At 45.5% G+C, this 101,469-nt stretch overlaps 1 protein-coding gene across 3 annotated transcripts; it reads left to right on the forward strand.

Annotated features, from left to right (window-relative positions):
* The first annotated feature begins 35,823 nt into the window (after window positions 1–35,823).
* KLF7 (Kruppel like factor 7) lies at window positions 35,824–97,911 on the forward strand. Of its 3 annotated transcripts, XR_004358118.1 has the most exons (6): window positions 35,824–35,857; window positions 36,128–36,382; window positions 66,560–67,172; window positions 88,313–88,436; window positions 95,273–96,199; window positions 96,312–97,911. XR_004358118.1 is itself a non-coding variant. In XM_032693767.1 (5 exons), the coding sequence occupies exons 2-5, from the start codon at window positions 36,203–36,205 to the stop codon at window positions 95,322–95,324; spliced, it is 969 nt and encodes a 322-aa protein (XP_032549658.1). In that variant the 5' UTR covers window positions 35,824–35,857; window positions 36,128–36,202; the 3' UTR covers window positions 95,325–97,911. The 3 variants fall into 3 exon arrangements, 2 of the variants coding, with proteins under 2 accessions (XP_032549658.1, XP_032549660.1); XM_032693767.1 differs by having other exon boundaries at window positions 95,273–97,911; XM_032693769.1 differs by lacking the exons at window positions 88,313–88,436; window positions 96,312–97,911 and having other exon boundaries at window positions 95,273–95,331.
* Window positions 97,912–101,469: the final 3,558 nt, after the last annotated feature.

Below are 101,469 nucleotides of genomic sequence, written 5' to 3' on the forward strand. Positions count from 1 at the left end.
TCAATCAATAATTAAAACATGGGATAATTAAAATCTCATAAAACCTCTCTCTGAGTCCTCAAAGTGAAATATATCAGCCTCTCCATTAGCTACACTGCTTGTCCTGATTTTGCAATGCCCCCCAAACACGGTGATCTGACCACGGTGTTTTGTCGCTGTAGAGAGCAGGAGATGACAGTCTCCGGAAGCACCAGTCGCCAGCAGCTCCCTCCGGGGCCCTGATGCATTTCCAGCACTGGTTGCGTCATTTGCAGCGTGGCTGTATGTGGGGATGTGCTCATATGCATGCACAATGGCTTTTGTTTGGAAGTAGTTTCAGCTACTTACATCCACCAGAAACTGGAAGCCCTGGGTCCCCTTGCAGCTGAGCAAAGCACCCGCCAGACCTGAGCTGAGTGGGAGTGCAAAGTCCAGTGAAATCCCACCATGACAGAGGAAGACTTAAGGCATTTTACCTGTTTACTGCCAGGTAAAAGGAGACTGTTCTAAAAGCTTAACTTGTAAACTGGGCCCTTTTTTATGTGTTCATAAATTGAGTGACGACAATAAAATGGCAGTTACAGAAAACATAGACTTTTTCCAGGCATCTAAAAGTTAAAATACATCAAGCAGACTTTGAACCCAGAGACGGACAACCTCTGCTCAGGGATGATTTCCTGGGTGCATTCAGGCCTCTGACATGCCCTAGCTAAATGGCATTCATTAGTTCAGAGGAATTTCTTTAGAGGAAAAAACCCTGTACTGGAGCCAGGCGCCACCAACGTGTGATTAATATCAAGTGGTAGGGTCTGCACTCATCAGTGGGGGGGGGTTAGAAATGCTCTTTCCCTTCCAAATGTCTTTGACACAAGCCTTGGCAGCTCTTTCTAAGCTTTTCCTGAAATCCAGCTCTCTTGTGGGATTAAAAAATGCTGCTGCATCAACAGCTGTTCTTACGGGAGCAGGTGAGATGCAGCCCTGACATTTCCAGGCTATCCAAGCAAGACAGTTCCTGACTATATCTTTGCCCGGATGCTGATGTTGGCTGCCAGGCCAAATCCCCTGAATCCCTCAGGCATGCAGGGGAGCAAGCTGCAGTGAGGGGGCCTTTAGTCCTCCTCCAGCCGCTGGGCCACAGGGCCACCCCTGTGGGTCCCCCCTTGGGAGTCCAGGTCCCCGGGGGCAAGTCTGTGTGCCCTGAAGCCTCCGCATCCCTGCGGGCCACAAGCATGCGAAGAAATGGCTGTCATTGCCAAGGCTGCTGGTGCTCAGAGCTGGCACCAAGGCTGCTGCCGCGTCCAAGTCCTCCCACGCCCCCGGCGAGGCTCCGAGGCTGGCAGCGGTACCCGCCGGCTGCGTGGTGCGGTGGCGTTCACGGGGAGGGGGGGACGTGGTGGCTCACGGGCCTGAATTTTCTCACTTTTGTCTGGTGGGCTAATTATTATTGATTGACATTTTTGGAGTTTTCGGGGCACTTTAGGGAAGTGTAGAGTGTGGGAAGAGGAATATGTTGACAACTTTTTCACATAATCCTTTCCAGCCCCCTCATTTTTCAGTCAGCCATGGAACGTGTCCAAATATCTGGGATTTTAATGAAATTAAAAGCAAGCGGACTTGAATTCCCTTGAAAAATACAACAAATCCTCCACAAATTGCTGTTTCCTTCCTCTCCAGCCCCCGTGCCACATGTTTAGGTTGGATGTCCAAGGGGGTTTGGTGGTGATGTGGGGAGGCTGACCTGGCCCTTGCTCCTAGCCCCACACCAGGGCAGCTGTCCCAGACCCATGGCACCATATGGCCACTGTTCTTGGGGGATTTTGTGTGAGCATCTTCCCCTCCCTCCATGGTCTGCCACCAGGTCCCATGATAAGGACTATTTGCATGACCATCCTCTGCCTACACCAAGAGCTGCATGACATCCTCAGTTCTGTTCCAAGGGATGGTCCAGCACCCCTGCACGCTGAGCTGGTTTAAGCAACATCTCCGGAGCTATAGCTGGCAGTGTGTATTTATCCTAAGCCCTGAGTGAATCCCCACTGGGAGCTGCACCTCAGCACATGCTGTTCAGGATCCCCAAAGGGCTTCAAGCAGGTTTGTTGCGGGGAAAAAAAAGCTCTTTGTATTAATAAGTAACAGTCTAGTCTAGCTTAACTGAACTGAAGCAAGCAATTTGTGTGGCACAAGCTGTAACAAAGCAGTTAAAGGTGGTTACAAGGGACAAACAATTGCATACTGCACACAGTAGCATCTGCATGTGTAATATCAGCTGCTGTAAATGCATTTGCACAAGTTTAACCACCACTGCTGGAGGTAACTCTCATATTGTATTATGAACAGTGAAAACTGTTGTACAGTAAATACCTAACTAGCAAGCTGGATTTTAAACAAATTTTCTTTGGAAATGGCAACTGCCTGCGTGGCTGGGAGGCATCACTGCTTCCTCACAGCCATGGCTGCTGGCGCTGGGCAGAGCCGGCATGGCGACGTCTCCAAAAGATGCTCCCGTTGCGTGCTAGTACTGCAAAGGTACAATCCAGACACAGCTGGAGCTCTGGCTCCTACAAGATATTCAACCCTCAGCCTGCAAACACATCCTCTTTGTATTTTCCCCGGGCAGCTTGCTTAGCCCTTAGGCTTCCTGGGTTTTGAATTGACTCTGCCTTTTGAGTGGGAGTTTTAAGAAAAAAAACCCAGCAGGTCGAAAGCAAAGGAGCCGGCTGTGCTGACTAACCATTTTGATTTAAGGCAAATGTGGAAAATACTGAGGGGAGAAGCAAAGCCTCCGCTTTGTGAGCAGTGCAAGAGCAGTCAGCGGCAGCACGTGCTTAAAATGGATCCTGATACCTGCCGTCCTCATCTTAACATTATTAATGTTACTTAAACTAAACAGGACTGGACAGGAGGATTTTCCCCCAGCATGGATTAGTGAGTCAGGAGAAAAATGAAATTCAGCAGAAATCCTCTTAGTCATTTTTATCGGGGGTAGATTTTCACATCTGAATCTCAGCTGCCAATTTGCATGGATAATCTCAGATTAGCTTTAGTCCGTGGTTCATTTTTTTTGTTTCCCCCCTAAATAAGCCCACTTTTGCAGTGAAAAAGCAGAGGAACAATTCTTTAGGAGAATGGCTGTGACATCTAAATAACAATGATAAAAAAGTCCATCTAAAAACAAGCAGCTTGGCACTTTCGGCTCCCTCCTCCTCACTATGCATTATTCATGGTAGACAACAGGACCAAATGTGTATGCTCCCTGTGCAATTACCAGGAGAACATATTCAAAGACATATGCTAGTGCCTCTTAGTGAAAGGAGATGTGCAAGTACCCATTATTTACTAGGCACTGTTATAAAATCTGCAAGTTTGACTCCAAGGTTGCAGCTTAATTGACTCCCCCTGGTAGCTCTTGTCATCCATCTAATTCAAGCCATGCAAAAGCCTGGTTGTTGTTTTGTGTGTGTACAATACACTGGCTGCTTTGGCACATGCTGGTGGAAAAAATGTGGTTTGCATCAATTAACCTTTTTTATAGCAAGGAGACTGGCTGAATGACAGGGCTTCTGAGAAGCATGTAAAACTTCAACACGTCACTCAATGCAAATCACCACTGAGGTCATCTGTGTTATCATCATGGCTGCCTTTGGCCCTGCTCCCCCTGAGCACAGAAGCCTCGATAAGGATCATCTGCTTGGTTTATTGCCTTCTTGATCCAATAAATATATTTCCTGTGAGAAAACCCTTCTGTGGGATTTATTTAAATCAGCCTCCCCAAATTCATCTATGCAAACTTCCTTCCTCTTCCTCCCACACTGTTTTTCTCTATGTGCCGTAAGCTTTAAGGATCTCTGCACTGTTTCCTTTCTGATCCCCTTCCCAGGCAGGCAGTAACCTCTACACACATGGAAATAATTTTCCTCCAGTCACCCAGACCAGTCCAGCTCTTTTTCACCCCAGAGCACATCCCCCAGAGATGCAAACGGTGCACTGAGGGGTAGTGGCAGAGAAGCACCACCAAAAGCACCAGAGGAGGGTACTTTCCTCCATCGCTTTTCACAGTCAAGATGAAGAAATTTCCATAGAGGCATTCAACATGGTGGTACAACCACTACCACAGTAAAGAGCCATGAGAGGGACATGGAAGCTGGTGAATAGCTAGCAGGGGTAAAAACCATCTCCCCTGGTGCCAAAAAGCTTCAACATGCAGGTTCTGAATGCCCTCAGGAAGATGCCCCATGCCCCGGGACTGCTGTGGGTGGGGGGTGAGGACTGCACCCCACAGGGCACCAAAACCCTCCCAGCCAGGCTGGCCATAGGGACCATCAATCAGTGGTCCCCCAGCACAGGCAGGAGCCTGCCCTGGAGAGCACTGCTCTGACACTGATCAACTGGGTGGGCAGGAGGCAGATCTGTCCCAACATGGAGCTGGGGGGAGGTTGGCTGGAGTTAATAAACAGGTATGACAAAACTTCCCTTGGTAGGGAATTGATGCTGACAGACACCACTGAAATGAAAGACAACAGCAAAGTCCTTGCTGTGCTGCCTGCACCAGGCTCTGGCCGTCAAAGGGCTCTGCAACCACCAGGATCAGACCTGACCGGGAGGAGCTTCCCCATGTACCACTGAGGCATGTGCCCAGGTGGCCTCGAGTCTGGGAGCCACAGCAGAACCAGCAGTGATGCACATCCCATGTCATTGCTGCACCTTGTTGTCATTTATCCACGGCTCCTCTCCCCTTTGCCCTCCTGTTCAGTCCTGCGCCAAACGGTGTTTCCCCCGGGGCTGCCGTCTGTCGGAGAGCTATCCTCTGGTGATGCCAGCATAGCAAAGGCTGGGGAATCCACACCACCTGGCTCTCTCCAGGCAGGACCCTGCAATAAAGGAGCAGCAGATGACGTGCTGAGGATGCGCAGGCATGGAAATGCAGCACCTCTTTCCTTTTAAAGTGGGAATGCCCTGAAAAATGAAGGACAACAGTTAAATGAAGTTTTGGGAGGACAGTACCATACTGTTCCTCAACCAATCACATGAATATAAGAATCTATATGGAAGCCCTCATCCCAATTTTGGATAGAAGAAAACTCAATTGAATAGGTATATTTTGGAGAATCTGAAATATGCACACTTTTTTCTAAGCAGCCCTGCTCTCTGCAGTGCTTTGGGAGGTAAAGCATCACTTCCAGCCTGCTGAAGCTGGGGGGAGTGACAGAAGCGGTGATCTGGTGTGCTTTCCACACGAACTCTTAATGTAGACATGCTGCAGCACCACAAAAGGGAATTGACTTCACTGCAAATGAAGCAAAGCCTTAAGTGCTTTGTTGAACAGCAGCCGAGCTCTTTGGTAATGAACAACAGTGACAAAAGAAATAAAGAAGCAAGCCGTGATAGCCCGATGTGGTTGCAGTGCAGTAGCTGTTCTGATGGCTGCTGGCGTGAGATGACATGTGAATACAATCTATCTCCACACGTTGCTGCAGCCTTTCATGAGAGGCTAGTTTAAAAACCTTGAAGACTTGGCAATTAAGAGGACGTCTAATTGTAACAGAACAATGTCATGCAACTCCCCTTCAGAGCATCGTGGTCTAGCAGAGATTCAAGGTTTCTACAAGCAGGTTTAAAAATGTATTTTTAAAATCATACAGAAACCATGTCATGTGTGTTTTGCCTCAAGAGCCATTTAGCATCCTTGGGAAAGGGATTAATTACTCCACAACACCAGGGCCACACACTTGGGTAGAAAGAGATGCTGCTTCAGTGGGTGACATATGCCCTGGAAACCTTTGTTCTGCAGGGCAGGGACAGCAGCCGCAAACATCGCGCAACTTAAAATGCATTAAAACACACTCTGGAGCCCAGATTTGAGCCTCCTTAAAACAAACCACTGGCTGATAATGATTATCAGCTGGACAGTGAAAGGGAAAACCCATCCGTGTGGGTGTCATGAAAACTGGAATGGTGTTGTTCTGATGTGCCCTATGGAGGTGATACAGAAGTTCAAGTCACATCAAACTAAAAAGAGAACGAGAAGTTGGGGTATTCCTTCCCATTGCATAGGTTATTTTTTTGTTTGGTGGCATTGACACTGGGTTCTTTAAGGAAGGGATGTTCATTTTTTCTATAGAGAGAAACACTCCAGGTAGCACTCAGTGTGGTAATAAATGGTATTGCAGCAGCAATCTCACCCCAGCACAGTGTGGACATGGACCCTTTAGGAGAGGAGGGAGATGCTGGAGGTGCTGCAAGTACTGTGGCGGGTGCCAGGGCTCGTGCTGGGCAGGAGCCTCTGGCAAATATATGTTGTAATACATTAATACACTTTTATAATTCCTTTCATTTCCAAGAGCCCCAAGACATGCCGCAGCAGATAATCCTGCTGATTAGCCAAATCAAAGCTTTGTGACCAAACCCCGCACTCTCTTTAGGGAGCTGCGCAACACGAAATCAATGTATTGAAAGAGCACTCTCCACAGCAAGTGCTGCTGATTCAGAGCCCTCGTCTGCTTCCCATTTCAGGGTAAGTGACATCCAAAGAATGGTCACGGTGTTGTTTTCCACTACTAATTATCTGCTGGTCCTGGTCTGGATAGCACTGGGAATGTAAAAGACACCATGCCTTCCCCAGGGAGATGAGGACCAAAGCACGGAGGGAAGACTAAGGCCAGGAGAGGAGGTTTCTGCTGTGCAATCTGTGCGAGACACCCAAGGTAGGCTGAAGTGGTGAATGCAAAAAATGTCTGCAAAAAATGGTGAGTAGGTGTTTGGCACAAGGGGGAGAGGAAACACAGAACGATGGATGAAGAATAAAGGTCTTTTCCTCTAACCAAAAGCTATATGAGGAATCTTAATCTAAAACCAGCCAAAGCCAAATCCCTTGCTGAGACCTGGGCATTCGCCACTTGTTTTTCAGAAAACCCAGTGTCAGGTGCTCCCGTCTGCATCTGGTTCCCAATGAACATTTCAAAACTAGGTCCTGGTCATCCTTGAGGGGAATCAGGCAGTTCTGGGGGGAGCAGCACTGTGCAGGACCCCTGACACAGCCCCTACTTTGCATCACACACGGGGGGACACTACCAGAATCCTTGTTTTCATCCCTCCTGGCCCTGGCAGCACCGAGGCAGCCTGACACTCCGCCGCGGGAAGGACCTATTAGATAATTGACTGCATCCCCTGCCAAGGCAGCAGGTAGTCTCCTGACAGAGGCTGTAACAGATATTAAACATACTGCTCTTGATCTCAGCAAAAAAAGGCCACTGGAGTAATTTTTTTTTTAACCCACTAAGTAAAAGCTTTCTAGCTCATATTAATAGGTTTTATCTGATGAAAATGGTACATTCATCAGGGAAAAGCTTTTCTTTTTTTTCTCCCCCATTGAACTTTTGAAGAAATGTTTTAATTTTTTTAAGCTGTCATTGATTTTTTTGTAAGCAAAAATGGACATGTTCAAGCAAAAAAAAAATCCATTCCATTGTAAGCCAATTTTCATTTAGCAAACATTTTGACATACCATTTCCAATTTGGTCTTGTCACATCCTCCTTGTCCCACTGTTACACAGGTCAAAATGTTACAGGAGATTGATAAAAGTGCAAAAATGTGAGCTTGTTTAAGTAATTGGTACTTTTATATTTGTTTCTGGATGGTTTTGTCTAGCTGCTTTCCTCTTTTTCTATCAGCCCAAGAGACTAACATGCCCAGGTAGCCACATCTTGATGCCAGACCCATAATGGAGAGATTTGTCCCTCTCCTCTTCCCATTTCTAAACGAATTCCTTGAGCAGACATGGTGTATGACCCATATTCAGGTGAGCAGGAACCAGCACCAGCAGCATCACATGTGATGACTAGAAAGTACTTAATTTCTCGGTTAAAATCAATCCCCTTGTTGAAATGCTGCCTGTCCCACACTCCCAAAAGCCTTGGTGCCCTTGGAAGCCTTGCCCTGCTCTCAGTTCCCAGCTGGGGGTGTGGGAGATGAAGAGTGGGGCTGGGGGTGTTGGGGGATGCAGACCCCCAGCAGGGTCCTGCTCTTGCCTTCTCAGAAACACAGGGTCACCAGCATGGTGAGCCCCTCTGTGCACCTGGATAATGTCTTCTGCTGGGCTTTGGAATATTGCAACAGCCCCTTGGTGCTGGCAAATACCAGCGGTGGTGCCAGCGCCGCACCTTTGAGCCCCGTGCATCTCGTGGCCTCATTAGCCCCAAACAATGTCCAGCCAGGGCCATGTACGAGCCAGGTTCCGGCAGCCAGGGCTTCCTGTTCCCAGCTCAGCACCTCAGCCTGAGATGTATTTTGCAGTTGTGTCCGTTTGGTACCAATTGAAGGAAAAGAGGGAAAAGGTGAAAAGCAAGGAAACGGACTCCTGCATTGTTCATCTCCAAAGGAGGGAGGGAAGCTGCTGCTACAGCCCGCAGGGGCACCATCTGCCGTGAGTCAGCAACCAGCCAGATTTACTGCCGATTGATTAAATTAACATTTGTTATAAGCCAGGGAAGGGAGGAAGGGGGGGAGAAATCCTCTTTGCTGCTTTTGAATTATTTATGCCCTGGAAGCCTCCACGCCATGCTCAGGGCAGGCAGCAGCGATGTGAGCTGCAAGTCCCCCTGCACAGGGACAGGCGGGGCTACTGCAGGTCCTCCTGACCCCTGACAAATTATAGTGACACAGGGTGGTACGAGGTGTGCAGGATGTGCTGCTCCAGAGGGCATTTTGCTCCCATTGTTTTGGCCACGAGCTCTTTTTTCCCAAAAATGGTGTGACGGGTGGTAGTAAGTGCCACTGTACTTCTGGTGCCCTCCGCTAAGTCTTTGTGGACTGGTGCAAGAGCGAGGGCAGGTTTGTGAGGGCAGGTTTGTGAGGGCTGGCTTTGCTCTGCTCCCCTGGGAGGGACCCAGGAGCAGGAGAAAAAACAAGCTGAATTCCCACCAATTTGATGTGGTATTTTTTTCCTAGGTGCTGATAATGAATCTGGACGGAGTCCGATGGATGCTCTTAGATCTCATCGAAACCTGCATCCATGTGCAACACGTGTGACGTGAGGCGCTGGATTTGAGACTGGGTTCGTGTTGCTCTGCAGGGGATGTCTAGGCTCAGCATGTGCCTGCTAGTGAGGGGAAGAAAACGTGGTGGCACTGCTGAGAGACATGTTACCCAGGCCACGCCTGAGTGGGCTGGACCTTCCGGGAGAAAACATTCATGCAAAGCAGGGCCCAGAAGTTGCCAAGCCAGCGAGGAACAGGGACCGTGGGTCTTTTTTTTTTGTGGCTCACAGTGGGTTTCAGAGCCAGCCAGCCCCAATGCAAGGCCAAAGCCCTGTCCATCTATCTGCAGAGCTGGCAGCAAGCCCGAGTGAGAAATAAGGCAGCTCTTCCTTTTCTCCCACAGACTAATATCCTCTGTGCAGACACAGTGAGGATGTGTTTTCTTTCTATCAGCTGACCTGTGATACAGGGCTGAAGCCCCTTGTCACTCCTCAGGGTGATAGGGAAGAAGTGTTATCCCTGCAGGCATTGGGACACACAGTGAAAACAGGGGAGCTGAGGAAGGAAAGGAAGAGTCACCAAGGAGTGAGGGCAGCAGCAGAGGTGACTGAGGGAGTAGTGCCACCTCCTGTCATTACCAAGCCTTCCTAAAGCCCAGTGATTGACTCTGCCTTTGCAAGGTCTCACCCCACAGCCCATGTTGGCATGTGAGGTCTCCCTGGCCCCCCATAACCCTGCACAGCCCCTCCAGCCCTCCCGAGATCCCTGGCAACAGCAGAGCAGCCAGTGCACCTGTACCTGGGAATGAATTTTGGTATTTAAACTTCTCGTTACAGTCAGCCATCAAATATTCACAGTAACAAATGAACGAGCAGAGGACGGGAGAGCCTATTGCACAAGGGCTGAAAAAAGAAATAATTTTTTACAACCAGACAATTAAGTTACAAATCTGGATACGTCCAGGATTTATTTACCATGCTCTCTGGATGTAAGCACACTGAAGCTGCAGCTGCAAGTGAGGGGCATGTGGTTTGTCCAGCTCTAGGATGACAGTCAAAGAGGGTAGTAAGAGGAGAGGAGGTCAAGCAGAAGAGGAGACTAGTCTTGGGTGTACAGGTAGTGAGGAAACCAAGGAAAGGCTCCCTTGCACAGTCTGCAACGGGACATAGGGGTGCATGGTGTGTGGGGGTGACAGTGAGTTGGGACACCAGGCAGGTCTCCCCACTCTTATTTCTCAGCTTCCTCCAACTTCAGGGTGCTATAGTCCTACATGCTGGGATTTAAGCTGAGGGCTCTGGTTGCTATTGCAGCAGAGATGAAGAAAACAGCAAAAGCTGAGAGGAGGGCTTGGGCCGCCAAGGCCCTTCCCACAGGTGCCTGAAGGGCCATTGCCCATGGACAGTTTTCCACCATTGTTAGCTGGGAGAGAAAAGACCTCTCTCTTCAGCTCCTGCTGCAGGAAACAGCCCCTCCATCCTGGTGTGCAATGGTGTGGCTTGAAATTTTGTAGGGAAAAAGCCATGTCCTTGACATGAAAGGAGAAGACATGGCACTAGGAAGGGACCACATCTGCTGGCACCAGCCAGAAGATAACCAGGTAGCCCTTTCAGCCCCAGGAGGGTGGTTTGAGTTTCCCTTTCTCTCCAAGCAGCTGCTCAGTCTGAGCTCACCCTTCAGTGCCTGAAGAGACACCATCATGGACTGTTTCAGCAGATTTTCAGTTATCAGAGAGAGGGCAGCACATGGAGGGACCTGCCTGATCCCAGCTCTCCTCTGAACTGCTGGCAGGCACAGGCACCCAACAGGTACACAACAGCCCTAGAGGTCACCAGCAGACCTTACCTCATCCCTGACAGTAAAAAGGGTAAGTGGAGTCGAAAGGCTGCTCTCTTGCCACACACCCCTTCCCCAGAACCCTCTCCCTATCCTTGCTGTCCCCCGATGACTGTATCCACCATGGGAGCACTGGCCGGTGCAGGAGCCCTTCAGTGAGGGGGGTGCTTTGCAAAGCTTGTTTCTGCACAAGGATTTTCCCTCAGCCAAGACAGGATTTCCTAACCCTCAAAGGCCCATCACTGTAAAGGTCAGGGCATATCTCCGCAGTGCAGCACATCCGGCAGGGTGAGCGGATGCCTGGACCCCTCTCCCAGCAGCCAGTGCAGATTCCTGGGCAATATCACACTGTGAATCTCCAGGTTTTCTGTGTCCCAGGGAGCAGAGCCGGCAGGGAGGGTGGGAGGCATGCCAAGGGGAGTTCAGTCCCTGATGAAGTTTCCAGTCATATTCTATTTTATTGTTGAGATCCTCCATTTGTTCAATTCTTAAAGGTGACCCACAAAGGAAAGTACAATTTGGGCCCATGCCCAGTGTTTGCTTCCCTATGCTGAATAAAAAGACCTGGAAGTAGCTGCTTTTTGGCATTAGACATGTGGATCCTTGCTTTACCTCAGGACCCTGGGGAGGCAAAAGGACTCGCATATGGTGTGGTTACAGAAATGATAAAGACGTGAGCTGACCTGCTGTGAGGTGACTGGAGCAGGCTGTTTGCTGTCCAGTGTTTCTGTTTGTTTTGTTTATTAACATCACTTCATTTCAATGACCAGCTGACATTTTGGATAAAAAGCCTTTGTTGAAGCCTCAGCATCCTTCCCCCTTCTATGGTACCTTTTCCATGGGTTCATCCTCTGTTTCAGCAAAACGTATTGACTATCACTTCCATCAGCTAAAACAGCAAACAGGAAAAATCTTTAATAGTTTTTCCCCTGCAGGACTTTCGTCATGCAGCGAAGATACCTACAAGACAGTAACCCCAATAAGAAAAACTCAGTTGCAGGCCCCAGGGGTTCCCAGGGCTGCCCTGGCTGTGTGGGGTTCTTTGCTCTTCCATGAGCTGCAGGAGAAGGAGAGTGCTGTCCTCCCATGAGCACAGCACAGCCACCCCCTGCACCCCATTTTGGGGCAGGATTTGTGGCTGTCTTCCTATCGGAGACCACTGGTATGAAGCCTGTACAACTTCAGGCAGGATTTTGTCTCAATCTGTGTGTGTCCTTGGGAGCTGTATTCCTGTCACTCCTGCATGGACACCCCTACTCCTCTCCTCCCACTTTTCTCTTATATCCAGAGCCACTGTTAAGAGTCAGGGAATTTAATCCCTCACAGAAATCCAGTTCCCACGGGGCTGACACCACTCAGATGCTTTGAGGTCTTCCTTATGGTGTCCCCAACTTTTCCAGACCTTGCTGCTGGGTCAAGTCTGTTGCCAGCCCCTGAGTGCTTGCCCGTGAGTGGAGCATGCCAGGTGCACTGGCAGGCAGGATGAGGGCAGTGGTGCAGGGCTGGGGACGCTGCTGGGGACGCTGCTGCAGCTCTGCCTGTGCTGAGTCACACCCACCAGACGCTCCTGCATATCCCCACTGGAAAGATACCAAGAGTATTAGCATTGCAAGCCCAATCTCTGCGAAATAAGACAGCCTGATCCTTGCAGTAGCTCCTATTACAGCCCATGGCTCCCTTCCCTGTGTCCTCCAGTCATCCGTCCCGCCTGGGTCAGGCAGCCTCCCTCTGGTGTGTGCTGTGTGCCTGATGTTCAAAGCAACATGCTTGGGCCTTCTCCAAAAAAAGCCTACAGACTTGGTCAGCTGCTGCCATAGCTTATTCACAAACTGCTATTCCCCCTTCCATGCTCCTGTCCTCCAGCACAGTGATTGCTCCCACCTCTTTGGTCCATCCCATGGTACTGCTTAGCCGTGGGCAATCACTGTGTCCGTGAAAGGACAGACAGACGCCAAAGAGGCCTTCAGCAACATGGGTGATTTGGATGATGGCCTTTTGTCCACACTTGTAGGCACAGGGGAGGCAAAGGCTGTGAGGGACTGACCTGCCCTGCGCCCCAGAAGGCTCACAGCCCATGAGCTCTCCTCTCCTTCAGCCGCAGGCAAGTGATTTATGGCTCTGTGCCTCCATTTCCCTGCCTGGGACCCAGACAAGCATCCTTCCCTCTCTAGGCTGCTGTGACAGCGGCTGTGTTTAAAGCTCAAGGTTCCCGGACACTATAGCAACGTGGCCATACAAACACTTAGGGATGAGCCACTCTTTGTTTGGTGTTTCTGGAGCTCTGGTGTGACTGATGAGCTCTCATCAGACCAAAACCATCTCGAACAGGCTCTGCCAGGGCCAGGCTCCTCTTGACGTCAGTAGGTTTTGGACTGGGGCCCATCTTCCAGAGGAGGTAAGGCCAAAGCTGCTTTTAAATTGTGCTGCTTCTGCTGGCAGCAGAGAGGACAGAGCAGGGCACAGGCCCACAGCAGCCATGGCAGGGTCCTCCAGGAGTGGAGCTTGACCAAATCCATTCACTTTAGCTGGCTGGTCCTGCCCAACACCTTGCCCCCAAGACCCCAGGGCTTTTGATGTGGGCAGCAGACCTGACACACTCCCTGCCTGGAGAGTCCCAGCTGTTTCTTAGGAAGATGGGGCTTCCTCTGCCCAGTTCCTCAAGCATCGCCCGTCATCCCTCCATGTTTCCTGAGGGGACAAGGTTACTGCCATCAGGCTCTTCTGACAGCTGAGGACTGAAGGGGACTGAGAAGCTACAGGACCAGCTCTGCTTGGCATTCAATCTGTGGGAGACACCGGAGAGACAAATTGCAAGACCCCATGATCCCAAAGATGTTTCTAAGGCAATTCTGCAAATGCCAAATAACCAGCAGTTCAGGCTGTTCCAGGTGGTCTCCCCTTCCTGTTGGATATCTAAATGTCTCCTTCCCACTCTGGGTCCTTACTACAGTGTCAAAGACAAGGTGAAGGTCTGTGGACAGAAAGCAATCCGTTGCTCATGGTGTCTCCTCCCCAGCTTGCCCTTCTCATGCCCCAGGGCTCCTGCTCTGGCACTTGCTCTCCTGTTTTCAGTTTATACTATGCCTCTCTGGGCTCTCCCACACTCTGAGGCTCCTGGGGCTGCCAAGCCACCAGCCCATTTCCCAAGCTGTCAGAGGGACAGTGGGTGTCCAGGAAGGGCCCTGACCTGCAAGGCCTAAAGGAAGAGGAAAGCACGAGCTCCCTGGAACACCTGTCCAGAGTCAGGATTCATCCAGGACAGATGTGTAGAGCCTGTCCCCATGCCCTGGACAGGCAGAGCCTTTGCTGATGCTCCGATCTTGCTGCTCTAGGCACTCATATGAACTGGTGTTTGCCAATGGTGGTGCTCCTCTGGGCACAGCTCCCCAGCACCTGCTGCCCAGGCTGCTGGCTTTGGCTCTGGGCCTGCCATGTGCCCAGAGTGCTCCAGGCTGGAGGCTGCCGGGCAGAATGGCAGCGTAATTAACCGCTAATCTTCCTCCTCCCTGAATTTGTTCAGCTAGGTCTCCCTGCTGCTGCTTCTGGGCACTTCGTTGTCTCCTGGCTCCTTCTCGCTCACCTTCTTCCATCCCGGGGCTGCTCTCTGAATCCACCAAAGCTGCTACTTTGGTCTTACACTAATTTTAACAAAGGCTCTTCCTTACCCCGGGGACTTTGTTAGTGTCTCTGTCAAAGCCGCCTTTGAAAGCTTTGCTACTCATGTTCACTAATAATTTAGTGTTTGGCTTCTGCATGGCTTCCTACTGTTCTCCTGGCTCCACCAGTCTCCCTCCTGCTTCACTCGTCTTCTCCCTCATGCAGGTTGGGAGCAGGAACCAGTTAATATTTGATTTTCCCTCTTGACTGCTGTGTCTGGGAGGCATCAGGGGATCAGCCACAGCCGCTCAAGGAGGGAGCAGCAGCCCCCCTAGAGCTATTCACAGGCCTCCCAGATGTCTTACTTCACCGCCTTTGTGCCTCATGATGCTTCATCGCCCCCTTGTCCCTCCCCACACCCACCCTCCCAAGGTCTGTTCTCCCTGTTGATAATCCATTATCTACATTTAATGCCTCACTAAAGTCCTTCCCTTTGTCTGACAGTGAAACCTCGACCAGATGTGAAGCTTCTTCTGTTACTAATGGCAAATCCTTTCACAATAGCTGGTTGGAAAATGGGGAAACCTTCCTAATGAAATAAAAATGGAAACACTGGACTAATTTTCATTCCGTGGGCCTTATTAAGGAGCAGGTTTTGTTTGGCATTATTTCTATCTTTTTATAGAAAATCATTCTTTAGAACTCTGGCTCTGAAGACATACTCACACTGCTAAATGTTTCCTTTGCTGGTGTAGTTACTATTGCTCTCATGGTTCCCTTGCCTCTGAAAAAAACAACCAAAAGGGAACACGAGATGGAAGAAAAAAATGTAAATGTTCTGCTGTGTGTTCAGACTTCAGAAAACAGAGGCCACCAGTACCATTTCGAGAAACAAGACTGCCCTCTGTGCATGCCGAGCACACCTGGATGAATGCATAGATAGGCCTCAGGAAGGGGGTGAAGTGTGGCTTAAAGGAAGGTCTTCAGTTAACCCTCAGACTGTGTTTTTATCATTTGGCACAATTTCCAGAGTCCTTCTGCAAACTTCCTGGCTGCTATAAGGTGTTAGATTGTCTCATAGTGCCACTGCCTCGTAAAGTTGCCCTCGTGGAAACAACCATTAAAACAGAGCAGTGCCAGCTGCTACATGGCAGCAGAGCTTCCCAGCAGCAGTAGCAGAGCTGTGGTACCCAACACAGCCCATGAGAGCCTACAGATGGAGCCCTGCCATAGTGGGCCAGCATCTGAATGGAGACCCCCAAGCTGGAGGGATGCAGATAAGACGTCAGCACATGCCCCTTTCTGGCAAGCCAGCACCAGCACAGCACTTTGGCTGCATGCACTGGGATCTGCATCGTCTTTTTTGCTGAGACAGGTGGTAAGAGGAAATCCTGGACCACAGAAACCACAAGCATTGCCAGCAAGCTGGGAGAGAACTGTCCTCCTGACCAAATGCATATTCCCCTTACTACAGATGTGCCTATCTATCTTTTTTCTTTAAATGCAAGCACTCATTTTTGCAGCTAGTTAGAAATTCACTGACAAATGCCAGCCTGAAATCTTTAATCTCCTGTTCAATGAACTGTCACTGAACCAAAAAACCCACAAAAATTCACAATGACATGCCTGTGCTCCTGGTGGGTCTGCCCAGAGCTAGGATTTGAGAGCTTCCCCAACTCACGACATCCTTCCAGTTTGGGAAAGTCTAGCTAGTCCTTAAGTGTGTGTCTAATTCAGAAAGATTTTTTGCTTTTGATTTCTGTATACAGCAGCACATCCTGTGAATTGGAAAGCCTGTGTACCATGTGTTAGATCCGTGGAGGTTCCTGTGTCCTGTCACTTGGGATGAAGAAGTCGATGAACTCATTTGATAACCCAAAGAGTTGAAACAATAAGTTGAATATGCAAAGCACAGACACATGAGGCAGCATGAACACCTACGCTGCCCGAGAAGTTCAGTGGGAGCTGGTGCAGCAAAGGTGCACCAAGGCTGTCACTAGAAAGATGTCCTGGGGCAAAAGGAGCGGGCAGACAGGAAAGCTGTGAGGAAAGGTTGTGGGTAAGCATGAGAGCAAGCTGGCAAAGGGGGTTGAAGAAGACAGAAGACAGGAAGAAGTGTGGAACCACACACCAGCAAAAACAACCCTGGAGTCATGAACAAAGGCATTTTTCCCCAAGTGATTTTTCCCGGGCACAAGGAAATGTTTCTTTGTGAAGGTAGAGGTTGGCAGCAGAAGTGCTTCCCCTTGCCATCATTTTCTTTTTCCAAGGCCCAGAGCCTGCTGGGCACTGCCTTTTCTGCTTCCCACCACCACCGAGGAGAGGCAGCCATAAACAGAGTGACTGATTTCAGTGAACTATGGCTTCAATGAACCACCCAGCTAAAGACTTTTGACCCAGGAGGAAAAAAACCTGGAAGGAAAAAAAACCCTGGAAATGGTGGCAGCATCTTTGCCTGGCTTTTACTCTGAAGCTGAAGGCAACAGTAATGAATGCAGATAGGAACAACCAGAATAGTCCACCCTGGGCCTGCCATTCTTCAGTCCCCTCACCACGGCCGACAGATAGCTGTGTTTTGGCCGTAACAGCAGAGCCAGTGGGTCTTACAGGGTGAGACAGGCACTGCTGGCTGCAGGGTGTCAGCAGAAGATGCTCTTTGCTCCCCTTGGTTTCCTCCTTCCCATTTGTTTTTCCTGGAAGCTTTTGCTGCTGAGGTGCCCTCCCAGTCAGCAGGAACAGAGCCATCCTGCACGCAGCGGTGCCACCGGCACAAGGCACACACTGGGCATTGCTCCACCACTGCGGAGTGAAAGAAAAGTAGGTCAGGAAAGTAGGTTTGACAGAGCCAAGGACCGGACTTGTCACCTCACTTGCCATTGGCATGGGAATTGAGAACTGCCAGTGAGTGCCAGCCAGTGAGTGGAACAGGCAGCTGCCAGGATACCAGGCAGAGTGGGCAGCCCCTGCCCTCCCAAAGCCATGGCACTGCATGCAGCCCCACTACTGCACCTGCGTCCAGCAAAGGCTGGATCTCTGTGGGAATTATTTAGGTCTCGCAGGTTCCCCAGCCACCAGCTGCACTTGCCTGATTGATAACTGAAGCAAAGTGCCTCCCAAGCCGAGGCCAAAGGCACTAATTGCAAATACGCACTGCCTCCCTCAGATAGGCAGAACCAGCACCTACCAGCCGGTGTGACACTCTTCAAGGGAAGAGTCTGCCACTGGTCACTGATAGGAGAAGAGAAATCACTGCATGGGGCCCTCAATACTCAAATTTGCCCCATTAGTGAGTCAAAGAGTCACCCTTTCTGACTGCTGCCTGCTGCTGCAGAAGGTGGGCTTCCTTTGTTTAACATGCTTTCTAATGGACATGCTGCAGCCAGTACGTGTGTTTCTGTGATGCCCACTCCAGAGTGGGCTTTGGGATGGGACTAGACTGTGTGATTCAGGGCCATGGGGAGAATTTCTAATCACCAAGACAGGCTGGTGTTGACACACAGCAACCTTCTGAGAACAGAAGCTACCTGTGATAAATGCCACATAACAGAGAGAAGCTTCAGGCCTATGATCTCCAAAGCAACTCAACACAGAGACAACGGTCATGTTTTGGCAAGAAGGGCCCTTATGCCTGAGGTGGGAGTGGCAGTGGCTGGGGCAGGCAGTCCAAGAAACATGGATACAGTCAGTGCCTATTGAACCCCCTGTCTCAGGCTGCCCCCCCCACACCTGCAGCTCCCCCGTGCAGCTGCCCGTGCAACTTCTGTGGGTTAAATCAGTGCCGGCCCCTCCTCGCTCCTGGCTAATCGCTTTGATGCTGGCCAAAGCGCCTGCCCTGCCTCCCTCCCATCAGCGGTTCATCATTAATTCACGGGGCTGAAGCCCCCCCAGCAGCACCCTGCTGGCCACCACGCTGCGGGGGGCTGATGTGGGGTGGCTGCCTGGCCACCGAGAAGGATGACATCATTCTTGTGTTAGGAGCCAGGCACGCGGGGTTGGGGGAAAGGCTTAGCCCACTTATCTTCTGATGTACACCTACAATTTTCCCTTTCAATCTCATTCCAATCTGGCTACTCCCACGTGAGTTACTAATATAGGACACGCAACGGGGCTTCTCCCTGCCTGGCCTATCCTCATCTATTTGACTAATTAGCTTGGTTTCGCTGGCAGGGGGGTGGGGGGTGGGGGTAGAGAGAGGGAGAAGTGATGAAAAGGGAGGGGAAGCCTTGTCCAAAATCCACCCATCTGCTCCATCTTCTCTAACTGGTCAAGCTGAGCACAGCTCTACTGATAATGGACATCAGGACCCACTGAGGTGCTTAATGGCTCTAATGCCATATATCCTGTGCCCTGCAAAACTGGAGGGGCATATTGGTCCCTTCCCATCCACCTTGCCAAAATACCTGCCTGCAGCAGCAGCCCTGCAGGCACTGAGGCAGTATTGCCCCTGCTGTGGGGAAATTACAGCCCCTGGCTGGCCATCAAGGCAGGGTGGAAGAGGAGAGGGGCAAAGGACAGAGGTGTATCAATTTGTTTTCCTTCTCTCCCCTCTCACAGCCTGTCCCTGCAGCAGGTCTGGGACAGACAAGGGGTTTTAGGGACATTTCCCCTGAGAGGGTGTCCCTGACCTCCCAGCACTGGGCCCCAGCAGCACCAAAACTACCCACAGCCAGACCTGTGGCATCTGAGAAGCTTTATGAGTCGTTCGGCAGGGAACGAGTGGTTAATTACCATGTGCCACTGCTGTTAACCTCTGCAAATAAGTCTAATTATCACAGATTAATGAACAGAGCGCAGGCACATCCGAGGAGCTGTCACTGAGGGTCCTTCCGGGGCCATATTTCATTATCTTTCCGAACACTGCTGTCCTGTCTCCTGCATTGCCCCCCCAGCCATGCACCCTACTGATGCTCTGGCTGGTCCCTGAGAGATGTGGCCCCACAGCTTCTGCACTGCCATAGAAGTGGAGAAATCCCAAGGGGAGCACTGTGGAGGCAGAAAATCAGGGTCTGTGACAGCTCCCAGGGCTCATCCCATGGACCTCAGCGTGGCCCTACAAGGGTGCTCACACATCAGAGCCATCTCCTTGCACAGTGTTATGAGGAGACCTGTGATGTTTGGGTTGTGTCTATCCCAGAGTCCCTAGCTTTTGCGGGTAAATAATCAGATGAGATCCTCCTGTCTCATCTGGGAAAGAAAAAAGTAAAATAGAAAAACTAATGCATGTCATTAGCTCTTGTGGTTGCACGGAAAAGCTCAAGTGAATCTCACAGGCTGAGAAAGCAGACAAAAGGAAAACAAACCACAGTTATTGATTTTTATTTCTAAAAGCCCACCCTTTCCCCACCACTGCCTTGCAAGAGCCTGTGGCTGGGAAGAGGGGGGTTCTGGCACCTGCTGTGGGATGGGCAGCAGTGTGGGTAGACACCTCGCAGGGCACAGCTGTAGGACCAGGCTGAAGATGCCAGGAATAGCATAAGGTTGGGGATGGTACGGGATGAAGCCTCAAAGCGAGGAGAATTAATAAATGATCAGATTTTACGATCATGTCAGGAAAGCTTACACTTCCAGCACTAAAATAAATAATGAAACATTTTTTTTTTTAGCTATTCTGGCTTATTTTCAGGACTTGCTGAATGGCTGATGTTTTGTTATGTTTGCTTACCCAGCACTCAAGAGCATCCTTTCAGATCTGCACCAATTAGCCCACACTCACCTTGACGAGCATTGCTACAACACACGCAACACCACTGCTCTACTGAGGCTCCTGTGCCAGCAAATCGATGGAGCCTTTTTTTGTTACCCTGAAGAAGTTGCTAGCTCCATCCTCACATGTCTGACACCAGAAGGGGTTTGCCAGCAGAGAAAGGAAATCCGCACCTGGGGACATGCTGCCTTTGCAACCAGCATCTTATTGCCCCCGCAGCAGAGCCTCGCTGGCCTTGGCTGTGTTGGGATCAAACATGTTCCATCACATCCCTCGTGGTGGTTTCGCAGCTGAGCAGCACAAATGTGTCCCTGGCTTCGACATACTGTCATGGGGAGGAAACCAGCAGATGCAAAGGAAGCTGAATGGGCAAATGAATGTTAAAATAATTGGAGCCACCATTTCAGACTTGATGAATATGTTGCTCAAATTACAGCTCTGCCTTGAAAACAAAACAAAACAAAAGCCCTGATGAATGTAACATTAATTTAATAATAGTGAAACTTGTAAATAATGTAACACTCATTTAAATGGTTGCTCATGCAACATCTCTTGAGAGGAGAGTAAGGGACTTTATAATTTTGGGGCTGGGACAACACATGATCTGTAAAATGTGATGTTTTATTCATCAGCTCCCCCAAGAGCTGTTGGGGCAGTGGGGGCAGGGCTGAGGCACTTGAAGGCAGCACCCAGCCCTGCCACTGGCCACATATGTGCTCCCTTCCTCCTTCTCTGTCCCTTGTGTTTCCCCAGCACTGTCCCTTCTTGTGCCTGGGCACTGGCAGTTCCTCTGGGGCTGCCCCCTTGGACCTGTCTCCGCCATCCCGTGGACATTTGTGACACCCGCACATCGCAGACATCTCCCCTCCCTTTGCTGCAGCATTTATTTAAATGTTTCTCTTACCCTTCACCCTCCACTACGAGGCAGAATTAAACTCGCAGAAAAACAAAAAATGCAGTCCAGGGCCATCAAACACAGAGAAAATCAGAGCAGAGATACCAAATTCCAGTCTTTGTCCCTTCCATTTTTTTTCAAGTTGGCCTTTTTATTCCTCTTTTACTGCTGTTAAAGCCTATTACCAGCATCTACAACTTCCTTTCACCAAGGACCTCTGGGTTTTTCCCTGCCCGTTTCCTCTGCTTTATTTATTGACATATTCAATAATTTAGAGAAATCTTATTTTAAATGCACAGGGCAGAACTCACCCCCAGGTTTAAAAAACAAATCCTGTCACGTTTGGCAAACAGCTGCACACAGAAGGCAGACATCAAACATATATATCCAAATATGTATATTCAAAGAACTAACAGATATGGCGTATTCATTATTTTAATTTTTCATCCAGAAATAAGAGCTTGTGCGTAACATTATCATAATATTGCTGTATTGATTTCCTTGCGGTAAGGAGCATCCTATGAGATGTGATAAGCTTTCCTCCCGGAGTGAAGGTCAGCCTGCTGCCATTGGGACTATTCTTACATGACCAAAAATGCTTGATCAAAAGCTGATTTGCAGGGCTGGGCTCCAACCTAGTGTGACCAGTCTTCCTCCTCCTCCTCAACCCAGGAGGCACCTCAGTGCCAGCTAAGGGAAGCCCTTACACACAGGGCTTTCAGTGTGAGTCCCAGGGCGCCAAAGTGCTCCCCCAGCAAAAACCTGCCGTCTGGGCTGGTGACATGCAGGCTGAGCCCACAGATCAGCACTGACCATTCATGTGTCCCCCAGTCTATATTGATCCTGTGTCCCAAGTTTATTTTGCTTCTATATGCTATTTGCAAGGTTATCTCTCCTCTATTATACCCTGTAGTATAGCTCCTTTCAGCTCTCTGGTGCCCATCATGTTATACGACCTCGCCACAGTGGACCAGCAATCCCTAGCCATCACCTGCCATCTGAATGCTCAGATTTGTTTGTACATAGTTGAGAAATAAATGTAAACACATCAGGATGATTAAGATATACCCAGCTGGTGTCACCAGAAACAGGAAAAAAAGAGTGAGCACTCTGCATATGAGAGCAGCCCGTGCTGTTTCATACTGACTCATCCAGGACCGTTAGCATCCACACGATGCCAAAGGTGAAGAGGCTGCATTGCAAAACCGCTGGGCTGTGCCTCTGGGATTTCTTCATGCATTATCATTTTCATCTTGCTGCTGTTGGTTATAAAATAAATGTGTACATCAATACAGTAGTGGAAAGCAAGCGTCTGTTTTGAAGAGATGTTGGCATTGTTTTATAAATGTCAGCAGCTGAAAAGCGGTGGGCTCTGTCACCTGCTACCGCTTCTATCACTTCCTTTTTATTAAAAAAACATATTGACAATAAAAGAGCTGGCTAAAAAAAAAAAAGCCCCTCCCTCCCCAGAAGAAAGACCTTGCTCTGCTCTTCTTGGAAAATCTTTAAACATGTGCACTGTGAAATGACCTTACACATCTTCTTCCCTCCTGCGAATGCCATTGAAGTATGCTTTTAAACCAGGCAGTAAAAAGTGAGGCTCCTGTAAGCAGTTTAATAGCAGTGCTTCTCACTGCTGCTGCAGCAGCAAATGTCTGAGCTTTCTAAAATGCTGCATTTTGCCCAGCCTGCCCCACTCCTGGCCAAGCTGTGCCGTGCCGTGCTGTGCCGTGCATGCATGGTCGGTGCACAAGCTGCACAGCACACGGTTCCTGCCCCACCCTTGCAGGTGCTGCTGTGGCACTGGGCACACACGGGGCTTTTACCATAGGTGGCAGGGATGGATATGGCCTGGCACCAACTCCTGATGCTTCCCCACTGAAATTTTGGGGCACTGAGTGTGGAGGACTTGACTATCCCTGGGAGCTGGGAGCGGGGCTGGAGCTGCTCCTGAGGGCTTTGCTCATCTCAGAGTGTGGGCGGTAAGGGGAGGTCAGGAGCTGGGCAGAGACCTGGAGGAGATTTATCACAGCTGACCAAAGCACTGTGGATAGCACTGTTATCGTTTTACTACGGTATCAGGTTAAATTATTCCTTTTTGGTAGGTGGATTAATTTTTAATTGAAAATGATTTTTAAAAGCAGGAACCTCTTTCCTTTTTAAGTAATACAGGAGAGGAAATTTAGAAAAGCATCCCATGAAAGCAAATGGGCTTTATTTCAACAGTCCCTGCCTAAAACCACACTATTAGAGCTTCTGTCCCTTTTTCCTGCTTTCCTTCACCAGGTGTCCTGAGGAAAGAAGGCCAGTGATGTTTCAGGAGGACAGCTTACTGTACACAGCCCACTGGGCACTCCAGACTGTCACGCACACCTCAGGTTTGCAATGGAGATGCTGTTAAGCAGACAGTGGTCGTACCTGCAGTTTGCATCCCTTTACACCTCTGCATCAGGGAACCGCAAAGCTGCAAGTCTCAACACCTTCACAGAAACCCCAAAGAAAATACGCTGTTCAAGAACACGAGCACATGAACGCTGCCATGTAAATGTCAATCACCATGAATTGTCAACATCGGCCATTTGTAAACTATTTGACTGCAAGTCAAATTGTTTTATGGTTAGAGGAGCATTTAATATACTATGAACAGTTTAAAGTTAGCATTTCGTACTCAGAGTGATTAATGGCACCATATTGTATTTCAATTACTATAAGATACTTCCCTGTAATAAACTATGACAATAATATTCACATTAAGTCAATAAAAAGCATCTTCAAAGTGTGATGTATACGTGCCATTATCACAGCCCAAAGTGAAAGCATCATACAACAAGTTAGCAACACTGATAACAGAAACCTCAGCACCCAAACGCAGATGTCTGTGCAAGACAGAGATACTGCACTCTACGTCAGGGATCCATACCAGCTTCCCTACTGCTTCTGGGTACAACTTCATAAACTCCAGCCCAAGAGCTGATGAGAAGGTGACTGCAAGTATGGACATCCTACGGTAATTTCCTAGGCACTACCACTGCTACACAACAGGTCACACTAGAGCCTTTCATCCTCTCTTTCTTCTTCCACGCAAAACCTCATTAACTGAAAAGGGAAATTATTTTTTCTCATAATGTCTTAACCTGCTTGCTTGCTCTTTTTACTTGCTAGCACTGATTTAACTTGAGTGCCCAAGAGCATACTGACCGGAAACCGGTGATTTCCACTGCCTCACACCTACAATACAGTTGCATTCCCCATCAGGAAGTGGAAAACTAAAAAAAAACCCCAAACCATAAAAGTCAATTCAAGAAAATAAAACTAAGAAAATATTTAATTTCAATTAACATTGAATTGTTTTGCCTTGGCATCTTAATTTCATTTTGTTTCATCTGACTAAAATAAAAAGACACTTGGCTTAGATGTCAAAACACAACAGTACGTATAAAAATTTAGATACAGTATTAAATAGCATCTAGAAAAAGATAATGATAAATTACTAACTGTTATGAACTGTGTATTTATAGCTAGCAGAAAATGTAGTAAAATAAGAAGGTGGAAGTAAAAAATGTTTGCAGCACGGAAATGACAACTCTGTCTCTGTCAAAACAAGACATTTCACCATTATCAAAACAAAACAGAAAAGCCCAAATAATTCACTTTGACTTTCCTGTTGAAAATTATGTCCAGATTGGCACATTCTCACAAAATGCTTCAATTTCAAAAAAAAGCTGCATGTTCTTCAGATGAAAATTTACTTCTGCTGAAGACCTTCACAGTCACTCCTGCTGAAGGGCTTGGGACAGCAAGTACCTCTGATCCCTCCAGTTAAGGATTCAGATCCCCTGCCTGAGACCCACACAGTCCCTCTGCTCAGTGGAGGCTCAACAGTCCCCCTGTTTCTAAGGTAAAATATAAGCAAGTTTGTCCCCTATTTCACAAAAAGCAAGGCTCACCTTTTGGTGCTACCACTAAGAAGCAACGAGCAATGCATCAATAACAGAGGTATTTCACAAAACCCTATGAGGAAATTTAAAAAATAATAAAAACGAAGGAGAGAGCGAGAAAGAGAGAGAGGGAAACATTTTTCTTTGCAGGTCAGCTTTAACGCACCTGGTATGAGGATTGCAGAAGAGTGAGAAAATCTTGGAGGGAGTCATTATCTGTAGATCACTGCCCAGGCAGACCCTAATGGCTTCTCCCAAGCTGTTAGAGGCAATTCTTTCAATAAGCATTTGTCCTGCAGTGAATGGCAAGACACATGGCAATGCCTGTCCAGGCTCCATGCCTGTCTAGCGGGGAGGACATGGCCCTTGGGCGGCAAGTCCCAAGGGGATGGGAGCCCCTGGCCTTGTTAGGATGCTCTGATGGTGAGAGCTGTGCTGGTGCTTGTCACATAGACAAGGTCTCACCTTGCAGAGCTTCCCCATGCAGCTGGACCTGTGGCGGCTGGTGCCCTTCTGAGACTGGGCAGCTGTAGCTGCTGGCCGTGGCCAAGGGTATGCTGCTTCTGTAGTCCTGCACGGAGATGCCTCCACCAACATGCTCTGCAAAGCACCTCTGAGCTACTTCACAGAGCCACAGCCCTGCACCACAGACTGCCTCTGTGCTGTTTTATAAATCCTTGACATTATGGCCAGTGGCTTTTACTAAAGCAAACAGACAACTCAGACCTGGCTAGAGCCCCCTGTGCCACAGCAGACAAGGTCTGCCTTGGTCCTGCACAGGCGCATGGGGTGACCACGTGGGCTAAGTGCAGGATCGTGTTGCATTGAAACCCTCCCATGGTAGCTGTTCATTTGGGGATTTGGGGGATCTTCACCCACTTTCCTGCAACCAGTCAGCGCTGTGCCTGGGGACAAGCAGTGTCAGCCATAAGGATCAATTCCTTGCAGCAATGTCAATGTCATTTTATTAACTGTCTACTTTGCTCTGTACAAGAAAAGACCAGCTGCTTCAACAAGCCTGTATTTAGGGTTTTCTTTCCAAAGACCTCTTTAATTTGTATTCCAAGACTTTTCTACCAGCTTGTCAAAAGAAAGAACAAAACATGCATGACAAATACAGGGGCCATGCACCCTGACACATACTCTGTCCAAGTCCAATTTAAAGTAGAAATTACTGGTACAAAACAAAGAAACCTCCGTAGTTTATCAGTTCTAATCCAATTAATGCTAATAATATAGGTTACTAATAATAGTATGTATTGTACTGCTGAATGTACAGCTGAGAGATGGAGGCAGATGTAGCAGTAAAACACAAGTTAAGTCTCCAGGTCAAACCAGGCTATGTCCTGATCACATCACTCCTTGCTTTTCAAGTTTCATATTATTCGTTTCTTGAAACACATGTTCCTACTTAAGCCAATGGGAAATTTGCCATTGACTTCAAAGGGACCCAGAGCAAGCTCCTGCAGCAGTTGCCCTTCTTAAGGAGAAGGACTCTGCATCCCCAGTTTTGGCAAGGCATGAGCAATCCTGCTGGCTTATAAAGTCACAGTCACACTTAACACCACAAGTGCTGGGTGAAAGTTTTTGCAGGAATATTCTGCTAACTTCCATCATGGGAACTTAATGAAAAACACTCCTCAATTTGTGCAGAATTCAGCATATAGTTTAATAAAAATGATTAAAAAATACACATGACTCTGCATGACTCTGCCCAGAAAGGGATTTGTCGTGGTTTCTCAGGGTGCTCTCTGCAGTAGGACTACACGCCTGAAAAATGCAAGAGGGCAGAGGTTCAGCCCCCAAAGTTGGTCTCCCTGGGTGGCCCCTTGTGAACTGGGGTTTACCCAGGGTGGAGGAGCCAAAGGGTGGGAAGTTTGTAGCCAGTGCTTTTCCTTCTTATCCAAACAGGAGAGGGGTCATTCCCCAGTAGAGCTGTACTGACAGCAAGGGCATGGCAGCATTGTACACCACCCATCCAGGCCATGAAAGCCCTTGGGACTCCCTGTCAAAAATCCAGAGATGTCTTTGTGCGTTACCACAGAAAAAGGTGTTGTCAGAGGCTGAGGCAGCTGCTGAGCCTGCTTGCCTGTTTCCAAGAATCTGTTAAGAGTTTCTAGAGAGACATGTTTCCCTCATCCTTTGCTCCTCCAAGGGTCTGTGTCTCTTTCTCTCAACTCCTGGTTTCAGAAGTCAGCAGGGATCCAACTGGTATGACGGGCACCTGCTTTCTGCTTAGCAAAGTTCTGGCAAGCATGATGAGACCCAGCACCCCTATGCTCGGCCATCCACAAAACAGCTCTCAAGGCAGGGTGTTGCAGAACAAGACTCAGATCTTCTTGGCTACCACTTATCACCCATATGACCTCTTAATTTCTTTCCTCAGAAAGAACAGCTTTCCAGCTCATCTTCTCCAGGCAACCTCCACTTTATAAAATTATTTCCCCCGTTCCTTATAAAATAATCTCATAACATTCCCCATGGCTTTAATAATAATAGTTACTCACTGTTGGCAGGAATTGCTAAGAGTACAAAGGACAGGGGTGCCAAACTGCTGGCTTCCCTGCTGAGCACTGTCCCAGAAGAAAAGAAGGTCACCAGAGCTCGCTCAACCCTCAGATCAAACTAGGCAGCCAGGAGTCTTCTCCAGCCACAGAGAGCTCAGGGGGAGCAGGTACAAGAGCCACAGGCCAGTTCCTGTGCATTAATCTTCAATTTGAGAGGATATGGGTTTTATTCTGGGTTCTGATTTGTTTTGTTACTTTGGGCTAAGCTTTGTCTCTCTCACTTTTAACCCATGAACTCTTGTGCTGTGCAACCAAACACCCCAGGGTTAATTGAGTGCTCTTGAAGCTACTGTCTTTCTTCCAGCAGACAGGTATCTGTTGGACTGAGTGATGCAGTATGCCACATAGGCTGAATGAGTATGAGATGCTCTGCCAAGTGGTGCTCATGCCACAGTCAGAGCCATGTAGATCCTCAAGGGAAACCAAAGCCAAGGAACAAAGATTGTGGTGCAAGAGAGGCCCAAAGATTGACACTTGAGCAACATCCATTTTCCTTTCAGCAGTCCACAGCTGCCCAGCAGACAAGGGCTGAGCCCCTTGGAGAGTTCACTTGTGAGGAATTTTTTTTTTACAGACTACCTGTTGCAAGGTCTTGTTCTAAAGTCCCTCTTCAAGCAGGGTAAGAGTGCAGAGAGGGAGAAGCCCTGGAGCTTCAAGTTGCCATTGGAATGCCATTGGGAAGAGGCTGCTCAAGGGAAAAGACATTTCCATCTTTTTTCATAACAGGAGTCCTCAACAAGATGCTCTTTAGAGGGGGAAAAGCTGCGATACCCAGGTGATGCTCCAATGTCATGCCAGCAGAGCCAGCAAAGCCCAGTTCAGAAGAGGACTCTGGCCTGGGGTTGCATTTGACTGCAGTCTCTTCATATGAAGCCTGGCTACTGCTTTGGGTATGTATGTGTGTGTCTGTGCCAAACAAGGTATTTTACTCTTCATGCACCTCTGTTGGGGAACATGAAAAGCTGGCCAGTAGGTGAGCAGCACAGGCTTGCTTCCCTGCATGCCAGCATTTCCTTATTAATTCACACATCCGCACTTCACTATGAGAGCCATGTCTTCAGCAGCTTCTCATAAGGAACAGGACTAAAGGGAAACCCCAAGAGGATGTGACAACAGAACAGTAAGAATCTTGCCAAAGACAGGCTTTGCTCTCAATGCATTGCATTTCCTTCCTCTGCAAAAAACTCAGGGAGAAAACCCCAGTGATGCTGCTCTAACCCCTGCTTTCCCGAGAGCCCTCTTCTCCCCACAGGCACCACGTGCTGCGGGGTTTGCTGCCGTGCTGCAGAAGAGCTGTACACAGCCCCTCTTGCTGCATGTGCTGCCTGTGCTGTGATGTCAACTCTTCTTAACAGGGCTCTTGATGGCTAAAGCCAAGCCAAACCAACATTTTGTCCAGAGTAATGTGTGTAATAACACAAGCCAGTTCCTGGTTACCATCTGCTGAACCATGCCAATGTTCTCCTATTTTACTGTAAGATTTCCTAAAAATTACCTGAGTGCAATCCAATTCAGTCATTAAAAGGCCACCAACCCAGAGATGCAGCACACAAGTGTGCATTTCTCATGTCTGTTGACAGCTGCACAGCCTCTCCCCAGGCTGCGGGGACCCCCCTTTCCCAGGCCACTCTCCAGCAGCATCGCTGCACTGCTAGCAACAGCAGCACAGAAAGGTCTACAGGGTGGACATCTTGTGTAGAAGCCATAAGAGTCCAATCTGAGCTTGAGACTCAGAGGGCTTCCTTGCAGCTCATTATTATTTATTATTTGTACTGTAGGAGTACCTGAGAGCCTACTAATATGATCAGAGACTGTTTATGTCAGATGCTGAACACCAACAGAATAGCAATGATAACTGCCCTTGCCAAGAGATTCAGAAACATACAGATCACTTTGGGCAGAAGGGAGAACTTCAAAGACAGCAGGGGGAGTGGTTAGATGGGTTCCAAGCTCTTGGTGGGACCCAAAGGAAATTGCATTTCCCCCTGGTACCACAGGGGTTGTATCTCTCTGCCTCTGGAAGCTTTGACGCATCACTGTTCTGCTCTGAGCACAACCGCAGTGCTCTCCTGGGTAGCACAGCTTTGCGTTCTGTCTTTGAGAACTGGGAGACAGAGACCAATTCTAATGTGAACAGCCACAGCCATTCGGCAAAAATTATTACAAGAAATACAAAAACTGTAGAACACATGAACAAACCACAGCAGATGAAGCCTCCCTTCCCACAGTGGAAACTCATGAGCATTACATGCTGAGCATGCTTGCTGCCTTTTCAGGACAGGGGGTCAAAAACCTCCAGGCCAGATCTGGATCAGGCCCATACAGCTATGACTTCTAACCATCCTTTGAAGCATCAGGCTTTGGGTTTTTTGTCTCAGCCCAGAGAACTCAGCTGGGTAATATTTCTGCTTCAGGATGGCATGTCATGCTTTCCCATCAAACATCTTCTGCATCTGGACAGTGATCAACTTGCAAAGTCCACTGAGACTTTTGGATGCCCTAAGCTATGATTATGGGTTAAACCCATTCCATCTCTAATCCTGGAGAGTGCTCGTTAGCTGCCCTGCAATTAAACCAATTGCAATGCCCATGGAGCACTGATTTGAAAGAGAAGGGGAGCCAAATGGGGCCTGTTTTCAGGCTGGAGGCGAGGCACAGGAACCTGCTGTGCCACACTCTGATGTCCCCTTTTGTTGCTGAAGATCTAAGGAACAGCTTGTGACTCCCTGGAAGCCAGGAAGCACCTCCACCCACTCAGGCCCAGCACAGAGATGACACTACCCTGCTTCACAGTGTGTCCCATCCAGACAGAGCCAAGCGCTGTTGAAGGTGATGGCTGCAAGCTATAGCTGTTCTGCTCCCCAGGATGGGGATGGGAAAGGAAACCACCTCCATTCTCTGTGCCCTTGGAATGCTGCTTTTGGGCTGCACACAAGGAAGCACGAAATACTGACCTGCTCTCCAGGTGACTGAAATGCTGCTGTGCAGGCATGGAAAGAAGACATGGGGCCACAGTATAGAATCATAGAATCAGCCGAGTTGGAAGAGACCTCTGAGATCATCAAGTCCAACCCTTGATCCAACACCACTGTGGTTACTAGACCATGGCACTAAGAGCCACATCCAGTCTCATCTTAAAAACCTCCAGGGATGGAGAATCCACCACTTCCCTGGGCAGCCCATTCCAATGCCTGACCTTTCTCCAGGAAAATGAAGTCTGAGGAGGAGACTTGGGAGGTTGGGAAGGTGTGAGGTATCCAGCTGGAGGGGGAACAGGGGATGTCTGGGGCCTACAGAGAAATGCTTCACTCTAGGAAAAGAAGTTGTGTCCCTTTTTGCTACTTGATGTTTGTTAGGATTCTGTTTCTTATCAGATATGGACATGGATATAGAAGCACAGACACATTGAGGTATCAGGAACTGGCAACTCTGAACAGCAGGGTTGCCTTTGAGGTCTTCTGCTGCACCTCTGCAGCCACCTGGCCATAAACCACCACCACAAATCCTCCACTCCCCCAGCAGATGCCTTCTGTATCCACTCCTGGAGAGGCTGCAACTGCAAATCCAAGCATACTCCAGTAGGTTTCTTAGTACTTCTCCCCTCTTTGCAAGGCTTTACAACCAGTGACAGCTTCAACCTTACCAAGCTGCAGGTACAGCCTCTTCCTCCCCAGGAGAAACACGGATTTCTATTTGGTTTCTGTGGCCAGGTTTTCATAGCTGGGGGCTAAAGGGGTGGCTTCTGTGAGTCTCCTTGCACCACTGAGGGAGAGGAGGTAGAACTTGGGAAGGAAGGAGGGGTGGGGGAAGGTATTTTTAAGATTTATTTTATTTCTCATTCTCCTGCTCTGATTCTGTTAGTAATAAATTTAATTAATATCCCCACTTTGAGTCTGTTTTCCCCATGATGGTGATTGGTAAGTGATCTCTTCCAGTCCTTGTCTCAACTCACAAACCCTTTGTTATATTTTCTCTCCTCTGTCCTGTTGCAGAGGGGAGTAAGAGAGAGGCTTTAGTGGGTACCTGGTACCCAGACAGGGTCAGTCCACTACAAGACTGAAAACCCAACATCTGTAAACAACACTGTCACAGGTTCTAAGCACAGAAAAGCTACATTAGCTCTCAATCCGGAGCTGGAGGAGAGGAAGAGATGCAGCTGGCAGCCTAACATGCAAATGTGATGATAGAAGAAACTGGTAGCCTGGACCCCTGGACCAATGTGTCCCTGAGGGAGAAGGTGTTTTAGCACTTTTGCTGACTATGCAGAAGACCATGGGGTTTAAAACCGCATCACGAACGAGGGACCTCAGTGTATCTGTTGAAACATCATTGGTACCAAAGCAGGTGTATTCAGTGAAGTGTTTAAATTGTGAATTGATATACTCTCCAATGGCTTTATGGCATCTTGTCACTGGCCAAACCAAACAAAACAAACATCTCAAAGTCCCCCACAAATCAGCCTTCCCTGTTGGGTCCTCACTAACCATCTCTTACGATTACTTCTGGGGGCAGTGGGGATGCAAATATCACAAGGAAAAGCAATCAGAGCAACCAAAATTGTGATTCTATGCACACCAGTGGCTTGTAGGGACCCAGTCAAGCGCAAGGGGTGATTCTGAGCTCCTGACTTGAAGAAGGTAGAAGAGGTTGTTGCCAGAGGTCCTGTGGAAGGCTTTAAATTCAAGCTTCTCTCAGAAAACAGTTAAGTCATCTTTCCTCTTTCTCTTGAAGAGCAGAAGGAGCAAGGAAATATTTTCTTTCTTTCCTCTCACTAGAACTAACCACTCTCATTACTCCTTAACGCCAAAAATATAGCCTTTTCCCATGTGCCAAAGCCCACTGGCATTATTGCACAACCAGCCATACCACTTCCTTGCATCTTCCAGACATTTCAGCAAGTTAGAGAAATGGTGAAGTTTGGGGCTGGGCTAAAAGTCTTCTCCCCATCCAGGCCATTCAGTTTACCCATTATGGGACAAATCAGCTATGTCTGAAATGCCCCTCCTTACTCCCTGCAGGTCCAGCCTGCACTCTTTGCCTGAATTTTCGTGTAGTCCTCTGTGCCCTTGAGCCCAGCTGTGTAGCAGTAGGGAGGTATTGCTCCTCCTCCACATCTGATTGCATTGCTCTCCGTGATGGGTGGTGTGGTTGGGCTGGAGCAGGGAATGTGGCTATTTGCCAAGAGTAAGGTCAGTACAGCCTGGGAAACAAGGGAGCTTGGCAGAAATCGCCTTTCATTACCTTTGGGGTAGTACAGGTAGATGCTGCCTCAGGTGCTGGACTAACAGCATTATACCCAGTGTACCACCACATTCAGTTTTTGTCTAGGCTTTTCTACTTCTGCCAAGTGACAATCCCATTCTGTTTTCTGGACTGACCTCCAGAGAAGAATATCCAAGACAATAAAAATGCAATGTCTGCCTGGAAACCACCCAGGCAAGCAGCCAGATCTGTAGCCCAGCTCTTCACCTCAAGGCTTGCAGCCAAAATCCTGTCCTGAGACACAATTCCTCCTGAAGCCAGCCAGGGAAGCAGACCAGCATCTGCTCATCAGATGTGGCCACCAGTTACAGTGCAACCTGGGCACAGTCTGGGCTCTTCGCTGGTGTAAAGCAGCTGAGATCCAAAACTGAGGACAACCTTCACCCTGAGGGTGGAAAACTGGTAGTTCCTACAGGACATGCCTTCAGCAGAAAGTTCAGGATAAGATGGACAAGTAGAAAGATTTTAATTGTTTCAAAGGAGAACTACTCAGTAGCAAACAGAGGTGACTCACAGCAGAGGGACTCCTGGGCTGCCTGTTTACGCCAAGCTTTGCAATATACCAAAGCATGAGCAACCCATTGCTAGCACAGGCCAGGCCTCCTCTCATGCCACTGTTAGAGGAGAGCTTGGACATCACACCACTAAACTTTCTACATATTAAAATGGTAGTTATGCTGGACAAGGTCAGAAGTAAAGCACCAAAATATTTTTCAGCCACAGGAATTATAGCCTTTGAAGACAAAAATGGATGTTTAAGTAGCTCGCAGCAGAAACCTTCATTGCTTTTGTCCTCTATTTCCTTGCCTAGGTCAGAAAAGTCTCTGCATATGCATTTGGCCTTGTTCTGACAAGCTGTTAAGGATAAATGCTTATCAAAGGCTTTTTCTGAAACAGGTATTTCTTGTGTAACCCTCTCGGTACGGGAGCTGTATTATGATACTCAAGTGCTGCTTCTTTCCACATCTGACCACCTTTATCAAGCTCTCTCCTTTCCTGTCTTTAAAAGTTTTCCCTTCCCAAGGTGCCCAGGAAAGGTGTCGCTTTGCCAGATTGAGGCATGCTTGGAATTGGTAACGACAGTCTGCAAGACCTCTTCAGCAGTGCTTGCTGCACTAACCTTCCCTCTCATCTTCCCACTAACACATACATTTACACATTTATGGGTATATTTATGAGAAAGAGTAGTTTATTATTCACATCCAACCTCGCGGCTTCTCTGCTAAGCTAAAGGTCCTGAGGATAGTCCTGTTTGAGACAATCTATAGCTCCCCAGATGAAGGCTGGGAACAGCATCGTTTTCATAAGCAGCTCCCAGGAGACAGCCATCTTCAAGGGAGATGCCCCTGGACTGTGCAGACCTGCAGCCTCAGGGTCAACGCCTGAGCAAGAGCTCCCACGAGCCATCCCGCTGCTTCTGCAGTGCAATCACACAGAGAATGTTTTTGTAGTGGTGAGACCATTTATTTGAGAAAACTGCCTATGTCCAGCTCTCTCCCTATTACTGCAGTTCTTCAGCAACATCTTCATTTCCCCTTTTTCCTCTACATTTTGACTCCTTAAACTAAAGTGGGGCGCCTACTCTGCTTTGCTCTTCTTGACAGCACCTACGAGAATTTGGGATTGAATGCAGCCATTATCCAAGCCTTCTTCAAACATGGCTTTCAAAGTTGTTAACATGGACCCAGTCTTGGAAAAGGTAAATCTGTCTTCACTGCCAAGAAAAAAAACACACCACGAACTAATTAGCTCTGATGAGTTCTGCTGCCTCATACCTTCATGTCATTCTGAGAGGGACACCTGGGAAGATGTGTGTGTGTACAAGCGGCATTGCACCGATTTACACCAGCCGAGGCCTGGCCCAGGTATGCTCACCTGGGTGCAGAAGGAAGACAACAGCGAATAGAGACATCTTAGTCACTTACAGCAAGGAAAGTATGATGCAACTGCTCTACAAGTATATCTACTTGTGTTTAGCATTTAGCAACCCCTGGCAGCGTCTGCTTGCCCTGATACCCAGTCCAACCTACACTGCCGACAACCCACCACTAAAGGGCACCAGGGGGACGTTCGTCCAGCAGTCTGGTGGCTGGATACAGCCCTGGCAATACAACCCATGGGACCACACGGCCCCCTGCATTTGAGAGCAACAAAGAGAACATGTTTCTTCTATTACTGGAAACCCCTCCCCACCCCCACCATCTTCAAATGAGCAGTTCTGCAATCCTTTCAAAAGCAGAAATGCAACCGTGCTCAGTGCCAGAGCGATTTTGGGGAAGCTCTGCACCACACTAACCATTTAAGGTCAAACAGCTCATTAGCCAACCCAAACTAGCACTCGGAGAGAGCTCGGCTCACAGCTAAGCCTGATTAAATGTCATGATAGATGCCTTAATAAGCGCAGGAGCATTTCTGGGGATAGCCTGAACAGCGCTCGGAAGCTGCGCTGTTGTAGTCTCCCCACACGGGCACAGAGCACGTGCTCCTCACGCCGGCGGCTCCTGCTCGGGGTGTATTCCCACGTTTAATTCTTCCGACACCCTAATCAGCTGTGCATCTTTCCCTGGACATCTGCGACTAAGGGAAAGAAAAGTGCTTTTCTCGGTCTGGCCACCCTTAGCCCTGGGAACTAGAGGCTGGGGAGAGGCTGCACACACAGTGCGGGCAGGGCAGCCGGCTTGGCTGGCGACCCCTGCGCGGCCACGGCCTGTTCCCCGCTCCCCTCAGGGCCGCGGTTCTCCCGCTGCCGCCCCGGGTGCCGCGGCCGACGCGCAGAGCCCCCGCCCGCCCCTCACGGCTCCGCGCTCTGCCACCGCCGCGCGCGCCGCCGCCCCGTTATATAGCGCCCTAAAAATAGCTCGCCGCGCGCCGCCTCGCGGGACGCGGGGAGGGGGCGGGCGCCCCGCTACCGGCCAATCGCCGCCCGCGTCGGCGTTCGGGCCCCGCCCCCCGCGCCCCGAGCGGCGCCACCATTGGGCGGCGGTGGCTCCGGGCACGGAGCGGGCCCGCCCCTCCCGCCCCGCCGTTTACCCTACATGGCCACGCGCTGCCGGAGCGGGGCCGCGCGGCTGCGCGCGAGGGGGGGCCGCGCCGGGCTTGCCGGGGGAGGGTGAGAGGGAAGCGGGATTGGGGGGGGGGAGGGATGTGGGATGTGGTGTCCCGAAAATAAAGAGGGGAGGGGGCGGCGAGGAGGGAGGGCGGTCGCGAGCGCGCATGGCCGCGGCGCGGGGCTGCGCGGAGCGCGGCGGGGACGTGCCCCGGTGCGGCGGCCGCGGGGTGCTCGGTGCGCGCCGGCGCCGCTCGTCCTGCTCGGCCCGGCCCCCGGACCGTGCCGTCCGTCCACGCTCATCCGCTTTCTCTCTCTCTCTTTTTTTTAAAGTGTGACTGAAACAAAACAAAGCCAAAGGGACGCTGGATTTATCATTGGTTGATTTTCCTCCTCCTTTTTTTTTTTATGATCAAAAAACAACCCCCCACCCGAGCAAACAAACATACACAAAAGCAGAAAGAAAGGGTCTTGCTCAGCAGCAGCATGGATGTCTTGGCTAGTTATAGTATATTCCAGGAACTCCAGCTTGTCCACGACACCGGCTACTTCTCAGCTTTGCCATCCTTGGAGGAAAACTGGCAGCAGGTGAATCATTTAAATTACTCCTGTAAATCTCTTAAGCGCAGACAGTCGATGCACTGAGGCTGCATTTCTGAGTTTATTTTATTTTTGTTCTTTAATTCAGGGTTGGGGTTTTTTGGTGGTTCTTTTTATTGTTTTTTTGGTTTTTGTTTTTTTTTCTGCGTGGGTAGACCTTTAAATCTCTGTATTTTTTACCGTGACAAACTGAGCATCCATTCAAATCTGTCTGCCTTCAGCCCTTTCCGAGCACACCCGGCAGTACCTGAGAACCGGTGGCATTCTTTAGGGTTTTGTTTTTATGATGACTATTATTTTTTAATTTTCTTTTTGAGCTTAGATTTTTTGTTCTATTCTCTTAAACAAGCCTGATCACTTCCAACCAGTGCTGGCAACTGGCAGCTGGTGGCAATGGAATAGATCATTCTTATTTTCAGGTAATTAGTATATGTCAATAAAAATTGTAGCTTGAGTCAGAGGTGGGAGTGGGCAGGTGTGTGGAAGCATTAGCAAAAGCTTTTAAGCTGAATTCTGTAACTAGGAATGCGACTTATTTTTTGTTCTTTTTTTTTTTTCCTTAGAAGACAAGGAGAAATACACACTTCTTGCTGTCTTAGAACAATGATGCCTTAGGCTGGTTCCAGTAAACCAATGTGTTCTGAGGCACTGTAGGGTTAATGTGCAGGCAGAATTAGGATAAAAATTGAAATCAAGTATTACAAATGCATTAAAATGAGGACTGGTAGCGTGAATAAGTAAGACCAAGGAGAAGAGTAGGTTATAGAGAAGAACTGTATAAAATGCTCTATGAGCCCACTTGATAAATATAAATAGTTATCAACTGGGATATTGAGGGAAAAGGAAAGACAGGATTCTTATTTATGGCAGAACATTGTAAGATAGTCCTGTTTCTTGATGTGATTTTCTGGCAGAAATATGCCAGGTGAAATTCTGGAAACTAGTGTCTCTTTAAAAGAAAAAAAAACACATCTGCTGGTGGGTAGAAATAGTGGAGTGTGGTTGGGATGACATGTGGTGCGATTGCAGCGCACGGACCAGTGGCACTGTCAGTGTGAGAACAACGAGCTACTGGATTTCATCTTGCCAGCATTCACCTGGCTAGCATAAGGGTAGCCTGTGTTAGGGGTCCAGTAACTGACAGTGTGGGATATTCACTTAATTTTTCCTTAGAAATGTGTGAGGGGAGAAATGTGGACGGCAGAGCTTCAGGGGAGTACTCAGGCTGTAGCATTGTCATCCAGCTGGATCGCGGCTGGATCTTTAAAGGTTTACCCTAGTAAAATTGTTTTGGCTTCATCTTTGTGGGTATATGCACACAAACCAGAGGTTTATTGACAGCTACAGCGTGAACACATTCAGGATTTAATTTGCAAAATGACCGATCCAACTTCGCCTTATCCTCCAAGGGGGAGGGGATGCTTTCTGTTATTAATATTCAGCATGCACATCCATGACGGTCACATCTGCTTTCCTTTTATATTTTTAACATGCTAGTTAAACTGAAGAGGTTAATATAATTTAATTAAAAAAAAAATTCATGTAATTGTTGGTGTTGGATCGGTTGCATATTCAGTTGCATATTAATAACAGTCCAAACAGTCCAAAGCAAGATAGTCTGTTGACATAGCCAGCATGCTTTAGGCAGTACTGCGAGTGATACTCTGTCTCCTTCTGCCTTCTTTTATGCGTGGAAGAGCAGCAGTTTGTTTTATATACTACAATATACCAATCCCTCTGTTACTATTGCAGAATTTAAAGTTACACTCCTGGTTAAACCCCACTGATTCTCCATGTATGCTTAAAAAGACAAGCTGAAAATAATTTGCTACATTTTCCCTTCTTTCCTCTCAAATCCTGCAACCAGCGCCCGACGTTTCATAATGTATCCTGTATTTATGGTTTGTTCCCCTGTTGCTGTGTGTACTCTCCTTGCAAACAACGGGCAGCAAAACTGATGTGTCAGTGGTGGGAGCAGCTGAAGCTGGCTGTGCAGAGACCATGCTGGCACGCAGGCTTGGCAGACCCACTGACACAGAGACCCCAATTTAATTCTTCTGAATCACTTACAAATGTAATCAGGTCTTGGGGATTTATTTATTTAAGGCAAACCATAGCCACTTTGGGACAAGGCATGTGTGTTTTTCTAAAGGTATCCTGTCAGGCTACCATTGAGACCTTAAGGAAGAGAGCTGACAGGGCAGTGACTGATCCATATGGGAAGTGTCAGAATTGCGAAACAGCAGCTTTAATTTTGAGAGAAAACACTTGAACAGGTCCTGCCTCTGCTCCTATGAAGTGCTCTGGTGCCATACCTGAGCTTCACAGAGGCTCCAGAGCAGAGCTTCTCCCAGCAGCAAAGCAGTGCCCCAGGAGATTACTTCAGTGTCTTAAAAAGGTGAGGGGGTGGAAGGGGGGAGGAAGTAGTTGTGTGGGTTAAGAGGAAGCTTCCTTATCAGCCGTTGTGAGCTCCAGTTTTGTGATTAGCAGCTACTAGTGCTTGATGTGCAGAAGTTACTCTGTGCCAGGTCCTGCTTTGAGAAATGATGCTTACTGTGATACTATAAAAGATGCACTTGCCCCAATGAAAATCAGAGCATGCCTTAGGGTGAAAGTGTTGACACAGTCTTGTCTTCCTTTTCTCCTGACCCTGGACCACAGTCTGGTAGCTGCTGGCTGAGGACTATACAACTGGGCCAGTTGCTCATATTTCCGATTGTGAAACACCCATCACTCACTGGGCACTGACAGCACAGGCAGGTTGCTAAATGCACAAAGTCAGCTGATCTCTCCCATTTTTCCTTCCCACTGCAAGAGGAATGTGAGCAAGTTTGGTATCTGTGCTTTTTACAATTAGCGTTGGAGTTGAATGAGAGCAATTCAGCAATATGTACAAAACAAAAAGATTTTGTGTATGGAAAGATTGTTCCCTTTTGTGTAGGTTTCTTTTTTGGAAGGAAAAAATACAAATCAAAAACCCCGTAATCCACTCTGGATTGTGCAAGTGGAAATACCTGAAGTGAAGCTGGAACTGACACCATGATGCCTTTGACGTTATTTTAAGACACATATTGGGAAAGGAGGGCTTGGTTTTTAGGCAGCAAAAGCTTAGCTTTGCTATATTGGCTTTGAGTATACTCCTTCAGGCAAAACACTCTTGAGGTAGGAGGATTTTTTCTTGTAGTGGGGAGGTCAGGATCTAATGAGTAATTCATAGCACAACTTCGTCAGGAGAAAGAAGTTTGTTTAGCTTTTCCAGAGGTGTTGAGCCTCTATGGCACTGAGGAGGGATTAAAGGAAGAGGTGGCCTCTGTGCGCTGGAAAATCAGGCATTCGCTATATGTCAGCTGGCTGATATCTCAGCATCTGTGTGTTTCTGCCTGGTGCTTCATCCTGGCTCTAATTGAACTGTCCTAGTTGCTCCCTGTCCCTGCGAGCTGACTCTGCAGTTCAGGGCCAGGGCGGGGGGAGATTTCAGCACCTGTATGGCTGCTGTGGTGCAGTGGGAGGGCCTCTGGCTGTTGTTTAGGGGTAGCTGTCTGATGTGGCATCCCCGAGATTGGAACCAGACTGCTGGGAGAGACAGCATGAGGCCGAAGAGTGTCTCTGCAGAGGAAGGAAGTGGGTAGGAGGCTGTTTTTGAGAGAGACGACTCTGAGGAGCGTAGCCTGTGCAGCTGCATGTGGTCCCACTGTGTGCCAGGCTTCAAAGAGAGGGAGAGCAGGGCTGAGAAGTCAAGAAAGGGTGGACATGGGGCTTCAGTCTGTTCTTCCTGCTGAGCCTTCACAATGTCATTTGGGGGGTCATTGAAAGATCAGGGTGCAGAAGGCATCTTTTTTTAATCAGATATGCCTCTTCCTAGGGAAGAGAATTCCTGTTGTCCTTCTCTGTAGGCCCCTTGGTGGACTCTGGACCCACCAGCCTACTGTGGAGAAGGGTTCTGATCAGGAGACATTTTGGGGCTCTCTTCATATTCTGTGGGGGCCGTAGCATGGCCTCTAGCATGGCAGTTACCATAATGTCAGAATACGGGAGCACAAAGAGCAGGTAGATGCACAGAGTCACTGTGCGTGTAGCTGATGCAGCTGTAAAAAATTGGCAGGGCTTAGGTGCCAAATCCTTATTCTAAAGGAGCCAGCCCTTCCCACATGGGTCAGCAGGCAGCACGGGACTAATTGGCTGGCAGAAGTGGAAATGGCATTATATTGTTTGCCTGATAACCATTGCCCGATAACATTTCCTCTCGCCTTGGCTGACCCAGCTGCTCTCAGCTGCAGCAAACAATGATCCTTTCAAGAAAGATGCACATTTCCTGTAAAGCATAGGATCGAGTAAGCCTTTGTTTTGCTTTTGACCCTCTCATAGAGTCGTCTTTGCCTATTTTTAATCAATTCTTCAAGCCTCAGTTTCTCTCTGAAGTGACTGACAACAGCAATGCTAAGGTCTAATGGTCTTTGTGGAGCTTACGAGGCTGAGTTTTGACCCATTCTGGCAAAGGGCTTTGAGATTCCTGTGCTGTGTGAGAGCAGAGTATCTTGAGGTGACTAATCTAACAGAACTCTTACATCTTAATGCTGACTTTTGCTTGGCGGACAGGGTCATTTTCAGGCCTATAGCAAAAATTTCCACTCCTACTGGAAAGGAATAAATCACACTGGAGAACATTCCTGCCTCCACATCATCTCCATTGTTCTAGTTTAATGGCATAGTTGGCCACTACATAAACTAAACCATCTCTTTTAATATTGCTATTTCATCTTGGTTCCAGTCACGGTGTAACACATTTCTTAAGTGCTTATAGTACATCATACCTCTTGAGAATAACTTTCAGAAATGGTTGACTTCCAAGAACAGCCACCTGTGTAATGCAGTGTATTTCAGACTCCAAATGCCGGTCCATTTATACCTGCAGGCTCTCTGCTTGCTCCATGTGTTGAAAGCATACTCCTGTTACCTTAGAGAAAGAGATGGACAGAGAGAGGAAAGACAAACTTGAAACTGCTGTGTCTATTGTTACGTGATTTCTTAATTATAGAATCTGTTGTTATAAGTGATTATCTCTTGGCATTATGAAAGCATAGAACCTTGCAATCCAGGTTACAGGTCTTAAAATAGCTGATTATATGTATGACCTACGTCAAGTGATTTTGAAATGGGGTACATACCTTTAAGCAATGCACAGTCATAATGTGGGTACTCAACTAAAAAATATTTTCTCTTACTTATTTGGGATGCTGAAATCTACGCTCCTTCAAGCCCACACATTTCTGTATGTCCTATTGAATAGGCAATGCATAGATTAGAGTAGGCTACATAAAAATCATGGTATATAGCTAGTCTGCAATGCGATACTTCCTTGTGGAAATGGCAGAACGTTTTCAGTTCCAGGCAGTAATTTCATACTTAAGCTCTTGAGGGTTGAGGCAAATGGTATGTTTTGGATATTGTTGGGGGTTTTTTGAGGCTTTGTCAAATGATACCACTGAGAAACATCCAGTGTGTTGTTTCTCCATTCTGCTGTGGGAAACGTGGGAAGTGAGAAGGAAGCGGCTTCTGTTTGAGTGTAGATGCATATGAACAACCTTGATTACAATTGTCCTTACGAAACAAAGGGGTTTTGCTCACTGGCTGAGCAACACTGGTGTTCAGGGCATTAAGCAATGGGGTAGTAGTACACCTCATCTCCTATCAAGGTTCTCTCATTTTGCAGAGGGGAAGAAAAACTGTAGGCTTTTGATCACCATGCTCAAAACCTCATTAAAAGTTACCTGCAGGTATTGTAATTGGTGGCAGTTTTCTTTTTTGACGCTAAACCTGAATTTTGATAGTTAATAAAGGTGTTTTCCAGAATGGTGTTGAGTCCCTCTTACTTTCTGTTTCCTTGGACTCTCAAGTGCCTCCTGCCCATTCCTTTTGTATCTATCCATCTACAATGTGTCCACCACTTCCAAACTCCCAGCAGCACTCAGGAGCTGGGAGCGCCATTTTTGTGATATCTTTCAGACTCAAGTGGTGGGAATCACCCACCTGAACTGCTGAATTTCTTTTCGCCGCAGGTCCTTTTTGTAGTATGGGTGCTTCTGTCTTGGTCAAAATTAGTCTGGATTTAGTTGAACTGCAGAGTTCAGCTGATTCTGTAGCAAAAAATTAAAACAAATCTGCTAGGGAAAGAGCTTCCCCCTAGCATTGCCACTTTGAGTTAAAAAAATCATGTTCCTGGTCCCCAAGACACTGAGCTTGTCTTTAAAGTCACAGACCTTCTATTTTTTAATTTGATGTTCTTTATACTTTCCCTGTATCTGAGCCACTGAAGATTTGTTTAGTTGTCTTTTATTCTTGAAAATAAAAGTAATGGGATTTCCAACTCTTACTTGATTCCAGCAGCATTAAGAAAATGCCATTATTGGGGCATTTATAGGGATAGGTGTGTACATCAGAAAAAGCTCGTATATTACTGTGTTCACCAGGCTGTATTTGTCACCCCTGCTCTGGCAGCAGCTGGTGAGGAAGACTGCTTGGCTGTTAGGCTGCCTGTGAGAGCAGGCATCCCATTTCCCTCCTTAGAAGAAAGTGCTTCCGTCTTTATGCTCAAAGATTGTTAGACATCTTGGATTTAATCAGGACTCCAAACCTTTGCTTCTCAGTCCTTCAGTTACAAGATGAGTTGGCAGCTCCTCTGTTCTCATAGGGTTGCTGTGGGGGTTCGTGTTATGGGTTTGTGGTGCTCGGACACAGTGGCTGGGGCAGGAGACGGCTGTGCTGGGCCATGGGGAGATGGGAGCCAGCCCCTCTGGAGCTGCGGGCCCAGATCCTGCCACATGAGCTGGCACATGCTGAAAGTGCAGGACAGCTCCTCTGCAGGCAGCCCTCGGTGGGGTGCGGCATTGCCTCTGAAAAAAAATGAGGTTCTGAAAGGTAAGCTAAATCCCCCTTCCCAGAGGTCTGTGGTGTCTTTGAGACAACCTGTGCATAGCACTGATTTGACCTCGTCTTGAGTTTTTTAGAAAGTGTTGGAGTTGAGTGTAGGAATGTCAGGCAGAAGGGCATGGAATTTTTTTTCTTTAAAAGGTTCAATATATCAACTCTGATATTAAGCTGCTCTGATGCTCTTAATCCTTTTAAAGCAGGTACTCATTCACTCCCTGTTCTTGCATGTGAAGGATCCTTTCCAATTCAGAGAACTTCCACTCAGTGCAACTGTTCGTTCATTACATGTGTTACTTTTGGAGAACTGCTAAGATGCATGTGGTGTACTGTACAACATACATACACTAGTGAGTCTGAGTCATTTATGCACAGACTGCCTATTAGTGCTTGCTGACGGTCCAGCAGCCATACATTTAAGTGTCATAATAGCTTTGAATACGATGCTTACAGGCCATGTCTCATGTGTCCTAATCCTTATGTTATTTCCCAGCATTGTGGGCCTGAGTGCAAAGCTGGAGTTTAAATCATATGTGGGGGTCAACGGCTCCTACTCTGCAAGGACTGGAGAAGTAGACAGTGACACGGGCAAGCTTGGGAGACAGTGTGATTGATGGGGAAGGATGCGAAGGAGAAGGACACTGGTTTGTGAGAGGCTCTTCTGAGACATTCCAATTAGTGTCTTGATTTACAAATCCTGCCCTTAAACCTGTAGCCTCACAAGGTCAGTTTTAAAGGGATGCTGACATAGGGTTGATGTTTGACCATGATGGACCTTTGTAAACCAGCATGTTCTGACAGAAAGTGCAATCATTGGAAGTATCTCCATCTTTATAATTCAGAAAGCCCTGGAAGTAGGGTTTCTGTCTTTTGGACGGGATCATCTTGCCCACCTGCTGCCTTTGCAGCTCTGGCACTGCAGCATTTTTATGGTGCAACTGAAGTGACTGAAAATCACAGTGAAAACGAGTGTTTGTTTAGATTGTGCGGTGAGGAAAAATGCATATGGCAGGACAAGTAAATTAAATTTAAAAAATGCTTTAACTGCTAGTGGGCTACTATGGTGTTAGGTATTTGGTTTTAATCCTGACTCTCGAGTGGGCAAAGTTAACTTCCAAACATAAGGAAAGTTCTTGAGTTTGTAAACGTTTGCAAATTCTGCTGACTGTCTTCGCTATAGCCCAGGAGGGGAATCAGCATTGTGCTGAATTGCTTTGTGCTGGTGGGGGTGAAGTAGGGGACTGCCTTTAATCGCCTGCCTTTATTTTCCACCAGGGCTGGATGGAAAAAAAGGTTCCAGCGATCAAAGGCCATAGTGAAAAATGTTCGGTGGGTAGAAGAGTAGGAGGGGTGAGAGACACTCCTGTCTGCTGGCTTTTTACACCCAAAAGGGACACTGACCACATCAGAGCACTTAGGTGTGAGACCCAGATTTGAGTGACTGCTTTGCTTGATTCACGTCTGCCCTTTCAGATTACATATTAGGTGTGTGAAATTTCAGTGGATAATGATTTTACTCCAAAATGAATATATATTCCAATAAAACACTTCAGATTGGACAAAGAGGTATTCTTTTCTGAGAACGTTTGGTAGAAATCTTTCAGCCAGTTGTACTTTCTAGAATTTCCCAAGGGCCTGGCACTGTTTTTGGTGTGAGAGACTTGGTTTGGCTGACATCTTCCGCTCTGTTGTCAGTTTTAGCTTTTCGTTTTAAGTCTTGTGCCCTTAACATTGATTCATATTTCCCAGCTATTAGCAATCTGGCTAGTAAAAGGCATCCAGACTCTCTGCATCCTGTGACTCTGTTGCATCTTTTGAGAACTGCAGCCACAACACTACGTGATGCTGTGAGCAGTGTCTGGGTACTTCTGATCTCTAACCTGGGTGCCTGCTCTCCCTTGCTGTGGAAAGAGCCTGGCAAGGCGTGTCGATACACCAGATGCATAAGAGCAGTGCAGTCACACGTTTTCCTCGTCTCCTTGCAACTGCTGGTCACCAGTGAGGTGCTGTGCTCGCCCTCCCTTGGCACGTCTGGTTTATTGCTGGATCTGAGGTGCCTCATATCCCGGGGCACAGGGTGGGCTCAGTGGCTCAGGGGCTTTGTTCTTTTCCTGTGCCTACACAGTGGTTTGAAGGGTGCCAACCCTGCAGAGCTTGCTGCCTGCTTCGAGCTGGTGAAAAGTACTAAATAACTCTCGTTTAGGGTTTGTTTTTTTCTTTTCATTCTTTTGGCCTCTCCTGTCAGCCTGGAAAATTTATTCTGCTCCGAAGAAAACATTCCACTCATCTGCAACCTACTACAGCTGCTGTGTGAGTAATTAAGTATGGAAAGGAGGAAGGGAGAGGGGAGAAGAAAGATGGGATCTAGTGTTTCATATGGAAAGCATCAGGCCAGAAGTGGCTTTGTTTCTGACACGTGGACAGTGGAGAGGCTGCATTTGCTGCACAATGGAAAATCGGTGCCAGTGAAAAAAACCCCTCTCTCATTAGTGTCTAGATCAGATGGGGATGAAGTTTGGTGTCTCTTGATTTTGTTTTTAAATGTGTCTGCATTTTAAGATAATAAGGGAGAAGCAAAGAACACTGGACTGACTGATTTGGGAATACAGCGAGTTTGGCTAAAATAGCTCTTTTCTATCTCCACCTGATGCTGCTGTCCCAGTTCATTCTGGTGGTGTCACAATCCTCCCCCAGCTGTTCATAAGCTGTGCCAGCACCTCAGAGTGGTTGTGAACATCTGAAGGTTGCTGTACATCAGGTTCTTACCAAGATATGTGTTTCTTCTGTTTGTTTTTGGGTTTTGATCTTTCAGAATAGGGTAAAATCACATTAGTAGGCTTTCCTGCACAATTGAGGAAACCAGGAGCTTGGTTTTGGTGCTGAGAAAGCTGGTTCTGATGTAAACAGAACCCTCTGAGAGCTGGGGTTTTAAGAAACCTGTGAAAAAGCAGTGGGTGTTGCAGTGAAGTAGGGAGAGTAAGGCAAGTTTCTGTCTGATCAGACTAGAGGAAGGAAGCATTTGGAAGTATCTTGGAAGAAGAGGCAGACTGCTGTAAGTGCTGACATGACCCAGTGAGAGAACTTGTCAGGTGCTTCTCTTGCAGGTTTGAGAATTTTAGGGTAAATGGACATCACTTGGAGTAGTTTTCTACTGCAGGAAAACTGTAGACTTTTCTATTGGCACATCCGTTAGCTATCTTGTGTTTTTTAAAGTGCAAAGAAAGATTGTTGTATGCAGTGTTTGAAAATGGAAGATCCTGGTTTAACCTGAGGGGCTTTTTTAGAGGGAATGAGTCTTTGGTGTTTAATTGTACTGTTAAGGTCAGGGGGAGCTTTCCTGTGTCTTGCATTGATTACAGGTTGAAACCTTCCAGACACAGGCTGAAATACCTGTCTCCGGTGCCTCCTGGATGAAGATGTTTGCTTGAATCAGTGCTTCAGGATCTGGGCAGATTTTGGGGTTTAAGAAGTTATCATGAGGGCCTTGCTCTGCTTGGTTTGCATGCCTCCAGGACAGCCTGGTCCCACTGCACCATGCTGTACTTCAGAGCTGGCTACAAAGCTCATGCTCTTCAGTCAGCCCTGATTTTCTGTTAACTCAAGATAGTTCTGTGTTTTCCAAAGTGACTCCTTTATTAATCTTTCTTGGATGCTGGCAAATACGTTTCAGGGTACACAGTTTAAATACTCTTTACTGAGTGTGGCTAGCTTGTGTTAGGCTTTTTAAACTCTGGTGGTTTGTTTAAAACATGAATAAACCCCAGTTGTTTAAGGAAGAACAGAAGAATACCAATGCAGAGTTACTTTTTGGTGTAAAGGACTTGGTAAACAGGTGACTTCCCAGCATTGTTTCTGAGTGCCAAGAGGAATGACAGTAGGTGCACAGAGCCCTACAAAGGCTGCACTGGGATTTCTTTTTCTGACATGAGAAATTAATTTCTTTGAAGAACATATGTGAGGGAGAGCAAGGGAAGCAAGGGGGTGGGTGGGTTCTTACTCCCAAATAGCTCCAGTGCATACGACTCCAAGTCTTGAGTGCCTTTCGAACTGGACACGGAGTGAATGCTCTAGGTTGAAGGCTCCTCCTCACTGGGACTGTCTTGTATGAATTATCTTCATGCAGTGAGAGCTATACCATATACCATTTGGTCAGTGTTTTGAGCAAGCTGCATCTCTGGGCAGGTGGTGTTGCACTGTGGTACAAGATGGGAATTTCTGTCTTGAGTCCATTTCTTTAAACGGAAAAGGTCAAGGAGACCTTTGGCATTCAGTTCTGAATGCTGTTTCTCTTTGTAAATGGAAAGAATAGTACCCTCATCACATTAGGGATTTCAGATCAGTCAGTGAGTGCAGATCTGCCACTGGTGATACATGAATTTGCACTGGCCCAGTTTCCACGAAGTCACTTGACACCTTGCAGGAGAATAGTCTGTACAAATCCCAGGTCTTGTCAGGATGTGGAATAAATATCAGGATGTGGGCAGAAAACAGCACACCCATGTTAATGATTTGATTAAAACAATATTGCTGCTCTATGGCTCTTACAAATGTATTTCCACTCGTGTTGGCGGGAGGAGATACTCTCAAGTGCCATAATGAGAAAGTACATTTTTTAAAATGTTGCACCATAGGCCAGTAAGTTGTGCTCTAGCTGTATTGACTTATTCCTGTTTTATAGTGAGCATAGCCTTAGGCATCCTATAAATACCATTTCTCCCCCCACCTTCAGCTAATAAACAATGGAAACTGTATCGGAAAGAAATTTTCTTTCCAAGAAGGAGTAGGAGGTCCTGAACTGTCCTCTATAAAGCAGAGGATGTAGCATGATTTGTTTTCATTGGTTTTTCAAATGAAGAAAATGTGGCTGTGGGAGGGGATGAGAAGATGTTTCTAAGAGCTAAATGTAGCCTCCCAAATGCTGTCTGGTGTGGGCTTTGCTTCCCCCAGGACGGTCATACCCATCTGGGAAATGAAGACAGATGAGAGAGGTCTCTTAAAAGTCTCAGTGCATGGATAGAAGGAAGAATCCCATTGTTATTTACCCTCCGACTTTCATATCCAAGAGTGAAAACCAACCTGAAAGTGGTTATAATTGAGTGTCTAAAGGAGTCCTTTGTGCACTTCAGTGGGCTGTGTCATCCAGAGGTGAGACTTAAATTATCAGAACAGCCTTTTTTGACATTAAAATCCACTTGTGTAAATCCTCTTTGAGACCTTTTTGCTCTGTTTTAACGATGTCAAAAAGCTGTAGTGTAAATGTGAGTCAGGCAGGGTTCCTGTGTGTGCACGTACGGATGGTCAGCCATGTTTCGTTTCGAGAGTCCCTCACGTGTGTACTGTGCGTCAGGTTGGAAATGGGTGTCACAAGAGAGACCAGGTTCATGGACGTGGGGCTTCCTCCTGCTCTGACGGGAACCAAAAGCAAGTCCATGTCATGTCATGTCATGTCATGGGGGCACATTCTGACTGCAGATTGTCCTCTGAGGTTAGAGAAGGGTCAGGGAACACCTCGTGTTCAGCCGGGGGTTTACCGGCTAATTCTGAAGGCAAATTAGGTTCAAGAGCAGGGTGCACATGATAAAAAGCATTTTTGATCACTACCTTCATCCAGCAGCAATAAACAGCATATAAGCAGATCTGGTCCAGAAAAAAAAACAGCCTGGAGATTGGCACTGTTAGATCATAAAGTACTTCTGCCCAGATGCCATTTCTTAATGTATGCCTCAGTGGTGCTTTCCAGTCTCATTTGAAATCCACCTAGCATGAGGCCCTGCTTTCCTTGGAAGCCTGTGCTAAAACCCAATTTAGGGGAGGGATATCTAGCAGGGTGTTCTCTTTGCTACCTGAGTCTGATTCCTCCCCCTCCCATATTCTCTCTCTTCTCTATGAGTCTCTTGCTTTGTTTGGATTCACCCTGCTCATAGCTGCACAAAGCTTTCCCCCATCTTCATCTGTATTAACTCTTTCAAGAATTTTTTATCTAAATGTGAAATGAGACCCCTGCTCATTGACTAGAGATTACAACTGACTGCAGAACAGATGTGATAAATAATAATAAAGATGCATGTCCCTTTCAGTTTTGTCATACTTTCCATCTCTGTGTTCCTTCCAGTTTTCCTGTATATCAGATGCTAAGACTGTGTCCTCGAAGCTATATTGGTTTCTGTGTCTTATCTGTTCTAGGTCTTTTTTCAGCCTTACTGGATCTCTGCTTTGTGTTAGGTGTGCATGTTGTGTTGCTGTTTCTTCCATGAATGCTTTAATTTGTGTTTTTCCAAATTCAATCTCAAGAATTTATTTCTTGCTGCTGTGTGGTTTTCTTTAGAAACTGCCTCTTTCTGCTGGCATCACAGAAAAGTGTAGCATTTCCTCCTTAAGCCCTTTTCCCTGCTTTTCTTCACAATCAAAGCTTTTTATCAGTTTCCTTAGTTTTCCAATTTGTTTTTATTAAGCATGTTTTTGTAGCAAGGGCTGTGATCCATCACAGTAAAGGGAAACAAAAAAATTGATGCCAAATTTGTGTTTGTTTGTTTAATGAAACAGACTTAAAATGGGATGAAGTCAAATTGGTGCTGATGTCTTGACTTGATGGTAGCTGGTTCTAAGTGCTGGCTTTTGACAGTGAGTCATGAAAGATCTCAGCATTTTAAAGAGCCTAAAAGCACAAATATAACCGTGGGGTGATATTAGTATTGGGAAAAGCTGTTAGGGTTGCTGTGCATTGTTGACCTTTGTTTGTGAGAAAGTATCTATATGCTGATTAGTTAGTTAAAGACCACTGGTTTTGTGGTTAATGGATGTGAGGTGGGTGTTTACACTGGATCATATTTAGAGGGTAAAAACCCCTTGAATTTCAGTGCCCACCCAGCATACCTCTGCCCTTCTCTTCACAGAATCACAGAATGGGTGAAGTTGGATGGGACCATAGTGGTTCATATGGTCCAACCCCCCTACTTAAGCAGGGTCATCCCAGAGCACGTGGCACAGGATTGTGTCCAGACAGTTCTTGCGTATCTCCAATGAGAGAGACTCCATAACCTTGAGCTCCTTCAGCCTTTCCTTGTAAGAGAGATGCTCCAGTCCCTCAGTCATCTTAGTTGCCCTCTGCTGGACCCGCTCCAGAAACTCTTTTGTACTGAGGAGCCAGAACTGGATACAGCACCCCAGATGTGGCCTCACTAGGGCTGAGTAGAGGGGCAGGATCAGCTTACTTGACCTGCTGGCAATGCTCTTCCTAATGCATCCCAGGATACCATTGTCCTTCTTGGCCACAAGGACACACTGCTGGCTCACGGACAGCTTGTTGTACACCAGGACCCCCAGGTCCTTCTCTGGAGAGCTGCTTTCCAGCAGCTCAGCCTGTACTGGTGCCTGGGGTTATTCCTCCCCAGGTGCAGGACCCTGCATTTGCCTTTGTTGAACTTCAGACAGTTCTTCTCTGCCCATCTCTCCACCCTGTTGAGGTCCTGCTGAAGAGCTGCACAGCTCTTCAGCAAAGGGAGCTGCTCCAGTGTGGGCAGGGAGCAGATCCACCCAAAACACTGCATGGTCTGTGGTGGGGTCCCACCACTGTCCCTTTAGAGGGTCCCCCCTTTTGCCACCACCCACTGGGGTGGGTGGCTGTGATGGCCTTGAGCAATGTGGCTCCCTGCCCCCTGGCACTGCTGCATTAAAGAAGGATTTGCCAAATCCACCAGTGTAATGCAGAGGAGCCTACCTGAGCCAGGGAACGGATAGAGGGGGGACACCGGACGCGTTGGCTGCCCTGGACTGTGAGGCACTCTCCAGTTCACTTGTCAGGACACCCCGGGCTCTGGATCTTCCTTCTGTGTTTGTCCACTGTGCTGCTTTTACCATCTCTGCTCCTTTGAGTCAGCTTGGGCTGCTTGCATGGCAAAGAAGTATTTTCCTGTTGTTTCAGAAGATGGGTGCAGGAGGAAAGCTGCTTGCCCTGTACAGATCTGCTGGAGTTATAACAAAACAGTGGGGCCTCATCAGATAGCATGGCTGGCTGCAGGCAGCGAGGCTCTGCTGGTTCTTGCTTGGTTCTGACGCTGTGAAGACTTCTCACAGAAACTGTCATCTTTCTCCCCTTTATTCAGCAAGCTCTTAAGTTGTGGTTATCTGTGAGGGATTTTGTGTGGAACATGAGGACTGTAAAGAAACAGGTCCTAAACCATGTGTTGTTGCTAATGATTCTACAGACCAGCATGTAAAAAGCCAAATGTTTTAATAGAAATTAAGGAGTGAAAACAAAGAAAGGACCTGCTACAATGAGGCACCACGTGGCACCATTCTTATAACTCGATCGTGTGATTGCACTGGTCTACATCCTGGGTGTATTTTTCCACCTAATGACTTCCTGGAAGAATTGAATATGCAGAAAATTCACTGTCCATCCAGATGCTAATCAGAACAAAAGTTTAACTTCAGAAATAAAATATGAATTGAGAAAACTGTGGGAAAGCAGTACCCTCTCTGCCTAACTCTCACTTGTATACAAGGGTCTGTGCTGGCAAATTTGAACAGTCTGGAGCAGCAAAAATGCTCAGCGGTACCCCGATAAGTCACAGAACCTGACACCTACAGTCTTGGAAGCAAAACTTGCAAGTTGCCTTTTTGAAGCTCAAATTTTCCAGAAGCAATGACAGAGCTGTTTCAGCAGAGAAAAATACATACCCTTTCATCCAAGACCCAGAGGTTTAGAGCATTCACATATCTGTTTGATTTGATGGTTGGGCTTTGAACAGATGAGATACTTCACAGCCATTGCTCTCAGAAAGCGGGGAAGCTGTAGTGTGCCCATTTTACAGGCTGGGAAACTGGGACACCCAAGTGCTCAGTTGTTGAAGAAAGGAAGTCGAGCAGAGCTTGAAAAGGATAGCAGCTTCCTGATCTCCATTTTAATTAAATTATTTCTGCAATTGTCTTCTTTGGCAGTTTAACTGGTGGAATGTGGTCTAGCAGAGGAATTTTTGGCTGCAGACTTGACAGGAATATTTTTCTGGGCCAGATCCTTGCTCAGTGTAAATTAAGATGACTCCACTAGCTATGGCGCTAGCTACTTACACCTCCCTCTGAGAATCTGGCCCTGGTGTGCAGACAGTGGGCAGTGTCATATAATTTGTTCTTTTTAATTTTAGTTTGTCTAGACACTTCTGCAGCATCCCTTTCTGGGAGGATTTTGTGCCAGCAGCTCTGAAGCACCACACTTCTCTGGTGAGAAACACTTAACAGACACAGCGTGGAAGTGGCCTGGATGTGCTCAAACTCAGCATTTTTCACCTCCCTGGCACAGATTTGGATTTGATAGTCTTGGTGGGTTTTGGTGAAGCGGTGGCAGAGGGAATGAATAGTAGGATTTCTTCCTGGTGGGGAGAGCGAATCTGTTGTTTTCCCTGTTTTTGACAATGTGTTGTCCCAAATGAGTGCTGGAGAAAGATGGTGGAGCTGATGCAGCATTTCTGTGGTGGGTTTTTGTTTTCCAACAATGGATGACACCTCTCTTTGTGGGTAAGAAAGTCTTTCTGTTTTCTCCCACGCCAAGTCACCTGGCATAGGGGTGGTACTTCTCTAGCCTTCTGCAAACTTGTCACAAGATACACACAGGATCTAGTTTTTACAAAATCCTCAGATTTGCTGGCTGTGGTTAAAGCAGGTGATTAGCTAGGACTGTTTTTCTTCCTCTTCTGTTCTCTTGCCAATTTCTGAGTTACTCACCAGGATTGTCTGTAAAAACACAGAAAGGCCATGGCTCTGGATGGGGCTCAGGAGGGGCAGTGATATATATATATGTGTGTGTATATATACACACACACACACACATACACACCCCTTTTTGCTACCGTTGTTTCTGCTTGAATCCAAATGCATTTAACTCAATCCCTAATTCTCATAATCATTGTTCAAAATTTGCTAATCATGAAGTCCTGCCTTTTGTTTTTAACCACCTACATTTATGTGTCTGTACCCAGCCCCCAAAAGGAAGGTTACTTGGGCCTGCAGAGAAAAAAACCCTGAAGATAGAGATTCTAAAGTAGTTAAAAACAAAATTTCTTTTTGAGAAAACCATAAAGCACATACTATTTCTGGGATTCCACCTGAGCTTGATCAATACTAATGAAGCAGAGCTCTCCCAAAAAAAGCAGCTTCCATGAAAATGGGTAAGAGATTCTTTGTGCAGTCTTAATGATTCTGAGAGAGACTTTTCCCCTGTGAATTGCTGTAGGAGTTAGCATCCCTTCCCCCACACTTAGCAGAGGCAAGAACATATGACTATCCTCATGTCAGGCAGCACAGTGTTAATAATGCTGCTGTATTGATCAAATTGGGCTACTTTGTCACTAGGGACATCTGGGAGGATTTATTCTGACTCCTAAGGCTGTGCCTCCTAAAGTGCATTTTCCGGGCCTTTCACTAGGCAAAGGGTGTGCTATGCTTTTTGTCTAAGCCTGCAGGAGCGACGCTTTCAAAAGATTTCATGGTGCCTCACCATCCGCTCCCCCTATCGCTTCTTCTCACAGGGCTCCCACCTCACTCCCACTCAGAGCTGGATGTGGCTCAAGTTCAAAATTGCATTGTGGCGAGATCCAGTTGTTTGCCCTTGGAGAGCGCCTGGAGGAGCAGCCACTGGCTGCTGGAATGTGGATAAACACAGGGTAACGGGAACAGGAGAGGCTTCCTCTTTGCTTAGAAAGTGAGCAAAACATCAGTTAGAAAGCAGCACAGAAGGAAAAACATGTGCAGGGTGGTTTTATTTCTCCCCCCGCCTCCTCAGCTGATATTCATGACCTTGTTACAAAGATCAGTCTGCTTCAGAGATTGCACGTGGTCATTTTTAAGTGTAGGGAGAAACCGAATGTGGTTTTTATTTTTTCATCTGATAAATTGCCACTTGCAGGTTTTACTTACAGAACACTCTGAGTAGTCTGAGAAGAACACGATCACCTTGATATTATATTTATGAGTAAAAATGGTATGAGGCAAAGAAAGCTCTTAGCTCACATGTAGAGAAGACTTTCATTGCAGTTTTTGCTTCCAGGAATGCGTCATTACTTGTGGCAGAGAAGGGACACATTAACAGGCTTGACAGGAGAACTGAAGTGCCTGGGGGCACTCAGGGGCTTGAAGGGGCAATTTGATATCATGTTTCTTTGGCAGGTGTCAGAAACTTGGTGCTGGGTAGTGACGGGACATCTGCAGAGCAGGGAAGGGTTAGAGACACTTGAAGTGGAGGAAACCCCCAGAAGCTTGCTCTGGTGACGGTAGGAGTACCTCCAAGGTGCTCTGAGTGGAGCTCACATGTTCCGAAGTGCTGTGATGTATTCTGCAGGGACTCAGAGTGACAACCAAGTCACAAGTCATGCCTGGAAAATTGTCCTGAATGCATAGAGTGCCAGTAGTTCTGCCTATAGCTAAAGAAGCACAGTTTGTGTGTGTTTCTTTTTCTGAGTCTCAGTTCCTGGACTGAGGCATCTGAAGCAGATCTCTCCAGCAGCCCTGGCCACAAAGCATTTTGGCTCTCACTTAAGCTCTGATATCATGCAACCACTTGGGAAGCTAACCACTTGGGAAGCAGAGCTGACTGGAGGTGAAGCAACAGAGTGCTCCCAGGAATGTTCCCTGTGAAACAGAGGCTCAGCCTGTGGTCTCTGGTGCGGCTCCTCCTCTCTACTTTTGTATGTTTATAGAAAGCCTACCTTTGTATGTTTATAACCAAAATAAAATTGCAGCTCCCCAAAGCTGTAATTTGTACTTAGGGAAACACAGTGTTTGTGTTTGCTATTGCAGGGATTGTACCAGAGCGTGGTGACAGAGGCCTGAAGCGTTTGGAATGACAGTAGCTGGCTACAGACTCCACTTTTGAGGGCTACTAAAAATGGCTTTAGTTAAACAGTATTGATGATAAGCAAAATGCTGGGAATGATTGGTTACACCATGAGAGACAGGACCCCCGCCCCCCCCCTGCAATGGGAGAAGCTGTCCTTCCTCAGTTCCACTCGTCCCCTTCCCACAAACCACGCCAAGAGAACCTGGCCACAGTCTTTCAAGCTGTGACATTGGAGACTTCAATCACATCTCAGAAAGACAATAGAGGGAAGGAGTGGTATAAAGCCACACCACAAAGGCAGGCTTATCTTGGGAGATGCTCTATGAGCTTAAGTAGAGTGGAAAAGGGAAATCGGGGGAAATAGGATACTAAAGGTAAACTAACTACATTTTTTAAATGTCTGAGTTGGAAATATGCCAGATAACATGTCCACTGCTGGGCTTATAATGACTACAATATGTTTCCTCTTTTGCTTGTTGGTAAGTGGGTTTTGTTTGTTTCCTTTCTGGAGAGTGGTGAGGGACCAAGTTCCCTGCAGTGCATGTTCAGTAGTGAGCTGGATCTCTCTATGGTCGCTTAATGGATAAGGCTGTAGTGCTGTGAACATGACACCTTCCAGTTCCTGGCATCATCATTTGGGCCGTTTCCTCTCAGGGAAAGACACAATGTTGAGTTTCATTCGGTTTGTTCAAGGAAGATACTTAGGGATGGGGCTGGAAAGCATGGAAAGCCTGTCAGCAGTGTGGGTGCAGGCAGAAGGGATGCCAAGAGCCTTGCCAGTGGAGAGATGCCTTCATAGGGTATCACCTCGGCAAGGTGGTGGTGAGTGTTGTGCTCAGTGATGTACCTGGAATTAATTTGGGGACCTCCCCATTAGTTTTAGGGGAAAAGTGCCAACATAAACTTGTGGCAGGGTCTGGTGTTTTCCACAGTATTCTCCAATACATCTCCAAGAATATTTAGCCAGGAGAAACAGAAGGTTTAAGAGAGAGCATGAAAAGGGACAATGACTTGCCTTTGACTGTGAGGCTCCTGCCCGAGTAAAGAGTGTTGCTGAGAAGATGCAGTGTGAAGAAACAAGGGAAGGAAAGAGTGCTTGTAGGGGAAGGAAGGCTGAAAATTAGAGCCTCTCTGAGGTCCTAGAGTCAGACAGGTTTCTGAGAAAGGCTTACACAGATCCTTTTCCATCCTTCACCTCCTTCAGGAAGTGTAGAGCTGCTTCTGACCTTTTTCTGCTGATGCTTCATCACGGCTCCCAACCTTTGCTTTTCAACAGCCTACTTAGAGTAACAAAGTACCACCCTTTGGGCCTTTCTTCATTGTAGTCTCTGTGAACTTGGGAGTCTGCTGGTACCCATACCGGGCATTCGTATGAAGGCATGTCATGGTGGCTTATCATATATTAACAAAAGACAGGCTTGTGCACAGAAACATCTTGAATTAACCATGGTGGTTTCTCGGATGCTGGGAAGTCGTCGTATCTTCCAGGAATGCCAAGACACTGCATTCCTTCTAGGCTGTTTTCTGGCTTCATTGCTATTAATAACTTTGTCCTGAAATAGCACTTTCATATTGCAGCATATTAAAATCATAACAACTGGGTGGGTGTCCACAGCCAACAGACTGAAGAGAGTGAGCCAGTGTGAGAGCCACGGTTGTGTAAATTGGCTCGCAGAGGTGTGCTGACTCTGAGCAGCTGGGATATGACCTGCTGAGTTTTCTCAAGTCAATGAGTGGCAGGGCTTTTTGTAGGATGTCCTGACTTCACGTGCCATGCTGCAACCAGTAGCTGTACAGACTGCCTGGAAGCTGCACTGACATGAGGCTGATCTCATGATCCTTTCATGAGGAGCGAGCGAGCAGTGCCTTGTCCACTTCTGAGAGTGCACCTTGAGTTGCTAATGATATCCACAAAAGGCCGTGCCAGATCTCCTTTTTTTTTTTTTTTTAAAATCTAATGCATTTGAGGGATACAGGTCTCCTCAGATGCCTCTGGGCAGCTGCCTGGGTTGCTTCTAAATGGTTGGGCCAGTACGGGCAGGCTTTTTACCAACGTGCTCTTGCAAAGTGCTGTTGAAGAGGACCATGCTGCTTTTATCAGAGTGTGTAACAGCCTGAGTGCACTGCCTGTGAGATTTTGAGGCTGATCAAAATCTCTGGTGGCTAGAGTTCTGGAACAAGAGCCTTGACAGAGCAGTGTAGAAAAGAAAAGCAGTTAAAAACACCCTTGACTGTAAGAGAGCATCCTTTGGATGGTACCTGACTTTAAAGTGAGACACACGTTTACCTGCAGTGGGACATTCAAGCATGAAGGCTGTTGTTTCTGTGCACAGATGATGAAAACTCTGGCCTAGAAGTGGCAGAAATGAGTTTGTGAATACCCCATACAGACTACTCAAAACTTGAAAAAAAAAAAAGGAGAGAGAAAAGAAACAAATCCAAGTATCAAGATGTCTGAAGTTGGTGTTGTTTTTAAATTCTTCCTATTTTTCCATTTGGGTCACACTGTTCCTAATAAAGCAGACAATATTTGTAATATAAAATAGCCATCTCCAGCCATCAAAAAACATGTAGAATTCTGCTTAGTGTAAGCCACAGAGTTAGATGGGGCTAATCAAGAGCAGAATTTCTTGGAGTTTGAGTGCTGGCAAGGTCCTCAGCTGATGTAAACAGGAACCATGAAATAAGGGCTGCTCTGTGCTGATTTACCCCAACTGAGAATCCGGTTGTGCTTCCCATTGCTTTGTTTCTAGTCTGAGTTTTTTTTCTCTGTGCAACGGTGAAACTCAAGTCTGTTGTCTTCTCTTTTCCTTGCTCAGATTGGCGTATTTATCACAGTAGCACATGCATCTTCTTGCTCTTGCAAGATAACAAATTGCCCAAATGATTAAAAAAGAAAAAATCAAAGAAAAAAGCAGCAAATGGCTGTTTGTAAACATGCTTGGACAGTTGCTGTGCTCCCATTAAAGTTTAAACTTCATCCAAACAGCCCGCTGCTCCCCACATGGCTGGAGGCAGGCTTTGGTCCTATATGTTTATTATCATTTAGAAATTGTATAAATGCTCTTTTATTCTTTTTTGTTCTGTCCTTTTTCTACAGCGCATTCCCCTCCTTCCTCCTGCTTCCTGTTTCCCAGACAGGTCCCCACCTCTTCCTCCCCACAGCCAAAAATAATACAAAAGGGAACATACAAAAGGTTTTTTGAGCCCTGACATGTGATAATGAATGGGCGTCATGTTCAGGGTAAATACAGTAGTCCCAGCACAAAAATGTTGATCACACAAAGTCAATTTGAGGAATTGCACATTGTTGGGTTAGGAATTCAGTGTTATGCATCCTCTTGTTTAATATATTTTTAGGTCAGAGCAGACGAGATGACTCACAAGCCAGGACTCTTACGAAATGTACCGTATATTGAGTGTATCGATCACATCTCCAGGTTTGATTTCATAAGCTAATTGTGATGAATTGTGCTTATGAATATGCTGTTGCCTGAGAGTGCGCAAACACAATTGGTGTATACATTTGTGTCAGCTGTTGAGTGGGAAATGTTAAGCTATCTCTGGTTGTTAAAACATCTCTAAAGAGTACATTTTTTCATTCATGAACCTAACCAGAGTAATTACAAGGAATCCAATTCTGCTGTGTAACCCCACTGCAATACTTTCTAAGGATGAATCTTAATTGAGGATTGAGACCTAAAATATTGCTCTGCTTTGTACATTCCACAGCCGTCAGCATTTGCTCTTGCATATCCATTTCCTGTGAGAAGTTTACCACACTCTGGGGCATGCTTTGAACCTGATCCTTTGATTTCAGTGGGAGCTAGGGCTGGCAATTCAAGGAGCTAATTGTGCCTTTTTACTATTGATAGTGCTAAATTAAAGCTGCCTCCGAACTGGACAACAACAGGTTAAATACATGCTTGATGAAGTTTGGAGAAAAGTTTGTAGTGAGGGCCACTAGCCAGCTCACTCAAAGCCACCCAAGGTAGTTATATAAATAAATGCTCTCTTCAGAAACATTTTGAAACATTCTTTATATATAATTTTTCAAGTGATCATTGTATGGCTACTTGTTGTAGCATGGCAGCATGGCAGCATGCAGGGCATGTGATGGTGTACTAGCACACATGGCTTTTATCATATTTTGATACTAGCACAATGAACTGCCTGCACTTTTGAATTCATGATTTGGCTATCCTTAATCCTTTGCTGACATTGATGCTATTTTTTGTTGTTGTGACTGGTTGCAGATATTTTTCCTATCTTTATTAAACAGTCAAAAAAATAACAAAAGCCCTCCAAAGCCCTGGTTCAGTGTTTGCAGATTTCTTTCATCCTTTTTTTTCTTTTTTTATCTAGATGCCTATCAAATTCAGCCACGCTTAGCTGCAGTCCTTTGTTCAGTATCTCATAACCAGTGCACTGAAATTCTGTATGCTTAGGGCCCAAATACCACAGATTTTTAGTGAACAAATTCAGCTTGTTCATTTAGAAGAATATTGGTTAGATAAAGATATATTTCATTATCACTAAGTTTGTAACAAATCTTGAGTTTGACTCCTTGGTTAGAATTATGGGTTCAGGCTTTTTTTCTGTTTGAGACATTTGTTTTACCACACATTTCTGCTGATGAAAATTGCTAATTTATGGTAAAATGGATTTTGATGCTTTGAGCTTTAGAGTGTGATCAAAGTCTTTGATAATTCTGTTTACATCATGCTCAGAGCAACAGAAAAATGAATTGTGTTCATATGAAGGTAGTGATTCTGTCCTTTAAATCCACAGAACTTTTTACTTTAAAATCTATCTTTGCTGAATGCAGTTGAGGCTTCTGATTTTACCATTTCTTATGCTCTGGAGAAGTATAAGAGAAGTGGAAAACATCCAGGGAGAAAACCATCTGAGTCATGGTAGGAGAGTTTATTAAGAGTGCTGTTGTGCATGAATAACAGTGAATGGGCTGGTTTGGCTAAATACATTTCCTTAACAGTTCATTCTTTGGGCTGAGACCAAGAGGGAAAATGGGTACAGGCCATTATTGTATTGAAGAAATTAGCAAACAGAGGCTTGAGTCCTGGGTAGCATAGTCAAGAATTAATAGTCTTGTCTGTTGCAGACTCTGGTGGCCGGTGTGACCATTGAGCTGGTGTTAAAGAGGACTGGCCTGATAGCTCAGGCATATGATGAAGTTACCACAGGAAGACAAATCTTTGCATATCATATGGTCTTTGGTGACAATGCCTGTGTCTGCTTTTTACTTTTGGCAAAAGCCTGTTAGTTGACCATCCAGTTAACTTGATTTGCTTCATATATACAAGGAACTAGAAACACGCATGCAAATATTTACAACAAGGTAGCTGTCAATAAGTGTCTTATTACTGTACCTGAAAAATGGTTTTAGATCTCTTTTTTTTTTTCAGTGAACTATAAAACATGTAGGCAAGATGTGCTGGCACATGACTAGTTTTGTTTTAAAACCTTTGCAATAGAGATTATTTGCTATCGACTGAAGCTTTTTCTTACTATTTATTCATTTCAGGCTGTGGTTTTCCATTTTTCCCAAGTGTATTTTGTAAAACTACTTATTTTAATACTAAAATTCTGTTTATTTTATGCTGTCCCAAATGTTAAGCTTCTGATGTGCTGCAGCTTTTTCGTGACTAGCAACTGCCCGATTGAGGTTGCCAAGAGGAAAAGCTGGAGGTTTTGGCAGCTGGGTGGGAACAGATGACAGTCTTGGAATAGATGGGCAAGAGTATTGGGTTTTGTCGTTGTTGTTCGGGAAGTAATGAAGGTTTTTGGCAGTGGGAAGAAGATGCATCTTTCAAATCTTGTTTTAGGGTAAAGGAAAAAAATAGTATGGCATTTCAGGGAAGGCAGGTAATTTCCAAATCTATTATGCCTCTTAACTTCAGGGCTGCCCCACAACATCCCGTTCAATTTCTGCCTCTGGTGCCAGCAACACAAGTGCCACTGTAGCTCAAAGCTTTTGCTGTTTTTCTGCAGAAAGAAACACTGACACGGAGCACTGAACCTGGTTTCACTGTTTGCTCTGAGCTTGAGTGAACTGTGGCAGCACTACCCTTAGTATTATTGTTTTGGATTGTCCTCAGGTTGAGGATGCTTTCTCTTCCTTTTCAGTCTTGAGACTTTCACAGTTATTTAAAGTTAGATATGAAGCCCCTTTTTTACCTGCCAGTGGAAAGCAATGGGGTCGTGATGGAGGTTGAAATTTGACCTTCACTATTGCATGTATAATTCTGCTTTGCTTGTGTAAATTACAAAGAGAATCCTTCCAAGTACTGTAAACAGAACTGGTAGATGGGACCTGCTTGTCAACCACATTCGACATTTTCATTCTCTGTCACAGCCTGATATAAGTATCCAACCTCTTAATTAGGTGTTGGATAACTTCCAAGTCCAGTGCTTGATGTCCAATTATATCTGCAGTAAAATGGCACTTAGAAGTAACTAGCACTTCCAGATAAGAACTTCTCATGATCTGCTAGAAAAATTCAGATTCAAGATGTTATAAAATACTTGAGCATCAATAAAACAGAGGAGCTCAGTGAACCTGCTGATAAGGTGTCTTCCCTGACATTCTGTCCTCAAATTATTATAAATGTTTGGGCTTTCTTTTACCCTCGGCAGAACTTTACTGTTGCCATATTGTCCTGTCTTAACTGTGCAAAATTCCCAGGAATTTGAGTTAAAGACTTCACAGCATAGGCAGGTGCTTCTGAAGTGACCTGTGATTTTTCAAAAGCCCGTATATGTATGGGTCAAAGTCCAGTGCACAACATGGCTGTCAACCAAGGCTAGTTCTTTGGAGTTCATTGGAGCAAGTTTAGATTTATACCCTGGGAACTGTGAGTTTATCTTGGCTCATCAGTTGAAATTAGGTTTTCCAGAGCTATCTGGACCTGAACCCAGATGCCAAACTTGTGTCCCTGCGAAGGCTCCTGGCTTACAGCCGTGTCTTTCCCCCATTGCTCTCCAAAGGGGAGACAGAGGCATTGGGTACCTTATAATGCCTTGAGGTTTGGCATATTGATGATGGTGGTGGTCCCAGCTAGAGCCTTCCTCCCTGACTCCGCTCTGGGGGAGAGGGATGAAGTCAAACATGAGCATCACGAGTGGTGACTCCAGCTCCTTCATATCTGGGTTTTGAATGTTCTGGGTTGTGCTTTAACCTGGACAGCTGACAGACTCCCTAAAACTTAGGCTCTCTGAGCCAAACTGAGTATTTGCAAGTCTGGGAGGGATTGCTAAATCTGGGGTTTGTCATGTTATTGTTGCAGATAGTAGCAAAACTTGATTTCTGCTGGCTTCAGAATTAGGTGGCTGCTAAGCTATGCTGAAAATGGTACACGTGTATCACATCTCTGCTATCAGAGGTACACACGGGGTTTCTCTTGCATTGTATTTCCTAGTGGCGGGTGTATTTGGTAAATAATCTTTACTTTCAGTATATGAACTTTAGATGGGCTCCAGGGGTAAGAATAAAGCTAGATTAGGGGTCATACCTTTCTGAATTGAGAGACATACTGAACACTGAGTTTTCCTCAGTGCTACTACAAACTCTGAAAGGACTAGCAAGAAGTAGGTACTCACCAGGCATAGGGCAGCACTACTGTAGCTGTAGCTGTCTTGTACTGTCTGAAGGATCTGGTACTGCGCATGGAAGTGTCATGGTGTGCAGTTTACATGTATTCTGCTGCTATATGTGCCCCAGAGAACTGGGATGATAGTATTATATGGGGAGAGAAGAGCTGTTCAGAGTTACAGGCAGAAAACACAGTGTTTCTTGGAGGTGATGGAAATGTTCCTTTGCTGGGGAAATGAGCCTCTTTTCAATTGTATCCAAAATTGAAAAATCAGAATGAGGTCTTGACAACATTGTCCACTGCCAGACTGCCATCCTTTTCTGTCTGGCTTTCTGCAAGTATGTGGGGTCTTGCAAAATCACATCCTATTATTTGTCAGCCATGAATCATCATTTCTTATAACTGGTTAAATTGAGGAGCAAGGTGCAAGGAGAATGACCCTCATTAATCAGGGCAGATGGGTTGAAGTAGTGGGTCACTTTTTATCCCTAGCCTGTGAAACTGGCTTGACAGCAAACAGCAGTCTTACTGATCTTCTTTTTGTGTTCCTGAAGGGAACCATCTTCTTCTTCCCGTTGCAATTCTTAAAGTCTTTACTGCTGTAAATCCTACAGGCGCTGGGTAAGAAAGTTTAATACCCACCAAGTTGCCTGCAACGTAGCAACCAAAGGATCATCGAACTTAATGTCATGTGTGTTACACAAAGCTCCCTCTTTCTTGCATGAGTGGTTAAGGAGAAGCTGGACATCCAAGCAGCACTATGACAAGAGCATCTCACTGCTATCTTTGATATTCTTGAACCATTTTCCTACCAGACTTGTAGTGGAAGTAGGAGATCTACAGGGGTTCACCATCATTTGAATTCAGCTGTTTGGGTTCATATCTCTGTGGGTAGTGGTCAATATCCTGCTGCTTCCACAAAAAAAAATTGATAGTTTCTGATGCGCTTGCTGGCAAATGGCTTTGTGGAAATGGAGAGCTCTCCTGCCTCTTGTGATGGTCCACCAGGCTGGAGTGGGGAACCTTGGTGGTCTCAGCCTGACTGGTTTCTCCAGTTCAGAGCTCAAGGCAAGGGGTGGGCTTAGTTGACCTAAAAACTGTCATGCCAGGGCAGGAATGAAGAAAGCAGGCTGGTTTCTAAACCCTTCCCCACCACTCCCTGGGTGATTTGGACCACAAGGAGAGAAGGTCGCATAAGGTACTTGGCAGAAGCTGGGAAGTGCATATGGGGAAAGATGCTTTGTTTCTGTGGGCAATAGCCTGCTCTGGCAAATGCAGCAGCAGGTAGGGCCCTGGCAGGAGGTAAAGGAAGGGCTGTGGCTGTAGCCCCTCGCCAGGCTTTGTCTGCCATGCAGATTAGGTGCAGGGCTTTTCTGGCTCAGTGTTGCTAGGCTCTTCCCTGCTATTGACTTGGTGAAGAGGCTGAGGGGGTTGGGAGGGAGGGACCTCATTATATTGTTTCTTGGAGTTGTTTTTCTCCCCCCTCTATGGGGAGATGGGCTTGATCCACTGGTTTTGGATTTCAGAGGCAGAAGGCAAGACATGACCAGCTGGTGTCTTGAAATGGCACAGGTGCAGTGGCTGCGGGAGGGGGGAGCCAGGAATAATTACAGGTTTCTGAAGCATCAGGCTTTGCCTGAAAAGGGCTCATCGAGAAACTGCTCTTTATGGAAAATTAATGGTGAAGCTGGAAAAAACTGTCAGACCCACTATTGTTGTCATGGGGTAGTGATGCCTTAAAGGAGCAGCACCTCCTGCTTGCCTCCCCTCCACGGGCAGCCCAGAGCTGGCATGCAGCTTTCTGATCCCACAGCACTTGAAATTTCATGTCACTGTCATCAGATTTAATGGCCTTGAGTCCTTCTCTCTCGTCCCCCCTGCTGCCCCCCTTTCCACCCCTAATTTGTGATTATGCTTGCTCTTTCCTCTGGAAGCCTTTTATTTATTAGGCCCCTAAACCTGTTTCTGCCCCACTAGATGAAGGCTAAGTGGACCAGAAAGCCCAAATTACATGATGTGGCGAACTGAAAAGCATTGCCTCTTCTGGTGATGGGGTTTATTCCTGAAAGACTGTGGGGCATGTTGGAAAACTTCTCCCCAAACCCATTAGGACTTATCTGGGGAGAGACCAAATTTCCAGCTAAAGTTGTTTCTTATGGTCCCAGAAATGTACCTTATAAAGAAAATGGAAAGTTTGCTAAAGGCAAGTACAGTTGATAAATGTCCCACCCCCAGGACTGTGCAGTCTCATACCTCTGAAAATAACCTATGTGCTGAAGTATGGCATGTCTCGCTTGCATATATTGCTGTTCTGTTGCTTTTTGTCCAAGTCCATCTCTACAGCTCAGATCTATAATCAGCTATTGTTTTAAGAGGAAACAACAGATAATAGCGTGGCAGATTTTGCTGAGAACTCTGAAAGTCATCCCACCACACTGTATCTGCAACCAGCAGTGCTGCTTCATAGGAGCTTTGAAAGTTATAAGCCTGAATTACCTGGCAGCTCCTAGAGAGTTGAGTGGGGCCTCTTTACACTCCTGTTGATGGGACCTTTGTACGCAGAAGGCAGAAGTCTCTGTCTCTCCTCTAGTCATACAAAGCTTTTATTTCTTGATCAGATGATGGACTCTCCAGATTGAGATATAGTTGGGTCACCAGCTCCTGTAGACTCAAAATTTTTGCCTAAAATCCCTTTCTTAATATCTCTAGAAGTGTTCTCTGAGGAGTAGTTTTCAGAGGTTTCTAAAAAGTATTAGTTAGATCCAAGTCCTGTGAAATCACAGTGGTGGTATTAACCAGCTATTCTTTCAGGCAGTGAGAAATGAAAAACAGTGCTAATAAACTCCATTAAAAGCTCCTGAAACTAGAGCAGACGGTTTTCTATAAACAATAAAAGTTTATATTGTTGGCTACGAAGAACATTGGGCAGTGTGATGGTGCCTGGAGGCTTTATTTGGGCAAGCTCAGGGCACCTCATAATAGGACATATTCACGTAGAAGGCTTCCCCCATGGTCGTGCTGGTGATCGCTGCTGTGGAGATGCAGAAACAGGTTTTTATGTGGCAGCTTCTGTGATAGTAACTTCACTTACTTTTTAATAAGGTGGGCATGTGTGTTTGTGTGCAAGTCCAGTGTTCTGTACACAGGAAGCCCCATTTGACCAGATGTGCCAAAAATCCCTCTAAAACTGACAGTAGACCCTTTTTTTTCTGTCTCCTTTCCTTCTCTCGGCCCTTTAAACAAGCTGTGGTGTCACTGGAAGTTTTTCTCTGTCTTCTATCTTAAAATGCTACACTTCAGAATTGTCCTGTTTTAGGAACAGATTGGGCCCCAGCCAGCTACGCTGAGTTAAATTTGGAGTGAAAGTTAATGTTTGTGAAGGAAGAGGAAGCAGTTATTTGGAGAGGTGACTTTTTGTTTGCATGTGGCCAGGCAATGGGTCCATTAGGATTGTTTCATACGGAAGTGACTGTTGAACAGATTACTCTTAAAATTGGGAAGGCCCTGGTACCCATGAACAATGTATAGACTTAAATGAAAAGTGGATGCTTTCTGGTTGTCATATCTTCACTTTTGTTATAATACCTGCTACCATACATGGGTATTCCCAGACTCATCTTGCAGCAGCATCAAACAAGTGCCAAATCTTCATGTCTCCCAACGTGTAACCATCTCACGAGAAGGAGTTGGTGTGCATGAGAGATGTCTTTGAATGGCACTGGGCCTTGTTGTTCTCCTGCCCTAGGTGAGAGCTATGCTGTAATCTCTGTCTAACAGTGGTTTCTCTCCCTTCTGCAGACATGCCTGGAGTTAGAGCGATACCTTCAGACCGAACCGCGCAAGATCTCTGAGACATTTGGTGAGGACTTGGACTGCTTCCTTCATGCCTCCTCAGCCCCAGATGCAGAGGACAATATCCAACAGCTGGACCCCATCCTTTTACCAGTGGAGACGAGTACATGTGACAAAAGCGCCAACATGGACATTATCCTCTCACGTGACAAGCTGCTGTCTGAGACGTGCCTCAGCTCGCAGTCCACCAGCTCTTCCACAGAAGGCTACACAGCCGTCAACCAGGCCCAACTCAATGCAGTAACCTCATTAACTCCTCCTTCCTCGCCAGAGCTCAGCCGCCACCTTGTAAAAACCTCACAGACTCTCTCAGCGGTGGATGGCACAGTGACATTGAAATTGGTGGCCAAGAAAACTTCACTCAGCTCTGTAAAAGTGGGTGTAGCAACAGCAACTGCGGGGACGATAAAAAGCGGGCAAAGTGACAGTGAACAAGGAGGTATGGGGACAGAAGCATCTCCAGAAAACAAGAAGAGGGTTCATCGCTGTCAGTTTAATGGGTGCCGGAAAGTTTATACAAAGAGCTCCCACTTAAAGGCTCACCAGAGGACTCATACAGGTACTTATGTAGGATGCTTCTCTCATCTTGTCCTCCTGCCACGTAACCGTAACCATCTCCTTTTATTCTCATTTAGAAAAGAAAAAAAAAATCTTCTGAATGTCCAGGCTTCTGTCTATGAAACAGGGCAGTGGAAAAATATAGGAGGCCAGCAAATGTACCCATTATTCAATAGAACAGAGGAGTTCATCACCTACCATTAACCTGTTGGGGTTTCACATGTCTTATGGGGCTTGATGCAGAGTAATTTTAGGCTACCTAAGGGATACAGGTATATAATTCACGTTAAAACTGTGTGCGTTCCCCTTTGGGTTTTTGGCACTCACTTCTCCAAGACAACTTTAAAAATGTTAATTTTAGTCAAGTGTTACTTTCTTCAAATAGAAAATAGCGTGGGTAGGTTCTGGTTGCCTTTCGTATAGGGTAAAGAGAAAAATGTGTTTCGGATCTTAGACACATAGTTTAGGAATAATGTGCATGAGACAGCGTGTGTGTAGATGCAGACATGTAGGCACGCAGATGCACATACCCTTCAGATACTCATGATCTTGGACTTCTCTGGTGCTAAAATATAGTGAGAACAAGTAAAAGAGTGACATGGAGTTTAAATGAAATAGTGTAGGTAGAGAGGGAATAGGATGTATGGATAGATGTGAGGCTGTTATTTTGGATAGCATTTACAAATGTTGTATATGAGCTTCACTGTGTAAGCTGATTGAAGCACACTGAATTGGCTTAGGTTTGATAGTTCAAATTCCCCACTCTCCTCTCATTTCTTCATACTCTCCCGTAGCTTTTCAGCTGGTATTCATAGGCATTAACAGCTATGCAGTTCACACACGTTGCTGCTTTGTTCTAAGCTTCACACGTGATGAGAGATGATAAATTCCCATTAGCACTGTCTTATCATGTGATTATTCTTGTTTCCAGAGGGATTGCTGTAATCAGTTTTCTCAATTTTACTGTAAAATGTGTGGTCTTTTACGATAACTGCACATTTAATTCACAATCTTATCATGCAGGCAGATTCCTAGAAGCAAGGTTGTTCTTGCAAGGTAGAAAATAACGTGTTGGGCCAATGCAGTAAATCAGACAAATATGTGGGTTGTTAAGAGAGCTGCATCCATCAAATACTAGGCAGCCCTGTAAAAGTTACATGGTCTGAAGTATAAATCATACTAAGACATAAAAGGCATTGGTTTTGATCTTTTATATGGACTTTCTAGTGCTTTTACTGGGGATAGCCACCTTGCCAGGAGTGACCTCACCTCTGATCTGGTGATTTGAAAGCCAGTGAAAGTAATGCAATCATTTTAAAATCTGCATCAACATGGTCAGAAGGTTCCTTGTAGCACCAATGCTTCTGTGAGATTGGACCCCTGCAGAGCTGTCTGGTGGGATGTCCCAGCCGAGGCCTCCCAGCAGACAACATAGCTTCCATGAAGGCACAAATGAAGAGTATGAGAGCAGTTAACCCAGTGGTCTTGTTTCTTCAGATATGACCCCCATGTTCCCCCTTGAGCTGAAAGTGGTGAGTCTTACACAGCTTTTCCTGAAGTTAGTCAGGGATGTGACACAATAGCCCAGAAAGAGTGCACTTGTGGAGTTTTTCTGGTTTTGTCACCTGGTAGGTGGGGATGTGGGTAATGGATTCCTGGAGGGCATTTGCAAAAACTACTAATCTCTTAACACCTTTACCCTTTGGTGTCCAAACCTTGTAAGATTTTGCATGCTTTTGAACCCAGCTTTAGGTCTGCTTGAATTTAGTATCTGAGGTCAAAACCTTTTCCCCTTTAACATCAGCATGTGAAATCTCATGTTTTACAATTCAGCCATGAGAAACATTTCTCACTGGCCCTGTGATGCTTCTGTTGAGTAGCCTTAGACCACGATGTGTTGAGTCTGCCCATCCACAGCAGCACTCAACATGGTGAGAAGGGCAAGTCCACCTTTGCTGGCAGATGGGGAAAATGTTTAACAGATGATGGGACTGCAGCTGCCCGGGTGTGGTGCCCACAGCTCCCACTCCCAGCACCTTACCTAGAGGATTCAGCTACCTTTCTCATTTTGCCAGTTAAACCATCAGTGGTTTAACTAGCCCCTAAACCATTTAGTACTTCATGGGAGTGTTTCTGTTTTCATTTACTGTGTCCTAAGCAGATGGCATAGGTTGTTAGGAAAGTGGAAAGCAGGAAGGCAAAAGACAAGAGGGAATACAAACCTGAATGAGGAGCTCTCCTATCTTAGGAGCCATATAACCACCTTGCCCCTGCCCATGTCCTAGCTGTGCACAGCTGTCTAGATACCATGGTTTCCCTTTCTGATGAGGGCTGAATGCAGCCTTGTTGTTAAAACACATCTTTGATGGAGAACCTGGGAGCAGGTAGGAACCTGTCTCTCATTTTTGTCTGTGGAAAGCAGGTTGTCTAAATATCTTTGAACATTTACATCTGGAGCATAACTGGAGTGAACTGGGGGGAGGGAGGTGATGGGCTTGTCTAACCAGCTTATTTGAGTCCAAAGCACAAAGTCATTCAGACCCCTTTGTACTGCTTAGGTGCTCTGTTCCCTTAAAATACCCTGACCATTGGATGCCTTAATTCAGACCTGGTACAATCCAGACATTAAATCTGTTCACACTAACCTCTTCAGGCTCCCCACAGGGAGCTCCTGCCCCTGCAAAGAAAGGGTCAGAGAGAGGAATAGGTGTGGAAATTTGGGACTGAATTATAAATGGCAAGGCTGCCTCCTTTCCCCTGCAACCTTCAAGGCTAGGGACAAGGAGCCCTTTTTTCCATCAGTACTTTGTTTTTTTCATGCCTGAGCTGAGTTTTGTGGTGTGGGTTGTGAATGCAACCCAGCAGTGTCAATGGCTAGTAGCCACTTGGCTTAGTCAGTGGCTGAGCCAGAGGGTCTGAAATGATTGCGAGATATTTTCCTTTGGTTTGTTAGTGTGTCATGCGAGAGCAATCTGCCAGTGTGGGCTCCGTGAAAAAGGGTGCGAGTGCCCCGGCAGACAAAGAGCTCTCAGTGTGGGGTTCAACAGGCAGTGAGGCAGATTCAAGCTCATCACCCAACTTGCACGTGCAAAGTCCACTTGCTGGATCAAAGGGATTTACTGCAGTGCATGAAAACAAGAAAACCATGGGCTGGGGAGCGGGGGGTGGGAAGGCAGCGGAAGGAGGTTGCATTCCTTTCGTTCATATGTAAGGCTGACCAGACAGGCGCTGGCTGCTGTTCCTCACTGCTGCGTGATGAGCCAGGCTGGGCTGGAGGCAATAGACTGATAGCAGCTTGCTAGATTGGGAACAATCTTTGCTTAGGGTTTTACTTTACTGGCAAGCCCAGTCAGACCCACACGTGACACATGGTGCGTCTCCCACATTGCTCTCCCACATCTCACCTGCAAGAGAATCAGGACAGCACTGTAAGACCCATCAATGGTCAAACTGGTTATGAAACCACCTTCTGGATGACCTTTGGAGAGGGATAAACAATCATCTGTGTGGGAGAGAATTTAATCTGGAAGGGAAAGGGAAAAACATTGTCTGTATGGAAAGGGAAATGAAAATATTTGACTGAACTCAAAGCAAGCTGAGGCATCTAAAGTTAAGGGTGTGTAAAGGAGCTAAGAGCAGCAGTGGGACTGACTGTCAGATTGCAACAAAGAAGCCCGTTAGGGAAGAAATAGCAGCTGGGCCTGCAAACAGGAGGAAAAGGTGAGCTGTAGGTTTGGAAAAACCACACTGCCAGTGTGAGGATGAGGTAAAAACATCTAAAGAAGGACTGGCATGGTAATTCAACCCTAGCACATTCTCTTGCAGGGAGCAGACAGCAGAGCAAACAATGGCATTTTGTCTCTTTTGAGAGACAGAAATTTTCATCCTGCCTTCACACATGCATGGAGATGAATTGTCAATGTAATGGAGAGTGGAGAGGGAAGGAATTCGAATGAGCCAAAACCCATGTATAATCATCAGTACTTCCTAAATTAGAAAACAGGATATTGCTGGAGAGTGTCTGAATGCAAATAAGTCTAAGGGTGAGCTGGCCTGTGACCTATGGAAAGATTAGTCATGGGATGTGGCTGTGTCTCCCACATCAAAGACTGTTGGAGGAGATTTCTATCTCCTAACAAAATCATTCCCATCAGCCTTCCTTGAAGTAATGTCCAGGGGAAGGTATAAGATGGCGTGGATGCTTTCTGGCCAGAGATAAAGCATCACATATAAACTGACCAGGAAATCCTTAAGATTGGGACAATGATAAAAATATTACCCTTACGGGGTTCTGTTAGGGTTTGCGTTTTATGAGTATCAGAAGGTTCAGGTTTTTTTTTTTATTATTTATCCATCTAAAATCAGGCTTTGATACAACCTAAGCTCAAGTCTGAGAAATAGCAGTTGGGCACCTCACATCTATATTTAGGTTTCTAAGACCTAAACTGGTGGGAAATACCCACATAAATGATGCTACGAGTCTATATGCAATCTTAGATAGCACTTATTCAAGTGGGGTTTGTTTCACATTGTCAGGACATCTTATTTTAAATTATATAGTTCTTTGATCCAAAGTGCTGGGTGAGAGTAACTGAAACAAACAAATCCACCCTGCAGGAAAACAAATTACTATTTGTTTTGCAAAGAAAAAGATGAGAGATGCAAGAGATTAGAAAGAGCATTAACCAACAAGAAGGTTTTTGAGATGGGGTTTAAAACAATAGGGAAGAACTTTCTCCAAGTGTTGGAGATAGAAGAGAAAATATCCAGAATTTGGAACTCATTGGAAGAGACAAAATAGAGTAGGCTAGATGATAGATAAAGAAGATTTATATAAAATAAAGGAATGCTAGGAAAAATAAAGACTCTCTGTGTCAGTGATACCACATAAATGGGAAGCTGCATTGCTGCACTGTGTTATATGGTAGCACCCATGAGCAGAGAGCCAGTGAGGAGAAAGAAAAAGCAAATAGCGAAGCACAGCATCAGTTCTGCAGGATGCAAGACTTTGAATAATGACTTAGGGAAAAGCATTTGGGAGAACAGTATAGGTAGCATAGGAGAAATTAAATTCAAAGCCCAAGATTTTTTGTTGTACAGAGACCCATAGCTTTGTCCACGCCTGTGTGCAGGGCTAAAGTCTGCCAAGGGGACATGGACGGACATGGAGGATGCTCAAGCTCCCATGACAGCACCTGAAGCAACAGGTGAATTTGCCACTGGAAATGAAAGCAAGGGAATTGAGGGAGGAAGAGTGTATGAGGAGACCTTCTTTCAGGGCTGGATTTTTTTGGGGGGTACAGTTGCTTTTCCCAAATGGAAAGATGTATTTTGTTGTGGTGTTGGATTTTTTAAAGTTTTTTGTGTAAAAACATAAGAGGTGTTCATCAAAGCTGGTTAAAATAAGGTCAACCTGATTATGAGCTCATTAAAACTTTCTGGTTTTGAAGCCTTTTAGCTGTTTGGCAAGTTTGGAAGGGAGTGTTGTGATTTCACTGTGGAAGGTCAGAGCCTCATTTCAATGCAGCAAGAGCTTAGGCTTAGGAAACAATCTTTGACAACTTCTCAGGTGGTAGGAGGATGGCCCCTGCCAAAAGCAGCCCTTGCCATTTAAGACACCAGTGGTGTTCATCCACTGCTTGATTGTCAATACCTGAGTTCTCAGCCCCGTGTTTCTGCTCCATCATTTGCCAAACCAGTAGCACAATACAGTCTTATTGTTTGGGTTTGAAAATGTAAATAGGTATTATTTGTTTGTTTGCTTACCATGTGAGAAGATTTCTGGCTCAAGATAGACCTAGAAAGGGATGTTTGCTATCTGTTCAGCAGCTACAGGAGAGAAAGTGCAGGTGCACCAAGTGTTATGGTAGTCTGCCTTGGTAAAGTGGAGAGGAGCCTTCTCTAGCTTGTAATTTAGTGTTTTCTCTATGCTCATCCATCCACTCCTGAGCCCTCGTGAAGCACCCATCCAGTGGATGAATGATAGACATCACAGAGAAATATTCAAAGAAAAAACCACCAATTTGTCTTTTGCCAATTTCCCTTTGTGTTGCTGCTGTCTCACACTGGATATGATTGGCAAATTCAACGAGAAGCTATGATTTTCTTGTCCGTTTGTCTAAAGCACCATCACTTCTGAAGTATTTGAGGTCACACCAGGCACGAATTGGAGATGTGCGCTCAGAAATGCTGTTTTAGGCTAAGGTGGGCATGCTGGATGAGCAGGGCCTAAGCAGACTGGGAGAGCTGAAGTGCTCTGGGCAGGAAAAGCCAAGCACATTACTTCTTGTCTCAAAATCAGGGTTTGCCTAAGCACAGTGTGGGTGTTTGAGTCTGGGTCACATCTGGGCAAGTTACCAGCAGCCTGGATGGACCTCTCCTAATCCAGAGCCTGTCTTTCACATCCCATGTGGACACAGTCCACATACCTACATACCAGCAGCAGCAACTTGCAAGCAGGAGCAGATGAACTACAAGGCTTCATGGAAGCTAACTTAAATATAGCTAAGGTGCCCACACTTTTACCAAGGGTGGTGGGGTCCCAAATAAAACCGTGGGTACAATGGCATAGCTGGTGCCCAGCATATAGCACAGACCAGCTGCAAGTAGGGAGACCAGCCAGGCCTGCATTAGCATGGCTGAAAAAGTGTACTTAAAGATAGCCAAAGGGAAACTTCTGATGCAAAGAATGCAGAGTGGATTTCATGAATAAAAATTTCTGTCTCTCTTTTGCTGCAGTTTTGGAGAAAGTGTATTTGTGTCTTCAGAAAACTTCTGTCCTACACCATTCTCAAAAGTCAATTGAATATCACATGGCAAGCAGTGAATGGTAATGTGCAGCACTAGATCAAAATGAAGGAGAGACAAGGATGTCAAATGAGGGCAGTTTCAAAGAATAATGCAGCCATTTCAGAAAGCGGGTGACAAACTACTGCATGGGACCTGCTTTATCCACAGGTCTCTGAGAGTGACCAAAATCTTTGTGTCCCTGTGTTGTCCTGAAACAGTTTCTTTCACCTGGTGTGCCAGAAGCCAGTACATTGACAAAGTTGAGGTATTTGATTTATTTCCACTTCTGTGCACAGAGGGCTGGTGTGTAGTTGGGTGGTTGCAAGCTGTATCAGGAGTTCACGACTGGTGTATCTGGATCAGTCCATACTCATTGTCCATGGTAGTTATGGCATACAGTGGCACTGGCATTCAGCAACCAATATCATACAGTTCAACATTACAGACTGTTATCATCCAAAAATCAAATTCCCTCGAGGTACACATTGCGTTTCCCCATCCCTCTGCATTACCCACCAAGTGCACCCAGGTCCTTGAGCAAAAACAATCCCACAGGTAGGTTTGCTTGAGGCAGGACTAAGCCAAATTGTCTTCCCTAATAATTTATTCCTCATATGCACCATGGGGACTTTATCCCCATCTGTGGTGCGTGGAGGCTTTAACTGGGCAGGGCCTGCTCAGTTGATAAAGCCTTTCAATGTGGTTTTTAACAGTCCATTGTACTGTTCAATTTTCCCAGCAGCTGCTGATGCATGATAGGGAATATGATACTGTGCTCTCTGGCCCAGGTGTCTATGAGGCTGTTTTTGAAATGAGTCCTATTGTCCTACTTCATTTCTTTCTGGGGTGCCATGTTGCCACAGCACCTGCTTTTCAAGGGCCAAGATGGTGTTCTGGGCAGTGGTGTGAGGCACAGGATATGTCTCCAGCCATCCAGTGGTTGTTTCCACCATTGTCAGCATGTAGTGCTTGCCTTGGCAGGTTTGCAAGAGAGTGATGTATCCAGTCTGCTAGGCCTCCCCATATTTATATTTCAACCACCAACCCCCATACCACAGGGGCTTTATCCACTTGGCCTGCTTGATCGCAGCACATGTTTCACAGTTACGGATAATCGGGGAGATAGTGTCCATGGATAAGTCCACCCCTTGATCACGAGCCCATCAATATTTCTTATCTCTTCCCTGATGACCTTAAGTGTCTTGGGCCTACTAAGCCAGAAATAATTCACCCTTATTTTGCCAGTCCAGATCCAGTTGAGACACTTTAGTCTTGGCAGCCTGATCCACCTGTCCGTTGTTGCAATGTTTTTCAGTAGCCCGCCTCTTGGGTACATGTGCATGTACGTGATGAACTTTCACAGTCAGCTTCTCTGCCCAGGCAGCGATGTCTTGCCACAATTAAGCAGCTCAGATGGGGTCACCTCTGCACTGCCAATTGGTCTTTTTCCATCGGTCTAGCCACCCCCACACAACATTCAACAGAAACAAAGGCATTAATATTCCTTGGCTAAAAGTTATAGTTCATTAATTAATATTCTGTTGGTTAAATTATTTGCTTCTTTTGCTAATTAGTCTGCATGCTCAGTCTTTCTTGAATCGATGCACTGTGAGTTGATGGTCGTGATCTCTCCTTGCTGGAATTACACTTTCCCTAGTTTGATGAGTTGGGATTGTTTTTTCCTCATAATCTGGCCTTATCTTGTTTGTTTTGTCAAGTGTCCTTGGTTCGTAGGTTCAGCAGAGCTCTTTGAGGTGAAGGTGGTAGAAAAGCCTCATGGCCCTGAGGAGCAGGCCGGTTTCGGCCTCCATCCTGTAGAACAGTTTAGACCACCTGGAGGTGCTCTTTTCCCAGCATCTTCAGTCCCTACTGAAGATGAGGACATCCATCCCCTTCCCTGCCCCTGAGGTTTCTTCACATTTCTCCAGATGCAGAAGGCAATACAAGCCATGCTGAGCAACCCTACAGGTTGCTGGGCTGTACAGAGCATCCTGGCCATGTCAGCGGGCAAGGTAGTCCCAAATCTGGCACAGAGGGTAGAGCAGGTCAGAGGCTGCACTCTCTGGGACAGCAGGTGATTGCTTTAGTCCCTCAGGAGCGATATCTGTCCTGACCCTGACCCAGTCCTGGGGATTACAAAGGGCAATGGTGCTGGAGCATTCAGCAGACATGGTCTTGGTGACAATAGGTGGTTTCTTTGGGGCCTTGGGAACGGTGTCCATCCTGACCCTAACCCAGTCCTGGGAATTGCAAGGGTCAATGCTGCCGATCCATCCTTCAGCCATGCACTTGATGACAGTGGGTGACAGAGACAGCCTGTAGAGCACCATGGTCAGGAAGACCACCAGGATGAGCCTCATCGTGGTCTCTCCCAAGGATAAAATCTTGACATGCAGCTGCCTTGGCCTGTCACCTTGATCAGAGTTCAGGCAGTGACCACTTGAACTAAGTGGTTTCCCAGTCCATAGGTGCTTGCACATGTTGGCAATGTGACGTCGTGGGCTGCTGTCACACAAGGCTCTGTGGTGTCACAAAGGCATTTTCCGCTCATCTGGTAGGCAGTGAAGGCTGAGGCAGAGCTGGGAGGACCTGCTTGTATGTGTTTGCACTATTGCCACTGTGACATCATGTGCTGCTGTCACACAAGGCTCTGTGGTGTCACAAAGGTGTTTTCTGCCTGACCGGCAGGCAATGAAGACTGAAGCTGAGCTGGGAGGACGTGGGCAGGTGGATTTTTGAAGCCTGCTGCTCCCACTGCTGTGCCTGTGGGCAGACACTGCGCCCAGGAGCAAAGCGGGACTATCCCACATGATTTGTGCTGGGAGCTGTGCCTGGACTCCGTCCCAACTGCATTCAGTGCTGTGTCCCAGCTGGGCAGCCATGACATATTTCTGTGCAAAATTCTCTTGAGGGCAAAGTGGCAACACATGTTAAGAGGAAATCCAGAAATTCAAGCATTTTGACAAAAATCTTAACCCTACCTGAGCAGAGGCTTGGACAAACTGACCTGAGAGAGATAACAGATAATTTCTTAACATACCATTACCTTTCACATTTGATCACCTTTCATCAACATTATATCAATTGGATACTGTCTGCCATATAAAATTTCAAAGGGGCTTACCCCCTTCCTAATATGTGTGGTGATTCAGATTCTCACTAAAGCAGTAGGTAATCTACACCTAGCTTTGTGGATTTGTCACCCAGCACCCCTTTCTGTATAGAACTGTAAATAAATACCTCAACTGTGTGTGGATCAACTTCTTGCACATGGGGTGAAAGAACCTGTTTCAGGACAATAACTGCAGAACCCAAATCTTCCCATTGGTCAGCTCTATACATGAGAAGAAGGCTTGGTAAGAATCAAAGCCTTTAAAACACTGCAGGCCAGTTTACAATCCTGGCAGTCCCCATTCGCAGATAGGTGTCCAGATGTTGCGTTGGGCAGATTTGTTCCTGAAGATGTCTGGCCTTCAAAACTCAGGACTGAAAACTGGGGCTACAAAAACTGAATGCTGAAAAAACATTTGCAAGTATACTGGCTAAGCTAATCATGACAAGCGTGAGCTTCAAGATAAAAGCTGATGCCCAGCTGAATTCTGAAATAAAAGATGTACTTACTGTATGGCAGTGCACGTTCAGAGACTTAGCGGGGATTTATTCCTTCCTTCTGTACCGCTGGACTCTTACCACACACAGAGAGATCTTAACAGATTAGTTATTATAAACTTTAATTTGTACATAGTCTTGTTGGCCACCTGTATCTTTGCAAAACCTTTCCTTCCTCAGAGTGAAATTTTCCACATTTGGTGTTTTTCCAGTGTGGTGGTTGTTTGTTATTTTAGATATTGGAGGAAAAATATTTGCTTTGTAGGAGAATGTGGTATGTGTGTTGGGGAGAGGCAGGGCGAAAAGAGTTGTCCGCAGTGTAACAAGTTTAGCTAAAAACTTGGCCTATGTAGTGGAAAACAGTCTTTGAGTAGAAGATTTCTATCTGTGAATATCTGGGTAAAAATTAACTTGAATGGATTAAGCTATGATCTGTTGTAAACTCCCATATGAGTGATGTGATAAAATTTTATCATTAATGCTTTGCAAAACCCATAAATCCCAAAGGTGATTCTTTTCCTGGGCTTTGTTTGGCTATGAATGTGCGTTAGCAAATATGTTTCATACAGAAAACCTATTTATTTTTTAAATTTTCTCCCTGACGATGCAGAGTCACCCAGCAATGGAATGTCATAATACATTTGTGTTCTCCTTCAGTTACATTCACCTGGTGGCATGAATGACCTGGGCAGGTTCCAGCCTTAGAGCTAAGGATAAATAATCATTTGTGCCTTCCTAACTGGTAAAATTAATTATCTTTACTGACTGCCTTGTGCTCTTGAGACTAGTCTGCTTCGTTCACCAAGGGTTGCCCAGCAGCGTTGCCAAGACTTTTTTACTGAGCCCTGCTCAGTGTGAAGCAGCAAGGAGCTCCTGAGCTGCCGAGTACAGCCTGCCACCTCGGCCCAAGAACGGGGAGAAAGCACCAGGAAGGATGGGATTTCATTCAGACATCACATGCCTACCACCATGTAGGTAGCTCTGCCTTGACACCAGGGCAGCCTTCACAAGGAGAACTTGTTAGTGTATTCTTCAAGCTCAAGCACATTATTTCCCTTTTGCATCCACCCCCAAATCAAATCCAGTATCTGAATGATTGAAATCCTGGTTCTTTTTCCATTTTTGTTGTTGACAAAACTGGGAAAGAGAAAGGAATTTATGTTCTTTTCCTCTTGTGTTTTATTCCTGTGCTGTCTCTGCCAGTCTGCATCGTTTTTTTGGTCATCTTTCTCTGATTTTTTAGTGGCAAAAGGGAGAAGATGGTAAATGCTTAAAAACATCAACACTGCAATAGTTAGTTTGAATAAGCAAACCCCACATTCTTTAGCAAAAATATGGAGCAAATCATTGAAACTCTTAGTATCTGTAAAGGGGGAGTCTGTTCCTCTTTATTTTTTTCATCAGTTCTAGGCCCTGTATGTCTCATATTCTTCCTGGCCTATTTGCCTTTATATAAAGTCTGGAATTTCTCAGAAACTATTGACCTAAAATGTGGGTGTCTTCAATACACTGCTCCAGATGATGTAAATTTGCGCCATGTTCCTTGAAGGGCTGTCTCATTGTCCACCCTCTGAGATACCTTACAAAAAACAAAGGGGAAAAACATGTCTCAGGGTCCTGGAAAAATCTGACCCACTGAACTGCTGAATCTTTTTCCTTTTTCATGTGTTCCTTCTGCCGCTGCTACCTTGCATCTTTGAGCTCACAGAGCTCCACAGAGTCTGAAACTGGAAGCCCTTATTAGAGGACATTTTTTTTAAAGTTCTTGCTGCTTCTCTGGGGATCGAAGTAATGGCAGCTTGAAGCAGCAGAGAACGTGTAATTAGGGCAAACAGTGATGCCTTGCATGATGGGGAGAAACAGGAGGAGAGGAGGGGAGGTGCGCAACAGCCTGGCGTGCACAGGCTGTTACTAGGAGACCCCGGCACAAAATGCATGAGATGCGGGGTGCTAATGGGCCAGCCCGCCTGGGTACCAGCCTGACCTGCTGCACAGCTGCTTCTGCCCTCCTGTTGCCAAGCAACTCCATCCTTTTTTTTTCTTTTTCTTTTTTGCTTTTCTTTTTCTTTTTTTTCTTTTCTTTTTTCTTTTTCCTCTTTTCTTTTTTCTTTATCCTTTTATATTTTTGGGTTTTTCTTTTCTCATTTTCCTCCCCCGACCCCCCACTCATTCTGGAGCCTTAATTGGGTAGTTTTGCTGCTGGTGTTGCTGCCGGGTGCCCGCCTGGGCCTGTCGCTCTGCTGCTGTCCCTAGGGCCCGGCTGGGGGAGGATGTGCAGGCAATTAATGGGGTAGAAGTGTGGGTCGTATGCTTGGGCTGGCGCCAGCATCTGTCCCCCAGCCCTGCTCCCCACCATCCAGGAGCTTCCTCCAGAGAAGAGCTGCAGAGAAGGGGTTTGAATGGGGATCAAATTTTGAAGGCTTTATCACTGTCAATGGGAGTCTTGCATAGACCCAGGGAGATAAAGCATGACATTCCTCCCCACCTTTAGGGCTCAGCATGGATGTCAATGGGCACTTGTTAAATGAATCCTCTTAAGTTGAGAAGAAAATGGAATATTTCCATTTCTTTGGATGTTACTACACACTTTGCTTTTCTCTGCTTTTCAACTAGGCAAGTGGGCTTTGTGGATGTGTGCTAGGTGCTTATGTGTGTGTAAGACATAATGCTGCAAAAATTCATTTCTTTTTGTGTCCTGAATGGCTACATGCTAAAGACTGCTGCTGGCTCAGTAGACAAGCTTTGGCAAGGCCCTTAGGGACTAATCCGAAGCTTTGAAGTTTGTAGAAAGACTGATTGGACATTGGATTTGCTTCTTAACCTCTTTTCCCCCATCTCTAATATAGATATAATCAGAACCATCTCTCTGTAAGGGCACTGCTGACCTTTTAGGATCAAAGGAGCTGTACATCATTCATGGAAATGTACTGCTTTTACACTTGATCATCTCTGCCCATCTAAAAATAGGTACAACCTTCTCACATTGTGTGTTTCACAATCCAGTCACATTCCTCTTCTGCCCCATACTGTCTTGTGCCAGCTTTTCTCTTGTGCTTTGTCACCCTTTCAAAGGCTTTTCCATCTTTCTAGCAGGTGGCAAAACTGTGAATAAAATGCCTTTCTAAATTATTTTTATTTTTCTCTTTTTTCGAGTAGAAAACATTGGTGAGCCAGTTAAGCACTGACCATTGCACCCCCACCCCCCCCAGCATTTCTTTTTATAATAAAAATAATAATTAGGCTTCCTATTCTCCAACAAAAATCAATTAGGAGTATATTGAGGAATGAAAGGCTCAGAAAAGTATCTGAAATTGATTTTTGTAATTAGTTTTACTGGTTGATGGGTTGCACGCACATACGCTTAGATGTTAGCATTGATCTCCAGAGGATGTATGTATTAAATAGCCTGCTCTTCTTTTTTGCTAAAGAAATGAACTTATTAATCTTAAAAAGAGAGTGATGATGTTGTGCGCTGAACTGCAGCTGCTCACTGGCTTTTCTCAGAGCAGCTGCCTGAGCCATGTGATGGTAACGTGTGGAAGTTGAGATATTTAACAAGCAGCAGGTCTGGAGCAACTCCTGTGTCTCATATTTGACAAAGAGTATGTCTGTAATGAGGGAGGACAGGCACTGGTGTTAAGGAGACCTATCTGGTTATATTTAATTTTTCAGGAGTCCTTCTGCGACATGTTTCTATTAAATAACATGTAGCTCTTTACACAGGAAGAGAGGAGTGACCAGTAACATTTTCTGTTGTGCCATGTGCTGTGTGCTGATGTTCAGCTAATTAGAAGAATTATGGCTTGGCTTCATTGGTATGCCATGTATGTAGCTTGTAAAGCTCTCAGGGACCCTTGGAGATGAAGAGTGCTACATAAATATAAAATATTGTTAATGTGATGTTCCACATTAGGCGTCCCGTTGTGCTGAGGCAGACTTTCATAATAAACTGCAAGGCAAATAGGAATGCCTGCCTGGCATTTCTCTGTGAGGCAATCTGGGGGGCTGCTTCTCCTGAAACCACACCAGCTTCTGGCGTTTCTGAGTGACTTGTGTCTGCACTGGCAACATCGCCATGGGCACGGGCCTCCGAAGGGTGCCTTGGGTCATCTTGCAGTGACAGCGATGCTTGCTGCAGTGGCATGGTCCCACTCACCAGCCCAGGAACAGCAGGTCCCAAAAGGATTTCTCAGGAAGGGTAGCAAGGAAAGTTATCAAAATGCTCTATTAACAAAGCCCGTGGCACTACTTGATTCTTCACATGTTTCTTCGCCCAGCTCAGGCCCTAGAGCTTCCTTGTAGGAAAAACCCAGGCAAGAAATCTTGCGTTTAATTCCTTTTTTCAGTTATAATTTTGCAGTTTGTCTGGTTCTTCAGGAACACCAGTCTTGAAACAGGTGTAGCTGAAGCTGTCTTTCAATATATATTTTTAGACACTGGGACTTTTAGAATTAGTTTCATTTTAAATAGCATTTAAATCACAGATTTTAAAAAGGAAGGAAATATTTGTGTTTCTTTCAGATGACTTTTTTTTGGATCCTGAAACTATATGTAAACAATTCGCAGTCAATTAGAACATATGCTGATTTTTTTCTGTTGTTTTCTTAAACACACTTTTGCATGCCAGCTTTGTGTAGCTACGTAACATCATATTAAGGAGCTCTTCAAACATAGTGCAACAAATGTCTTATTTGAATGGCCTTCAAAATGTGCATACAGACAGAATGTGGGGTTTTCCCCTCAGTTTCTTTAAGCATCTTTTACTAAATTCATCATACTGACACAAGGAGTCCCATGACACTACCAAGTTTTAGCACGGAGAAGTATCAGCAAGGATTTTGACTGTGATTCTCCTCTGAAGTTCACTGCAGGACTCCAGGCTTAAGCTACCTGGTGGTTTTACTAAGTGCCTGTTATCAACATATGTTTGTGGTGTGGTATTTAAAGTGGGGTGCAGGGGAGACATAAAGAAATAGGTATGGATGTATAATCATAATATCTTTGTTTACTTTTAATTCTGTAAAGATACAGGGTGAAACTCGAGCCTTAATGGATGTTTTTCCAATGACTTGGATGGAGACAGGATTTCACCCCACAGCATTGGAACTCTGTGATCTTATCATTCACGTCCCAAAATCTGGAGAGTTTTCTTCTTAAAGTCCCTGCTGTTGAAATTCAGGGAACAGAGAGCAAACTTCTTCCTCTGTATTTCGTAATAAATCTTCTAGCCTCCAGGGCTGCAAAGAGAAGTTTAAAATCATGGCCCTAGGTTATCTAGAAAGCAGAAGGCAAATGATCTCTAAATAGTATTGTTTTCTTCTTTAAAATCTCATTATTTCTATGCAAGAGTAGACTCGTGACTTTTTAACCCTTGGGGCTGGCAATAAATAATGCAGATATAAGAAGTATAATATTCTCATTGTGTGCTGTAGTTTTGTGATCATGTCCTCAGCTGATCTTGATTATGTACCTACCTCTTCACCTGTAACCTAATGTTTCAACTAATGCCTCTGTTGAAACAGCCTCTGTGAGATGTCTGTAGCAAATGCTGCTGTGCTCCTTATACAGAAGAAATATCCCCGGGACCTAGAGGGTGCCTGCAGGATGTAGGTGGCAAGGACAGGGGGTCTCTGGATGTTGAGAAGAGACAACATCCCCATTGCTGTGTTTTGTGAGGAAATATTTATTGCAAAGGCTTGTACAGGGTTTACAAGCTAAGTATATGTCGGAGAGAAAACCTGATGTTCGCTGGTTTATGCCTGGAGAGCAAAGATAACAGGTGCCTGCAGCTGAGCTGCTTTCCTAGCCCTCTGCACCATCAAAGGAGAGAAATTCACCTCCCATCCCAGTCTGACTGATATGTCAGAGTCCACACATGCCTTTGCCTCTCCATTAACTTGAAAAAGAACCATAGATGGCAATTTCAATATATCAAGTTGTATGAGATGAAGCTCACCAAGACTGCCTGAGGCTGGAAAATGGAGAGAGAAGTCCCAAGGACAAGTGTGGTGTTCACAGAACCAGCCCAGCTCTATCAGTCATATTTTGCTGAAAACCTAGCATGTGTTTACCACAGTAGTGTAAATGGGATTGTGTGCTTGGCTTTTTCATACTTAAAAATGATAAATTTTTGGCTTTCAAGAGAAAGCTGTACCAATCATTTGTATATTTTTGTAACTAGATGCCTAATATTTAGTCTTGCATTTATCTTAGTCACAAAAGGAATAGTGACCTGATTTCAGGGCTGCCAAAGTCTGATGAATTTTTTGTTATGACTCATAATTCCAGCTTCACTATTGCATGTTTCCCATAAATTTTCAAAGGTCTTTGCCTGGATGGAGTGTCTGACTGTACTGAAGTGTGCTTTAGGGGTACTTTTAGAAGAAGAACTAGGTTGTGGGAGGTGCCATAAACAGAAGTGGAATAGAGAGCCTACTCCTGGAGCATCCCGTCTCAGGGCATAAAATGTGCTCCAGGAACATGAAAAGATTAAATATGCTATGGGCCACAGGACACAGCCACAATGAAGAGAGGCTGTTTTGCAGAAGTATGCAGTCACGATGGACTGAGACCCTACAGTATATCTGAAGGGCTAATAGTGTTTCTGTACCACTCGCTTTTTTGGTGATACGGTCCTTCTGGACCAGTAGGTTTCAGCGCACTGCTCTCTGCTCTAGCAGGCATGCACAGGCTGCTCCTCGGGGATCCTCATCAGGCAGCTCAGGATGTGTCTTATGTGTGTGTTCCCTGATGATCAAGTGACCTCTTTTGAGATGAGTCTTTGGTTGCCCCCATTCATTGCTTTGGTTCAATGTGACCAAAGCATAGATGTGGTTTTGGATGGCGTATCCCAGGAGGTGCTCTGCAAATGCACACGTGGTACGCTTCATCTACGGACAGGCCGCAGGACCAGGCTGTGGCTAGACAGGAATAACACCTTTCAAACCACATGGTGTTGGTGTTGGGTCCTGCCTACCCACTGCTTCACTCTGCAGCTCACCTTCACTGCACTGTGCTGCTCTGTGATGCACATTAAACTACAATGTGGTCAGGAAGCTTGAAATCACTAGGTAACATCTCCACCTCCCAGGAGAAAAACTAGAGAAAGCTGATAGCCACTGTTATGGGTCAGTCCTAGATTTTCCATGAGAAAATGGCTCATTGTTTTAACACTAGTGGTCATCACGGAAAATTGCATAATTCACTTCTTGAACATATGTCTGCATTGCTGGCTGCCTGCCCTTCCCAGGTGCATTTGTGGATGTGTGAAATCTGAACCGGCCCCACGGCGTGGAGCATGTTCTGCACTGAAAGAGCTGAGTATTTAACAGCTACATACCCAGGTATCAGCTTCTTTTTGGATGACCATTGCCTCCTCCACTGAATGCATTTATATAAATGCGGATTTATGTAGTTGTTTAAGGACTGCACAGATCTTTGTGTTGAAAAAAGGTGACCTAAGGAGTAGAGCCTCCTTCTTGGGAGTGGCTTGCAGGCATGAGTTTTAAGTGTGGTTATTAATTTGAGGAATTAGAGAAAAGTCAGTGTGGCACAGCTCTATGATATTGCTATTTTTCAGTGGATTTTGAAGCTCAAAATTAATTTTTTAAAAAGGGTGAGATCCTGCTCCTGTAGAATTGAGTGGGAGTTTTGCCATTGCCTTCAGCAGAAGGGAATTCATCATCTATTCTTTTATTCTCACTAATGCTCTGCGACAACAGCCTAGCACATGGAAAGGATCTTTCTCATTTTTTCTCCCTGCTATTGCCAGTAGTGAGGCAGGAGGACCCTCCTTCTTCATTCTCATCTACATATGTTCACTTTGGCAAGATATACTTCTGTTTCATCGTCGTGTAAGGTGAAAGCAGCCATTAAAGGAGCGGTTTTTTCTTAGTTTTCACGTGCAGAGATAGGCAGGTCTCTCTCTTCCTTCCCTCACGTGCTTTTGAGTAGCTGCAGGAGGGCAGGAAATCTAACCTCTTTGAGGTCTCTGGGTCAAGGAGCTGTCTGATGTGGCTTTAAAGGTCACTGTGCTCCTTTGCATTTATCTTGTGCCACTTGGAGCACAGTATGCCAGCAGGCTATAAGGAGCACAAAGAAGTACTGCCTGACATTTTGCGGAACAGGGCTTGGGTTACAGAGGAAAAGCATCTGAAAACAAAACTCAGCTCAGGGCTGTGCAAGGCCAGAGCTGGAACATTTGAGAGAGGAGCCCCTGCAGCAAGTAACAGAGATGTGTGGCATCCTGTGGGTTTACCAGTAATCGTGCCTGGCATTTCTATCTCTCGTAACCTATGGTATAGCACTGTACATTTTCAAAGCTCCTGACAAATGTTAACAAGCCAAACTCCACCTCAGTCCCAATAGCGTAATAATTTCACAGAAAGCCCAGGATGTTTTTCCTTCACTCTTCTGCTCTGTAGGTGACTGTATCCTTCAGACTCGCTGTACCTGCCAGATTTGGCTGAGCAGTCATCTTCTGCGTTTGCTTTGCAGCATGTGCAGCAAATGTGCTGCAAGGCACTTTGTCTGCCTTGCTGTCTCCACTCTAATGTAGGCACTAGAGAGCGTCAGAGAACCAAGGAAGCTGAGTTATCATTGAGGCTTATTTACTGACAGCTTTTAAAAATAATGCATGAACTGTTCAGACAAAACCGGTGCACCATCACAGGCAAAGAACCAGGGCTGGGGAAATCCCTCTTCTCTGAGGAGAGCAGATGCAGGATGCCAGGTAGGATGTCAAGGGCTAGTGGGGACAGTGCTGCAACTGCAGCTCTAGCGTTTGGGGCCAGCACTGGTGACAGTGTTTCTGTTACAGTTGAGTAGCCAGCCCGGAAACAAGACACCAGCACTTGGCTCACTAACAAGAAGTTTCTCGCTTTTTATTTTCCTGAAGAAATCCTATTCAAAGAGTAAAAGAACAAGAAGCGAGTCTGCAGAGATGACCAGGCAGGCACATTCAAAGTGAGGTAGTGTTATTGTTGGCTCAGTCCGTTGTCCTGTTGGACATTTTCCCATGGGGGACTGTGACACACAACAGAGACATCCAGGCTGGCCTTTCTGTATTCAGGGACTGTGGGACAAATGGATATTTTGGTGTAGTCTTGCCAGCTGCTACCCCCTCTTCAGTGCTTCACCCCAGTTGAACTACTGAGCCAAAGAAGCTTCTCAGAGGCCAGTAAAATGGCTCAATTGCAATTAAGGTCTCAGCCCACTCTGCTGTTCTCTCGGGGGGGGATGACCACTGGGCAGCAGAGCTGCCTGTGCAAAAGAAGTCCACAGAAACTCACTCATGAGTGAGAATGGCATTTTTTCATGTACTTTGATGCACTTCTCTTGCCCTTGTCACTTTTCTTGCTCTTTTGGCCTCTCCAATTTGTCACCATGAAATACATTGGTCTCCCATAATCAGATCTCACTCCTTTTCTTGCTGAATAGACACACTAAATATAGAAATCTGTGTCTCTGCACTGTCTGCTGTGGTCAAGTGATTGTTTTGTGTGACTGGCCTAGGGGGTCATACAGACTGCAGCCTCAGTGTGGTCCATGGTGGGGTTTTTTAAGATCGCTTTCTTAGCAATTTTAAGAACAAATAATTAAGTAATAATCCCTTCTCTGTTTATAATTCCTAGCTTAGAAGCGTGGTAGTGAAAGTGATTTCTTGTTTGCATTTTATCTCAGCTCTCTCCTAATGCATCCATACGGTCTTGATTGCATAGGGAAGAGTGACGTGGAGTTTATATAGGAGGAGATGCACTGGAGCATTTGTCCTGGGGGGGAAGATACTAAATTTGGATGCACACCAATGCATGTGCACTGAATAAGAAAAAGGGAGTCATGAGACCTTGGAATTCTTCATCAGAAGGTGTTAAGACTCCACAGATGTTACACCATGGCAGACTTTGATTCGCGGAGACTGATTTGCATTAGAAGATAGGTAGAATCATAGAGTTCCTGAGTTGGTAGGGATCCACAAGGATCATTGAGTCCAAATCCTACCAGCAGACTAGAATCTCTCCTGTCTTACAACTGCACTGTTCCACTTCCTTCAGTGGCACCATTAATATTTTGAGGCAGAAACATCTGATAAAGGTGTTGTGCAAAAAGCCTGAAGGATCAGCTGATTTAAAGAGGGAAAAATGTATCCTCTCACAGTTGCTGCCTGACACATAATTTCTTGAACCAAGGAACAGTTTTTGTTGTCAGAAGCGACCAAAGAAGGTGCAGTCCTTGGGGGCAGCAGGCATGAATGCTTGGGGGGAACATGCAAGAGGTAAATAGACTCAGAGTAAAGCATGCGATGCAGTAGTGGTTGTCACTCTGGAGTGGTGCACATCTGCAGAATGTTCAGATGTTAATACAGTCACTCAAGTACCACAGTAATTCATCTGGCAAGGATAGAGAAAACTGAAAAGCTGTTTGAGACTCAAGCTTCAGCCACACAGCTGCATGGACATTTGGGAACATTCTCAGGGTTTCTTTGAAGAGTAATTGCCTGGTTTTGTTAGAAACGGGAAATAAGACTGTGCGAGAATTTTAACAGTGATAAAATTTGGACTGGAACTATCCTCAGTACAATACATCATCAGCCCTAAGTTGTTTCCATCCCACACTGGCCATGAATTGTGTGATGGGCTAACCTGCTCTAATGGGCCAGAGGCAAGGTGGGATAACAGAGGGCTTGCAAATTGAGTACTCAGTAATCCTGCTGCCACACTGACTGTTCTCTCCTCCCCTCTGCAGGTGAGAAGCCTTACAAGTGCTCGTGGGAAGGGTGCGAGTGGCGTTTTGCACGGAGTGATGAGCTCACAAGGCATTACAGAAAGCACACGGGTGCAAAGCCCTTTAAATGCAACCATTGTGACAGGTAATGCAGCTTCCTAATACGGTGTTCAAGAAACGGGGAGTTTTGTGACTGGTATGGAGTTGCCAGCTCCCCAAGACAAGAGACCTGTCTCCCAGCAGAGAGAGGCCCCTTCTGTCCTCCTGTCCCACTGCCTCGATCCCTGAACCAAGGAGAGGCCCTCCACTTTTCCCCTGTCTTCTCTGCCTCGGTGGCCAGGCAGGCTGGCAGATGGGGAATACTTCCTAAGCAGTCTAAGCTGTTTCCATCCCACAGCACAGAGAAAAATGTGGGTGGAAAGGTGTAGGTCTGATTGAACCCTGCTGGTGTCTGTTGTGGGCACAGGATTCAGTCCATAGAGCAGCTCTTATTAATACCTTTAAAGCAGAAAGGACATCCAAAGGGCCTTAGACTATTTCAGTGATGGACCTCTCAACAAAGCATCTCCAAAGCTTTCTGTCTCCTGGTCCTGTGAGCCTGGTGCCCTCACAAAGGTAGAGCTCCCTCTATTCGCTCTGCTTCCAGAACTAACCTGAGCACCACTGCTGGCTGCCCACTTTTTGGCAGGGTGGGCCTCGCAAAACTGATGGGCCTCACAAAAACATGAGTGTGTGGTAGGAGGGATGGGGAGTGTGTGTGGCTCTTGTGCCCCAAATTTATAGGAAACCTGTAGGATAAAAGCACTTAATTTCTGTATGATCATTGTCTTCTCTTACCACAGAGTCCAACCTGTTTCAACCCTCTGGATGTAGCAGGGCAGAGTCAATAACAGATGACAAAGGGCACCACTTGAAAAGCACAAGAGTGATTTAGACATATCTTAGAGTTCAAGTTCATAAGGTTGTTTTGTGTAAGATCAGTGATCTCTGCACATTCCTGCTAATTAGTGAATCTTTTCTTACAGTTTTAAATCTCACCCTTGACATCTGTTTGAAGTGGGAAATACTCTACACCTTCATTCTGTGTGGGCCCAGATTTAAAATCCTGGCAGGTGCCCAGAGCCAAGGTTCCTGAAGAGCCTGTCATGCAACAGTCCTCCTCTGGGCACTCAGAAATGAGGTGTGAGCTGAGCACCCAGCAGCTCCCAGTGAGAGCCACGGTTAGGGCCACTCACTGCCAATTCCTTTTTACAATTTTTTACTACTTCAATGAACACTGAGCTCGTCTGAAAAATCTGGTCATCCTTGCTTGGTGCTGAGTGCTTTTGAAAGCTGGGTTCTTTGAATTTAGAAACAAAACCAAAAGGACACCCTTCTCCACATCCCCAATCCCAAATGATAAGAAATCAGGGTGGAGCAAAGGCAATTAGCCCTGTAATGACTTTTGACAGCACTGACAGGATCAAACAATGAGCACTTCTCCCCCTCGAACCCCCCCAGCTGAAGATTGGCAGTGCCCTGGGTGAAACCTAGATCCACTATTGAGTAATCAAATAATGTGCTTGCATCTGAACATGTTATCCAGCTAATCCTATTTATATATATTTTTAAAAGAGGCTTAAGAAAATTACCCATCTTTTTAATGCAGCACTAAGGTTCTCGGCTGTGATAAGGAAATGTTTTGTAATACAATAAAGGCTCTAGGAAGCCTCTGGGTACACCAGACCAACAGAGAATATGCGTGGAGAGAGGATGTGTGGGACATAAACAAGAGACCCCATCCTTTTATGGGAAGGAAATTTGATCATTTTCACATCCTGCCTTTCCAAGAGCTTCATCTCCTTAAGTGCTCTTCTGCCCTTGTCTCCCCTCTTCCCGTTCCCCTTCCCCCACGGAGGGCTTCCTCTTGGATTATCTTTTGTTTTATCCCTGGATTATCTTTTGTTTGCTCAGAATGAGGGACAGGATAAACCAAGTAGGGACCTCTGCGGTTCTGCTTTTGTTTAAGCACCTCTGTGAAAAACAGTTATGTTCTGTTTTAAATGTAAGGCGTTACCTTTCTCTTTTCATTCCTCCGAAGAAGAAACTAACCATCGGTGGCCCCACAAATACACACACATGTACACACAAAGCCCCAGGGTTTCTGTGTCAGGACAAACAATAGTTTTAGCAGAGAGCTAAAGAAATACAGTCAGTATTTTCAACTCCTCGATCTCTTTCAGCCCTTTGTTAAGTGTTCATTATTCTCCCTCCACATATTATCCCTTCCTATCTAGCTTTCCTCTTTGGCAGCAAACTGAGTCACTGCAGTCAAGACATATATTCCTGTAATCATCTAATGCATTTTCTGCTCTTCTGCTGAATCTGTAGATGAAGGAAAAGTACTATTAATAAAGTTAAGAGTACTGGGGATTGTGCACTGTTAAACTACATGCCCATACCATCTGTGTGTGGTGATAGGAGACAGATTTGTCCTTCCTCTCCCAGTTAGTTGATGCAAGCTTGTAGAGTGGCAGTGCCTGTTCTTCTTTTGCTCCACTCTGCCATACTGCTATTTTTCCTTCTTTTCTCATTCCCAGATCTCTCTACTACCACCTATTGCAGATGTCACCTCAAGCAAGCACTGAAACATGAGCCTAAAACTGTCCTTAGCTGTTTAGGCAGACTTTCAATGTTAAAGATGCTTCTTCCTGAGCCAGGGTTCCAGCTGGGGAACAATTTCTCTGTATTTGAACTGCTACCCTTTATTGCACACACCATTATTGACAGTAGATGTGGCCAGCTTGTTACATTTTAAGGAGCCTATTTGAGCTCTTTTAACGACAATCATGTAGCACAAAACCTATGCCTGTTGTTGTTCAGAGTTGAAGGCTGTATCTTGGCAATCAGAGCATGAAGGGGGTGATTCAAATAGCAAAGGGGAATGTTGTTCACACAGTCTGGCTGCAGTTCCCTTCCAAGGCTGTTTTCAGATGTGCTTGTCTGTCTGACCTTCTGGCTGATGTCAAAGGGGGATGAATGTCCTCTGTGTACAGGTCAATTTTATAACAAAAGAGATAAGATGTGATTCTCTTCTCCTGCTGCTCCAGCCCTAACACAACACTATGCAACCCACAGATTACATGGTTAGTTATAGCTGGCAAACTACCTCTGGTTTGACTAACATCGTATGTGCTGCAAATGCTGTGTGGATTGGTGGCAGCAGGGGATAAAGGAGAATCAACTAAAGTGATATGGAAAGCAGTGTACAAGTCCTTAGTGCCTTCCAAACACCAGGGTTATGCTGGTCATTAGCATTCCCCAAGAATTTTGCTCCTCAGAAACACAAGCTAGGATTGTTCCTCACACAGTGCAAGCCCTCAGCACTTCAAGGGAAAGAGTTTGACAGGGTAGTGACACTCAGTTGTTCTGCATAAATATGTGTTTAGGAGATAGCAGCTTAGTGCCAGACTGTTGGGGTGTATGTTCCTCTCTGCTCGTGCATGCACATGCGCATGTGGTTTCCTTGTTGACAGCAAGCTAAGAGCACACTTAACTCGAATGAACACGTCTCACAGTGGAAAATCCACAGCTGGTAAGAAAGATGGCTGAGCAATATATTCTCTTCTCATTGTATTTACCTTCCCTCTTTCTCCTTCAGAGGCCTCAGTGCTGAGCAGTATTGTGTTGCTAAGGAGATAGAACAGAAAGAGAAAGGAAGGAATCATGTTTGTGTACAGGGAATTTATGTGTCACACATCACTGTATGAATTTTATAATTAGGATGTCTAATTCTAGCGTAAGCTGTCCTTTCCAGGAAGAGCTGGACTCAGGAAGGGATGATGGAAAAGACTGTGATGGCCCCACGTATGATGTGCAGAGCTGGTCTGGAACTGAAAGTGTTGTAGAGCCAGAGGTACAGAGCAAGGTCTTGTCTCATGGGTAGGACTATAGACCAGCAAGCTCCTGTTTCTTAATTTTTGAAGAGAACAATTTCCCTTGACAGCTTATCCTGTGGAACCTCTTCTGCTGCTGCCTTTAGTCCCAGAAGGAAAGAAAAAATGTGCCCACTAATCAATAGGCTTTTTGACAGCATGATTTAGCTGCAAAAAATTTGTAGGGACTGTTTTACTGTTGAAAATAAGTGTCCACATCCACCAGCCTTACCAAGAGATAGAACTAACCAAATTAGTCAGCAGGAGAATGTGAAGAGTTAGTATTGTACCTTTTATTAGCTATAAACTAGCAATTATGGTACCATTTTATTAGCTATAAAATATTATAGGACTGAAAAATATACTAGATGCTAATATGGTGGTTACTGATGTGAAACAATGTATTGAATCTATATTTTTAACAGCTCTCGCTGGGGTGTGACTCGGCGTACACCTTCCTGTGTTTCATCTGTAATAGAGGCAATTGGAGAGGAAAAGCCATGCTGCTTGGGTGGTGGTCTTATGACTAGTCCTAGACTGAAGTGCCAGCTGGTGCATGCCTTTTTGGCAGCCACTCAAGCTGTTGTTTTGTTTTGGCAGCCCTTGTAGCCAGAGCACACTGCTTTCTCAGTTTAGTCTGGTGAGAGAGATGATGGTCCAAGGGTGCATTTTGGCTGTATGGAGCCTGCTGTGTTGAAAGCCCAAAGTCCATTGTCAGATTCACGTCTGTCTTGCTGAAGTTCATGTAGGACCTTGGAGGAATGCAGCCTCCATCCTATTTAGGAGTCTTTAGTTTTTGCCATTCTGAAGGTATTAACCCCCTTGTAAGCTGCAAGTAGAGAAGAGCTGACATGAGAAGAGCTATGCTCATTCATAGAAAATGAGTATATGACTTTTCTTGTGGAAGTTGCCTTATTGAAATGTTTCTTTGTCTTAGAAATGCACCTCTTGATCACTCATCTCTGCTTGTAGAAGCAGATAGGTAACATGTGGAGGGGAATACTTCCAGCAGAACAGAAAACACCCCCTAACTATTTGAAATATCTTCATTTTTATAGTTCTTCTCTTTCTCAGGCTTTCTTAGGATGTTTATCCTCTGGGTATTTGCCTTAGTCTAGACTGAGTGTTCTTTTTTTATCTTTCGGTATCGGCTTTTTTTCCTGGGTAGTTCGGTTTGTTTTTTACCTTCTTCTTCCTGAAAAATACAAAATACTCAACTACTGCTTTTTTTGAAATAACTCAGTGTCTGACTATGAGCTATCCTGATGCTCACAATAAGCCATTTGGATATTCTTCTGTCCATTATTGATGGGTGTTTTATACTCTAAATCTGCGGGGCAGTGAAAAGACATGTCAGGCAAGTCTGTTCTGGAAGTAGCTTTTCCTGGTGCCCTTGGAGCCTACAAAACCAGTTTATTCAAAATCCATAGGCATGTGGGGGTTTATGTGATATTTGTAGTAGATGGTTTTTTAAAAAATAAGGCAATGTCTTGTGGCTTAGGGTGGAAAGGAGACAACCCAAGATTTGCAGGGAACTTGGAAAGCTCCTGTTTTTTAGTGCTCAACTTGAATTACCTAGAAGAAGTTTAATTTCTGAAAGTGTCTTGAGTCCTGCCACTGTGACAGACAGGCTCCATTTTTGGGCTGTGGGTAGACAGCCAGAACCACCGCCTGCTTGTCCTGCGGTTTGCTCTCTTGTGCCACACATATCTTAAATGACACTGTGATGGTGGGTGTGAAATGGGTCAGTGCTTTCAATCCCATAAGTAATGGGAACAAAGTCAACAAAGAACTTTTGCTTACTGGCAGTCTTGATAGAATAAGGCATATATTGAATGATAAGTAAGAAAAGCCCTTGAACTCCTGAGAACTTATTCCCCTGATCACTCTGACATCTTGGTGCTGTGAAGTGCCTGAATTTGGGCTACTGTTCCTACTGCTGTGAGTGCCCTGCAGTTTGCCTACTAAAAAAAAGACAGCTATTCTAGAATACGAATTCATGATTAACTCTTTGTGGGGTTGCTCTTCTCCTGGAGTAAATGTGTTTTATTCTGAGTTTCTTAACTCACTTCACAAGTGGATTAAGTAACTTCAGAAGAAGGCAGTCATAAGCCTTTAGCAAGGGAGTTAATAAAGGAGAGATACTTCATTTCAAATTCATGCTTTACCTTATTCTCCATTAACTGCATGTTTAGACCAGCCCCAAAACTCAACTAGCTCTCTAGAGTTGCTGCTCTAAGTCCATCTCATCAGGATCCAACTACATGTTCAGAATGTCAAAACATTATGTTTTCTTATGAGACTATAAAAAATGACTTTGTGGATAAAGAATAGAAGTTGAAAGCTCAAGTCCTGGCTTCTTTTTCTGGGTTTACCACTCCTCTTGTGTGATTTACAATTTCCTTGCCTTCTCTGTCTCTCAATTGTCACTCTTACGAAATAAGCATTATACTTTATCTTCTGTCAACATCCTTCAGGGAGATATCAGCATCCACATATTAGCACCCATATTCCCAGTAGAGAGAAAGAGAGAGATAAGTAGACTGATGGATTGTCAGCCTCCAAACTCTGAACCAGCTTTCCTTCCCATTTGTAGTTAGAAATGAGAATTCAGCTTTCAAAACTAGCATCATACTTTGGTGCTTGTTGCAGGTACTGGGCACTTGAGAAAGCTGTAGTTTTTTAAAATGATGTTGCCGAGTACTTGAATAAAACTAATTTGGTTTATTTAATTTTTTTATATGCAAACACACACACTAAATACTTGATTTTATAATATAGGTGCATAGATGAGCACTCTTCCCTGATGTTTGACTCGAGGAAAGAAGAGGGAGGGATAGGAACAGAGAATGGAGAAAAGTAGTCTCTAGCTGCCAAGGAGACAAGATAGTTGGCCCTCTGTGGTCACAGGGGTCAATCACACAGTTTGGTGGTGATCCATGGATAACCCAAGGAATGTCCTTAAATTTGGATATATATTTTCTCTTGTACTTAACAAGGAAGGAGCAGAAACCCTGTTTTCCGAAATCCTATATTTATTTCATTTCCTGATTGCTTTATGTTGCAGGTGTTTTTCCAGGTCGGATCACCTTGCCCTCCACATGAAGAGACACATCTAAATATCAGTCAGCTTGGCATAGATGTCATCTGGGCTAAGTGTTGTGCGATGAAAGTGGAACTCAAGTTACAACGTGCTACCTTACAGGAGAAGAGAACTTGATCCCGTGTAATCCTCTGTACAGGGGCCACATGCTCACACTGTCTTGCACCCAGTGATACTTCAATACGTACATCGGTTCTTTTATGCCTTGCCCCAGCTGGATGGGAGAAGATGCAGGCGAGGAAATGCTGTAGTGGTGAAGTCAGTGGAAAAGAACAATTGCTTACAGTACTTCATCCCTCTTGGATTTGTTTCCTGTTTTTGCCAACGGAAATCAAAGAAAACACAGGAGGCTTCCCTGCAGTGGACGGCAGTAGGAGGGGCTTATCTAACTTGCTTCTCAGTGCAACTCAGTAGAAGAATATGTTGTCTTGAAGTTGCATATTTGTAGCACTAACTTCCTTTTTAAATAGATGGGGGGAAACCAATGACCTAGAAAACCAAATCCCAGTTTGGTAGCCAAAATGAACCTCTTGGTTTTTTTGTTCTTTGTCTGAGAATTCCTAATGTTCAGTGCATCAGACTTCTCACAGACACTTTGATCTGTGTTGGTTTTGGTTCTTCTTCCTAGAACTGAGCTATTGAGATCCTTTTAAGTCAATACCAGTGGCCTTAATGGCAGTAGACTGTGGAGTGACACTTGTGACACAAATATCCTCTTCTTGGCCTGAGTTTATGTAGACTTCATGGAGGATTATATTTTTGTTGGTTGTTTTTATTTTAATTTTTGTTTTGGCTATTGCACAACATATGCACTAGGGACTCTGGAAGCTGCTGCCATGATGGCTAAGTAGCCAAGGGATAAACCCCTAAAAAACAGCACCTAATATCTCTGTAAGCCTCACCTTATTGCCATAGCTAGGACTTCTTGTTTGTTTTTTGAACAAAAAACTTTAAAAACTTGTTTGGAAGCTTAAACATTTTTTCTCTTTTCTCCACAAACAAGTGATCTTCAGAACTCCTTGTCTTCACCTGGATATCAGTCTGGGACTGGCCACACAGGCATGACTACGGGATTCCTTCCACATCATATGAGCATGTTAGCCACAACCCACGGTGATTTAGTGGTGAATTATGTTGCTTTTTCTTGCTATTCTACTAACCAGTTTAAAACATTAGACTTTTGTTTGTGTAAAGAGCACCTGCAGAATGTTTTAATTTAAAGCTAATGTTTGTTGAGCATCTTATACACACAAAAAAAACCCCAAGCCAAAACTCCTGCTCCAGTCTTTGAGTGGGAAATCGAGAACCTCTTCCAAGTACAATGGCTTCATTCAGCATTAGCCTTTTACAGAAATTATCAAAGTCCTCCTTCTCCATTCATCAAGTTGATACTGTAGGCCACTCCTATATGAAAAAGTGTAACCGTGTGAACGGTGAAGGAAGGAAGGGATTTTACATACAGCAGTGAGCCTTTTCCAAATGATTGGTCTAAAGTATTACTAACCTAGAGGTCCATTTTGGCCTACTGTGTGAACCATCAAGGAGAAGTGGAGGTCTCATGCTCACCCTTCCGTCCTGTTGATAATTTGATTTCGTTGGCTCAAAGTGGATTAAAGTCTTCATTACAAAAGGAAAAAAACCACAAAAAAATGTATTGCCATAAATTGTATTTGAAACTATTTGACACTGGCCCTGACTCCAAAGACTGCATTTAGGACCATAAAAACGGCCTATGCAAGCAGGCAGGTGGTCATTAAGTTGTATATTTTGTATATTCTGGGACCATCCCTACAAGGTGTCTAGAAATGAATCAAAATAGCACGTGGTCCACAAATGGTTGCTGCTCTTTTATACTGTATTAGCCAACTGCCCTTTGACTGTTTTGACTCATTGACTGTTATATATTTCCCTTAATTTATGTTTTGGGAGGTAAAACTATACTCTAAAGGGAAAAAAGAGCAAACAAGAAACTGAATAGATGTTTAAGAGCTGTCACCAGGATCCTTGGCACTTGAATTCTCAGCATTTTGCAACCTCTGGTTCCAGTGAGAGATTGAGTTTACTCGAAAGATGCTGGTTTTCCTCACAGTTTTCACGAAACACTGTGACTGTCAACTGAACACTTTGGGGACAGGGGGGAAATACGATGTCTGGCCCATATGGCATGAAATATGGACCAAAATCTAACCATCTTTTAGGGACAATGATGTAATATTCATGATAAGAGCTTGAGAGAGAGAGTGAAAGAAAGAAAGTCAGAAAGAAAGAGAGAACAAAAATTGAGTTTATTCCAAAGATTTAAAACTAACTATACTCTATATGTGTATATATATATGCTTACATATATATATGTATACATTTAAAAATTGCAGAGCACTGCTTGCTGACAATCTCGTATTTCTCTACTTCTGTATTTGCATACTTTTTATGGCTGTTTCACTCAGCTGTTCCACTGGGACTGAGGGCCCTAGGATCGAATTTGTGATGGAACATACAGATCTGCCAGATCACAGACTCACAAAAAATCCTGAGTTGGAAGGGACCCACAGGGATCGTCAAGTCCAGCTCCTGGCCCTGCACAGGACACCCCGAGAATCCCACCATGTGCCTGAGAGTGTTGTCCAAATGCTCCTTGAACTCTGGCAGGCTTGGGGCTGTGACCACTTCCCTGGGGAGCCTGTTCCAGTGCCCAACCACCCTCTGGGGGAAGAACCTTTTCCTAATATCTAGCGTAAACCTCCCCTGACACAGCTCCATGCCATTCCCTCGGATCCTGTCACAGGTCACCAGAGAGCAGAGATTGGTGCTGCCCCCCTGCTGTCCCTCAGGAGGATGTCTGATGGGAATTGAAACCTCAGGTCTGTGAAACTAGAGCATCCAGTCAATGCGTTAGATTGAAAAAAGGGTAAGAGAATCCTAGAATTTCATTACTGTAGTGTCCTAAAGTGTATGCTCTCAAACCCACCACTATGATATTCATTGGCTGTGAACCTGCATAAATGTCCTCCTTTGGCCTGTGGACACACCTGGCTTTAGACACACTATTGGTAGTCTACAAACCTTAATTTTTAAGTGACAGTTGAAGCACCAGACTATTTAAATTGGAAAAAGCCAATCAAGACTGTTTATTTACTTCCAGTTGTCATTTATGGTCTTGTTGGCATCTTATTTAGATCTGGCAGAACAAGAGCCCCATGGTAAAAAAAAAGCTGAAATATCTGTTTACTTTGTTGTAAAGGCAGGCCTACATCTACATCACAGATCCAAATAACCTAAAAAGCATAGAAAAAGGGGGATAAGAGACCTAAGCAGATTTCAAATTTCTCAGGCTCTCTCTGTAGCAGCTCTTGAGCTCTAAAGCCAAAATTTGAGCTTTGGAACCATCTCTTATGTTTGTAAAGGAAGATATTTTTCACCTGTATATATGGTGTACTCAGTCAATCTGTTGATTGGAGTTTTGGGTGCTCATATGCAAGTGTCTTAGTCATTACTAAAATTTTGAACAATAACTGGCATTTTTTAGAAGGAGTCTCCATTTTGGAAAGGCATAATCAATGTGACACATTCCAGGTTTCTTTTTTTTACAGTGATAAGTTTTGTTTCTTTGCAGATATTTTAAGCTGTGCACATCAAATTCGTGTAGTCTGTTATAGCTGGTTCCTTTCTGGGGCCTGTGTCTTCTTGCTAAAGTTGTACAATTGTCCTCTCTTTGTAAACTATGAGTAGAATCAGACTATAGAGGAAAGGATCTGTGTAAGGCTTCTTGGAAGCAAACCCATAAATAGATGATTTGGTGACAGTTGAAGACTGAGTTATCCAGCTTTAGAAAGGAGAAGCTTAACCTTGTTTCCTTCAGTGCTAGATTTATACCTGCTTGCAAAAGAGAAGCTATTGTAAGAAAGTCAGACTGTGCTTTCCAAGGCCATGGAACTATAGGCTGAGAACAAATCGAGAAAAAAGTCTCACAAGATAGTGGACACAGAAGAAGCAACTAAAACAATTGTGAGTTTTTGTGATTACCTACATAACCTACATTTTGGAGCAGAGTAGTCAATCATAGAATCATGCAGATGAGAAGGGTCCTCCAGAGGCCATCTTGGCCAACGTCCAACTAAAGCTGGTTGCTCAGGGCCATATCCAGCTGAGTGTTAACAATCCCCAAGAATGGAAATTCTGTGACGGCTCTGTGCAAGCTGGTCCAATATTTAACCACTTTTATGGTTAAAAAAAAAGTAAAAATTCAAAAATCCATGTGTCAAGTAGGAATTTTCCATGTTCCAACGTGTTTTCACTGCCCCTTCCACTGTGCACCTCCAAGAAAAGTCTGGCATCTTCTCTACAATCTTGGTTAGGTATTTGGAGATAGCAATAAGATCTACCCTTACTCTTCTCTTCCTAAGGCTGAACCATATCTCTCAGCCCCTCTTTATCCATGATATGTTCCAGAGCCTGATCTCCATGGTGGCTCTCTGCTAGACTTGCTCCAATATGTCAGTCATTTTCTTGTAATTGGGACACCAAAACCAGACAGAATATTCCAGATCTTCATGTGTTTCAGTGGTGATATAATTTATTTATTCTGGATTTTTCCATTATCTAACTGAGACAACCTATATTTTAAGACAAGATTCTATTTTGAAAACTGACTAATGAAAAATCATTTAGGAAGCCACAGTATAAATAGTTTTATAATCAGATTTGCTGAATCTCTGCATAAAAATATACTTATAGAAATATGCTTTCTATACTTCCAGCTTGAGGCCTGGCAAGCAAAATTCTGTTTTTTCAACGTGATCGTTGCTGGTTTACCTTAAACTGAAAAATTTATTGCTCATTCATACTGTATCAAATATGAAGCCACATGATGCTGTATTTTAGTAGCTTTTTAGACTGAAACAACACTTTAGTGCACCTTTGTTATGTTTGGTTTTCCCCTTAGGAGATAAAGAGCAACATAAAATATCACATGCATTTTATAAAGACTGGTCTAACAGCCAAGGAGATTCCAGAGTCCAGAGTATTCTTCATTATCCCAGAGCTGTTCTTTTTCAATAGCTGCTCAGACTAGAGGATTATTTACCTGGATAAACTGGCAAATAAAGAAAAGAAAGGACAAACTGAAATTCTAGATTCTTTCAATATCTTGCACAAGGCCCTGAGCAGTCTGATCTAACTAATCTTTCTTTAAACAGAGGGTTAAATTAGGTGACCTCCAGAAGTACCTTATAATATTAATGTTTCTGTGATTCATTTCAGAGCTCTCTCTGATGAAATGTCTGCTGGTTCTAGTTGTTCCCAGTCTTGTGCTGATGGAACAGACTGTAGTGCAGGTCTGTAGGTTTTCTTTCGAATTCTGATAGTTTCACCCTTATTAAACTTTGTAAGGTTTCTTCATGAGGGAGACTTAGAGAGGAGGGAATCTTCAAAAAACTCAAACCTTTAGCAAACCACTTTGAAGGAATATCATACCTTGAGATGCATCACAGCTGCAGGGACCAACCAGATAATACAGAAACAAGTTTGCTAGCCTGGAGGACCCATGTGATATCTCAAAAATGGTTTCCAGGACCTGAAATCTAAGCCAACATATTTCTACAAAGGTGAACATTGGGTTTGGTTTTTTATTTATTCTTATTTTCCTCAGACATTTTGGAATTGTGTTTACTTGTTTTTTAGGCTAGCACATTTTCACTTAATACATGGGGAGAACTGACCAAACACCGATGGGGAAGGAGGACCTGAATGCAAGAGGAGCTGCCAGGTCCTTGCTTTCGAACTGTTTTAACTTCAGGCATAAAAATATAACTAATCACTAGGGAGTGTAACTAAAATGGAGTTGATCAATATGATTGTTGCAGTGATTGAGTATATCTTAGCTGTGACCTTTCTGATATCTACAGAACCAGGCTTTCTCCCTCATTTTTATCTGACCCTAGACAACTGGGGTTTTATAACTGTCTCTAACATAAAGGTTGCTCCTCCTATTTAACATACTTTATTTTTCTGTGTACGAAAAGGTCGTAATTGGTACTTTTGACAAAACTGGTGAAATCCAACTTGTTCAAGTGTTTCCCTTTCTCTGCCTCTTCCCTTAATGTATGTCAAAATCTTTAAATTTAAAAAATAAAAAAGAGGAAAATTTTGTAAATAATTCAATGTTA

Source organism: Chiroxiphia lanceolata, chromosome 7 (assembly GCF_009829145.1).
Source record: "Chiroxiphia lanceolata isolate bChiLan1 chromosome 7, bChiLan1.pri, whole genome shotgun sequence".
NCBI classification, from domain to species: Eukaryota; Metazoa; Chordata; class Aves; order Passeriformes; family Pipridae; genus Chiroxiphia; species Chiroxiphia lanceolata.

Coding starts and splice junctions, on each gene's coding strand:
- KLF7 (XM_032693767.1), top strand. CDS start 36,203: ATGATCAAAAAACAACCCCCCACCCGAGCAAACAAACATACACAAAAG. Junction 67,173..88,312: donor TCACCAGAGGACTCATACAG/GTACTTATGTAG, acceptor TCCCCTCTGCAG/GTGAGAAGCCTTACAAGTGC. Junction 88,437..95,272: donor AAATGCAACCATTGTGACAG/GTAATGCAGCTT, acceptor TTTATGTTGCAG/GTGTTTTTCCAGGTCGGATC.